This window comes from Herpailurus yagouaroundi, unplaced genomic scaffold (assembly GCF_014898765.1).
Source record: "Herpailurus yagouaroundi ecotype Mexico unplaced genomic scaffold, PumYag 182, whole genome shotgun sequence".
NCBI lineage: Eukaryota > Metazoa > Chordata > Mammalia > Carnivora > Felidae > Herpailurus > Herpailurus yagouaroundi.
In genome coordinates, this window is record NW_024412413.1 from 49,790,712 (window position 1) to 49,929,410 (window position 138,699).

The following is a 138,699-nucleotide window of genomic DNA, read 5'->3' on the forward strand; positions in this document are numbered from 1 at the left end:
CTCTTTATAAATTCTAGTCATGCGTATCAAACGTGCTTTCAGAATCCACATTGACTTGCTTCTGCTGCACGTTTCTGAAGCAACAGCCGGGTCTCCTGACATGGTTAAAGTTGTAACCGTATTCCTTGACCTTCTCGGTCAGCTTTTTGAACATGTTTTTTAGCTTGTAACTTTAAGAACTAAAGAAAATTGGGTTTCTTTAAATTATTTAATTTAATAATTTAGAAAAAAGAAATAATTAAATTTTTTTTTCAACATTTATTTATTTTTGGGACAGAGAGAGACAGAGCATGAACGGGGGAGGGGCAGAGAGAGAGGGAGACACAGAATCCGAAACAGGCTCCAGGCTCTGAGCTGTCAGCCCAGAGCCCGACGTGGGGCTCGAACTCACGGACCTGGCTGAAGTCGGACGCTTAACTGACTGCGCCACCCAGGCGCCCCAGAAATAATTAAATTTTAAAAGGGTTTTGTGCCTTCCCCAGCATCAACACATTGCGATTGACTTTGGAAAGATAAAACCCTTTCAATACCCCTCATTCTAACGCTTAACACGTAGTTTATCAACATAGTTAATTTTTTTTCCCCTAGATCTATCATTGTAATTTCCCCCAAAGCACAAAGGAAGAACATTTTGATTATAGTAAGTACTCGTTAAATGCCTAACACACCTGGAGAATCAGAGGACATAATGATCTAAGATGTACATCTGGCCGTGTTATACTCTACTTCAATTTCCATGGCTCCCTACTGCTCTAGGATAAGGTCCAACTTTCTTAGCATAGAATTTAAGGTTAAACAGGAGCCACATCGTGGCACATGGCACTGTGGATATGCTAACTCCATCTGGAATGCCTTCTGCACACTCTCCCTGCACCCTGCCTCTGGCCTCTTCCACTCAGCTCTCAAGTTGGCCCTCTCAGCCCTTCCTGACGCCCCCCCCCCCCCCGCCCCCACCACCCACAGCGAGACTTGGTCGGATGTTCTCCTATGTGCTGCTAGGCTACACATCCATTGGAGATACGGATTATATTTTCTCTCTCGTATCCCTGATGTCTAGCACAGTGCCAATGCATAGTCTATGACTGCTAAATGGTCATCCAATCAATGAATAAACGATATCATTTGTATTATCAAAAGGGTGACATAAGACCAGGTCATATACTTCCTCTAGTTACCCAGTCAAATGCCATCCATAGCGCGCTCTTTATTTGTATTTCCCTTTCAACATGGTTTCTTTTCATTCCACCAAAATTGTTTGAGTGTCTACTGTTCATCAGGCACTGTCCTAAGTCTTTGAGATACCTACTGGCAAACCAAACAAAAATCCTGCCTGATTGGAACTTCCATTCTAACAAGAAGACTGACCATAAACACTACAAAGAATTATATATGATGTGAGACGATAATTGTCATGGGGGGAAGAAGTAGAGTAGGGTAAGGGGAATCAGAAGAATGGGAGGACAGGGTACGTTGCAATTTTAAATAAGGAACCAGGTGGGACTCACCGAGAGAGTGACACTGGAGCAAGTATCAGAAAGAGTAGGCAAGCACTGGCCCCATGGAATGTCCAGGGGAAGCAGGTTCAGGCAGACAACAGGTGACACCAGTTCTCAGTCTGAGCTAAGTGTTTGCTTCACTTCTTCCAGGAGCAGCCCAGAGGCCAGAGTGGTTGGAGCAGAGCGAACGCACGGGACGGAGGGGAGGTGGAGGCAGGGAGGAGATCGCAGAGGTAGACACGCTGAGGGAGGGAACGGGTGTGGGGCCTCAGTTCTACTCCAAGTGAAATGGAAAGCCAGTGCAGGAGCCCGGGAGAGGAGTGGCATGTTCTGGCTTACATTCTGAAGATCTGAGCCCTATTTGGGGAAGAAGCTCTATTTTAGTAAACGCGAAAATGGTCTTTCTTAATTGATAATTTCCTCTCTCATGTTCTTTGAACATTTTCTGATGCAGCCAGATGTGTGCCAGAGGCAGAGTTTCATCCGACATGAGTGAATCTTATCCAGTACTTCTGGTTTTTTTTTAAGGTTCTGTTTTTATTTATTTTGAGAGAGAGAGAGAGAGAGAGAGAGAAGGAGAACGAAGGTGAGCGGGGGAGGAGCAGAGAGAGAGGGAGAGAGAGAATCCCGAGCAGGCTCCACACTGTCAGTGCAGAGCATGATGGGGGGCTTGAACTCAGGAGCTGTGGGATCATGATCTGAGCCATTATCAAAAATCAGACTCAACCAAGTGAGCCACTTAGGTGCCCCTTATCCAGCATTTCTCAGCCAAGTTATTTTGGCACGCAGGAATAGCATGACCTGGGGCTAGGCTTTTCCAAAAACTCACAGCCAAGTTGATCTTTAGGACACTATCCTGAGATGCAATATAGAAAAAAAAAAAAACTGTAGTTTTAATTCTGATTTTAAAATATTATTTCAAAATAAGTAGCAGTAAGAGTTCTTACGATAAGGGGCACAAGATTCATGATGTGCTACAGGAATTTATAATTCCAGCTGCCAATTATCCTGCAAAATGTTATAATATCATTGAATCAATGCACTATGTGGACCTTTGTTACAACACCGACATTAGAGAAATAATCAGTTCTGGACTTTTGTCAATTCTTATGATTATTGATAATCTCAATAACTAAATTTCAGAGAATTCTCTTTTGAAAGAGAATGTATACATTTATTGGAACTGGTTCTAAACATGTTTTGACACCAGCCAAAAGGCAAAGCCACATAAAGGCTATTTCCAGAGTAAACTAGAGAAAATGTTTTACATAAGAAGACTGTAAATGAGAAATAAATCTGACCAAAAAAAAAAAAATGTTTAACTGCTCTAGTGAACAAAGAAACACAAAGCAGTAAAGCAGAGCTTAAGATGAATTTCAAGGAGAAAAGAAATGGAAAAGAAAAAGGAACAAGGGAGAATATTAGAATACTTGGCGGGAATACAGGGATTCAGTGAAGGGTACTCTCTAAGTGCTTGGGTGTGAGAGCAGACACCTTCTCACACTGCTGATGACAGGGTACTGGGTTATAAATCTGGAGAAAGATTACATTATTGGGCTTTGTGCTTTTACTCCCAGGAAAATTTCTTTAGGAAATGATGCAGCAAAAAACCAAAAAAAAAAAAAAAAAAACCCAAAAAAAAAAAAACAAAAAAAAAAAAAAAAAAACATTAGAAAAAAAAGTTTTAGATAAAAATTATACACTTTTCAATAAAAAGTGGGTTAAATAAAATATTTTAAATTCATAAAAAGGAATATTATTTGACTTTTGGGGCTCTTGGGTGGCTCAGTCAGTTAAGCGTCTGACCCTGACTTCAACTCAGGTCACCATCTCAAGGTTCATGAGTTCAAGCCCTGCGTGGGGCTTGGTGCTGACGGTGTGGAGCCTGCTTGGGATTCTCTCCTCCCTTCTCTCTCTGCCCCTCCCCTGCTCTCTCTCTCTCTCTCTCTCTCAAAACAAATAAACTTAGAAAAATAAAAAAATATATACTGTCTTAAAATTAAAAATGAAATATTATAGGACTTTAAATATTTTATGAAAAATTGATATGGGAAGATACCTATATTATAATGATAAGTTTGATGCAGAATGAAACAAGGTTCAGACACATGGCATCAGCATATACAAATATGTGATAGAAATAGAAACTAGGGGCACCTGGGTGGCTCCATCAATTAACCATCTGGACTCTGGATTTTGGCCCAGATCGTGGTCTCACGGTTTGTAGGATTGAGCCCGTGATGTCTGGCTTTTCACTGATAGTGCGGAACCTGCTTGTGATTCTCTGTCTCCCTCTCTCTCTACCTCTTCCTTGCTCATTCTCTCTCTCTCAAAATAAATAAATAAACTTAAGAAATAGAAACTGAGTAGAAATACACTAAATTATTAACAGTGGTTATCTTTGAATGGTGATGTCACAAGGGGTTTTATTTTGCCTTATATTTTTGTACACGGAATTTACGATAAATTATTGGTGCAAACTGTAGGGTATTTGGACATTAACCAAATTATTAATGAAACTGACTTTTTAGAGATCCTTAACCCAGTCCAAGACTTGAAAGGGCTGTTATTAAGGAATAGATACATAGGATAAATATTTCACATAAAAATCAACCAGGAAAAGGAATGTGTGTGCAAGAAGTTGATCTCTAAACACCTATTAGTGAGTGTGGAGGAGGAATGATGTAATTCACAACTCTTGATGAGTTTGTTCAAAATCCTCCACATGGGCACCACAGGAAGAAGAACACCATTGTTTTCCAGTTTGGTATTCCACTCCACTCTACTGGCAATTTTTTTCAGTGATATTCTGCCGTTGTGTGTGTTTGTGCATGTGTGCTTTTTTTGGAGGGGGGAAGGGGCAGCGAAAGAAGGGGAGAGAGAGAGAGAGAGAATGAGAATCCCAACAAGCTCCATGCTCAGCTCAGAGCCCACCTCGGGCTCAATCCATGATCCTGGGATTATGACCTGGGCTGAAATCAAGAGTCTGACGCTCAACCCACTGAGCCACCCAGGTGCCCCCCATGATGTTCTGTGGTAATATCAGGCTTGACACAAATAAAGAAACAACACCCTCTCTTTTTATCTGAAGAAGGCTTTTTAGCCTTTCAAAAGCAAGCGTGTTTCATTTTGTTACTAGTAAACATGTGTATTGATTCGTTTAAGAACACGTGATTCCTCTCCCCGCCCTCCCCCTCCCCCCATTACATCTTCGCTCTAGGAACTTTGGAAAATCAGCATGTTACAGCTTCATCTCATTGTGAGGTGTGTTCAAAAAGTTCAAAGTGCTCCCCAGAGGTCTTTCTCTTGGTCGTTCTCCTTCCCCACTTTGCTTATTGTTCCCACTGCGGTGGGCCAGATTGCCCCCAAGTCTCCCTCGAAAGCAAGCTGAGTCCATGGGCATTCAAATAGCTGGTTAGAGAGTGTATTTTCCCTCCAGATTCAAAGCCTGGTGATTAGAACGGTGGGATTCTGAAGAGTCTCCTGAAATAAAGCCATATTAACACTTGCAGGAATTTCTGTGCTTAGTTCCCTGGAAAGGCGATTTCTTTTTAAAAAAAAAATTTTTTTTTTTAACGTTTATTTATTTTTGAGACAGAGAGAGACAGAGCATGAACGGGGGAGGGGCAGAGAGAGAGGGAGACACAGAATCGGAAGCAGGCTCCAGGCTCTGAGCCATCAGCCCAGAGCCCGACGCGGGGCTCGAACTCACGGACCGTGAGATCGTGACCTGAGCTGAAGTGGGATGCTCAACCGACTGAGCCACCCAGGTGCCCCAAGAGCACGATTTTTCTGTTGAATTCCTTCCTTAGCCTGGAAATCACTTACCTTTCTAGATTTCTTTTAAGAGAGTCAGTCCATAATGAACTTATTAGAATATGAGCCAGTTTCCCTGTGAGGGAGTTTGGAAGCAGATCTCACGGCCCCCGTCAAGCCCTCAGATGAGGGCAGCCCAAGCTAACCCCAGCGGGATCGCCGCTGCTTACTGACATGCTTACTTTCTTTTAAAAAAGATTTTTAATGCTTATTTTACTTTTGATAGAGAAAGAAAGAGAGAGCATGAGCAGGGGAGAGGCAGAGGGAAAGGGAGACACAGAACCCGAAGCAGGCTCCAGGTTCTGAGCTGTGGGCACAGACCCCAATGCGGGGCTCGAACCAACAAACCACAAGATCGTGACCTGAGTTGAAGTCGCACTCTCAACCGACTGAGCCACCCAGGTGCCCCTGACATGCTTACGTTCTAAGCTGCCTCGTAGAATTGCAAGGTCTAGATTCAAGGAGGCAACTTCATGTTATAGTTGCCATCTTGATCTCCCATGGAGAACAGCTTGCCGTGGGTAGCCATCGTGGAACTATCCCAGAAAATTCCCTGCTCCATTTAGCCACAGGGAAGGTGTGGAGAGGACTAGAGCTTTAGACCTCAAAGTTCAGGACCAGAGGAGCTAGCCTCAGTATTACTGGTAAAGTTCATCAACGTTGGGTGCTTTGCTGGGAAAGTATCTACTGTTTGGATAATCTTACAGCACACCTCTTTGGGTTATTTCCTCTGCCTTTGTCCATTTTTTATTTGGTGAGGAATCCAGATATGCAGTGCAATTACGTCATTCGCCCACCGAAATGAATGGGTTTGATTTTTATTTACAGATGTTCTGCTTTTGTTTACCTGATGTTCCCTCCGACGAATCCTGAGATACTGTCATTTTCATATTGTTTATCTATAAGTGGCACATACACTTGAGAGATCGTAATATCAAGAATGTAAGTTTCTTTTAAGCCTTTGTTTGACAGTTTTATAGAAATCTGACGGAGCTGGGTAAGGAAACATAATGAAGTGTATGAGATAAAGAAGATATTAAGGGGAGGATTGGCCTTGAGCCAAGTTGTGAGATAAGCCAGGGGTTTCTACTGAGGATCAACAATCTTCCTTTCCCTGCCTAGCCTCTTCTTCTGGGTCCCTGTGCTGAACTGTTGCCCCAAATAAACCAGACTAACTAATTCATCTGAAAGTTCTGGGAGGAAGATTTTTATAGATAAGGAAACTGAGGCTTCAAGTAAAATGGCCAGCTTCGAGGTAAACAGCTTGTTAAGGTAAACTTGGAACTTGAAAACAGGTTTTTGGCTTAAAATTCAGTACTTTTCCATATGCCAATGATGCCTAAACACTGGTTTTATTTCTGTCTGTAAAATGAGCTATACTTACAAAATAATTGGCTTCTGTCTCTTCCTATAATTGGAGATGGTGGTGATTATTATTAATAACATCTGTACAGAGGGTCTAATAACCTGTCAGTGTCACTATGAAAGTAGAATGCTGAGAGACCTATAAAGCACCCAGCGTGGGGTCTGAGCAGTCTCAAGTCACCGCATATGCTTACCTGTGTGAGCCGGTACCTGGTGGTCACCCAGCAGGATTCCCGGACAAAATTTCATTACACTGTAATGTTGCTATAAGGCTAAGCAATAACTAAGGGCTTTTTCTAAAACTGTGAAGGCCTTTGCCGACGAACATACAATTTTTATTCTAATATCAGAACTAGTTTACTAACCTCTTCTCTGTTACCAATTTCCTAGCTGTCTTACCCCGGTACCCTTAGAAATTCACAGTCCCAGGCTGTGAAGGCAAACAGCGTATCTTTCCTCTCCTACTAACTTGGAATACTCTAGTCTTTTCTGAGAAAGGAAATGGCATGGAATTAATTGACTATGAAGACTGTGGTCTTAATGACTAATATGCCATCTTTCCTTGGGTGTATTTTCCTTTAACAAAGAAGAACCAAGAGGGGCGCTTGGGTGGCTCAGTTGGTTAAGCGACCAACTTTGACTCAGGTCATGGTCTCATGGTTCGTGGGTTCGAGCCCTGCATCGGGCTCTGTGCTGACAGCTCAGAGCCTGGAGCCTGCGTTAGATTCTGTGTCTCCCTCCCTCTCTGCCCCTCCCCTGCCCATGCTCTGTCTTTCAAAAATAAACGAACATTAAACAATTTTTAAAAAAAAGAACCAAGAAAAAGAAATATATTTTTTTTCAACGTTTATTTATTTTTGGGGGGACAGAGAGAGACAGAGCATGAACGGGGGAGGGGCAGAGAGAGAGGGAGACACAGAATCGGAAACAGGCTCCAGGCTCTGAGCCATCAGCCCAGAGCCTGACGCGGGGCTCGAACTCCCGGACCGCGAGATCGTGACCTGGCTGAAGTCGGATGCTCAACCGACTGCGCCACCCAGGCGCCCCAGAGAAAGAAATATTTAACCCAAAGGATTGACTATGTCATGGTGGATTTCCAATAACGTACATGGATGGCACTTTGGGAGACTGGGGGAAAGAAGGGTATGTCAGGCCAGGAGAGGGTACCCCCCAAATTATCCCACATGAGGCTCATTGCTTTGCTTTGCGTAGATTATCCTTTTAATAATAATCTGAGTGCCTTCAGGGAATGAGATAAGAACCTCACTTGTTCTCCCCTGCTTGAATTGTTGACCCCGAGTCAACAAACCCAAACTATGAGAGTGTCACAATAGGAAGCCCAGGCTTTGGGGGTCAGACACATCTCGTATTGGATACTCACACACCTATGAGCTGTGTGTCCTTTGGTACATCACAAACTGACCCTCAGTTTTTTTCCTCTGAAAACAGAGGTAGCTCCTTGGCTTGCTGGGATTAAATGAGTCGGTACAGGCAAAGCATCAATCCTAGCACTTTGTGCTTCACACCTGACTCCTACTCCATCTATGTTGAATGTGTGCTCAGCACACATACCTCTCTTTCTCCTCTCCCGATAAAAGCTGTGATTTATTGGATTTGTTTCTTGAAACCAGACAAATTTCTAGGAATTAGCAGCAGTGAGCAACACAGGAAGTGATTTACGGGCTCCCTTCAGAAGTCAGAGAACGCGGTTCCATGGTAGAGATACTCTTCTTCTGTATCCTCAAGCGTTTATTTACTATTCAAAAGACTCCACAGGTTAAAGAAGAGAAAGATTAACTAGATCCAAATCCCTACCCTCCTTTCCAAGATCTAAATTAAAAGTCATCAGAAGATACCTGTGTGCAGCACAGACTGCCAACATTTGAAATTTACAACCCCCTTGGCTTTGTGTTTCAGGAAATTTGATTTCGAAATCTAATTTTAGAATAACAAATAGTCCTGCACAGAGTCCCAAATGTTCCTGGTTCCCAAAGAGTTTAATTTCAAGCTTCTTTATGAAAATCTGAATATATGATCTTTTCTTTCTCGTTTTCTTTTTTGTAAATCACTTAATATATACATTCTCCGAGAACATTAGAATCTCATGCAGAGCCATCATTTAATTCTCTAATAAGGCGAAATTTACTCTAAGTATTCCACAAGGTCTCAGTGGTTGGCCTCTTTGGCCTCAAAGGCCAAAATAAATCTATAAAACACGTGTGCGCACGGACGCACTTTTATTTTACACTGGTCTAAAACAAAACTGTTTCCCTCATCTGAACTCTTCTCAGAGCCCACACTGACAGGCTAATGCCAGCAATTACCTGAATGATCATTTCAACAACAACTGAAAGCTTGGCATTGCGCCCTGCTCAGAAAATAACATCCCACCCAATTTGGGGCACCCAATATAAAGCATGCTTTTATATTTTTTCATCTTTCTCTTACTTTCCATTTCAAGAACGCGGTCTTACTGAGTGGTTTCGGCATCAGCTGTCCTTTGTGATTAAAAAAAAGACCCTCGCTGGAACAGAATGTGACAACCTGTGCTTCAACGTCAGTCCAAATCCTACGGTGTTCTCCTGGCATTCAGATGCTTCAAAGGTTTGGGATGTAGCGCCAGAACTTGTATTTGGTCTCCTCCGGACTTCTGGAACTTAACGCTTTGTGCATGGATTGGAGTCGTTCTCGGTGTTGCTCACTCATGTGGCACGCGGCTTTCTGAACCGTGCAAGAAGATTTCACCTTCCCGAGGAAGGACTCCATCATGTCTTGAAGCCTTTCTTGAACCCCTCACTGCATCTACACTGAGTCTGGCGATCGATAGGTCATCCAGAAATATGAGATGAATGAAAGTGAATACCTGATATTCGGAGATACTGTCAAATATCTTTCTCTGGTTGATTAAGAGCCTCCGTTTCAACAAAACTGTTTTCTTTTTTTTGAAAACTTTATTACTACAGAAAATTTAGAGAGAAGATGTATGACGGACCCATGTACCCATACCAGCTTTGATAATTATAAACTCATGAACACACCTGCTTCATACAAGCAGGGTTTTTTGGGTTTTGTTTTGTTTTGTTTTGTTGTCATTAATAGATTGCTTTTGAGCAGTTTTAGGGTTACAAACAAATTAAGTGGAAAGTACAGAGTCCCCATATATTCTTTCCTCTCTGGTTTCCCCTATTATTAACTTTTTGCATTAATGCTGTATATTTGTAACAATTGATGAGCCATTGTTAATGCATTATTAACTAACGTCCATAATTCACTTAAGGGCTCACTCATTGTGTTGTACCTTCTATGGTTTTAACAAATACATAATTAACAAATTACCATGCCATACAGAATAGTTTTACCAGTTTCTAACAGTAAGAAAATAGCTATCGCTAACCTTTAATTACCTCGGGGTGAATGACATTCACACAGTTGAAGGTATTTTCATTTAGATTCAATTCATAATTTATGCTTATTATGATGATCTCCCATCTACTGCGTCGTACAATTCATGACAATTGCCTTCGGTAAACATTTTTATCCCCATTTTCTAAATGGAGATATTGAAGCCCTGAAAGGTTAAAGAACTTTCCAAAGGTCAAATAGCCAGGAAGGTGGGGAGCCCAAGGATTCCAGCCAGATTAAGTGGGATTAATCCCCACTGCAACATTTATGACTTGGCAAATGGCAGAAATGCTAAAATTAGTCCTTTCTACCATTTGTGGAGCAATTAAGGGATGTAATGGAAAGCAGATCCAGATGGCGGAGGCCTTCCCAGAAGCAAGGTTTCCTATACTCAGGTAGAGGAACAAAGATCTGGAAGTGGTGCGGGGGGAGCCCTTGGTGCCTGATCGCCATCCCCAGCGTGGGGGGTGTGTTGTATGTGAGAGTGAACAATTGCAAGAGACAGGCTGGGTCCAGGGAGAGAGCCAGGTTTCAGTTAGGGTATGGAGCTGAAGGTTAAGAAGGCAGAGAGGTCCCGTGTGGTTCAGAGGAAAAATTACTGAGGGGAAAAAGAGCAGTGGGGGTTATGGAGGAAAGAACCAAGTACCACGGGGTGAACGCGGAAAGCAGACGGGCTGCCCTCTCGGCTGGTAATTGAGGGAAGAATTCGAAGCACGATGGGCTTAATTGACCACAAGGTTTTTGAAGATCCCCCTCTTAAACCCTCAGGAAGTGTTGAACCGGCAATCCCTGCCCGGTGTCTGGAAAGTCCGCAGTCAGCACCCTGCTTTCCAGTTGCTCAGAACCATGCTTCCTGAGAGGGAATCTCATGCCCAGAAGCCTGGCCCAAGGCACGCGGATTGGTTCTACCAGGTCTTAGTGAGTGGTGAGCACGGCCTGGGTTGATGCACCAGTGGGATATCCCCTGGAATATTGGGCTGTGGGCTTGGCGTTCATGGAGGTGGTTACTGGGGGAGAACATTCGGTTCATGAGCTGTCTGACAGCTAAGTTAGCTTTGAGAAGTATCCTGCCCTTTCCGGGTGGAGGGTAGGACCAAGTCTATGAAATGTTGGGTTTCCAAACTACTCTTTCTTCCACCTTGGTGGCTTCCTTTCTACTCTCTCCCTTGGTGCCACCATCTATGCTGCCATGGCCTGCTAGAATTTCTCCCCTGGGCACACTTTCATGCACACTTTGTGTCTCTCTGTACTCCATAAGAATACACCTGTTGTATGTCTAATCCGATGCTAATAGACCATGTCATTCTCATAATCATGGAATACGTATCTTGCAAAGCCACTCCAACTTCTCACCCTATGACTAGATGCCCCCACAACACCTCCACCAAGTGGTCCCATCACCTATGCTTGAACAGATGCAGGGAGAGAAAACTCGCTACTTTAAAAGGTAGCCGAGCTTTGGATAGGTTTGAGCGATAGAAGCTTTTCACTAAAGTAAAATCCTTATATGCCCCTCAAAGTATAATTCCTCTTCTCCAGGCCATTCCTTCAAATATGTGCCTCCAGGTTTATCTTCCTAGTGTAGCTGCCAAATCGTTTGTCCCTCAGACATTGTATACCAGTGGGGCAGGGTGAGATTTTAGTTCCCGGATAAGAAATCTGCCTCAACTTTTTTTTTTTTTTTAAAGCTACATGATGCACTAACGCCATGCCAGACGCTGTGCTAATTGTGAAGATTAAGGTAATTTGATTAATCCTGCTAACAATTCCAGGAGGGAAGTGTTGCTTTCTTTCTGCAAATGAATAAACAGTGGCTTAGAGAAACACATTATTGACCTTAAGGTCACGCTGCTGGTTAGGAACGGAGCCAGAACCGAGGTCCAGGTCCTCTGAGGTCAAGGCCCCTTCTCCCACCACCACATGACTGACAGTGACCCTCTCCAGACAATGACCCATCTAGCAGAGCAACCAAATGTTACAAGTCCAGACCGAATTACAAGTGTGGAGGCTGAGGGAGAACTTGGAAGCTTTTTTTTTTTTTTTTTGTAACATTTCCAAAAAGCGTACATATGTAGAGAATTATCTTTGTTATTCTCAAGCACAAGGGTATTGTGATGGTGGGATTGTGAGTTATGAGAAGAGACACTAGCTGCTATGACAACATACCCTAAAATCTCAGTGGCCTAACCCAAAAGTGTCTTCCACAAAGTCTAACGCAGGTGGTCCTCTTTGGCAGGTGGCCTTCCATGTACCCTGGTATGGTTTGAGAAGATTCATATGTTGGAAGCCTAACCCCGTACCTGAGAACATGGCCTTATTTGGAAATAGGACTGTTGCCAATATGATTAGTTAAGATGACTGGGTGGGGCTCCAATCCAATAGGACTGGTGTCTTCATCAAGTTGGACTCAGGCACACATACGGGGAGAACGCGAATGTGGAGACGGCCATCTACAAGCCAAGAGGGAGTCATAGAGCAGGGCCTTCCCTCACAGCCCTCAAAAGGTATTAACCCTACTGAAACCCTGATCACAGGCTTCTGAACTCTAGAACTGTGAGACGATATGCTTCTGTTGTTTAAGCCACCCAGTTTGTGGTACTTTGCTGTGGCAACACTAGCAAACCATACATGGTCCCATGGGGCCATTTTCCTACCTTATGGTTCTGCTGTCCTCCAGAGCCTGTTGTCGGCTGTTGTTTACCGGGCCTTGGTGTTTGTCCAGCGGAAGAAGGAGGAGGACAGATGGAGGGCCACATAGGAATTCCATGCGGGCAGGGCATGGAGGGGAGGTGCATGTCTTTTGTCTGCATTTCATTGGCAAGAAGTCAGTCCCATGGCCAAACCTAACTTCAGGAGGGGCTGGGGAATGTAGGCCAGCTGAGTGTCTATGAGTTGGAATTAACAGACATCAATAAGCATGTAGCAGTCCTTGCCACAGATAACTTCGAGTGGAAAGATCCTGGAAGAAAAAGGCCCCTTCTAGGAGACTGGACAGGAATCATCTATCCCCCATTAACCCCCTCATTCCATCCATAAACCAAGTATTTAGTGAGTACCTACTATTTTCCAGCATTGAACTTGGTACTGGGGATAGAGAAGGGGGGAAAAAAAAAGAGACACATTTCCTGCCTTCCAAGAATTTACACCGTGATAACCCACAAAAGTGCAGGTTGCCTTGAGAAGCTTTTAAAATGTAGTTCTAACCTACTCTGGGTGCTCAGAGGTGTCTTAGAGAATGACACATTTAAGTAGAAATAAGAATGAGCTACTGGTTGCAATCTCTTCTCTGCAATTCCAAAATCCAACAAGCTCTAAGAACCAAGTTGTTGTTGTTGGGTTTTTTTTTTTTTTTTTTTTGAAAGTTATTTGGTAATAAAACCTGACCTGATCTTGACACATTTAGTGGAAAATCCTGATCTGAATGGACATGAGGTTACTTGTAATCTTTATCTATTGTACTTGGTGTGAATATTTGTAGATCTTGCTGAAGAAATGCTGATGTTTGATTGCATAGATAGATCAAGGCATAGTATTGCTAGGATGCTGGACAGGGTCACCGGGGAATTGGAACAAAGGGATGTATCATGCTGAGAACAAAAGGTGCCACAAATTGTCTTCAGACTTGATTCCAGTCACCCAGGTTTATGGACACCTTTAATAGTCATCCTTCCAGTAGTTCTAATAATTGAGTAGTTTCTCAAATCTTTGACATCAAAGAGGAATCATCAATGGTTCTTCTAATACCTGGAGATGGTGGGCAGTACTGGGAGTAGCATTGAGAGTAGCACCTTTAGCAACCGTCAGGCTGGACCTGTGAGCCACCTTAACACATAAAGAGTGGACTTGGGAATCTAGATTTCTGCTGGCTGGGAGCCTGGAGACAAAGGTAATAATGGGGGGCCACTGTGATATAAAATTGTCTTCTCCTCGATAACTATGGCATGGGGAAAATAATGACAGCATTAATGCTTCCAGCGATGTTTTGCCTGCTTACCTTTTCATAGATAATACCTGGAATCCACAAGAGGGAATATTAGTCCCAGTCACTCATTTACAAGACTCATACATACAAATGAGCAATGAGGAGGTCAGTGTTCTTCAAATCAAGAAATCTGGGAAGTGATTGATATAAAGCAGGGTCATCCAACAGAGCTCTCTTCATGATAAGAAAGATTTACCACTATCTGCATTCTCCAATATGGTAGCCATGAGCCCCATGTGGCTATTGAGCACTTGAAATGCGGGTGGTATAGAGGAGGTGAATTTTTTATTTTATTTAACTTTAAAATCACATGGCCGCATGTGGCTAGTGTCTGCGATATAGGAAACCAAGGGTGTAAAGAGTTACCTTGTTCTTTCACATAAATAATACACCATGATTGAAACACAGAGCTAGGAATAATCCTTTTTTCTTGTATATTAAACACACATACACTGTGGCACATTTTCGAAGGCATACTGACACTAAGTTTCATTTCTATAACTTTATTTCCCCCCAGGAAAGTGTTCTATCCTGGAGCCTATTAAGTACTTAAGGAAAGACTCTTTTTACTCTAAATTCTCTGCTCTCAATTAGTTACCTCTATATCTATAATCTTCCTGCTCCTCTCAAACAGAGAGAAAAAAAATTACAAAGAAACATGGGTATGTTGCAACACTGGTATATAGAACACCTCCTGTTTGATATTTCTTTGGCTAAAATGCAGTCATTCCACTTCCTTTGGTGGGATTCACTTATTTCGGGCTTTAACCTTTAATTCCTTACTGGAGTGTTCTCTTGAAGGGCAGGGACACGTTTAATTTATCCTCGTGTAGCAGAGTGGCAATTAGCAAGCATTTGATAAGTGCATGTTGGATCAAACAGCTTACCGCAATCATACAATGCCTAAGTTTACTTAGTAAATACTAAGTAATACATTTCTCTGGATACTTTGAAAACACCACCTGATGCAACTTAACTTAAGCCAGAGGGTAAGAACAGGTTTATGGCGGCATAGCTTAAACTTCTACATTGAATGGAGTAAAGTGAAGCTAAGAAATAGAGATATGATATGGCGTCTCTGTGGGTATGAAAAGATGTGGGATCTCCCACTTTATAGATACTTAAGGGTAGTATCAAAGACAATTGCTCTCAAATGTTTTATACTTTAACTCAGAAAGAGAGAGAGAGACAAAGGAGAGTCTCAGCGTCTTTTCTAGCTCTGAGTTCTTAGATGTGAAGATCAAATACATTCAGCCCTGTATATCTCCTAAGACCTTTCCCCACCAAAAGAAAAATTACCAATTTCTCCAGTAGTCTATTTGAATTCTGACATGTATACAAGTCTGTATGTAGATTCTGACATGTATACGAAACATTCTACTGCCAGGGGTCCACCAAGCTTGGTGAAACCATGGCTCCCTGCCCTTCTGGGTGTTCTGACAGGCACCTTGCACAGAAGTAGCTCCCTTAGACACATGGAACCCACATTCTATTCGTGGCCAGGATGGTCAGCCAACAGAATCCTCTGTGAGGCGCAAGGCATAGGACCGACTGGAGTTCCAGCTAACGCGCTGTATTAAAGGCTTTCAACTACAGGGCTACTTGGATTCTCAGATCCTACTTAAGCAACAGAGGCAGTTTTCTATACAGATCTTTCCATGTAGCCATCGATCGTAACCATAACTGATTTCACCAATCAAAAGGAACTTCTAACACCCTTTAAGCTACACAATCAATCCTCTGGGGGTGTATTTAGAGAGTAATATTTAAAGTATTTGCCACTGGAGTGTAGACCCCTTATTTGGATCCTTCCAATGTAACTAAACACCCTTGGAGTATGGATTTCTGATTGGGGCGCTTACGATCTTATTTAACTGCCTCTAAAAAATCTGGCTATATGCACAATGTGGACACAGACGAATTTCCTGTAAATGAGAGACAACCTAAGAGAGTGGTTAAGGGAATGAAAACTAGGGCTCAGCAATCAATCAACAACTTTGAAATATCTGACCTGAAGAGTTGGGAAATTGTATTTTATTATCCTACCTGACTGTGTTTTCAGAGCCTTCTTCACCACTGTTCTCTCTCATCTGCCTTCATCCCAGATCATTTCTGAAGAGCAACACTCCTAAAAGCAAGAACAGAGCCTCCGGAATCAGGCTGCCTGGGTTCGAAGCCTGGCTGTGCCACTTACTCTGTCATGGCCTATCTTCCTTATGCCTTCCTTTCCTCCCCGGAGAATGAGGGCCATCACGTGCCTATGCTATCAGGTTGCTCTGAGAATAAAAGCCTGGCACTGAGCCTCACACCTACAAGTATCTGATGGACATTTAAAGAAAAGCAAATGGGTGCCTGTAATGACGGAATTGTCTCAGGCGGAGTATATAGGATAAAAGCCATGGTTTCTGGTCTTAAGGGGCTCAAGACCTGGTGGGAGAGACAGACAAGGAAACAGTAACAACGTAGTTGATCAGAGAGCAGTTCTGTGCAAAATATAACTCCTGGAGTAAACTTCCAGCCTAATTATCAAAAATACATAATGCTATATCAAGGACCACCGAAATTTCCAATATCTAATGGAGAGATTTAAGATATCAATAGTGATGAAGTACCGAGTAAACTTCAGCATTAAAAAAGATTTTAAAACAACCGATAGATTAGAAAGCGGTGTTCTATTTAAAAAATTTTTTTTTCAACGTTTTATTTATTTTTGGGACAGAGAGAGACAGAGCATGAACGGGGGAGGGGCAGAGAGAGAGGGAGACACAGAATCGGAAACAGGCTCCAGGCTCTGAGCCATCAGCCCAGAGCCCGACGCGGGGCTCGAACTCATGGACCGCGAGATCGTGACCTGGCTGAAGTCGGACGCTTAACCGACTGCGCCACCCAGGCGCCCCTATTTTAAATGTTCCACGTTAAAATTTGCCTCTGTTGGATGCTGAAAACATTTTCCAGGGCCATTTTCCTGTGAGAAAAGAGACTAACGTAAACAGTCCAACAATTAACTACACACACTTGGCCTTTCTGAACTAAAATACGGTTATTGAGCCCAAATCTACAACTACAAAACACATCACCAGCCACAAAAATAGGGCTGAATCATATTAGAAAACATGTGGATTTCAGAACGAGTATAAAGTTTCATCGTTTTAGGATTCCCTTGCCGATTCCTTAATAGGCCATCTACCTTATCACAGCCAAGCTCTCTCTGTGTTGCTATTTTCTTTGCAAACCACAGATACGAGCTGAGATTTCATTGTGTAGGCATGAACCATTTCACAAGAAAAGACAAAATAGCCAAGTGAATAAATCCTAGACAAGATCCAGAGTTTCTTTTTGAATAGAAATGACAGACTGAGGATTATTAACCTTCTGATCTACAGATGCCTTAAATGTTTGCGAATAGTCAAGCCCTTGATAGTTTTGATAATTTTTTTTTTGGATTTTGTCATGGCAAGATAAATTATACATATCCTTCGTATTTGCGGGATGAGATGGGCTGTGCCAAACATTCAGGGTGCAAGTGTGAGAATATTTTCTTTACACACCTTCTTTTATTGCAAGTGTGGAAAATCGAAACTTCTATCTAAAAGTCAACCAATCACTCACTATTTTGTTTCCCTAAATATTTTTACATTTTTTAAAATCTTTATTTATTTTTGAGAGAGAGAGAGAGAGAGAGAGACAGAGTGAGAGCAGGGGAGGAACAGAGAGAGGGAGACACAGAATCTGAAGCAGGCTCCAGGCTCTGAGCTGTCAGCACAGAGCGGGGCTCGAACCCACAAACCGTGAGATCATGACCTGAGCCGAAGACGGACGCTTAACCGACTGAGCCACCCAGGCGCCCCTGTTTCCCTAAATATTGATTTCCATATAATTAGGCTTTGTTTTGCATAATACATGGATAGTATAATAATATCCATTCACAGTATAATAATTCAAATATATATGCTTTTCTTTAACTGAATTTTTAAGAACATTACCAGAATGCTGATGCATTCCATAGAAAAACTTTTTTATATTGTTGGGAGTGGGGATGAGATTTTTAGGTAGAATGAGGGAAAGTAAAGAGATGCCAAGATAAAGAGCTTAATAGAAGTTGGGATTAAAACCCAATCTCTTTTTCATTTGAAAATGTAGAATCTGAAAGTGTTACTGTGTTCATAAAAGTGAGAAAAAATTTAATTCTAGTTCAAATCATTTAATACCAAAAAACATAATTGATACTCATTTTTAAAAGTGTAATTAGGTACATTAATATGGTCCATTAATACCTAGATTTTATACCTGCTGGGTCATCAACCTGTCTTGTCTACATTTGTGCTCATCAGCTATTTCCTTGTCACAGAAATTCACAAATAGAGAATCAAATTAAGGCTCTATTCCTTTGCAGAGCTAGATCTTAACATGTCCCTCCGCCCCCATTTATTTTACCTGTGAAGGTAGTTGGAGAGACGAATTAAAAGAACATTGCCCAAAAGATCAAATACAGAAATGAGTTTGCAATTTTCAGTCTCAGTTGTATATTCAACAGTATGCTACACATTTGGGAAAGAAATTCTTCAGCGATTCCTTTGAAAAGTAATATACAGACCATGACTCTTTCTGACCACCATCCACTTGGCCTCAAGCTTCCCCAAGAGCATCTCCTTATAATTAATCTGCGCACACTGCTAAGGGCATGCCTGGTAGCCAATCAATCTCGTCTACTGCAAGGATACACACGTTTGTTTTATGTTCTAAGTTAAGTTTTAAAATAAGCTTGAGCACCCAAATGCCAGATACATTGGAAGTTTGGTCCGTTACTTTTGAGGCTATTCCTTCCCTTTCAAATCTACGAACTGCAAGGATCATACACAGTCTAATGGGGGGATCCAGTCTGACTGTCATATCCAAACAGAGCTCAGCCATTTGCTGCCAAAATTCTCACCAACACATTGTGTTACTAAGAAGGGGGGAAAAAAGAAAGAAAAAAAAAAGGTTGTCCCATAAAATCTAAAGGCCAAGAAGGAATATTTCTGGCCCAGGTCCCTGCAGGTAGATTGGGGCAGGAAGACATGCCTTTGAGGAAGCTCATTCTACCATATTGGATTTTTGAATAAGGCCAAGTCTCTCTTGGTCAGACTGAAGCTTAGGCAGGGAGTGCCCTCACTTGAGTTCCCAGGGTCACAGTTTTAACTACTCTCTAGGATACCAACTATTCCAGGAACACCGTGTCACAAGAGTCCGCAACTTGAGGACCCCCATCTTTTTATCTTCCTAGGGATTTGAACACCAAGAGTGAGGCTGGGAAGCTTCTCATCTTCAGGCCCTCATCCTCAATAGACTTTATTGACTCTTAGAGCCCCAGACACTCCCAGTAGTGAAGGTCTCCTTACCTCTCCCTGACATTAGGCCTTGATTACCTCCTGCCCCCTGCCCGCCATGGTCTACATTCTCCACTGTCTTTCTGGGGGTGGAGCTATGTTCCTGCCAATCGTGATGTGCTTTTTCAAGGATCACCCAGGAGCAAAACAATAACAAAACAAAGAAAAAATAAAAGCGCAAGTTAAATTTCAGAGGAGACATTGCACTACAATGATATATGATCAATCCTTCTAAGCAATAGCCTGTAAGTCCATCTCCCTGGGTATAGATGTATTAGGTCCTTGGGCTGCAAAATACTACAGACTGGGTGGCTTAACAGAAATTTATTTTCTCACACTTCTGGAAGCCGAAGGTCTGAGCTGAAGGTGTCAGCATGGTTTGGGCTCTGGTGAGAGCCCTATTCCTGGCTTACAAATGGCCACCTTCCCGTTGTGTCCTCACATGGCCGAGAGAGAAAGGAAGCTGTCTGGTGTCTCTTCTAATGGGGCACTAATTCATCCCGCCAGTCTCCACCCTCATAACTTCATCTGACCCTATTTATCTCCCAAAGGCCCATCTCCAAATACGATTACATTGGGGGTTAGGCCTTCAACATACACATTTTGAGAGGACTCAAACATTTAGTCTAGCATAGTACATAAGCCTCATTGCCATTTTTTTTTTCTTGGCTAGCATTTAGGAAATGTCCCTCATTTAAGATTTATTTTATTCCTGAGATGCATCATTTCAACCATAGTGAAACTGACCACCAACAAAATTTGTTTCATATTAATCATTAATATTTCAGAAACTTAAACAGAAAGCAATCCATATTACTATCCAAATTGACTCAGCTTAAGTTTTCATCTGTTTTAACTTTTATTGTCATACACACACTCTCTTCTTAGAGAAAAATCAGCAAATATCCCAACATGGAAAGATGTGTAAATACACACACATACATACACGGTGTACCTTCGCACAGTTAGAAACAGAATATACAGAGAAACATAAAAAGTTCTGGGGTTTCCAGCCATTTCTATAATTAACAAGTCTGAACATTTTTGTATCTAAAACTTCTGAGGGTTCCTTCATCACGACTAAAGGGGCTGCAATGTCATTCACGTGTAATTACAGTTTTATACACTTTTACAGCAACATGACCATCTCTAATACGTAAAAAGATTCACAACTGATTACAACAGAAAATATTAACGTGAAACTAATATTGATATTAAATCACGACTACAAGACAGCTGACAGACGAGTAGAAGCAACGTGCTTCAACTTTTATCATCTATATTTATGTAGTTTCTTGACAACTGAAATAATAATGGTATCATTTTATGCAGTGAGACTTTTAGGTAACAGAATGAAAATTGTTTTGTTAGGCCCCCTTTTTAAACTCATACACACCCACCAGAATTTATTCTTTGTATAAATGGGCAAGAAAAATTAGCATGACATCAACTATAAAATAGCTCGATAACTTTAGAACCCCGCAAAAAAATCGGGAGGAAGAAGATTGCATTTTCTTTGGCTAGGTACCCTTCTAAGAGCTTTTATAGAACTTACACCATTTAGTCTTATAGCCTCTCTGTAAGTGAGGAAATGCCTCAGTTGTGGCATTACAGTGGGTATTGCGAAGGGCCAGGAGATCTGAATGGTCAACCTATTTCATGTACCCCATAGTGTGTGTGTGTTGGGTGGGGGGGTATCATTAGCTTCCTGTAAAGGAGGAAAAGGTCCACGCAGCTTTTTCTGAGGTAAGCTGGAGATACTCTTCCACAGTCATTTCAAGTGGTCCAAAGAACTTAAGTATTACCATTTGTAAAGCAAATATTATGGCTTAACCCCAGCGTAGGAGAGGTGGTACTAAGCAGTGGAAGGAGCTTACCATGTGTCATCTCAGATGTGTCAAGGGATCTGGTCATGAACCTGTGGAAAGCTCTGTGAGATTTTAAATCCTTTGAAGCCTTCTTGTGTTCCATTTTCTGGTACAAGTCTCAGGAACAGCATGGCAGAGGATGCCGAGACGACATGTTTTGACATCCAGACTTGGGGAAAGAGGGACACCCAGAGTAATGCATGGGGCAATAGCTACTGCAAGAGAGGAAGGGGGCAGGAAACGACATTGAATGAGTGCCTCCTGCATACCAGGCTGCACGCCAGGCACTTTGGGTACCTGATCCCATACAAAGACGGCAGCAAGTCTATGAGGTGTATGTGCTATTGCCATTTACAGATGAAAATATTGCCAAATTCACATACCCAGCACCACTGGGGGTTGAGCTCGCATTTGTCTGATTGTGAGGCCCAGGCTTTTTTCTCTATACCGTATATACAAATATACCGTATTGCTTCTACTGCATCTCAGAGACTTTCTTTCACCAGCATAAACCACTCGATCTAGATTGCAGATGGTGCTTACAACATTCTTATATATCAGTTTCTCCTGCTTTGAAAGACAGTATACAACTTGAATTTAAACTTGAAAATCTGAGCCGTTATCATATATCAAATGCTGCTTGAAGTTTTGAAAACGTCCATGGAACTGGCTGAAGGAGAAACAATGGATTCGTGGTTTTTTCTCACAGATATTTATACTTTGGTGACTATCATTGAAAAATATATACAGATTTGAGAAGTTTGGGTTTGTTTGTAACTTCCCTAATTTTTTAAAGTTTTCGTTTAAATTTTAGTTAGTTAACACACATTGTAACATTCATTTCAGGTGTACAATATGAGCCTCCACTCGGTGCCCATCACAACCAACAGCCTTCCTTAATCTCCATGAGCTGGGGATTAATAAACCCATTCCCTCACCACCTCCCTTCTGGTAACCATGTTTGTTCTCTATAGTTAAGAGTCTATTTCTTGATTTTCTCTCTCTCTTTTTCCCCTTGGCTCATTTGTTTTGTTTCTTAAATTCCACATATGAGTGAAATCATATGGCATTTGTCTTTCTCTGACTGACTTATTTCACTTAGCATCATACTCTCTAGGTCATCCATGTTGTTGCAAATGGCAAGATTTCATTTTTAATGGTTGAGTAATAGTCCATTTATATATATATATATATATAGAGAGAGAGAGAGAGAGAGAGAGAGAGAGATACATATATAGATATATGTATATAGGTATCTCACATCTTCTTTATCCATTCATCACTCAATGGACACTGGGGCTGCTTCCATAATTTGCCTATTGCACCTTCCTTAATTTTAAGGGTTTCCCTTCTACCTGTTATCAAGTTATACACATCATGACCATAATTGAGATACTCTCACTGGTCTTCAAGTGAAATTGCGGCCTTAACACACTGTTATATTTTATGAGGAAAGAAAAGGCTGAATTGTGTTTCTCAACCTAGAACCTTGAGTGCTTGTCCACATCTTTAGGCCTTGAGTCTATTCCCTCCTTGAGTCTAAGGCCTCCATCTTAAGGCCCGTCCCCTTGCCTTAAGATACACAGCTCACTGTCTCCTTCTGAGATTCTCCACTCAGAGGCTGAGAGAGTGAGGGCACTGCCCTCAGTTCTTCCCTGCACCCGGAAATCATCACAGGTCATTGGAATGTACCTTTGGCGATGGCATTTTACCATGACTCTGAGTGGAGGTCATAGCTATCAACCTAGCATCTATGTTTCCTGTTGGATAGCGTCTGGGGGGCTAATGGTCATGAATTCTCATTTAATTCTTCTTCACGACTAGATTGGCACTCTACAACAAAGCATCATGACAAAAATGCTAAGCGATGAGAGAAATAGTTCCATTCTGTCTATGACGAGGGAGGCAACACAGTACTGTGGACAGAGGACATCCCTAGCTGTTCACTCCTACCCAGAGGCAACACCCGAGTCTTTTATTGCCAGCCCGCTGTGCACGTTATCGGGCAAGTCACTTAATCTTTGTGACTCAGTTTTTCATCAAGAGGAAGCAATGATAGGACCTACTCTGTCTTCCTCCATCTACGACTGAAATGAGATCATGTGTCTGAAAAGTGCATTGTAAAATACAGAGAGCGCTCTACAAACTTCCAGGCTGCTGTGATGTTACTGATTCCAACCTTCAACAGTCTTTATTGTCTCTCTTAGTCATTTGGCATCTCATCAGATACTGCCATAATTAGGGTGACCAGCTCACCCCAGGTTGCCAGAAACTTTCGTGATTCTAACAGTAAAATCTCACTCACGCTTGGAGACCTTTAGCCCCCAACACACCAGCAATAGTCAAGTTGCTTGATAAGAAGAAGGCTGACGAAGGCTATCATCTCCTTTTATGGTTCCCTGCACAGAAAAAAAGAGGCCAGCAAGGTGTTGCCATAAGTCCGGGCTGTGTTTTCCTAAATCCTCCCCAAGCCAAAAGGTTTTCTGAGAAGGGGTAAGCTGGTAGGCCACTGATGGGAAGAGGATGGAGAAGATTGTATAACTGATACCTTGTCATATATTAATAAGGAAACAGAGCACTGCTGGGTGGGTGTTCAGGAGACCACCCTCAGAGCCCGACCCACCTCACTTTTCTGTGCCCATCAGCAAGCCCTGGTGTTCTGTTCCAGATAAAGCGGGAATCTATCTGAGGCCAGACCCCGCTTCCAGGTTGCTGCGCTGTCCCCACCCCCTCCTATCTCTTCCCACTCACATCCAAGGGTCTGCCCAGCATTTCAGGCGCTTTCCCAATCATGTGAAATCGTCAGTCCTGCTGAGGTGATGTAAGGTAACCACTTTTTTTTTCCCCCCCAGAGCCAGTAAAGCAATGATCTCAGCCTGAACTTTAGGCCCCCAACCACCCTTGGGCTAGTGGACTCAATTCTTCAATTCCGACCCCCCACTCCCACCCAGCTCAGGAGAATAAAAAGAGGCGGTGCGGCCAGGCCCCTCTCGATGCAGCAGTGACCTCCTGTGCTGCTGTAGATAAAGCCTAATCAAAGGCCTCTTGTTTTCTTCCGGCTCTGGAACTCACAGGTTGTGCGTGTCTCTGTAGCATGATCGTGGACCCTTAAAAGAAAAGAAAAGAAAAGAAAAGAAAAGAAAAGACAAGAAAAGAAACAAGGACCGATCCATCCAGTCCCATTACTTGGGCTCTAGGGCAGCAGTTTACGGAAAGGGAAGAGATGAAACGATTTCAACATGTCAGTCGTAGAAGAAAACACCTCCCTCTGAATTTCATGGAAGTAAAACTTGAAGTGACCAGAGGAAACCCCAGGAGCTCCAAAGCTATTAATGGCTGTCAGGAAAAGCAAGAACTGGCCAAACGAGCTGGGCTGCTTTCCTGTGAATCATCAGAATTAGCTCAGGCCTCCGCTGGGCTGGGCCCATGTGCCCCAGGTCTCTCACCTGTGGGAACCGGGCTCTCACGATGGAGAGTTGCCACCATCATTGATCATCAGCTTCTTGGTCCTCACCAGGGCCGGGCACAAGAGTCACAACAGCTGTCTTTATACTGAGGATTTTTGCTTTTTTTTTTTTTTTTAATCCCTTTAGAAAGTAAAGGGATGTGCTTGATAGTGTATTTTTTGAAACGCTGATTCTTTTGATGATAAACTGAAATTTAAGACCCGAGGGGTTGGGGAGGGGACAGAGGGGGGAATAGTCTGGTGTCTCTGAAAGGAATTGAATTGTGGATGTTTTCAATGATTCCAGGTTCTTTCACCGGGACAGGATTGGTGTTGTGCTGACAAATGTTTAACAGGCGCTTTGGGGGAACGGAAACAAAAACAGAGCCTGATTTGTGATGTTTGCCAATTCCATGGTGTAAATACTCCCACCATGACCAATTTGGCTGGTTTGAGCACAGCACTAGGAGGGGTCCCGGTTTTCCTTTGCCAAGGTCAGTCTTATCTGATGGCTATCATAAAAATGTATTCATGTATATATGTACGTATTTGTTTATTTCTAATCTAGGTGTTGCTTGAAAATAAATATATTTGTTAAGAACTAGGGGTACCTGGGTGGCTCAGTTGGTTAAGCATCCAACTCTTGATCTCAGCTCAGGTCATGATCTCATGGCTCGTGAGTTCGAGCCCCACGTCGGGTTCTGCGCTGACAATGCAGAGCCTGCTTGGGAGTCTCTCTTTCCCTCTCCCCCTGCCCCTCCCCCCTCTCAAAATAAATAAATGAACTTAAAAAGAAAGAATCAAACTTCATCAAAATGGTTTCAGTTAGCATACCAAAATGTCACTTGCCTTTCTCAACTTCCCCAGAGCAATTTGGTATCCTGTTCGCACCCTCCGTGCCCTGCCATGCTTGTTTGTTATTTGAAGTCTGTTTCTTGTTCTTATCTACCCCTTATCCACGTTCTCTGTGCTGAGAACTACTTTGTAGCTGGAACATGTTTCCCGTTTTTATCTTTTGACTTTGCTTTTTTTAAAAACAGTTATCTAAAACGTATCATGTCACTCAGCAATTCTCTCCCCTCATACTTATGGAACCTCGATGGGCTCCCCATGACCCTTGGGTTAAGTGCAAACTCCAGGGCCTTTGTGATATGGCTTGGACCCCAGCCTCTGTCCCCAGTGGGCCCCCCCCCCCCCATGAAACTTGCACTCTGGTCACTTTAAAATTCTTGTAGTGACCTGAATACACCACGCTCTTTCATGTCTCCACACCTTACTCCCTCCAATCCTTCCTCCACGAGTTTCTCTTCACTAAGCCCTTATGTTAGGCTCGCCCCAGCTTTCGATCTCTGCAGCGGCAGGCATCCTGTGCTGATCTGCATCTCAGCAGTGACACGAGTTCCTGATGCTGAGCTGTCTCATTCCATTTATATTGTGACCCACTTGGCACAGGGACAGTCATCCTACTTGATATTCTGGAACCCTACCCAATGCCCAGCTCTATATCAGGTGCTCAATAAATTCCTATCACTGAAGTGATGCCATTTTTGATTCCTACTTTAATTCTAAAATCCCTATTTTAATTCTTAAAATCCCTTCATCATTAATTGAAAATAGTGCCCCTCCGTTAAACAAACAAACAAACAAAAAGAACACCCGGGTGTTTCAGTCAGTTGAGCCTCCAACTTTGGCTCGGGTCATGATCTCGCGGTTCGTGAGTTCAAGCCCCACATAAGGCTCGCTGCTGTCCTCTTCGGATCCTCTGTGTCCTCCTCTCTCTGCCCCTCCCCCACTTGCACTCTCTCAAAAATAAATAAACGTTAAAAAAGAAAGAAGGAAAATAGTGTCCATCAATACATTTGCAAAGGAGATTGGTTCTGGGGCGCCTGGGTGGCGCAGTCGGTTAAGTGTCCGACTTCAACCAGGTCACGATCTCGCGGTCCGTGAGTTCGAGCCCCGCATCGGGCTCTGGGCTGATGGCTCAGAGCCTGGAGCCTGTTTCTGATTCTGTGTCTCCCTCTCTCTCTGCCCCTCCCACGTTCATGCTCTGTCTCTCTCTGTCCCAAAAATAAATAAATAAAACGTTGAAAAAAAAAATTAAAAAAAAAAGGAGATTGGTTCAATAAAATACATATAGTCTTAGAGTAGGATTGATATATTGAAGTCGAATCCCAAAAGGTGAAAACTCCAGATGCAAGAAAAAAAAGTTTGAGCTGCATTATCTATGTTCTATAGATAAATAAAAGAGCACACATGCGTGTATATATATGCAAGCTTTCGGTAGCGTATGCAAATAGACTTACTTTCTGTTTCATATTTTTCTGTTTTAGTTTTGCGCTAACATGTATTTATTATTCGTATATACAAAAACATTTCTATGAGAAAAAATACTTAGCAGGGATTATGTGATGATAAAATCATGAACTTTTTTTCCCTTCTCTATACTTCTCTGCAGTTAGTAAACATACATGGTGGGTTTTTAGAAAACAAAACTAAACTAAAAGTGGGGCGCCTGGGTGGCTCAGTCCGTTGAGCCTCAACTTCGCTCAGGTCATGATCTCTCAGCCCGTGAGTTCGAGCCCCGCATCGGGCTCTGTGCTGACAGCTCAGAGCCTGGAGTCTGCTTCGGATTCCGTGTGTCCCTCTCTCTCTCTCTGCCCCTCCCCTGCTTGCTCTCGGTCTCTCAAAAACGAAAACGTAAAACCCTAGAAAAAAATTTTTTTAACTAAAACTAAGGTAGGGGTGTTTCCCACACTGGAAGATTTGCCAACATTGTATACGAGCCCACCTCTAATTTACAGTTTCAGGGAAACCTGTTCCCTGGCAATGATTGCCAGGGCAAGCCTCCTTCCCTCGTATTCTCCATCACTTTCTCTTTAGATGCCTAAGGGCAGGAAAGACACTGAGAGGGAAGCAAGAAGTCGCATTAGCATCATTTTGTGTGTGCTGTTTAAAATGAGCTCTAGATACACCCCGTGAGCAGGCACGTGCCTCCGATGGCCACCAGTGTCCCTCAAAAGTCTCAGCACAGCTAAGCACAACCACTCCTTCTTGCCCCCGGTGCGGGCCTGCACAGCAAAGGCTTCCTGCAAAGGGAAAGACTTAAAAGGAAAAGTCTCCTCTCCCCCACCTATCACGCGTCATTCTCTTAACATAGTGTCACGGACTAAAAATAGAAGCGGGTTGTGAGAGAACACAGGAAGGTAGTTTTAATGAAAAGAGTCAATTTATCAGCATTAGAAAGAAAAAAGAAGATGGGGGTGATAAGGGGCCGCGGATCTCCCGACGGGTCTCTGCCTCCCCCAAAGGCAGGTGGCAAACCACGTCACGTGCTGCTGTCCGAACCCAGAGACTTCAGAGGAATCGCGTGTGACACGCGGTGACTGTGGCCAGGCTGGAGGGTGTTCTGGGCCCGGTTCCCCATCTCTTCTCAGAAGGAGCCCCTGGCCTCAGTAAGAACCGTGGCAGAGAGGGAGACACGCAGCGTTTTGAGCAGGAAACGCAGCGGGGCCGGTGACGAGGAGGACATGGAAGGGGTCCCCAGCCTGGGCCTGAGAAGCGGGGGCGGGGTGGCGCACCCCTGCACCATTAGCCCCTTTCCCTCCTCCTTCCCCTCTTCATGCCCCGCGGGCAGCTATGACAAGGCCAGTACATGGGGACGGTGGGAGGTGTTGGCGACCATCCTGAGCGATGGGAAAAAGCCTAAGCCGAGGGGTTCCGAGCCATTCTAACACTGGAGGTGGGGAGCCTGAAGATTGGCCAGATCTGTTTTGAGCTTTGCAGGACCTTTGCCGCCTGAAGACGGCTATCACTGAGGAAAGTTTTGAGCCCCCGGAGATTTGGGGCTCCAAACTCTCTGCAGGTTGGGCTATTGGTTTCTATTCTGTGGGCCCCTTGATTCTAATGCTCTGGCCTCTTAGGCCTGGCCCTGGGCTTAAGGGGACGGTGATTAAATGGCAGTTCTCTTGTCTGGAGCATCAGTGGCCTCCTCTCCTGATACCTGAGCTGCAGACGTAATGCAGAAGGATAAGGAACACCCCGATGGAAACTCCAGGACTCCAACGGGCCTTTTGGAGTTATCTGTGGTTCCTGATTTAGTCAACTCCTGTTTAAAGTTTTCCGGTGCTCTCAGTGCCAGCTAGACTCTTTCAAAGATCAGCTACCCTACCTGTGTCGAAAGCCCTCTCTGCAGTTTTCTTGGCAGCTAATCTCAGGTGTATAAATGGGCATTTAATCTTGGCCACGTGACCTTGATGCATTGTGTGGCCTCTCTCTGCCTTTGTTTCTTCATCTGTAAAAAGAAGACAGACTGCTGGAAGAATAGATCTCTATATCAGATAGGATGCTTTTGGCTGCAAGGAACAGGAAGACAATTCCAACTGGCTTCAATAATAAGGACAAACACTAAGGACAAATCGCCTATCCCATGTTGGATAGGCTTCAGAATTAGCTAATCTAGTGATTCAGTGATTTTATCAAGGATTCAAGTAGTTCTGTCTCCGTATTCTACAATCAATATAATTCCCGGTGGGGTCCTTTAGGGTTGTAGGTCATTTAGCCTGTGTATTTGGGGTAACCTCCTTTATTCCCACCAGGTGGAAGAAAGAAACTGATTTCCTGTGTCTTTTTTCAGCGTGTGAAGTAAGTTTTTCAGAAAGTTCTAGAAAATCTTTCCTTATGTCTTATGAAGCAGAATTGGGTCACATGCCGTGTTTGAACTAATTCATGGGAAGAGGGATGATATTGACTTTAGACCAATTACATTCACAGTCAGAGCTCAGCTTCTCCTGAGACACATGGGGAGGGTAAGAACCCGAACAAATGTGGGATTCTGTTATGAAGAAAAAAGTGGAAATGGATGCTGGGTTGGCATCCCAGCACCTGTACACATCCTTTCAGATCAAAGAATCCATTCTCCCCTCAGATACTGGTTACCGTTATCTGGGTGACCATCCTCTGAGCTATGTATTGAAAATATTTGGGGGCACCTGGGTGGCGCAGTCGGTTAGGCGTCCGACTTCAGCTCAGGTCACGATCTCGCGGTCCGTGAGTTCGAGCCCCGCGTCAGGCTCTGGGCTGATGGCTCGGAGCCTGGAGCCTGTTTCCGATTCTGTGTCTCCCTCTCTCTCTGCCCCTCCCCCCCGTTCATGCTCTGTCTCTCTCTGTCCCAAAAAAAAATAAATAAATAAATAAACGTTGAAAAAAAAAATTTAAAAGAAAATATCTGTGGCTAGTTGTAGTTAGAGTTTTGTTGTCCTCTGACAAGAATAGAAGAAGAGTGTGTTTATTTTTACTTTTTGTAATTTCATACACTATATAGTTGCAAACACACATATTTAGGGATATTAATTCTTAGAGAATCCTTTAAACGATTTTTTAAAAGACAAAAAAAAAAAAAAAAAAAAAAAAAAAACAACCCCTGAATTTAGGTTGCACTGTACGGATGGCAATATTTGACTTTCAAGACATTTTAAAACTATTTGCATGCAGTTGTCAAAAACTACCACCTGAGGGGTGCTGGCGTTAACGTCACTTAGATTTGAGTCTTTTCTTTTTCCATCTGGATGTAAAGATAATAGCACCTGATCCCCTGTGAGATATGTATGTGAAAGAGCATCGTAAAGAATAAAATAACTAAAGAGGGGTAAGATGTTAGTACAGCCAGTGTCTCACTGTCCAAACAAAGGATTTACAAGAACAAAGACACTTCCTCTAAAGACTTTAAGACCTGTCCAAATGAGAATGAAAAGAGCTTCCATAAAGTAGACCTACATGCAGCAGAGCAGTTCATGAGTGTGTTAATTTGGGCTTGTTCTTATATTTTCCTTTTTGGGAAGAAAGCAGAAACCACCTGAACTTGGTGTTCTTCCTGTCACTTGTAAAAACATAAGCTCATGGAAATGATAATAAGGAGTGTCTTGGCAAAGTCTGGGAGAAGGCAAATGCTTTTGAAGATAAGGAAAGGGGGAGATAGTGACAAGGGGGAAGAGATTTGTGGATTCCATGAGTGCCTGAGATTTGGATCCTCTCCTTGGCTGTATCCCAAGGAAGCAACGGACCTCTAATCTGCGTGGTGCACCTCAAGAGAACAAGATTCTAGCAAAATAAGAAGGGTCAGAAAACCTTCTGGGACCACTGCACTGTTGAGTAAAGGCTAGAGTGACCAACTAGGGTTGCTTGGGCCAGTCCCCTGGAACTTGGGACCCACGGTGCGAAAACTAGGAATGTCTTGGGCAGCTAAGGAATAGTCGGTTACCCTAGGGGAAACTAAGAGGCAACCTTAGTTTGGTGAAGTGGAGATAAGAAGACCTTCTCCTGCTTTGTGGGTACCATCAATGTCTTCTCCAGTTGGGAGTTAACTATGGGGGGAGACGGTGTTCCAACCATGACTAAGTGATTTAGGGGACTCAGAATCAACTTTGAGTTGCTTTAAAGGAAGCAAAGAAAGTAATACTTTTTGCATATCGTAACTTGGGCACTCAGCTTCATATGTTAGACACAGATAAGAGACCCACAATCCCTTAACAAAACTCGGGGGCCAGATATATTTGGCGATTCAGAACTTTGGGGAGTTATGAAATATATTACAGAACATGTCCTCTATATTACATGGCAATTCCAGTGTAGGAACTTGTAAGCAGACACACTGGTGTTTCTTTATAAATATTTACTGATATTTACATTGAGGTAAAGAACAACAAATAGGCTTATGTCAGTTCAGGCCAGGCTGTGCAGCCAAATGAGTTCAGATTGGTTTAGGTTTTGCCACCAAGCCAGCTAAAGTTTTCAGAAAATGTAAGATCTTAGATTTATGACTAATTAATGGATTGATGCTATATTTATAAATACAAAAACATGTACTCCATTTATTATAGTATTAGGTCAAGGATAAAATCTATCTATCTCCTGTTTCCCAATATTGACTTAAGAGTCTGGAGGGGCGCCTGGGTGGCTTGGTCGGTTGGGCGGCTGCCTTCGGCTCAGGTCATGATCTCGTGGTCCGTGAGTTCGAGCCCCGCGTCGGGCTCTGGGCTGACAGCTCAGAGCCTGGAGCCTGTTTCAGATTCTGTGTCTCCCTCTCCCTCTGCCCCTCCCCTGTTCATGCTCTGTCTCTCTCTGTCTCAAAGATAAATAAAAGTTAAAAAAAAATTTTTTTTTAATTAAAAAAAAGGGTCTGGAGAATTAATGAAGATATAGTGCTGTTTAACACATTTATAAATTTATCAGAACCTAATACTGGAATCTATAATGCATTTAAATTACAATATAAGGTGATATATGCACCATTCAAATGTTCTAGTTACACATTATAGATTTTTATCCAGACAACTGAGGTGTAATTGTCACAATTTAAAATAGCTTTCCATAAAAGTCAATTGAAATGCTGGATTTGCTTGACCTGATAATGAAGAAGTAAGATATTTTTCTTTGCGTTATACTGAACTACAGGGTGATAACGTGTACATTTTCTCCAGGGTGATCACCATGGGGCTTTTGGCCAGGAAAGTTTTGTTTAATGTCTCTGTGGAAGCCAAGTCTCTGTGGATTTACAAACTGCCATCGGGGCTCTAAGAAACGAGAGTAGTAGATATAATAATAATAATAATAATAATAATAATAATATACTTGTTTGTAAGCCTAGAAGATGTGGTTGTTGCAAGCACATTTCCTTATGTGAAAACACAGTCGTTCTCCACCCTGACTCAAAATCATGATTTTCGGGGCCTGAAAAGCTGTGCCAAATAAGTTTATAATCTCTAAAACTTTGATGGTTTAATTATTATTCTTCACTAGAAAGATAGCCCAGATCTCATTTATTCAGAGCTTTGAAGATAAGATTCAGTGTCTCGAATGAAATTCAGCTGCGTATCAGAAGTAAGGGAAAGAAGCACAGGTTCATTTGTCATAATTCTTAGATTTTTCTTTCTACAGGGAAAGCCACGGGGAAAGGGAAGGTATCTTAGCCATGAAACCATACATAACAGGTACCTAGACTGGACTTTATGCCCACGTCTGCACCTCTCTCATTCTGTCACATAACATGTGATTTCTTGCTCTAATCACATAGGATGTTTTGTGAGGCTTGAGACTTTGGACAGGATTTTTTCTTCTTTGTGTCATGTGTTTTCAAAAGTCTTCCAAACTCTCCTGTTGTCAGAACAGTTTATACTGTCTTTTGAAATCTCCTTGGTATCAGGATTCGATTTGGCCATTCATTTCCATCCCTTCCATCTGGATATTCAGGGCAAACCCATTACATGCACTGAAATCTGAAATATGTATCTGTCGACAACACTGTGCCTCTAATTACTGGAAACGAGGCTCCTTGTCTCTTTCATGGTATTTCCTCAGAGAGGGGTGTGTGAGAAGAGCTGTGGTAATCATCTTTTTTTTTTTCCCACTTCCTTTAAAACCTTCATAAAAACTCTCTTCCCACCAACTAACCCAATGGCAAATGCATTTAATGTTCCTGATGGCCTCTGGCTCACTGATTTGCCTCATGAAAGCTGGTTACACTGGGCTTACAGTGCTCCTATGACCTGTAAGTCAGATCCACGACCCCGTGGAAGCTCTCAACTGACAGAAGCTTAGCAACTAAAAGATAAACAGCCAAGGCTGCCTTTTACCTGTCCATACCAACCAATTTTGCTTTCTTTTGCACTCCTAAGTTCAATGGTCTAAAAGGACCCAGGGAAGTTTTAATTCAATACTGTTCTCCTTGCCACATTTCCCCCAGGACTCTAGCTAACACTAACCCAAACACAAAAGATCAGAATGGAGGCACAGCCCACATTTTTAGGCTCCCTATTAAATGTAATAACCAACTCCTTTCAGGCTTGGGCATGTAAGTCTGTATTTCTTTTCCTTGTCAGTCTATAATTAATCACCCTGTAGAATAAGAAATTGGAGAGAAATAGAAAGTCATGGAAATGAACTCATAATTAAGAGTAAATTATACAGACTTTATTATTTCATGGTGTAAGCCCCAAACCATCCATACTACAGTTCAAGCTAAAACCTCAGTGGAAAGTTCCTGTTTTTAAAAGTCTGCCTCATAAGCATTCATAAGAACCCTGCTATAAATAGGAGATCTTTACTCTTACTTCAGTGTTTTTGTTTTTGTTTTTTTTTATTGTTGTTGTTATAGAATGACTCTCTCTCCTGTTACAGTTGATGACACCAGCAGCCAATACACAATGACAATTTACCCCTTAAATCTGATCAGACATTGAACACTGTGGAATGAACCCAGAAGGAATGGAGTATGGTCGACCAGGGCAAGCACTTTGAGAGAGCAAAGACTCGGCGTGGAGACTGGCGAAACCTCTGTCTTTGCCAGAAGCTCATCTGTTTGCCCTCCACGGGGTTGGCTTCTTTGTGTCAACCAGAGAGAGGAGTCAGCTCCTTAATCAGAGTAACATCTACCTACTGTCCTCTGCTCTTTCCCGTTAGAAGCCAAAGGTTTCCTCTAGAACCTTAGAAACAATGAGTTCATCCAGCCCAGAGTCCAAGCTAATAGAAGAACAACACTGGAGTCGTCTGAATAGCTGTCAAGCTTACAAGAATAACAAGAAAAAAAAATCGTCTAGAAAAATGGCCAGCCCCAGGGACCACACCGAATGTGAAATTATTAGCCTTCAGTTAAAAACTTCTTTTTTTTTTTTTTGCATCTCCTACTTGTGATAAGTTCATAAATAGCATTATTTGAGTTAGCTTTGCTCTGAGATCTCCCTGCAAGCACAGAACATTTGGTGATCTTTTTCTTTCTCCCTCATAGAAAATTGGAAGCTTCCACCTGTTACCTTGAAAATAAAACTAGGTCATCCATTTTCTCATAAAAGCTTAAATGGAACCAGGATTGCTATTTTAAGGCAAAATATTTGTTGCAATAGTTACATCAATAGCAAATAGGTATATTTAGCCCAAAACTCTGAGAGAAATAAAGCACCTGCAAAGAGCTCCCCCAAACCATGCCTCAGAACAGCAATTAGGGTTTAGGAAGATGATCTTTAAGTAATCATATGAACTGCCACCGAGTGACAGGAGCCTGGAGCATTCTTTTTCAGCACTGCCAGGGAATCCTTTGAGTCCTGCTGTGTACTTACCCTCAAACCAATGGGAGATGCACTGGTCCCTTGCTCCCAGTGCACTTGGAAACACTGTGTCTTCAGATTCAGATTTATGTGACAGGCAGGTTAGGGCAAGAAACTTCGTTCTATTTGCTGATGAATACCCAACACCTAGAACAGTGCCTGGCACATAAAGGATGTTCAATGAGTGAATGAATTACCGATGCCATATAGAATACAGAGGCTACAATCACCAAAGGGAGGTCATTCAAGGTCGTAGAAGATCAGTTCAGGAAAGAGGGATTTCCCTGAGCCCTAATATACCATTTCTAGCTTTGCTGGGGTTTTTTCCTCCACCCTGGGTGTCTCTCCTTCTCCATAGAAGACAAAATGGGGTTTTTCTTGAGTTTGAGTCAAAAAGTAGAATTGTTTGCTCCTAGGGCATGTATGTAATCACCGTACTGTGCTGTAATCATTTTACTTGTCTATCTTCCCTAAGGCCAGTGTGTCCAGGAGGCATAGCAGGTGCAAAACAAAACAGACCAAAACAAAGAAAACTTTTGAGGTTAAAGAAATGCTTTAGTATATAATATCAAGATCCAAAAACTTCATCATCATATCAACACAATTATGTTGTGTTTGAATATTTTTTAAGCGGGAAGGGGCCCATGAAGGTGAAAGTGCCCCGGGCTCAGGAACGTGGTACAGCACACCCCATCACCATTAGGCTGTGAGTTTACTGCATGTGAAAATCGCATTTTTCCATCTTTGTAAATTTACAACCTAGTGCAAGTCCTGAGAAACATTTCATGCTTAATGTATGCCTGAGCAATGACTGAAATTGATATACACTCCTCATGAAAGTCAGACAGAAAAAAAATGTTGGGCACTGATATGATTTAACTCATGAGAGGAAGCACAGAGGAAAGGGCAGGTAAAAGAAGGAATCGATAAGAGAAAGTGGGTTTTTAGGACTAGGCTGGCAATAGCAGGTGAGAACGCCTCAGAGGAGGCCTGGGAAGCGGGAGGCTGAAGCCAGGGGGGTGTGGAGGGGCATCCAGAGGAGCCTCAAGAGCACGTAGGTGCTGAGTCCACATTTGGCAGGTGATGATGTATTTTCTGGCAGACTGACGAATAACGGAATTTGAGCGCTAGAAGTGCTTTTCAGATCCGCTCTAGCCCAACTCCTCATTTTACAGAGAAGTGTGAATCCTAGTACATTACTGGAAAGTCAGGGCCTGATGCTAGTGCCCTTCCCACCGCTCTCCCACCTCTTCCAATGATTACAGTTGTTATTTACAAGGCACGATGGTGAAATGAACAAGAAACACAACGTTCGTGTGTTTATTTTGCCTGCGGGTAAATTCCACTCACTTCAACGTAGCATAATAAGACAGTCATTTCCAGAAATTTTCATACAGCTACAAGATTATTTTCAGGTCACAGAAGGGGATGTTTTCATTTCTTATTTCTCTCAACTCTTCTTCAACTCAGACTTGGGAATCACTACCATTTGCCCAGCCAGCTCCCAAGTGAGAAACTGGTCAGACGATTAAAGGTATAGGTAGCCAAATCTGCCTAAAGTGGAACCAGAACCCGGAAGCTTCTCGGGTTGGCTATCAAGAACTCAAAAGGAGAGGGCGAAATTATAAACAAATTAAAGAAACTCCCCCACTCTTAACAAACAGAGGAGCAATTTGCAGGTCACTGAAAAAGGTGTTCTCACTTTCATACCAGAATCAGTAAGCTGCCTCCACTCTGATTCCAAAAACATCCTGGTTCTACAGGTTCCCCGTGAGGCTTTCCTTCATTCTGGCAAACCGCATCCACATATCGGACCCATTCTTGAGTCATTTGACAAATATACCGAAGAGTTATTCTGCAGGAACCACAGCATAGGACATGGGCTGCAAGGATGAATTACATTTGGATCCCGACTTCAAGGAGCTTGTTGTCATCTGGCTGAAGGGCCACCCGGCGGGAGGGAGAAGAGCAAGCGGGATAGCGTCCCAGTCGAGATCACTTCACTCCATTCTGCCTCTAGGACGTGATTTTAGGAGTGAACACTTGCAATGCAATCAATTCCCCCCATGTGAGCTGAGCCAGAACTGAGGAAGCTAACATGGAAGGGAATTAGGGCAGGGAGAGGTGGAGGGAGGGTGGAGGACATTGCTGTCTGAGACATTCTCAAGGACATTCCAGTTCAGTACAGGCTATGAGAGGAAGGAACACAACTTGATTCTTCAAAATCTGAAATAAGCTTCAGTGTGCAATTTCCCAAATAAGAGAGCTGTCTGATCGGTGCATTTAGCATTCTCACAGAATGAACCTATATGTGGGTTGTACCACCCGGTAGGAAGGAGGAGGCTTCCGTTTTCCATATGAAGATTGTTACCACCAGGTATCTTGACGTAGGGATGGGACATTTGTCATTACTTCTGGTTTGGAAGTTTTAAGGCACTCTTCAAGAAACTAGCTTTTATTCCATGTTGGTAAGAGGCAGACCCATTTCTGTAATTAAGGGCTCAGAGCTTCATAATCCCAGTCCTCCATCAAATTCATCTGTGCAGTATGAACAGGTTAACCTTTCTAAAATGCCAATTTCAGTATGTCATTCCCACAGTCCAAAACTTTTAATGGCTCCCCATGGGCAATAAGAAAAGAAGAAAGTCCTCACTCGGTATTGGAGAGTCAACCCACCATATCAGCCAACCTTGCCCATTGCTCCACCATGCAGACCTGCGGTGGGTTCTTCTCAGGAACCTCACGGCATGCCATGCGCGCTCTCCTCTCCACATCTTGCCTACACCGTTCTCAACCTGGTGGACACCCATCCTTTCTTTCTGCCTATTTTTTCATTTATGTGTTTATGGGATAAATATTTATGGTGCATATGGTCAGTTCTAGAAACCTTAATAGGTTCTGGAGATCCAGAGATAAGCAAGACAGACAGGGTTCCTACTTCTGGGGCTTTGAACTCCAGCTTTGGCAAGTGCCATGCAGAAGTAGAAGGCATGATGATGACACGTAACTGTGGTTTGTCACCTTCCAGTGGGTCAGGGAAGGCTTCTCTGAAGGAGTGATTTTTAATGGGATATAAAAACTTAAGAGGATGTAGGCATAGAGCATTCTATGAAGAAAGAACCACGTGTGCAAAATCCAAAGGCATGTCCAATCCTAGCCATCATGCAAGTTTCAGCCCAATTTTCAACTTCTCAAGAACCCTTTTCTGACCTCTGGAGTCCATGTTGAAGACTCACTCGCTCTTCTGAACTCACCGACGCTCTAATTTTGTACCACTTTCCTAAGATGTTAGTCACAGTTTGTCTTGTGATGGTGTCACCTTTTACGCTTTTCTTCTCACCTGACTATATCAGGGCAGAGCCATGCTTTAAATGTCTTACTATCCTTACGAGGACCTAGCTTCCAGCAGGAGCTCAAAAAACGTTAATTAAATATATATATATATGCATACATGCATGCATGCAGCCATGAACGAATGGTCCGGGTGAGTTAAGATCGCACGCATGGCCATTCAGTGAGCCTTGGCAGAGGATATTACAGCAGTACAGAAGATGCTGTATTATTAAAAGTCAAAGAGTCACGGGCTATTCATCTCATTACACAGATCCTAATCTCCCATCTCCCAAAGAACCATGGAGACAGATGAGCGTTCAGAAAGCCACTATTCATAGTGCTTGTAAGAAGATCCTTCTTCTCTACCTAATGGATGTTAGATTATATAAGTTGTTCTCGAGAAACTCTCAAAATGGAACGAGATAAACTCCGTTGGATACAATACCTTCCTAGTGAAAAAGAAATCACCTTAACGAGCCTCCAGGCAGAAGAACCCTTTCGTAGGAAACTGCTCAAGGATGTGTGAATAGTAGACACCCCTGACAGCGAACCTTTCCCACCAACCAAAATTTAGAATTAGTACCATATGCCAGTCTGCAGCGACGTCCTCTCACACCCGCCAACATTTTCATCTCAGGGCTTCCTGCCTTCTCCATCTTTATTTCCCAACCTCCTTGCATCCGACCCGCCAAATTTATACCACGTTATATCATTTTCCTCTCAAGGAAATTTCAAAATGGAACATTTGCAATTTCTGCTGGATGCCGCAGAAACCATCTCAGTGAGTCTATAGTGCATATTTGTGTTTGAAAGCTGGCTAGAAGGGGGTGCAAACACAACCATAAGGAGGCAGCCTACCTAGAGAAGGCACAGGAAATCTGAACTATCTATACCTCAGCCTCTAGTCTCTGAGTTTTCCCATCCTCTCAATTTTCTTTTTTTTTTTTGAAACTTAAAACAATTTTTATTTTAATTCCAGTAGTTAACATACCATGTTATATTAGTTTCAGGTGTGCAATATAGTGATTCAACACCTCTGTACAACACCTGGTGCTCATCATGACAAGTGCATTGCTCAATCCCCATCACCCATTTCACCCATCGCCCCCCTCCCCCCGACCTCCCTTCTGGTAACCATCGGTTTGTTGTCTATAGTTATCAGTCTGTTTCTTGGCTTCTCTCCCTCTCTCTTTTTCCCTTTGCTTGTTTGTTTTGTTTCTTAAACTCCATATAGGAGTGAAATCATATGGTATTTGTCTTTCTCTGGCTGACTTATTTCTCTTAGCATTGTGCTCTCTAGCTCCATCCATGGCATTGTAAATGACACGATTTCATTCTTTATATCTGGGTAATATTCCATCGTGTGTGTGTGTGTGTGTGTGTGTGTGTGTATCCATTCATCAGTTGTTGAGCACTTGGGCTGCTTCCATATTTAGGCTGTTGTAAATCAGGCTTCTATAAACATAGGGATGCGTGTATCCCTTAGAATTCGTGTTTTTGGGTAAATACCCAGTAGCGGTATAGCTGAATCATAGAGTAGTTCTATTTTTAATTTTTTGAGGAACCTCCACCCTGTTTTCCAGAGTGGCTTCACCAGTTTGCATTCCTACCAACAGTGCAAGAGGGTTCCTGTTTCTCCACATCCTCACCAACACCATTTCTTCTGTTGTTGATTTTAGCCATTCTGACCGGTGTGAGGTGACACCTCATTATAGTTTGGTTTGCGTTTCCCTGATGGTAAGTGAGCCTCTTTCCCTGTGGCTGCTGGCCTTCTATATGTCTGTTTTTGGAGAAATGTCTGTTCATGTCTTCTGCCCAGTTTTACACTCTTTATCAGATATGTCCTTTGCAAATATCCTCTCCCATTCAATGAGCTGCCTTTTAGTTTTACTGTTTCCTTCACTGTGCAGAAGCTTTTTTTATTTTCGTGTAGTCCCAGTAGTTTCCTTTTGCTTTCATTTCCCTTGCCTCAGGGTACCGATCTAGAAAAAAGTTACTAGGGCTGATATCAAAGAAGTTACCGTCTGTGTTGTCTTCAAAGATTTTTATGGTTTCAAGTATCATATTTAGGTTTTTAATTCATCTTGAAGTTATTTTTGTGGATGGTGTAAGAAAGGGGTCCATTTTCATTCTTTTCTTTTGCATGTTGCTGTCCAGTTTTCCCAACACAATGTGTTGAAGAGACTGGGTTTTTTTTTTTCCCCCATTGGTTATTCTTCCCTGCTTTGGCCAAGATTAGTTGATGATTTAATTGTGTGTGTATTTCTGGATTTTCTATTCTATTCTACAGATCTATGAGTCTATTTTTATGCCAGTACCATACTGTTTTGATCACTACAGCTTTATAACATAACCTGAAGTCTGGAATTGTGATGCCTCCAGCTTTGCTTTGCTTTTTCAGGATCGCTTTGGCTATTTAGGGGCTTTTGTGGTTCCCTACAAATTTTAGGATTATTTGTTCTAGTTCTGTAAAAAATGCTGTTGGTATTTTGATAGGGATTGCACTAAATATGTAGATTGCTTTGGCTACGATAGACATTTTAACAATATTTGTCCTTCCACCATTCTCTGGATTTTAAATAAAAGTTCCAAAATGGGGAACATTTTGCTCAACCTAAGTAGAAATGCAGTCTTTGCTGTAGGCGCCAAACCAGAAGGTATCTCACTAGGCCTGGCATGAAGAACAATCCCGGGATAAATTGGAGCTCAGTTCAGTTCACAAAATATCTTTTGAGCACCTACCAAGTTGTATACTCTGTGCTGGAAACTGGATATACAAAGATAAATAAAACGTCCTCTTTGATTTAAAGGAGTTTGTGATCTAGTGACAGATTTAGACACTTAACAAATGATCACTGCACAGTATAGTAAGCACAGTGAGAGGGAGGGGATGAGAAATAGGAAACCTTTATCCACATCAGGGCAGCATAGGAAGGTAGGGTGGCCTAGAGGGTTAAAATGATTCTGAAATGGACACGCTAGTGTTATAAAGATAGAACATGTTGTTACATAGCAACATAAAATGTTCCACATAAAAAGAGGTCACTGTGTTTCTGGAAAATAGTTACTTAGTTCCTGGGCTCGTGGATCAAATGAGGATTCTATGGCACAAAAGAAGCCAAAGAAATGTGAGATTTAATTATTTTAATCACTGAAAATGGGCAATGCACACAGCTCTTTGCTCAGATCCTGAAATTTGACGACAACTTTTGTAAATTGTTTCGGGCAGCATTTATCAATGTCAATACCACAGACATGTTAGACTGGATAATTTTTGGTTGTTGTGGGGTCTATCTTCTATATTATAGGATGCTCAGCCTCTACTCACTAATGCCTGTAGCATTCTCCCTCCAGCCCCCAAACTGGGACAAATCAGAATGTGTCAAATCACCAAATGTCCATTAAGAAACAAAAATCGCCCCCTATTAAGAACCATTAGTTTAGGGCTCAGTCAGCTAAGTGTCCAAGTTCAACTCAGGTCATGATCTCACAGTTTGTGGGTTTGAGCCCCGCATCAGGCTCCTTACTGACAGTGCAGGGCCTGCTTAGGATTCTCTCTCTCTCTCTCTCTCTCTCCCCCACCGCCGCCTCTCTGCCCCTCCCCAACTTGTATGTACGCTCTAACTCAAAAATTAATAAATAAAACTTAAAAAAAGAACCATTAGTTTAGGATGTTTAGTAGAAATAAACACAATCATGTCTATTTTTTTCTAGATAATCAGTTCCTATCTAAGGCTCTATGTAATAGTCCAAACGCAGGGACTTGTCATCAGCATTGTTATTAAGCCTTTTCTTAGCCAATTTCTGCTTGAGATCTAGTAATGGCTGTGAAAGAAACTTCTAATTTCTCTAATAATTCCTTCTTCTTTTTCTTACTCATTTTGGAACAGTAGCCCAAATTTCTAGCTGGCTATCCAGAATAAGACATATTCTGGTCTTGCCAATGAGCTATAAGCAGAATTCGTGTGCACTATTTGCAGAAACGTCCTTCAAGGGAGGACGGGTGCCTTTGTTCTATGTCTCCTTTCTGCTGCTTGACGTGAATGTAATTGCTGGAGCTCCAGCAGCCATATTTGATTATGAAGTGACCTTGGGAATTGAACTCACGCACGATGGAGTAATCGATGGAAAAGCTTATACTGTGGCGGGGCCTTGCCACCTCTGAACTGCCACCTCCACGCTAGTACATGAGATACTGGGGTTTTCCTACTGTTATCATAAGTCTCTGTCACTTTCAGCTGAGCCCGATGTTAACCAATACAATAGCCTAAAGTAGACATTTATTATATTTCCAAAAGTCTCCGAGCCATTCTTTTCCTCCTATTAGGAAGCTTTGTCAGCTGTTCTAAGACTTTTACAGAAAACCCTGTCTTCCATATTTTCCTCTCCTGCAGTGTGCAATACAGGAGGCTGGTTATTTCCATAATAACCTCCCACAGCCCGGCTCGCTCCCACTGTAGTGGGTCAGTTACACTAGACATTCTGTTGCTACCTAGTTACTAAAAGTTGATATCTCCTTACACCCATCAGACACACAAAAATGAAATGATAATGCATATTAGTAGCAGAGTGGCAACCAAAAAAGTATGCTTTCATAGATTATTGGTAGAAATGTGACATGTCACAATCAATTTTTTAAGTAGGCTCCACGTCCAATGTGGGACTTGAACTCATGACCTTGAGATCAAGGGTCAGATGTTCTATCAACTGAGCCACCCAGGCACCCCTTAAAACTCAGTTTAATAATAGCTAGTGCATTTAAAGATACATATACCTTTTAACCTAATTATCTAAGAAGTAAAATCAATATTAATTAAGAATATATGTGGAGGGATATTTATTGCATTTCTTCCCACAGTGGCAAAAATGAACGGAAAGAGGGGCGCCTGGGTGGCTCAGTCGGTTAAGCGTCCGACTTCGGCTCAGGTCATGATCTCGCGGTCCGTGGGTTCCAGCCCCGCGTCGGGCTCTGTGCTGACCTGGAGCCTGTTTCAGATTCTATGTCTCCCTCTTTCTCTGACCCTCCCCTGTTCATGCTGTCTCTCTCTCTGTCTCAAAAATAAATAAATGTTAAAAAAAAATTTAAAAATGAATGGAAAGAAAGGAAATATCTCTCATAAGATAAGTGACTGAATACATTTGAGAACCAACGACACATAGTCGGTATTAAAAACCTCGGGGCAGAATGAAACTGCCCAGAACATGGGTGGGGAAGGAAAGAAAAGAAGAGATGTGAGAACTGAATCCTGGAGCATTAAGAGGTCAGGATCCAGCCAGAAAGAGAGAGAGAGAGAGAGAGAGAGAGAGAGAAGTAGTGGCCAGTGAGGTTGATGGAGAACAGGGGGAGTAGCTCCCGAACAGCCCAGGGAAGAATGTTTCAAGAAGGGTGGAGTGATCAATGGTTCCAAATGCTGCCAAAGGGCTAAGTCAGGTGAGGACCAAGAAGGAACCATTTAATGTGACAACGTGGAGATCACTGGAGACAGAAGCAGAAGCAGTATCTGTGGATTGGTGGGGACAACAGCCTAACTGGCGGGGGTTCAAGAGAGAATGAAAGGTGAAGAAATGGAGACGGTGAGCATACATAGCTCTGGGTTTTTACTAAAAAGAAGAAGGAAATAGGTCAGTGGATTTATGGAAGGTGTTTTGCTTTTAGGTGCAAGGCATTGCAACATGTTCTAAAAGAAATGAATACACATAGAGTGGAAAAAGATGACTCCGTAGAGAGGAGGCATTTGCAGGGTCAAAGTCACTGACTAGGTAGCCTCACAGAGAGGTGAGCCTCAGAACAGGAGAGTGCACCCACTATGACCTGAGGGAAGGCAAAATACATGGGCACCAATGCAGGTATGGGGGCACATTTGGTGGTGCCATGTGAGGAAGTTCTCCTTGATTACTTTGGCCAACATCCAGCTCAGACCAGAACTGCTCAGCATAAGTCAACAATGTCCAGACTCATGAGCTACATATATGCTTGTTGTGTTAAGCCACTAAGTTCTGGATAATTTGTTGCGTAACATTACGGTGGTGCGACATTGTCTCATATTCAGTACATACAGAGCTGCTTTATTTTTTAAAATGGTTACATACAGCATCCAGTCATACGGGCCTTATTTTAGTTATTTTACTATTTCCCTGCTACTGTTTAATTTCACTGTTACTGTAAGCAATGATGCAAGGCATATCTTCCTACATAGATCTTTGCACACACATGGATCTATCTATACAATGAATTCCTAAATGTGGGATTTCTGGATCAAACTGTATATGCAAGGATAACTCTAACAGATACTGGCAAAATACACTCTATAGAGGATATTCATTTACATGCTTGCCAGTAATTTGAGTTTCCATACATCCTGCTGGTATCGGGTGTTTTGTCTTTGGTTTTTGTTTTGCCAATATGTTAAGGTTAAAAAAAGTAAATTCCTGGGGCACCTGGGTGGCTCAGTCGGTTAAGCGTCCGACTTCAGCTCAGGTCATGATCTCATGGTTTGTGGGTTCGAGCCCCACATCAGGCTCTGTGCTGACAGCTCAGAGCCTGGAGCCTGCTTCAGATTCTGTGTCTCCCTCTCTGCCCTTCCCCTGCTCATGCTCTCTGTCTCAAAAATAAACAAAAACATTATTTTTTTTTTAAAGTAAATTCCTATGGGTGCCATTTTCATCCCTCTGCTAATGTGTTCTAGAATGAACCCACCCGCCATTCTACTTGTTCCCACTTACTGTGACCGTCACCTATTTCCTGATTATCAGCCCTGCCTTGAGAGACACAGACACCTCCTACATCACACCATTTTCTGGTGGTTCTATTTTGTCAGTGCTCTCCTTTTGTTGACAGATTATCCCACTAAATTTCAGGAAGTCATGACTAATCTAACACGAGAAAAATAGAGAAAACATTCCACATATTTACAGAGAAATGAGTTATGTTCAAGATTGTTATAAATGGCAACATTGAAGGAGGGTTAGAAACAACTGAAAGGGAATAGGGAAATTAAAAAAAAAGAGAGAGAGAGAGATGATGAAAGGACAGAGTTTGCTGAAGTCCCTTTGACTGCTACCATATTTCCTGACTTTGACTTCTCAAGGGATTTATCTGTTAGCTGCAATTTACTTTAAATATTGCATGGTCAGTACAGTAAGTTTGTGAATGATAGTTTTTACCTTAGAGCTGGTCAGCTGTCCCAAGAGGGTGACAATTCTCACAGGTCTAAAGAGAAGTCACCCAAATAAAAAGTCATACCAAAAATAAATAAATAAATAGATAAATAAATAAAAAGTTATACCAGTTATTCACACACACACACACACACACATAGAATGAACATATATGAATATATATATATATATATATATATATACTATATATATACACAAATACCAGATAGATAGATAGATACATGTACAATCGTGGAATACTAGGATAATGGGGGACATACTAATGAATATACAAGGGGCTGCAGGTGCATATAGTGGGAGATACAATTCTCAGAGGTAGAATTTGGACCATTTTATCCCAATCCCCATATTACTATATCAAACATATATTAGGAATCTTTATATAATTATTCGATGTGCTGTACAACTTTAGGTAGTGAGACAAGAGGGAAAAAACTTCATTTATGAATAAGTGTAAGCAATTTGACCTCAACCCAAGGCTAAATTGTCCTGTTGGAAGCATTTCTAATTTTGCCATAGATTCTCAGCTTTATCGCTTTGCACTCAAAGGGCAATTAGCTTAGATAGTGGCTTTGATTTTTGAAGTATTTTTCTTTTGTACATCTAACCAGATTGCATTTGGAATAATAACCCTCTCTGAAGTCAATAGGTCTTTGGAAAAGAGAGTTGTGGATGACTGGAGAGAATCGAGATAGATCCCACCAAGACAAAGTAGTGGAGCCTAATGCAGCCTTTTATCTTCTCCATTAAATGGTCATGCAAATAAGCGGCTCAAGTGAGTCAGCCTTCTTGAAACTGATATGATTTCCTGGATGGATCAAGAAAGCATAATGTCTTTAAGCTCTGAGTTGAAACCCTTAAATAAAGCACTAACCTGAAAAGATGTATTTAAATTCAGCTGTTCATTGTCTTTTCAATTCTATCGCTATTCCACTTAGCGTATTTTTTTCTCTTTCACACATAATAAGCTTTAGTTATGAGGAAAAGAGACTGGCTGCAGAGACAACCCAGCCATTCAGGATTTCTAAACGGTCTCATCAGATAATCACAAACATTGGTGCCATTGAAGGGGCTCAGTCCATAGTGGGGAGAAAGCATGGTGGCAGGACCCCAGGCTCAGCCGCCGCGCCTGTGCTGAGATCTTGCCACAACCTTTTCCACCAGGTTGCTCAATTATATTTTTTCCCCCGAATCAACCAATGATTTGACTGAACTGAGAAAGAAGTGGCTGTTTTGACTTGAAACTCTAGCCGCTGCTGAAGTTTGTACTTCACGATAGCTAAGTTTAATTCACTGCTAAATTTAGATTCAAACTGAGATACAAAACAGCTACAGATTATGTTCTAAAGCCAGTAAATCATTGTTAACTTATTCTGTGGCTTTAGCCACAACACCAGCCTGTAAAAATCGTGTAAATACCTCTCTTACCTCTCTCTGAAAACTCCAAGCAGCCAGTGATACTTTGTTTCTTTTTCTTTTTTTCTTTCACTCTGTTATTTGTTTGTTTCTTTGGAGGATGTTTGTTTCTTTGGAGGACTGGTTGGTTCTGGCCCATTTGTTTTTATTCATAATTAGCAGGTTTCCAAGAGCACTATCTCCCTGCACCATGCGGGGTCTTCTGTACCTAAGGGATCCTTCTTCTTAGCCTTCCCAGTCTTGCCTCCACACCTGCCAAGGGTCTTTAACAACACTGGGCCCATGGAAAGAGGCAGGTGTGTATTCACCTGGGGGGCGTGAGCTCATCCCAGCTTCCCATAATGTTGTATGCCTCCTCTGCCACCCAGGCAACCTATCCTTGCGTCTACCACAAAAGAATCAGAGGCCCCAAAGTTGCCCTATTTAGGAGAAGGTTGGCAAAGAGATGTCGTTGGTCATGCCAATTTCGAGAGCTTCACCGATGACCGTGGTCTGGCTAGCTATGTCCAGGCTTAGCGGAAAGAGTGCAGTGGTTGACAAGCCATGTCTGACACGTGTGAGGAGCCCACCGGGTATCTGGTCTCCCTCCCAATTGGAAGGCATTCTTCACACTCTACGTGCTGGTGGAGCAGGTGCAGCTGGAAGGAGCAAGAAACAGGCTGTCTTTCTATCTTCCCAGGTTCATTGGCACTCAGTACTCCCACACCCTCAGAGGTCAGAGAAGACTTTTCCGAAGGTGACCCAGAAAAGGGACCCTCAGTAAAGCCCTACAACAAGAGGTCTGTAATGAAGTGGCTGAGCGAGAGCCGCAGAAGGGCCAGAGTATAGATTCACGTTTCCTCCTCACTCCCTTTAACGATCGATCCTCGTGTTACACTAAACACCTGGGAGATAGCGAGGCTACGGTTTTCCGTGATGAGAAGCAGACGCGTGATCCCTGCCCCTAGAAGCTGGCTGCCCGGGGGCTCTGTGGTGCATCCTTGCTTCCAGCCAGCTGCCAACACTGGAAAACCCTACTCCCACCTTGAGCCCATCTCCAGCCTGCTTTGCTGACATTGTCCTTTTAGAGAGTATGCCCCTTCCAAATAAGAAGGTTTGAATAAATGAGTTATCTCTGTGTGTTCCTTCAGGTGTTTCTTTTTTTTTTTTTTTAAGTTTATATTTGAGAGTGAAATTGAGCAGGAGCAGGGGAGGGGCAGAGAAAGAGGGGGAGAGAGAGAATACCAAGCAGGCTCCGAGCTGTCAGCGCTGAGCCCAACTCGCGCCTCGAACTCAGGAACCTTGAGATCATGACCTGAGCCAAAACCAAGAGCTGGACGCTTAACCACGGAGCCACCCAGGCACCCTCTTTCTTTTTAACGGCAGTGTTTGCTTATGTTAGATTAGGGCGGGGTCAGGACCGACTTCATTCCTGTCTGTGGGTTCTCACCCTTTCAGTTTAGTTTCCTCAGAAAATGTTTCGATTTATTTTGGTTTTCAGTTTTAGCCCACAGTTCTCGTTTTTACTCTCTATTTCTCTCCTCAAGCCCCACCCCTCCACTCTCATGCCTACCCTCTTGCTCTTTCTCTGCTTGAAATCTCCCATAAAAAAAAAAAAAGCATCTTTAACTCTGTAATGATCTCTGTAATGTATCTCACTCCCCGGTGGAGGGAGATATGGTGGCAAGAGTGTGCATCCAGGAGACCTGGATTCTTTCACATAGGAGCTGTGTGATTAGAGACAAGTTAACTTCCAAGAAGAGATGCTTCCTGCCCTATCTTCTTTGCAGAGTTTTTACAAAGATCAAGTAAAGAAATGCCCTCGAATTCTCTTTGTGAAGTCCAAATTGCTGGGTAAACGTTATTTAATCATCGCAATCCTTTTGCAAATCTGGTCACCCCACTGTAAGGTGCCAATTATACTGCAGGAGGATCTGATTGTCCTTTGTGGCAGCTGACCAAAGAATGACAGCTTCTAGGCAATGCCTCTCTCAAATAATTCTCCCTTATCTGGGGTTCCTCTTCATCATTCCCAAGAATGCTGCCTGATTTCCTGACATTAACCACAACACAGACACATTCAGGAGGGAGAAGCTAGTAGGGCACCTTCAGTCAAGGACACACCATCACCTGCATCAGCGTGCCTCCCACGTTACTCAGAGACTTTTATCTTTGCCATCCATAAACTTCTTTAGGTGCAGGTCAGAAATCTCCAGATCCCTCCCAGCCAATGTGTAGACAAAATTGTAGAGGAAGACTGTGCTTCCAATGTTGGGATTTCTGTTTTGACAGCCTTGTATTTGTATCTCAGTGAAAACCCCCTTAATGCTGAATCTGTTTTCCTATTGGTGTTCTACTTTAGTAAAATGATAAATTGCATCTAATCTGTGCTATACTGCGTGGGAGCACTTCCCTAAAAATCTTCTCCATACTTCTATTTTAAGAAACGATTTGCATTGAAAAGTTAATGAATATCAGCATTGTGTGTGAGGAGATGGCACCTAACTAAAAGCTCAAATATCGCATAATACAATCAGTTCGTATTTTCAAGATAGCAGTTCATCAACTATAGAAATTTGGTTTCTGAAAATCCTCAGGGTAGAATTTATAGTTGAGAAATAAAATATCATACAGAAAAAAAAAAAAAGCCCACCAGGTCTGGTAGAGCTAAGGTGCATTGTAAACCTTAAAATATTCTGACAAATATATTTTAATCAGTTTCAATGAAACAATAAAGGCAGCACATTCCATAAAGACAGAATCAGTGAGATGATGAGGTTTTCACCATTTGAAATTTCTGATGGTGTGTAGAGTATTTGTTTTGCCTCTCTCTCCAAAAGGGATTTGCCGCCATAGGCCCAGAAGTATGGCTGAGCAGGAGGAAAGTCAGTGCTCCCATAGACTCGGCCACGAGAGGCAGGAATGGGATAGAAAGCAGGCTGATTGTCTTTTGCCTCTAACCAGGCTGCATGAGACCAGGGAGTAAATACCCAAATGATACCCTGAAGTGCTGAAGGGAAAGCAGAGGAGTATATTCCAAACAGATCAATCAATGTCATGGGCATGCGGGGTGGAGAACCACGGCAAATGATCAAAGCTGAGGCTTAGAGTCCAATAAAGAGCTTAGAAAGGAGAGAAAGAAGCAAGAACGAACAATGGTGGGAGATAAGGCATTAACCTCTGCAGCAGTTTTGCACATTCCGGGTACACTGTGTGGACGCGCCAGGTCCGTCCAAATGTTAGAGTGATACCTGGGCTGCCCTTGGACCTCCAGCAAAGGTCTGAATCCAACGGCAGAAGAAATATGACTTGGGCTGTTTCTGTGTGCAGAGTCAAAGAAGTTTAAGTCCCAGGAGGGCATGCCTCTTGAGGAAGGAGAGACAGCCTACAGGGCAGTGAGTTTCTGACAGCGGACCAAAGCATCCCTCCAAAAGTCTGTCCTTCTGGCTGTGTGTCCTAGAATCAGCCAGCGCTGTGTAGGTCTTCATCAGGTCTTCAACGATTTATGTGCTTCCAACCGCCCTATGAATGAAACTAACACTTCCCTCTAGTCACTTATTATTCTTCCTTTTCAGAGATCTCTCTCCATCTTCACTTCTCCTGCTGTTATATTATACAGCATTTCTTTAATAAACAACCTCAACATTTTCAACGTCTCAGCAAGTTTTGATACAAGTACGTTCATTCATATCTTCCACTTAACAACCAAGTTTCCTGCCAGTCCTAACCTGTCCTAGTCTCAGTTTATTACTGAAGATCCTTGTATTAGGCTTATTATCAGTATGTTTATTTTCTTCTTCAACAAATCCAAAGCTGGAGAAGTTGGTTGCCAAGAGGATCTTCTTGGAACTGTCAGACCAATTCCCTGAGAATTCAGGAGAGCGGCAGTTTCTTAACGCACCTTCTCTTCTCTTGAGATTTCCACCATCAAAGTTTTAAATATTCAGGCTAGTCATCAATGAGCAAAATGTCTGATTTTAGAGACATGCCTTCTTCAAGCAAAAAACTAGACCAACACCTACATTCGTCAGCTCAGGATGCGATATAACAAAATACCATGGACCGGGTGGCTTAAATGACAGAAATTTCTTTTCCTTCTGTTATGATGACTGGAAATTCAAGATCAAAGTATCAGCACAGTGTCTGTTGAGAACTCCCTCCCTGATTTGCAGACAGCTCCCTTCTCCATAGATTCACTAATGGCAGAGAGAGAGAGAGAGAGAGAGGGAGCAAGTTCTCTACTGCATCTTCTTTTAAGGACTCTAATCCCATCCTGAAGACCTCACCTTCTTGACCTCATCTAAACCGGATTATCTCCCCAAAGCCTCATTTCCAAATACCATCACATTAGGGCTTAGAGCTTCAGCCTATGAATTTTGAGCGTTTGAGAGAATTCAGTTTACAGCGCCATCCAAAGAGCAGATAGGGTACATTTCCGGGATTACCGCACAACTTTCCATACACTTTCCATACCAAACCGAAAGCAGTATGTGGTACATAGTAGCTGTTTAATAATACTGGTTGAGCAAATCGAAAAATGAGCAAATGTCTAGACCTATCCTTCCAATATAATGGCGTCGCATAGCAAGAATCAGCATGCATTTGTTAAGCAAATGGATATATTAGTGAATCAATACTTGGTACCCACATATTCTAGCATTGGAGACCAACCCTGCGCTATAGTTTGTTAGCTGGATGGATCTCACTGCCTGCTGCCAAACCTCCTTCCTGCTCACTGTTTGTTCACTGCGTTCTTATTTCCACCGTAGAGCCTTTGGTGGTTACCTGTCCCTGCAAGAAAGACAAATAGGGTAAGGTTTGAATAAAGCACGGCTGGTTTCTAATCCCACAGCGACCATTTTATACTTGGGTAAAACTGGGCACATCACTGAATGTTCCTAACAATCTCAATCTCCTCGGGGATTCAAATACCTTCAAAGGAAAACAATTAGAATTAAATTTTTTTAAACAAAATTATATTTCATCAGCCCGACGCAGCATCTCGATACATGTCTGTTCTCTCCTGAGAGTGGGCAATTTCCATTTTCTACAAATCCTGTTTCTTCTGTGAAAGTTTTCTCCCTAAAATTGTGTTCAGTCTTGGTGACATGGTTAATCCAGGCACTCTGCCCTCTCAAAGAGGCCCTGAGATCTGATCTACCGGCTCCTTCTTTTCACCGCCTCAGGCCTCCTAGGGGCAGGCATGTATCCCAAGCTTAGCCAATCACGTTCTCTTAGGACATTGCTGAAAAGCATGATACGAAGAGAAAAGAAAATGTTTTTAGGTTCATTCCAGCCGTGATACCTTTAACAGTCGTGTAATTTTTCGTGGTCTTACCTCATTTTCCGGCCCGATTCTCTGGTCTTCCAATTGACTACATGAACTTAATCAAATATATGATTTGATTAAGTTAGCTGCAATTAGATTCTCTAGTTGGCAACCACAAAACGCTGGCTATAATTTTTAAAAATTATATTTTTACGGGTGCCTGGGTGGCGCAGTCGGTTAAGCCTCCGACTTCAGCCAGGTCACGATCTCGCGGTCCGTGAGTTCGAGCCCCGCGTCGGGCTCTGGGCTGATGGCTCAGAGCCTGGAGCCTGTTTCCGATTCTGTGTCTCCCTCTCTCTCTGCCCCTCCCCCGTTCGTGCTCTGTCTCTCTCTGTCCCAAAAATAAATAAAAAACGTTGAAAAAAAAAATTTTTTTTAAATTATATTTTTAAAACTTCTCTTAAAGGCACAAAAGTAGCCAAATAAAAAGAAATAGTTCTTGTTCATAGGCAGAAGGATTTGATAGTGTAATGATAAAATTTTTTCTGTGAAATCAACATGGTAGTAATGAAGCCACCAAAGGCTTGTTCCCAGCTGAAAAAAAAAAGTTTACTAGATATTGAAAGGCATTGTTATACCCCAAATTATCAAAACTGCAGTACTGAACTTTTTAATTAAGGATACATTGATAGCTATTTGGGGAAGAAAAAAAACCCTTCACCTATCAAAATAACTTCCAGAGGGATCGAAGATTTAAATGCAAAAAGTAATCATAAAAATTTTATGAGAAAATAATATATTAATGTACTTACGCTCTTGGAGTGGGAAAAGCCTTTTCAAGTATGAATCAAAAATTGAAAGTCATAAGGGAAGAGGCTGATTAATTTGGCTAAATATATTTTAAAAATTCTCAGTAGAGCAGAAATACCAAACACATGACCCCCTCCACTGCACTGATTCCCGGTTTGCTCCTAGCCTCCTCATATTACTTGTGATTTACCATTTAATCCCTGTAATCGTTTCTTTGTAACCCATAGTGAAGATTCCATATCAGTACTTAGTTATACAATATTGATCCAGATTCAGGAATCTGGTGATAGTCCCCTTGAACTGAAGCATGTGCATTATTGAAATATGTGTGAAATGATGAAGGTAGAGTTTTAAAATACATATTATCTGTCAAGTAAGCGCTTTACATTCATTGTCTCCTTTAATCCTAACAAATAATTCAGCCCACAGTTCTAAATGACTAATACTATTACATGCATTTTACAGATGAAGAAATGGAGAGTTGAAGAGGCAGGGTGAAGACTTGAACTCAGGTCTATCTTTGAACCGAATGTGTGTTGTTAGTAGCTTCATTGCGCGCTGTTGATGGAATGGAGATTGACACATCTCCATTTGGAACACTTAGTAAGCATAAGACCAGATGCTACCTATTGTTCTCCCCCTCTGAATAAAAAGCAAGCTTCACTACACACACAAACACATGTTCATTCATTCAAAAACCTTTACTGAGTATCTACTATGTGCCAAGTATAAATTCTAGAAGTTAGTAATCTGTCAGTGAATAAATCCAAGTGTCAAAGTGTCTGCTCTCAGGGGAGGAAACAGTACGAAGCAAACACATAAATGCTACATGGCAATAAATGCTAGGAAAGAAAAAGCAATTAAGGAGAATAGAGGGATAGAGAGAAGGCAGGATGATCTATTATGACGGATGGTCAGGAAAAGCGTCTCTATTAAGGGGACATTTGAGCAGATACTTGAGGCAGTAGGGAGCCAGGCAGATATTTAAGAAGAGAGTAACAAGCGCGAGAACTCCAAGTGCAAAGGCACGGGCACACTGTCATGCTCATGAGGACCGCCATCCAGAGCAGTGTGACCGGAGCGAGCGGTGGGCAATGAGGTCAGAGGTCTAGCAGGGGCTAGAACACCCGGGGAACATGTCCACCTGCCACGTTCACAAACAATACCCTTTAGTGCCAGTGTCTATGAGACAGCATTGGTCTGACTTTCAAGCAGAAAAAGCATTCTATACTCTTGTGTGCTCTTGGAAGAGAGCTGCACAATCTGATGGCAGGCTCAAATCACCTACTGTGCGGTACCCAACCAGAAAGGCCCACTATGCCCTTAGAAAATGGGAAGCCAGGAGACATTTATGATTAACTTACACATCTGCTAGGTAATCTCTCCCATTATTGTTTTCATCAAGCAGAGTAGACTAAACAGTTGAAATGATCAATTAGCTTAATTGCAACTTGGAGCCGTGTTCCCTACCGTGAAATGAATTCTTTCCACTTTGACGAGGTTATGCATTTGAGATTTACAAGTGATAGCGCTAGTATGATTTTAGTTTACAATTACTCTGATTCTCCTCCTTGTGGGTTCTTGTTAAAAACTCAACCTGTTTAACGTTCAGTCGTTAGCACATATTGGGGGAAGCGAATCAGGGGAAGGAATTCTGTGGATTCTGTAAATACATTTTTGTTTTTTAATTCTGTTCAGCTGTGGTCCGATGTCCTATGTAGACTTGTGATTCGGACCCAAGTCTGATCAAAATCAATGTCAAAAGATGAATTTCACAAGAAAAAGAGTGAGGGGTTAAGAAGGTAACCTTTAAAAGGGAAGATTGTTTAACTGCAATTGAGTTACTGTATTAAGAAATTACATTCCTAAGGATCAAGGAATGACAATTTTTTTTTTCTATCCAAGGCCATACAGTAAATATTTTAGGCTTTGTGGGCCATGTAGATCTCTTTTATGACTACTCAACTCAGTGTGGAAATAGTATGTAAATGGATAAGCCTGGCTTGTTCCAATAAAACTTTATTTACAAAAGCAGGTGGCAGGCAAGATTTCCCTCACAGGATGTAGCTTGCAGACTCCTGGTATAGAGCCTCTGGTTATTTATTTCTGCAAGTGATCAGGAAAACAGGTAAGGAGATAGAAAAATAGCACAGCTTCTTTCTCTGTTCTCTTTGCTCATGAATCTCCAAACCAAATGTGATTTTCTTTTTTTTTTCAACGTTTATTTATTTTTGGGACAGAGAGAGACAGAGCATGAACGTGGGAGGGGCAGAGAGAGAGGAAGATACAGAATCGGAAACAGGCTCCAGGCTCCGAGCCATCAGCCCAGAGCCCGACGCGGGGCTCGAACTCACGGACCGCGAGATCGTGACCTGGCTGAAGTCGGACGCTTAACCGACTGCGCCACCCAGGCGCCCCCCAAATGTGATTTTCAAAAGCAACCCAATCAGGCAAAAACAAAAATAAATACCAAATAGAAATAATAGTGGGGCTCAGGGTACAGATTACCTCTGCAGTCCTAGGACAATGCCAAATATATCGATGCCTAACCACGGCAGGGAGGACTCTACTTTTGCAGTGGGTCATAGCAAGTGTCTTGTTAAGGAAGGTTTCCAGTCAGTCATATGGTCCCTCCTACTTTTGTAGCATGTGAAATCTGACTAAGGTTTGGGGGCGTGGCTGTGACAATTGGATCAACCTCTATCACAGACTTTCCTTTCTGGGCCAGGAGAAACTTACTGGCTTTCCCTGGGCTCCGGCTATGGAGACCCTCCTGGCTGGCTCCCCCGCCCTGATGTGCCAGCCTCCCTCCCACATTCCCGGCCAGATCACCAGAAGGGTGCTCCTCGAGAAAGAGGCAAGACACAGAGGCAGGATTGCTTCCTGTACCCACTCAACTCAACTATAAACCCTTAGAAGGGCAAGGTCATACGGCATATTTCTTTCTTGTACCCTTTAAGAGGCTAACATAGACCTGTCTGCAGAGAGGGTGCTCGAGGAACGCTGGTTGGAAGGAGGTGCCCCCAACCCTGTTGCTATTTATCTACTGATCGTTCAGGGCCTTTTCAGGTCCTAATACTCAGCAGCCCTCACTGACCTTTCCCCCTACCTCCTCGCACACCACTTCCCATGCCAGACAGGAACTAAGCCCGAAGGTGAGACGCTTTACTTGTTGGAGAGCCTCAGAATTTTGTTTTCATGGCCCATAAGCAGATACATTTCGTGATTCTGTAACATTAAATCACATGCGTCCTCATTAACCAACAGTGGTGGTGGAAAACCTAAACACAGAAATAGGCTGGTGGGACATGTGAAAGGCACACGTTCCCCCTCCCCAACAGCCTTTTTTTTTTCTTTCTTTTCAGATGACAGTGACAGATTGTTCTCAGGAAAAGGCATAAGTTACCCCGTGTGCTGGACGCTCTGTTGTCACCTCAGCGTTGCCACCCCTCTAAGTCTGGTTACCACGTTTCACAAATTCCCTTCTCTACACGGCCCAGCTTAGGGCTTGCCCACGAGAGGAACTTGCAGACATTTGGGAAGTGGAAGTGAAGCACAGCCGTGCCTATTCTCCAGAAGCGGCTGTAGGCTGATGTGGAGGCAGAGAGGAGATTCCCAGGGGCTTCCAGAGAGTTCTCCAGAATCATCTGCTTTGCCGCAGCAGACTGAGACTGTTGAAGCTCCTCTAGGATTTCTAAGAATTCCAGCAGCTTCCAGGCAACCACCTGCGTAGGTACTCCTGCCTGAGATCAACAGCGTCAACAACCTTGACCTCTAGAGGCACCTTTGCTGATTTCTGCACCCTCAGATTTCCCACAAAACCCCTTAAGTCCATGTTAAACCCTTTATCCAGACTGAGCCCTGTTTTACCACAGGTAAAGAAGGATAGGGTAGTATACAGTTAACAGCACCTTAGCATTTACTTTCCTTTCAGAAAAGCATGGGTGTTAAGGAGAGCCAAGTGCTCTATTCCATTGAATCTAGGATGTTTTTGCTTATAAAACATACAGGCGCCACTAAGAAAGAAAAATGCCCCCGGAGCACCTGAGTGGCTCAGTCGGTTGGGCCTCTGACTTCAGCTCAGGTCATGATCTCACAGTTCGTGAGTTCGAGCCCCAAGGCAGGCTCTGTGTTGACAGCTCGGCTCTGTGTCTCCCTCTCTCTGCCCCTCCCCCGCTCACGCTCTGTCCCCCTCTCTCTCAAAAATAAATAAGCATTAAAAAAAAATTTTTTTTTTAAAAAAGAAAAAGAAAAATGCCCCCTCCATGGAGGTCAATAGGAAGCCCCTCCATAAAGCTGGGAGACCAAACAGTTATATCTCCGGTGCAAGCATAAATGAGACATCTCATTTAGGAAAGGAGGGGGAGACACTGCCGACGGGGCAGCAAGAAAATCTCCCCGGTTAGAATTTGAACTACAAACTGCTCAGGCGGCTTTGCAGTCTGAATTTACACTGCCAAAGTAGCCCCCAAATGCTGAGGCAGAGAAGGTACAGGTTTGGGGTCGGTGATGCCCTCAATAATCCGCCCCAGCAAAGGCAAGCCCTCCCTGGAAGACCTCACTTTCAGTCCAGGTGCAGGGCTTGTGGGCCTGCACCGACAACCGGAAGATGCACTCTGTTCTCAGACTCGGAGCACGGAGATAAAAACCACGGTGGGTCTTAGAACTATGAAACGTGTTGGCAGACGATGCCCTACTAGCTGTGTTCTGTGAGTTTCCCACTCAGAAGGTTGAGAGCATCGCCTTTGGATTGGGATGCGGAGTCAGGCAGTTAATCTGCATAGAGCCCAGACTCTGCTGAGTACGAGACCCCCACCTGGCCCCATCCCAGTCTCCAGACGTGCTGTCACAGGCTTCACACGCCATGCACGCGCTCTCCACACTCTGTTCCAGCTTCTCGCAGCCACTTCCAGCTCTCAAGGCTCACTGGCCCCTTGCACATTTCTGAGCTGTAATACTCCTCATCCGTCTGCTCTCCGCTCTCTCCTGTCCTTTGTGGGTTGGCTCACTCAGGAGGAGAGCATTGCCTCCTTAGGGAAGCTTTCTCTGAGCGTGTCTGGTTTACGTGTGCCTTCTCTCGGCTTCCATAGCTCTCACGTTCAGTAAGAGCCCACCAGGGTGCTTACGCTTTGCTAAGAGTTAAGCTTAATAAAACACAAAGTGCCTACCCCAATGGCCGGCACACTCTAGATGCTCTATAGATGCAATTTCTCTTCTCCCTTTCTTTTTTTTTTTTTTTTTTAACGTTTATTTATTTTTGAGACAGGGAGAGGCAGAGCATGAACGGGGAAGGGTCAGAGAGAGAGGGAGACACAGAATCCGAAACAGGCTCCAGGCTCTGAGCTGTCAGCACAGAGCCCGACGCGGGGCTCGAACTCACGGACCGCGAGATCATGACCTGAGCCGAAGTCGGATGCTTAACCGACTGAGCCACCCAGGCGCCCCTCTTCTCCCTTTCTTAAGGGCCTTGAATGTCCAGTTCAGCAAGATGCGTTCCCTACAGCATGCTGGCCACAGTTGAGGCGACAAGGGTGAATAAAACAGGCCCTGCCCACGAGATGACAATACGATGAAAGAAAAGCAAAGAAAAGTAGCTTTTTAATTCACACGAGACAGTATTACAGTGACTCACGGGATGGCCTGAGTCAGGCTGCTTGTGTGGCTCAGGAAAAGGAGCAAAGAGTGAGGATCTGACGAGCATCTCAGAGACCCAGTTATCACTAGTCTGGTAGTGCAGAAGGTAGAGATTCGTGAGCAAAGACGTGGGTGCATGAGACGACAACTGTAAGAAGCGATGTGATCAGTGTTTCAATTTACACAGCTTTGTATCCCAGAGTTCACGGGACCGGGCACATGGTGGGAAGGAACGAAGCAGTGAAGGAAGGAAGGAGAGAGAAGGAGACAGGAGAGGAGTCTGTCCTGCATTTAACAGTCCAGCTGGTTATGGGCAAATGGAGCCCATATTTATTTATTTATCTATCACTAACCACTAAAGCATCTAAGTCAAGAAGGGAGGGAGAGGGAAAGAGGGGGGCAGGAGGGAAAAAGAAAGGAAGGAAGAAAAGGAGGAAGGAACTCCGTGGGGAGGATTTTTTTAAATTTGTTTTCGTCCTTCTTGTCCCACACTCTTGACCTTCCTCCCAGTTTTTATGAACTTAAGATTCCATGGGGCGCCTGGGTGGCGCAGTCGGTTAAGCGTCCGACTTCAGCCAGGTCACGATCTCGCGGTCCGTGAGTTCGAGCCCCGCGTCGGGCTCTGGGCTGATGGCTCAGAGCCTGGAGCCTGTTTCCGATTCTGTGTCTCCCTCTCTCTCTGCCCCTCCCCCGTTCATGCTCTGTCTCTCTCTGTCCCAAAAATAAATAAACGTTGAAAAAAAAAATTTTTTTTTAAAAAAAGATTCCAAGGTGCCCATCCAAACTAGGGAGATGGCCCTCTTCCCCCCACGCCAAAGCAGCAAGGACCTGTGTGCGGTTACATGTTGGTAAATATTTAACAACCGGCTCTCCAGGAGGAAAACAAAAGCCCTGATTCACAGCACAGGCCAATTTCAGTAGCACAAGCCCTTATCTCGGCCGATTTCAGGCTACCACATGACACAACTGGTCCCAGAACTGGGAAGAGACAGCGCAGTGGGCTCTCAGGAGCTGGTACAAACCGGCCCCAGCACGGCAGTCTGCGTGGGAGTTCCAGAAATGCAGAAGGCCGGCAGGGACGAGAACCGGTAGCTAGAGCACCGGGAACAGCAAGCTGTAGGGTCCTAACTTCTGGAGGCCCCAGGCCAGTTTTTCCGCAAGGGGCCACCCCTCCGAGCACCCTGGGAGGTCACATGGTTCAAGGCCCCAGCCCTGCAGGAGGTGGTTCAGGCAGAAGATGCGGTAAGAGTCTGATGAGAATGTAGATAGTCACTAAGGCTCTGCTGCACTTGGGGTGAAATCCGAAGTCCAAAGCTGCACCCCCTCCCAAAGCCCTAGAAAGCCAAGAGGCGGCTGCGGTCCCGAGCTGAACACACAGGAGCCCCCCTTGAACGTGTGCTGAAGGAATTAAGGTGCTCTGCTGTGCGCCTGGCAGGTGGTCAAGTCTCCTCGAGGGGAGGAGGAAACAGAGAGGGAGGGTGAGCACAGTCATAGTATCCGAAATACCTGTAAGCTTCCAGGAGCGACAGGAACATTTATACAGCACGAGGGTATCCATGGGAATGAGGGAAGGGTAGTGGACAGAGGGAAGTTTAGACTTCTTATTAGAAATGGCTAAATAATGCAGGTTCTTGGGACAGAGAGAGACAGAGCATGAACGGGGGAGGGGCAGAGAGAGAGGGAGACACAGAATCGGAAACAGGCTCCAGGCTCCGAGCCATCAGCCCAGAGCCTGACGCGGGGCTCGAACTCACGGACCGCAAGATCGTGACCTGGCTGAAGTCGGACGCTTAACCGACTGCGCCACCCAGGCGCCCCATTAATGCAGGTTCTTGAATTGCCCTCTCTTCCTCCTTTTTCTTATCAGCTGGGAGAAAATGGTGAGTGGGCACAGAGGTAGTGGGAGTAAAACAAAGAAACTGTTTGTAGCAAAACAAACAAGAGGCTGTGGCTCATGGGCATCAAACTGCAATCTCTCTCCTTCGCCAGGCAAATGTGGGGCTCCCTCACCCCGTCCGACCCCCTGCTGCTAATTCTCCCCTGGATGTGATCAGAGAGTTCAGGCAGATTATAAAAATGCTGAGAGATGTGTCCGCACAAAGGCTTGTACGTGGATGTTTATAGCAGCGTTACTTAAAATAGCCAGAAGGTGGAAACAACCCAAATACCCATCAACGGATTAATGGATAAACAAAATATGGTATATCCAGACAATGGAATGTTACCAGGCTATAAAAAGAAATGAAGGACTAATATATGCTACCATATGGATGAATCTTGAAGGCATTATGCTAAGTGAAGGAAGCCAGCCGCAAAGGACCACGTGTGACCATATGATTCCGTTCCTTTGAAATGTCCAGAGGAGAATATCTATGAGATAGAAATTAAATTGACAGTTGCCTAGGGCCGAGGACGGGGCCGGGGGAAAAAAGGGATTGCGGGTTGCTTGGGGGGGGGGCGACGGAAATGTTCTAAAATTGACTGTGTGGATGGTTGTACCTATCCGTGAATATACTAAACACCATTCAACTGTACAATTTAAATGGGTGAATTTTATGTTAGATAACGTGTATCTTAATAAAGCTGTTTTGAAGAAGCTGATGGAAGCTGACGTATGATGTGTGACGTCTGACCTGTCCTTGCCTCAACCCCTCCTCCTTATTACCCCAGTCACAGCGTGGCATCATTCAGCCGGACTGCTGAATTATGGGTGTAGGACCTCTCGGACTACTGAAGCAAAACTCGTCAGACAATAAAAACAAATGAGACAGAACACATCTGAGGGGAGAGATTAAAAGTAAACAGAGGCGTGCAGCCACTGTCTCTCCAGCTACCCAGTCCAGACACCCAGGAGTTATCCTTGGCACTTCCTTGGCCATCATTCTCCGTATTGGGTCCATCATCAAGCCTGTGGATGGTGCTGCCCCAATACTTCGAACCTCTCCCCTTTCCCCTGTCTCTACTGCTAACCCCTAGGCCAAGCTATCACTTAAACACTCCAATAGCCTCCTAACCATCTCCCTACTTTCACTCGTGCCCTCTCTGGCTTATTCTCCATGCCGTAGAGCAAACTTTCTGAAACCCAAATGTAACTGAGTCACAATCCCCAATAACTTCCTATGGCTCTTAGGAAAAAGAGAAAAATCCCGAAGCTTGCCTACAAAGTTCTGTGTCATCTAGCCCCTACCTTAGCCTGCTGGCCACAGCTTGTAAGAGCCTTCCCCTGGCGTTCACTGCTCCAGACACACTGGCTTTCCTTTATACTTCTTCAGAGGAACAATGCTTCCTTATTCCACAGGGCCTTTGCACATGCTGTTCTCACAAGCAGAAAGGCCAAATCCCTAACCGTTCACTTGGATCCTTTTTGTCCTTCAAGTTGTAGCTCAAATATCACTCCAATGGCTTCCCCTAACCACATTACCGAAAGTGGCTGTGCCCCATCCCCTACACTCTGTCACACAATCTGGTCGTTCCCTTCATAACATGAGCACAGTCTGTAATGGATTGATTATTTATTAATTCTCTACTGGAATGCCAGTCTCCTCATCTTGTCCCAGACTTCCTAGTCCTAGTCTCTCCCACACACCCACTGCCAGCCCCATACAGGGAACAAGTTCTCAGCATAAATTTAGGAAATGTGACATTCGTGTTTATTCTCTTCACGTGTTCTGTTTCACCTCTGCAATTCCCCAGGGCCCTCTATCTTCTCGCTGCTCTGGGGCCTCAAGGCATATCCCCTCACCTGGCCTGGCCTATCCAGACAGTCTCAGTAAAAAATGGCGTTCCTCCTTCCTTCTGCCCCTTCCCCATCCATGTTGCTGCTGACCTCAACTGAAGCGTAAGAAATCCATATCCAACCTAATTAATTTACACGATAGTGAGGATGTGGCTAGCCCCTTAAATAGGTGTAGGAATGATATTTCTAGAAGAGTACCAGCAAGAGAACCCCTTCAGCAGAGTAGCACATGAGGGTATGGCCAAGGGGCTAACTACCCCCCCCCCCCACCCCGTCCCCCCGAGACAACCGTCCTCAGCTGCTCTGGCATTTTATCACCCGTCTCCTTCCTTTACTCCTGCAACTTCCAGGGCATCAGCAACTCCCAGATGAGGGCAGGGGATGGGACAGACACGACCTCAACTGTTTGTACACAGGGCCATTTTCAAGCCTAGGTTTTGCATTTGGGCACCGCCTACGCTGCAGTGCTGATAAATATATTTCAATTGAATTCTTCCTGAACTCCGTGCCCCAGACTTACCCAGATTGTTATATTGTTTCACATCAGGTGTTTTATCGTAGCACTGAAACAGGAAACCACTGTAAGAAACCAGCTCCACACCTAAATTAGTCTAGATCAAAGGACTCCAGATTCTGAGTGCTTGTTGGCCTCTGTGTCAGGTCACAAGTTCAGGCTAGGTCCTTCACACTTGTGGGTCCAATGAACAGAGCTCCCCAAGGTTTCCTCATTCAAGACCCATTGGGGGGGGGGGGCTGGGTGGCTCAGTCAGTTGAGTGTCTGACTCTTGATTTTGGCTCAGGTCATGATCTCACGGTTCATGGGTTCGAGCCCCTCGTCGGGCTCTGTGCTGACCGTGCGGAGTCTGCTTGGGATTCTTTCTCTTCCTCTCTTTTTGTCCCTCCCCGCTTCCTCTCGAAAATAAATAAATTAATTAAAAAAAAAAAAAAAACACATTCGGGACACTTGTTACAAATGCATCTTCTCAAGCTCCTGGCTTGCTGAATTAGAAGCTTTATGGGAAGGACCACCTGGTCTAAAGATTATGGGAAATCTCCGGGAGAGGGGGTGACTCCTAGAGCAGTCGTGGTTTTGTCCTTGGTAGTTCCACCCCCGGGAAACCCTCATGGTAGTCCCACCGTTGGAATCTCTGACCTAGCAGGATGGGGCCCAAGAAAGTGAATTCCTAACAAGGTCCCTGGCCGGGCTGGAGCTGCTTCTCTGGGCACCACCCTTCAAGGATCGCCGCTTTTGAGCAAAAGTCTTTGAAAGGATCATCGGTGTTTGCTGTCCTCCACCCCTCCGTGGCCATTCTCTCCTGAACGCACTCCATTTCGGATTTACTCCCTTTCTTTCCCCTGGAAATACTCCCGTCAGGATCATCCAGGACCCGCTCTTTGCTAAGTCCGGGCTCCCTTCATCTTACTTGGCCTCCCTGACATGCCCCATCCGTGAAATGTTTCCTCACCAGACCCCCAAGACACCCCCCTCTCACTCTCCTGGTTTCCCTTTTAATGGCACTGACAACTCCTTGGCAGTCTCCTGGGCTTGGGGACCTCTTTTCTTTATTCTCTTTCCTCACTGCCTACAAAATCCACATGCTAATGGCTCTCAAATATACTCCACCTCAAGCCTGGCTCTCTCTCTGGAACTGTACGCGAACCGTATGTATCTCATATATCTGACCGCCTTGTCAACAATTCCACGCACATGTCCATTGAGTAGGCATCTCAGACGCAGTTACAGAATTAAACTTTCATGCCCCTTGCCTCCACCGTCCTGCTCCACGCCCCATCTCAGCAAAGGGCACCCCCATGCTTTTCATTGCTTAGGCCCAAATTGTTTGTGTCATCCTTGACTCCTCTCTTTTTATTTTTTAAGAAAAGTTTTTTAATGTTTATGTTTGAGAGAGACACAGCGTGTGAGCGGGGGAGGGGCAGAGAGAGAGGGAGACACAGAATCCGAAGCAGGCTCTGAGCTGTCAGCACAGAGACCAAGGCAGGGCTCGAACTCTCAAACCACAAGATCGTCACCTGAGCCGAAGTCGGATGCTTCACCGGCTGAGCCACCCAGGCCCCCTCCTCTCTTTTTATCACAACTCATACCCCCTCCATGAATAATACTGTGGGATTTCAAGGCTCACCTTCACTGCCACCACCCTGGCCCAAATGACTCTTGTCTCCTTCCTGGATTCTTTTTTTTTTTTTTTTTTCCAACGTTTATTTATTTTGGGGACAGAGAGAGACAGAGCATGAACGGGGGAGGGGCAGAGAGAGAGGGAGACACAGAATTGGAAACAGGCTCCAGGCTCTGAGCCATCAGCCCAGAGCCCGACGTGGGGCTCGAACTCACGGACCGCGAGATCGTGACCTGGCTGAAGTCGGACGCTTAACTGACTGTGCCACCCAGGCGCCCCTCCTTCCTGGATTCTTGCAACCACGTCCTAACTGGCCCCCTGGCTTCTGTTCTTACCCTGCTTTGGTCTGCCCTCCATGCAGCAATCAGAGTGATCCCGTGACAAGAAGGACTCAAAAAAAAAAAAAAAAAGTCTCAAGAGTGACCAGCAAAAGCCTGACCAGTCTGTGCAACTGCCTTGTCCCACATCATCGTTTGCGCACTCCAGCCACTCACGCCAGTGCAGCTCTACTGGGCTCGCTCAGATATGCAGGACACCTCAGAGTCTTAGCGTTTGCTCTTCCCCTACCTGGAATACTCTTCCATTATACGCCTGCACAGCTCACCACTCTTCCCTTCCATCCCTTCTCAAGTGTCATCTTCTCCGGGACGCCTTCCCTGACCAGGCTGTTTACAAGTGTTTAAGAACCCCAGCTCTCATTCCCTGTCCTCTCTCATGTTCGTCGTCAGATGCGTTCCCTTAATTGTCTTATGTTATTTACTGTTTATCTACCTCCACTGGATTGTAGGTCGATAAAGGCACAGATTTTGTGCATTTTGTTTATTGATGTATCTGTCGGCGCATAACCAGTATTGAAAAACATTTGTTGAATGCATGAATGAGTTCTGATTTTGATACTAGGTGCTATGCATAAGTTATCTCATTTATCTCCATTTCCCAGCTAAAGAAACTGAGGTCAACACGGTTATATTAACCACGTTTGTCTAAGGTCGGTACAACCTCCAGGGTGAGCCCTTATTTGCCCGTGGTCTTGAAGGGGGCCCATAACTTTCTGACTGACTCTCACCGGACACTGGAATTTGTCCCCAAATGACAGGTCATTCTCGGTAACAAGGACAGCTGGGATTCAGGTCTGTTTGGCTCTAAAGCCCTGATTTTTCCACAATGCTACCAAACCCCTACTACAGATTCCATGGTATTCTGGTAAATGTGGTTAGGTCATTCAAAGCATTCTTTTTTTTAACTTTTTATTTAGATTCCAGTTAGTAAGCATGCATAGTGTAAGGCGTACAATTTGGTGATTCAACCCTTCCATACATCACCCTGTGCTCACCACAAGTGCCCTCCTTAATCCCCAACACCTATTTCGCCGCACCCCCCGACCCACCTCCCCTCTGGTAATCATCAGTTTGTGCTCTGTAGTTGAGAGTTTGTTTCTTGGTTTGCCTCTCTCTCTCTCTCTCTCTCTCTTTTGCTCCCTATGCTCATTTGTAACGGAAAGCGGTCATAATTGACTGCACGTTGAGTAACAGTTCACCCTGTCCAGCTCCCAATCCCCATGCTCAGTGCTTTCTAGATTTCCTAACCGCAGATTGTCTATTCCCACTCAGAGTCTTGCTGAGCCACTTCTAGCTTCTGAGCCTGAAGCGGGGTTGGACTGCAGACAGGGCCTGCTTCGTCAGCCAGTGCAGAAATGAGTGCACTAAAAGGCAACCTCCAACTTCCTTCTCTAAACGTCCCCTGGTCCTCTTGCTTTCTCACTGCTTCTTTAATGTCTCAATAGCCGCCATGTCAGCATTAGGATCTTCATAAAACAAAAGGAAGCCTCACTCTTAGAAGAAAAACAAAACAAGACAAAAGTTTTCCATGGAAGTTGGCTCTCTCCCCATGTGCCCCCACTTATGGGGTCTTTTCAGTCTCTGCAGAAATAGTGTCTTTTCCACTGTCAACCAAGAACCCTCGGCTGTAAGACTTAGAATTATTTCCCCTACAATTCCTTTACTTTTCCCAAACTGCCATGCAAAATCTCTACCTCTTTGTGGTCCCTTTTTCTCTCTTGCTTATGACTCTCCTGTCTCTTTTTAAGTGAGTATTCTTAACACAAGTACTTCTAATTCCATGAAAAGTCAATGAAAAGTCTCAAAAATGCCTAAAAATGCAGAGAGCATTTAATTTGTCTTAGGAGACCTGCTGGAGGAAATATTGTTGTCCTTGTCGCTGAGAATTTCAGTGACTCGGAGACAAATTACATCTATTGCCTAAGGAATGAATCAGAAGATGTTGGCGACACCCTCTTAGATATGGACAAACAAGGAATATTCCCTTGTGGAAGGGTGTGCCCAGGCAATGTTCAGAGACACAAAGGTCAAGATCCAGATAATCCCCATGACCATAGTCAGCCCTTCTGCTGTCCCAAGAATGATCAGAGCCGGGGTTACTTGGAGCCGTTTTCTGAGGAGTCCCTATCTACCTTACCCCCTAGGACTTCTGTGCTTGTGCAGTGTGACTTCACTGCATGAAAATAGGGAAAATAAATGCAAAAAAGAGCAGGGTCTCTGCTCAGAGAGCAGCGCTAGGGCTCTCTTAGAAGCCTTCCAATCATGACTCAAAGCATGGTGGAATTTTTTAATTCGCCCCCTTGTCTGCCAACATGATCAAAAGTACCCAAGTAAGAAAGCACCAGGAGCTAGACAGTCTTCCCAGCAGAGGCTGCATTACAGCTGAGCATTGTATTCAAGGGGCCTGTCCCAGGCAGAGAAGGTACAGGAACCAATTAAGATCTGTGGAGGCCCTCGGTGTTGAGAAGGCTACAAAGAGGTCATTTTTAAATAAAAAATGCTAAGCCATAAAATAAATATAAAAGAGTCCTTTTTTTTGCCCACTCTGATATCAAATAATGTCTTTTAATTTTTTTTAACGTTTATTTATTTTTGAGAGAGAGACAGAGCATGAACGGGGGAGGGTCAGAGAGAGAGGGAGACACAGAATCTGAAACAGGCTCCAGGCTCTGAGCGGTCAGCACAGAGTCCGACGCGGGGCTCGAACCCACGGACCGCAAGATCATGACCTGAGCCGAAGTCGGACGCTTAACCGACTGAGCCACCCACGCACCCCTGATATGAAATAATTTGAAAAGAAAAGATACTGTTCCTCTGACTTACCGGCGCCCTACACACACACACACACACACACACACACACACACACACATTCTGTTTTCGAAGTAACAAGGCCATGCCAGGCAGAGGTTTTCCTCATAGGAACTTGCCTGAAAGCAGAAGACGTTTATCCAGATTCATCCATCCCTTATTAAGTGCCAGCTATCTGCCAGATGCCACACTCAGCAAATTTGCACATCGCCTTTGCTGATCCTAGCAATACAGTTTTATGGTGATTTGGGGACCAATTCCATCCATTCCACGCAAGTGAGAGCAAATCAAAGGGTTTGGTAACTCCTGCCTAAACGGCGGACCATGTTTTACAAACAAGAAAACTAAGCGTGTTGGTGAATCCACCAAGTAGCAGAGGCCAAAACAGGCGAGACACGCAAGTGATTTATTAAGGGAAAAAACAGGAGCAGGCAGGCAGAGCCTTCAGACCTGGCTCCTGTGAAGCCAGGAGAGAGAGAAGAAAGGGGGTCAAGTAGGAAGAGTCTAGGCCTGTAGCACACATACATGAAGGGCACAGCCAGGCTTAGGAGGGTCCTCAAGCCAAGGAGGGTGCCCACTGGAGGAGTCACAGATGTGTCCCGAATGGGGCTGCCTTGATGTGTTACTGTGCTAGGTCACAGGCTGGGAAGAGACCCCCTGGCTGGGGGTAGATCCAGTGACTGGGGAGTGGGCTGGAAACAGGGCATCTGTCAATTATGTCCCTGAAGCAAGACATCTGAACGGTGTATTTCCTTGGTCACCACACTGAGGCATTAGAGAATGAAAATCAGTTTTCCTGTGTCACCTCGCTTGTTTGGGGGTGAAACTGTGATTCAAATCCCGGCTTTTTGGGTCCGTGTTCCGTATTTTTCTCACTCTACCAAGCAGATCCCTTAATTCGAGATGGTGTGGAATTATGGAATTTTAGGTTATTTGCATTTATGTGTTAAATTTCATTTTTTTTTTAAAGGTCTCCTTTCAACGTGTGGCAGTCAGCTGGCTTACGAGTTGGGGAGTTTTGCCAACTATCAGGCTGTCCTGTGTAGGATTCTATCCAGGTTTCTGGGTATAAGCCCGAGCCAAGAGAAAACATGACACCCTTGAAAAGTAACCAGGCATCATCGTACCTCAGGCGTCTCTGAAATAGAACTTGCATTCTTGTCGGAGACACAGCATCCTGCCCTATTAAACATCTTTTCTTCCGGCGGATACCATAAGACAATGAACAGACACATCAACTTCTAGCTGTGACAAAGATTGGCTTTTCTGACACATTCACACCCCTCTTTCTCTCCTGCTAAGGAGGAGGTCTTGTGGCACAACAAGCCATCAAAGTTGTGCTGTCGACGATCGCAAAAGAAAGGTTTGTTAAATAGATGCCATCCTCTGAGGAATTCGTCCATTCCACAAATATTTACTGAATGCCTCCTATGTCCCAGGCACTGGAAATGTAGTATTGGGTATGGGGACAGATGAGCCCCTAGTATGAAATTTTCCCTCCGGGGGGAGGAGAAAGGCAAGAAACCACAAAGAAATAACACGGAATAGCAGTAACCGCTATGAAGAATATAAAACCTTAGAAGAGGCTTGAAAGGAGTGGGGAAAGGTGGAGGTGCTTAAATAACACTCCAGGGATGGCTTCTGAGCAAGGACATGTAAGAACGGAGCCATCTGTGTGAAGATGCCAGGCAGAAGGAACCTTGGGGAGAAAGGGCAGCTCCCGGAGGCAGGCACACGCGTCTGCATTTGAGGCGATGGAATGGAAAGCCTGCAAAGTACGTGGGGGTGTCATGGCTCAGAGACTTAGCTGGGGACCGAGTCACACAGGGCTTTGTAAAATCCAGATAAAGATTGGATTCCATTCTAACTGCACCCGCGAGCCGCTAGAGAGTTCTAAGCACAGTAGCGTTGGGAGTTGAGTTAGTGCTGTGGGAGAAATGCATTGTGGGAGGCGAGGATAGAAGTGGAGTGGCTGTTTGGCAGGGACTGAAGTGGTCCAGAGGGAGAGCATGGTGGTGATGGCGATGGTGAGATATGTTCAGGTCCGGAAGCCCTTGGCCTCCTTCCACACGAGCCTGTGGGAACCCCGCCTCATCCATGCAGAATGGAGGCCTGAAATAATGGTCTCTGAGCCCTGACCACATAGGATGTCATCTGAGACGTCAGTAGGATGCAGTGTCGAGCTGGGATGTGGCAGAGGGTCTTAGCCAAAGACAGAGAGGGAAGTCAAAAACGTGTCTCACTTTGAGCACGGTTGAAAGGAGATTCAATTCAACAAGCAAAAACCTATTAAACCGTATTTTGGGGGATTTGGGGCATGTGTTTAGGATCCGCTATTGGTAAGATGCGTTGCTTCTGGTAATCGCCTGTGGCTGCACACCCCTGGAGACACTACAAGGCACACTGGTGAGTCACATGCTCCCAGCGGTAGCTAACAATTCTACAGAGCTCACTGTAGCAGGCACCGGGTGTTTTTCCCCTACTATCTCATCTAATGCTCATAGCAACTCTATAATGAAAGATCATTATTCCTACTTCATGGATGAGGAAACCGAGGCATGGAGAGGCAAAGTTATCAAACCTGATTACTCTCACTTTGACAGATCTCTTCTGCTAAATATGAGTGGGGCTCCAATGACTCCAAGGACCTTCGACCCTCACCCTGTAACCCATGGCTGTCTTGCATTTAAGGGCACCTGTGGCATTCTGAGGGGCATCTTCTAAGACATAGAGCTATGGTGCAGTAATCACGGAAGTGAGTTTTCTCATTATAGGTGTTTCCAATGTATCCTGGCTGTCAGAAGGGCCCAAGAGAAGACCTTAGAAGAGGGCACCCAACCCAGCAATTGCACTACGAGGTATTTATCTAAGGGATGCAGGTGTGCTCTTTTGAAGGGACACATGCCCCCCATGTTTATAGCAACACTATCGACAACAGCCAAAGTATGGAAAGAGCCCGATTGTCCATCGACGGATGAATGGATAAAGAAGATGTGGTATATATATATACATAATGGAGTATTGCTCAGCAATCAAAAAGAATGAAATCTTGCCATTTGTGACTACGTGGCTGGAACTAGAGGGTATTATGCTAAGCGAAATTAGTCAGTCAGAGAAAGACAAAAATCATATGACTTCACTCATACGAGGACTTTAAGAGACAAAACCGATGAACATAAGGGAAGGGAAAGAAAAATAATATAAAAACAGGGAGGGGGACAAAACATAAGAGACTTTTAAATATGGAGAACGAACAGAGGGTTACTGGAGGGGCTTGGGGAGGGGGGATGGGCTAACTGGGCTTACCCAGTTAGGGTACTACCTTACCCAGTTAGGGTACTGGTAGGGGCACTAAGGAATCTACTCCTGAAATCATTGTTGCACTATATGCTAACTAATTTGGATGTAAATTTAAAAAATAAAATTAAAAAAAAAAAAGAAGAGGGTGCCCAGCCCTCAATAATCAGAAATTGCACGGGGCGTCTGGGTGGCTCAGTTGGTTGAGCGTCCAACTTCGGCTCAGGTAGTGATCGCGCAGTTCGTGAGTTCAAGCCCCACGTTGGGCTCTGTGCTGACAGCTCGGAGCCTGGAGCCTGCTTCAGATGCTGTGTCTCCCTCTCTCTCTGGCCCTTCCCCTCTCGAGCTCTGTCTCTCTTTCTCTCTCTCTCTTTCAAAAATAAATAAACATTTAAAAAATAAAAAAATAAATTGCGGGTCCACCAATGTCATGGTCCAGCTCTAACCAAAGCACTGTTCAGCCTCATAGTGAGGAAACTTTTAGCAACGAGTTCATTTATTATTTATTGACCTACTAAATGCTAGGCACTGTCCTAGACACTAACGGTGACAGAGAACAAAACTACTCTCTGCCTTCAAGATTCTTACAGGTTAATAGAAATACCAACCAGGTAGACTGGCTAAAGTTCACAAAAGGAGAGAATTAACCACACAAAATGTGTGTGTAAATATTTAACCAGAAAACTGCAGACCAAAGAAATGTGTTAGCTGAACAGAAACTAGGATCCAGAATCCATGTGGGTTGGGGCGGGCAGGGAGAGAAGGATTTAAGAGAAGAAAGGGGGAAATTATGAAGGCCGCAGCAGAGGAATTTGGAGTATGTCTAAGGATTCCAGACGTTTCACTGAAAAAGGTAGCATCTGGCTGTGTTTCTGCCCGAGGCCATTGTCCTCCTTTGAGGCTGAAAGCACTTGCCATCTGCTGGAGGATGCTAATGTTAATACAAGAAGCATTTTGCTTATGACTTCTATTCTGCCCAGGAGAGGTGGGTAACAACTCTAATAGCACATGGAATGGAGGAAAGTATGTTCTTGGGAAGCTCCCAGGCTAAAATCTGACCACTCTTAAGACCTCTTCGTGAGATAGTAGGCAAGATTTGCTTAGGGATCTTTTGCCAGTAATTTTTTTTTTTTTTCCAATTGGGAGAAACAAATCTATGGCAGAAGGATGAACGTTGGGAATTTGAGGATTCTGGGGCTAAAGTTACCCTTCTCCTTCATCCATCCCACTCTCCCAGACATATGAAAGAGTCACTTGGGTAACGAGAAGAGGAAAACAGGAAAGGTTTCTGGTGAAGGTCCCACCCTTTCTTCTGAGTTAGAATTGCTCATCTGGGTCATATTACAGAGGTGGGGACAAAGTTTCCAGAGGCTTCACTAAAGTATTTTCTGGGAGAGGGAATTGGCGTCTTCTTTTCTTCCCCTCTTTGGCATGGATTATTAGTTCTTTGACACTAGGTGAAAACAAAACGAAACAAAAAAAACAAAACAAAACAAAACAAAAACAAAAACAATGGGTCTGGGCAATAGGAAAGAGAGGGCAGCTCTGGGTAGAGCACTTTCTCGTGACACCAGCCTCCAGGCCAACCATCTGGAACGCACCTCTTCATCGATGCCATGAGTAAGAACTCTCCTGTCAGTCATAACACCGCCTTTTCCACTTAAATTACAAATACTTTTATCTGGCTTGTGGTTACCTTTTAGTTCTGCTTACAATATTTTTTACTTACTGAAGGATTTTCCTTTTGTATAGATAGTAAGCTCTACCAGTGTTGGTCTTTATAGTTTCTACCTTTGACTTTAAACATACACAAGGCTCCCACATCCAACATTTTGAATTATTCATCTATATGCATTCTAATTCTTAATTTTTTTTAACGTTTTTATTCTTTTTTGGGGGGGGGACAGAGAGAGACAGAGCATGAACGGGGGAGAGGTAGAGAGAGAGAGGGAGACACAGAATCTGAAGCAGGCTGCAGGCTCTGAGCTGTCAGCACAGAGCCCGACGCGGGGCTCGAACTCACGGACCGCAAGATCATGACCTGAGCCAAAGTTGGACGCTTAACCGGCTGAGCCACCCAGGCGCCCCTATATGCATTCTAATTCTTTAGCATTAATCTATTCTATTTTTGTGTATGACATGGGATAATGATCTCATTTTAATTCATTTTCCCACATAATTAATTTTCCCGGGACAACTTTTTTTTTTTAATGCATTTCTTCAGTAATTTGAAATGTATTTTCATCATACACTAAATATTTTATACGCTTAAGTATGATGGATCGCAGCACCACAACATTGCAAAGTATTTTAGAGCCCCTCCTAATGGTATCCTGCCTGCAGGAAGGTAAGACAAATCTTGTTGAATTCAGGCATAGCCATATAACTTGTGTCGGTCAGTGAAAGGCAAGTAGGAATGACAAGTATCACTTATGCAAAAGGCAGTAAGAGTCAGTGAGTGGCTCATCGTGCCTTTCCCCCCCCCCCCTTTGTAACAATACCATTAATGCTTCCTGATAGATACTTCTCCATCAGCCCACATCCCAGGATGAAAACAACATGGAAGAGGATAAATCCTTGGGGGGGGAAGCTAAGCATTCAAATTGTCTTGTACCCAGTCAGTTTTAGGGTTTCGGTGTTATCTTCCCTCCACTAACACAAGAGTCCTGGCAACAGAATGGGCTGTCGTGCCGTTGTCCGCATTACCATTTCACATATGACCATCTCTGTCAATTCCTGCCTGTGGGCCCGACCAGAGCTCCGTGGGAAATGGTAACATTGGGTTGCCAGAAGTGGTGTGGGAAGGTGAAGAATGGGATATACTTGGGGAAATGCTGAAAGGTAAGGGATGTGGGAAGCCGGTAGAAACTTGCCCAAATCCCCTTTCCTCCAACCACGGGTGCTGCTTATGCCTCATGAATGCAAGCATGTTTAGAGACGCTGCTGTGGCAGTCCCCCTGTAAGGCACCGGACTTTCTGAGAGTTGGCACTGTAATTGAAACACCACTGGGTCTGGAAAGATTAGGTGCAAAGAAACCCCACTTTCAGGGGAAGGGCTCCTTTCGTGCCCTGCCTCCGCTTCCAAGTGACTTGCCCGTCCCCCAAAGGGCTGAATGCCAACCCTGAGAGATGTCAATGAGGCCCCAGAGAATGTTCAGGTTTGCATGTTTCCAACTTCAAAACCTCTTCACAGCCTCAGGCTTAGCCAGTGGGAACCGATGGATTCTAGTCCGAATCACGTTGGTGTACGATAAGACCTAATTCTGTGCCTCTGCCTAAACTTTGACATTGAATGGCAGCCAAAATCTGGCTCTCTTTTGAGCTGGAAGTCAAGGCGAACTGTACTATTTCAAAGAGCATTCCTACTCCAGCACCCCCCCCCCCCCCCGCCACAGCCACCTCCACAGCTCTGCAGAGATTCACAGACATATAAATCAGAGTTGGCTCAGGGTAGAGGAGGAAGGAAAACTGGACGCCACCCAAACTGGAGAAGTCATACCCAGAACAATTAGTTACCAGCAACATACATTCCAAACAGCACATCACAGGAACAGGAATCTCCCAAGTTCAGTGCAACTAAGAACAGAAGCAGCTGGAAAAACAGAAAAGAAGAAGAAAAAAAAAAAAACTGGTAAAAATTCTAACAGAAAGCTACATTTTTGCTATTGACTGAATCTTTCTGTTTCCTCCAAATTCACGTGTTGAGACCTAAGTCCTAAGGTGACGGTATTTGGAGGTGAGGACTTTAGGAAGTCCTTGGATCATGAGAGCATATCTTTTCTGAATGGGATTAGTGCCCTTATGAAAGAAGCCCCAGAGACCACCCTTCTCCCCTTCCACCATGTGAGGATACGGCAAAACGACAGCCTCTGAATCTGCCAGCATCACGATCTTGGACTTCCCAGCCCCCAGTACGGTGCTGTTTATAAGCCACCCAGTATGCGGTATTTTGTTGTAGCAGCCTAAACAGACTAACACAGTAAAATGAAACAGGATTCTTTCCAGCTGTTATGGGAAGTCCTACCTGAGAAAAGGGCATGCAAGAACGGCACTGGGCACAGGAAGAGTGTTATCAGTGAATTAGATGGTGGAAAGCAGGGAAGGGCACAAACTGGACCAAATCCAACCTATTCGCATTATTACCCCCTTCCTGAGAAGGAGGCTAAAGGAGCAGGTTATACATGATGGTGGTATCACTACAGTCATGCTGATGTGGCTGTAAACTTGACACGGTTCTTACTCCGTAGCTGAGGGTCAATCATTCTGAATGATTAAGAGTCGTTTTTCTTCATACACCCAGTGCCCAGACCGGGCAGCCCAAATAATCAGCACTCCTTCCAGAACTGCGCCGTATAACGAGGCTTACGCTTCGTGTCTGTGAGCTCCTTGGATCCTCACGGTGCCCTCGTAAAGCAAGTAGGGTCCATATTTTACAGATTAGGAAACAGGGGCACAGTAAAGCCTGGGTCATAAAGTTGGCAAATGACAACGCTTTCTCATTGAAACTAACTCTTCCGGAAAAACGCTGCGAAGATTCAATGTTCAAGCCAACCCAGAAAGACATGTCCTAGACATATTTGAGGATGGCTTCCAAGCTCCTTTGAGATCTCTCCTGAGCCCAGGGGTGGGCCCTCAGCAGCCAGACCTAACACATGCGACCTTCCTGCACCCTGGCCACGGCTGATGGATCCAGGTGGAGGCTTGATCCCATGTAGACCATTTAGAACAATGTCACAAAGCAGTGCTTGGTGGCTCAGTTAAGCATCCAACTCTTGATTTCAGCTCAGGTCATGATCTCACGGTTTGTGGGATCGAGTCTCATGTCAGGCTCTGCACTGACAGCGTGGAGCCTGCTTGGGATTCATTCTAACTCTCTCTCTCAAAATAAATAAATATACAAACAAACATTTAACATGTCACAAAACAAACAAACAAAGAAGGAAAACCATGAGAAATTCAGAGAGAGTGAGGCATTAGAACTAGATTCTGTTAGGGGCAACTCTCTCAAGCAATTCTTCTTGGGTGCTGTGACATACTTCAGTATGTCCAGATACTGGACTTCAGTATGTCCAGATACTTCAGTATCTCCATTCAACTTTTCAAAAAATATAATTTAGGGGCACCTGGGTGGCTCAGTTGGTTGAGCGTCCGACTTTGGCTTAGGTCATAACCTCACGGTCTGTGAGTTCGAGCCCCACGTTGGGCTCTGTGCTGACAGCTCAGAGCCTGGAGCCTGCTTCGGATTCTGTGTCTCCCTCTCTCTCTGCCCCTCCCGCGCTCATGCTCTGTCTCTCTCTCTCTCTGTCAGAAATAAATAAACATTTAAAAAAATATATATATATATATATGTAATTTAATTTTTTTAAACTTTTGCCGAACTAATCACTTTCTGCCATTGGCAACTAAAGAACCACAGTTAATACAACACAGTTTTCCCAGTCTGTCTCTTTCCGGGTCTTAAACTTGTCTTTCCACATAACACCTCTTGCTTTCATCCAAGTGCAGTTCTCTCTTCACTGATCATTTTCTCTGCTTTTGTGTAACGATGGCAAAGTTGGGGTACTTTCTCTTTAGGCCACATTTTCCTTGGACTCACCAACTATTGACCTTCTCAGATGACCACGAAAAAAATCAGAGGCTAGAGAGAAAAAACCCACTTACGTACTCAGGAGGAATGAGTGGGCTGGCAAGAAGCCAATGGGATTGCGAAATCCCTGTTAAATTAATAAACTCCCTGTCAAACTGCCTCAGTTCCTCTGCACACTAACAAGACACTAGCAGTCTGTCTCGGGCCCACCAGAACCAGTGAGCTGACTCAGATTGCAGGGTAGGTCAGTGCAGTATCCTTAAATCACCTCCCCTTCGAGTAGAGTTTGCAGCTCACATAATACCAGATCAGCAGGCCCGTAGGTAAAACAACACTCAGCAGAGTATTATGAGCTCTAAGTCTGCAAAGTGGAGTTATTTAAATAAAAAAAAAAAAAAAAAAAAGAAATCATCAGTTTAAAACTTCATCCCTCTTTGCTTGAGTGAAGGGAGACAAGGACAACCTTTTAGCTGCGTTTCCATCCAGTAAGGCTGAGCGCAGCAGCTATAAATTAGCAAATAACGAACAGAGTGGTGAGGTCACACCGGAAGTGCCCTGGAGCCTTCCCGCGCTTTCCAGGGAGTTCTACAGGATTATGGGAAAAGCGGATCCAGCGTGGACGCAGTCAAGAGGGATGATCGCACGAGAGGGCCCAACGGGCTTCGCACGGAAGTCTTCTCGTCTCTAGGTGGTGCCAAGCATGGGCAACCAAGGGCGTTTTTTTATGAGCCTCCAGCGTCTACTTGAGCACGGTTAAAGGTGCTCTTAATTGGTCTTCTATTCAGAGGCCTTAAATTAACTTTAACTAAAAATAGTGCTTACTTGGTTCAACGAAGGAAAATTGGATTTAGATTTAGAGTTGCTGTACAGATGCAAAATAAGCTCTAAAGCCTTCACTTTTTTTTTTTTTTTACCATAGCATATGGGCAAAGCAAAATGCAAATGACTTTGCAGTTCTCGATTTGAATAGAAGTACTTTTGTGTCTGACACCAACATGCTTTTTCACTTTTTCAGTTTGATATTGGGGAAGAGGAGAGTTAGGGAAACGGAGGCAGATTGGGACTCTTCTCCATGGTTAGTCACCGTGGATGGGTAAACCTCTCTCTGGGGTGTTCCTGGAGACACTCTACCGTTCTTGGGATACTTTTTTTTGCCTCCTAAGTATTGTCCTTAGTATTTTAGCACTTCTTTTAACCTCCTAGCCTTGCTAGCCTATAAATTCCTGGGAGAGGAGGCTACGTGCTACCCATTTTAGTCACTCGCCCAGTTCTGAGACGGATGGCTTCCCGAATTAGTTTTACAAATAAACTTATGAAGTACAAGTAAACAAACAAAAATGACGGAAAACACAGCGAAGTAGATGGTGGGCTCTAGAATCAAAAAAAACCTTTAATTCTGCCCCTGTCCATATTCACTATGGGATCTCGGACAGTAATTCTGTTTTCCATCTCCTCATCAATAAAGAGGAGATAATCACAATACCCCTTGTAGAGGGTTGTTGTAGGAGGATTAAATGGGATAATGTGTAAAAGGACCTAGAAGACCACCTGGCATTCAGTAAGAGTTCAATAACCGTTAACCAAAGTTGTTGCTATTGTGTCATTACCTCCCTCGTTTACAATTAGTCGGTGGCTCTTTGGGCTGTTTTGAAACATCCCTCCTTCTCCTAAGAAGAAAAATACATTCTGATGCAGTACAGTCCTGGGTAAAAACTATGATTCTGAGTTAATTAAAAAAATTGTTTTCTAAATATGCTAAGCATATCTGCTTAAAAATTCAAGGAAGTTTGGTATTTTAGAAACATGTCCATCAAATCACCACTATAAAATGTCAGCACTTCAGAAGACTTCCCATCTATGAGTCACTTCGTTAATATGATCTATAGTTCACCGGTCTCGAGGTGTGCAAGAGTCATTTGCTTATTTTCTCTTAGTACGGCTAAAGAGAAATGAGGCACAGAGAAACATTCGGCTCCAAGATATAGAATCAATTGCATAGCTTATCCAAAAAAATCTCTTCATTCTCAAGTCTTCATCCAAATACCAAATGCAGAAGCAAATTTCATTTCGCTGTTTCTTTTAAGTATAGCTTTTAGTTAAAGGGCGTTATCATTAAACTGAACCTTCAAGCATCCAAATCTACAGTTAGATTCAAACAGCTAGCATTCTGGTGGTCCTGTCCGTTGAAAGAACGAGCTTCAGTTAATTTATCACATGGAACCCAGTCAGGAGACAGAAACCACCCCAATAATTTTAACAAGGGAAAGTAATATAAGAAATCGCTAACTAGGTACTGAAAAACCGAAAAGGCAAAAAGAGAAGCAGCAGTGGCAGGAAGCGGCTACTCTCCTAGGCCAGGAGGAAGAACAAAGAGAAGATGTTGGTGCCATGGAGCTCAGCTGGGACATCTCAGAAGGGCAGCTGCATGGCGGGTGCTGGTTTCTCTAAGCTCGGAGGATGGCTCCAAGGGCCTGCGACCCATGCCCTGAAGAAAGGCATCCCCAGGCTGCTGCTGACACCTCTGAAAGGTGTGCGGAGGCGGGTTCTGGGCGTGAGGAAACCTACATCCTACAGCCCACTGCTGCTACTGCAATGACAAAACGCTTTGCAAGGGCGATCTGACAAGAACTGCAAACAAATGGGAAGAAGGAAGTCCCTCCTCCCTCCTTCCGGTCTCCATCCAGCACCTGCAATCGGTGGAGGCGAACCAGAAAGCAGCCGGCAAAGTAGGAAGTGCTTTGCAGAGAGTCTGCTCTGGTTGACATCGCAATAAAGAAAAAGGTGTGTTGGGGTTAAGAGATAATCACTGAACCAGTGCCTAAAGGAGGGACAAATTAAAATATTTTGTTTGGCTTTATCATTACTTATACCCAAGCTAGTGATCTGTCTCCTATACTTTTCTTGGCTCCTATTTGCATGTTTTTGGGTTTTTCTCCTACTCATAATTGAGGTAAGAAAGTTGATTTACCGATCCAAATACGTTTTTTTAGACCTTTAGATTAAAACTGGGGGTGTTTTTTAAAAGCAGAACACCAGATTTTTCACTCTGAAGCCCTACAAAATGATGATTTATCCACTATACTTATTTTCATAAATGCTATTTATCTTCAAGGAAAGAATATATAGGAACCTGTACTTTTATTTATTTAAAAATTTTTTTTTAATTTATTTTGACAGAGAGAGAGAGAGAGAGTGAATGAGTAGGGGAAGGGCAGAGAGAGAGGGAGACAGAGGATATGAAGCAGGCTCTGTGCTGACAGCAGAGAGCCTGATGTGGGGCTGGAACTCAGGAACTTGGACGATCATGACCTGAGCCGAAACCAAGACTTGGACACTTAACCGACTAAGCCACCCAGGTGCCCCATAAGAATCTAGAATTTTAAATGATTGAAAGATAACACTGAGAACCTAATGGACTCTGTAATGTGTCAGCAAATAATTATAATGAATAAGTTTATATAGTTATTATTAACGATAAGTACATATAAATATAGTAATTGCTCTGGAATCATCCTGTTACTGGAAAATCCTCAACATTTTTGTTGTGACTGTCTTTGTTTGAATTGTTACCAAGGATGAATTGTTCAACACAAGTAATCCCTAACCAAACCTGTTAAAACTTAATTTCATTCTACTTTACAGTAACTAAGAAGTTGCATTCAGATGCATTGGAGACCAAATCTGAAATATTTAGCCAGAGAATAGCACCCCTATTCATTTAGGACTACTATTGATTCAAAAAACATTCTTGCATGTCTGTCACTGAACATGACTTTGTAGGGTAAGGTTAAAACAATGTCTCTAATTCAAGAAGCTGATAGTTTAATTGGAAAGAACTTACTAACACATCTAAATGGGCCTGAGTCTGGGACAGGTGGCTGATCTCCTCATGGCAGTGGGGCATTTGGAAGGCTGGCTGCAGCACAACTCCCAGCCTCCCTTTCAGCAACCTGTGACTCTGTGATTAATTTCTCTCCAGCGGACTATGACAGAGTAGGGGTGCCTGGGTTGTACGATATTCTACACGCGTTCCTTCGCGTTTCTCCCTTGCCTGGAGGTGTGATGACAGACAATGACTAGGGTGACTTTGGCGGCCATGTGTTGAGGGCAGCAGAGTGACATCACTGTGAGTTTCTAATTGACCGTACAGATCAGGGACAACCCTCTCGCATCACCCCCACCCCCAACCTGGAACTTCTTCCCTGGACTATAATGGGAGAAATGAACCTTGACTACACTTAAGCCAGGATACTCTGAGTCTATTTGTTATTCGAGTTTAGCCTACTCTAATTAGTCGAAGACCAATACATCGTACAGAAGGATTTCAAGTAATAGAGTCAGAGTTCCTAGAAGAGATCAAACCTAATCTGGGTGTTGCCTAATTACAACTACAATTGATTTGGAACTTTAATGTGCCAAGGACTGTCCCAAGAACTGACACATATTATCTAGTTGTCACAACAGCCCTTCGTGTTAGGTATTATTAATCTTTACTTTGCAGATGAAAAAAATGGAAGTTCAGAGCCGTTGAGGTACTTCCTCTAAGTCATACAGCAATGACGAATGGGAGGCCTACAATTTGAGCACAGGTATTTCTGTCTTCACAGCCAGGGCAGGCCGGTGGGGGAATATGGATGCATGTGTTCTCATTGAGGCTGGGGGGATTCCGGGAGTGACAATAGCTTTGGGACTTTTCCTTCCCAGTGATATTCTTCTATAAAAAGAGTCCACCTTGTTCTCCTGTTCTTCCAGCCAGTCTTGACTTCTAAAATCTGAACTGCGCTGCTTTTTTTGCCACCAATGCTACAGCAGTGGGAAAGCCCAGAATAAATTATCAAGGTATTTGGTGCTGAAAAGGAAACAAAAAACTCAGCCCTCACCCACCATCCCAGCCATCCCCCAGCAGTAGCCCAGTCCATCTGAGAGAGGATTGAATGGAGACCGAGAGCAATAAAGTGGGTTACCCTTCCTCTGTATAAGGAGCCTCAGGATGATCGGAAGGGTGAGGGGCAGGGATCTTGGCCACAGAACAGAAGGCGAGGAAGCCCAATGAAGGGCAAATACGCATTGCTCAAGATCACCAACCATTTGCAAAGATAATCAAGAACTAACCGTAAGCCATTTGTTTTTGGCACTTGGCTGGCCCCAGAGGGATTCAAGGCAAATAAACAAATGTTGGCCTGGGGATGTCTAAACAAAACCACATCCAAGAGCTACTAGGCCTCGGAAGCCATGCAGAGCTTTGAATAGAGGAGGTGGACATCCATGGGGCATATGGACAGTATTTCAGTATTTCCAATGTTGTCTTTGAGCAGACATGTTTAAAGTGTTAGAACCGGTCTTTTTTATTTTTAATGGAGCACATTTCTAAGTCATTTCTATTGCAGATGGTCCGGTGCCCCAGAATGCCATGAAATAGCTAAATAGAGCCTTATGTTCAGCTTGCTGTGCTCCAAGACACTCTTGAAGCCCTTCCCCGAAGCCTGCAATTCTCCTTAACCAACATTGACAGCCAGCAACCAAAAAGGTTAAGGTCACTCAGACTGAGAAAGCCAAATGCTTTCACTGCAGAAGCAGAACAGCAACAGAAACCATGGGATGTCCTAAGTACCGTTTGCCAAAAATGCTTGGCGTCTGGCTTCTAGACACTGTCTTCTCTCACGTCCCCTAGGCAGGTGGTCGAGGGTGGCCATGCAACTGATTCTGGCCGATGAGTTAGCAACAGAAGTGACAGGGCCACTTCCAGCCTGGAGCATTTAATTGCTGGTGCCAGACCTTCCAGAATTATCTTTCCTTCTGCCACAGCCACGGGCAACATTTGAGATGATGGCTGCTCCTTGAGGGGCACGTAGCTTGAGCAAAAAAAGAGACTTTGGTTATGTCAAGGCCCTGGGATTTTGCAGTTATCTGTTGCTGCGGCCTGATCTTAATTTTCCTCACTGGTAACAATAATAAACTCTCACTGAGTGCTCTAGTCTAAGCACTTGATACATACACATTTAATTCTAACAACCCCCCTCTGAGACAACTACTCTTGTATCCTCATGGCACAGATGAGACAGAGCTACAGAGAAGTTATATAAATTAAGACGGCATCACTAATACAAAAGATTCAGGTATAGGAAATCTGTCTCAGTGCCTGAGATTTCAGCACTGAGCTGTGTTGCCTCTTGACCAGTGTCATGCATTTTAATATGATCACTGTGACACGCATTGATAAAACGGTGCATCATCAGACACACCCACAAAACCTGCAGGAAAAACATGTCGTCATATCAAAGTCACCATATGCTACCATCAAGTTTAACTCTTGTTGCAATTATTTTATGAGGAGGAAAAAAAAATGGCATCTGAAATAATTGCACCCCAGATGTCACTACTTGAGTCGCCAAGTTGCGTGACAATTTTTAAAAAGCCAGAGCATGCACACGAAATAAATAATGTTTAATCACGTAGGCTATGCTTTCCACTTCCCGCAAGATCTGGGTCTACGCTCTTGAACCTGGTCTTCCTGAGTTCGAGTAATACCTTAAAAAAAAAAAAAAAAGGCAGGAACTGGGAACATTATCTATTTAGCATGTTTCATTTTAGATTAAACAGATTTTACTCCCTGTTCCCTGGTAATTATATATAATTAAAAAGCACCAAGGAATGTGCGTAAAAGCACAATGAAGTAATAATCATGTGAACAGTGGCTTATTTTAACTCACCGCTGAGGGGAAGCTGCTTCTATTCAGATTAATTTGTGAAAGGGCTGACGAGAACATGGCAGTGAGGCAGACAGGGAGCGTGTTCTTTCAAATTGCTCCGCTCAGAAAACACGATTAATGAAACACATCTCATTGCACCAATGCTTCAGAAGGCATTATTGCTGAACATGCTTTAAAGGTCATGCTCCTCTGTAACAGCTTTCTCTTCGGAGGAAACCCATCCTAGTTTTCAGAACGTTTCTGAAGTCAGATTGACTGAGATCACTTCTAACACAAGACCTACTGGAACAGCTCTAACGGTTGGGAGCGAGCACAGGCATCTTCTCGGAGCCACACCGTCCCTCACTCGTGCACGTTCTCCAGGACAAAGAGAAGTCTGGAAACACCGACTCTGCTAATTAAGTCATGTATTTGCTAAAGAGTGATGTACTGGGCAGCGGGGAGCCTGGGCGGCTCAGTTGGTTAAGCGTCTGACTCCTGGTTTCGGCTCAGGTCGTGATCTCGTGGTTCATGAGTTCGAGCCCCACATCGGGCTCTGTGCTGACAGTGTGGAGCCTGCTTGGCATTCTCTCTCTCTCTCTCTCTCTCTCTCTCTCTCTCTGCCCCTCCCCACTCATGCTCTCTCTCAAAATAAATAAACTTAGAAAGGAAAAAAAAGCAATGTATCAGGCATCTACAACAGCAGTGAGGCACTGAGCTGGGTGCTTAGAAAGTGACATACGAATAAGGAAATAAAGGAAGAGGAAGCCACAGAACTCTCTGGGGGAGGGCACTGTAGACATAGAGAATGGCTTGTGCAGAGGACTTGAGGTGGGAGGGTGTTGAAGGGAAGGCGGGAAGGTGAGGAGGAAAATAGGGACTTGTCACAGCAGAAGAGAGCCAGAGCATGGACGGTCACATAAGGACTACAGGGACAGGGCGAGAGTCACTCTAAGTGACAGGGCAAGTTCGTGGAGTGTTTTGAGCAGAGCAGGGTGATGATCTGACAACCACAGAATCCTCTGGCTGCTGTGCTGAGAACAGACCCAAGGGCAGCAAAGAGGCAGGGAGGCTAGTTAGGAGGCCCCTGAGACCAATCAGGCACAAGGTGACAGGGGTCTGGCCAGCGTGGCAGCAGTGGAATGTAAGAGAAAAGGCCAGATTCTGGATTTACTGTACTTTAAAAGTAGAAACAATAGGGGGCGCCTGGGTGGCGCAGTCGGTTAAGCGTCCGACTTCAGCCAGGTCACGATCTCGCGGTCCGTGAGTTCGAGCCCCGCGTCGGGCTCTGGGCTGATGGCTCAGAGCCTGGAGCCTGTTTCCGATTCTGTGTCTCCCTCTCTCTCTGCCCCTCCCCCGTTCATGCTCTGTCTCTCTCTGTCCCAAAAATAAATAAACGTTGAAAAAAAAAAAAAAGTAGAAACAATAGGAGTTGTGACAGATCAGATGGGACGTGTAAGAGACAGTGGGGGCGGAGATGGCCCCAGATCATTGGCCTGGTAAGGAGAAACTCGGAGTGGTCATTGACTCGGGCAGGAAAAACTGAGAGGAGCCACTTTGGAAGCCCAGTTTGGGGCATGTAAGTTTGAAATACCCGTAAGATGACCAAGTGGAAAAGTCAGAGACTAACAGCGCTGAGCTAAAGGGATCAAACTGAGCTGGAAATACACACTTGAGCCTCATTAGCATAAACATTGTATTTAAGGTCAAAGGAGTGAATGAGGCCACCAAGAGGGTGTAGAGGAAGGATGCCCAAAGGCTGAATCCTGGATCACACCAATGTTCCAAGTTTGGAAGATGAAGAGGAACAAGCACAGGGCATTCGAGAAAGCAGCCACAGAAGCAGGAAGAAAACCCGAGAGTCCAGACCGGTGATCTGGGAGTCAGCTAGCTAGAGAGAATAACATTGGTCTGGCTCTGCCTACTTCGGTGGTGTTTTGAAACACAATGAGAGGATAAAGGTGAAATCCTTTAAAAAAAAAAAAAAGTTATTGTTGTCCATGTCTCCAAGATCCTCAAGAACATCCCAAGTGTGTGTGCAAATTAAATACATTTATTTTTAAAATAAGTGTATGGGGCGCCTGGGTGACTCAGTAGATTAAGCCTCCCACTTTGGCTCGGGTCACGGACTCAGGGTTTGTGAGTTCGAGCCCTGCATCGGGCTCACTGCTGTCAGCACAGAGCCTGCTTCGGATCCTCTGTCCCCACCCCCCCCCCCCCGCCCCTCTGCCCCTCCTCTGTTCATGCTTTGTCTCGAAAATAAACATTATTTTCAAAATAAGTGTACAGATGCTTATTATACTGATTTAAAATATATGAACTTAAAGCCAAAATTTCTGAGGTGAGGCTCCAGGAATAATAATAAAAACTCCAACAGGTGCAACAAGTTGTAAAACCCACCAAGATTCATCAACGCTGTTGAGTCTCCCTGCACCCCCAGCCACCTGACGAATCTTTCAGTGGCAGTGCTTAAAGAGAAAAATATTGGCCTTTTGTGGTATCGGTATTACTGTAGGATTTAACCTCCTACTCTCTACCCAAAGCTACAGAGCCAGCTCTGGAGGGTTAGGAACCAAACATGAGTCTGTATCCCCATTTCCCCTAAAAACAGGGACATCCTAAATCTAGTGACTTTTTTTATTTTTTTTTTTTTCTTAAGCTTCACCCAGCACAGAGCCCAAGGCAGGGCTTGAACTCATGACCCTGAGATCAAGACCTGAACTGAGATCAAGAGTCAGACTTGGCCGACTGAGCCACCCAGGCGCCCCCTAAACCTCAGGACTCTTAACCTTGTGTGGTATCTGTCATATATTTACGACCTGTTTTTAAGATCATGATATTTGTGTTTATTGGACTTAGAGCTTAGGAGGAACCTATGAGTCTTTAGGGAATGGTGATGACAGATACTCGTTTACTTATTCAGCAAAAAAGCTAGAGAGGCAAGACATAAGGCTGTTGTTGAGAGCACGGTGCTGTCCTTAAATCCTAACTGGGCATCTATCAAATAGAGACAAGCATCGGACCTGCCTCCTGGGCTTCACACATGCCCAATGTATGCTCAATATTGTTGTAAGTGCGGGGCGCCGGGGAGGCTCAGTCAGTGAAGCGGCCGACTTCGGCTCAGGTCATGATCTCGCGGCCCGTGAGCTCGAGCCCCGCGTCGGGCTCTGTGCTGCCAGCTCCGAGCCTGGAGCCTGCTTCGGATTCTGTGTCTCCCTCTCTCTCTGCCCCTCCCCTGCTCACGCTCTGTCTCTCTCTGTCTCTCAATAGTAAATAAACGTTAAAAAAAAATTGTTGTGAGTGCTGGGGGTGCAATGGAGAACAGTGCAAGATCCATACGTGGGTGATGGCGGAGCCCAGAAAATAAACAAGGAGATAGCTAAATGGGATATTTATTTTTTTTCTTTTTTCTTTTTTATTTTTTTATTATTTTTTTTTCAACGTTTATTTATTTTTGGGACAGAGAGAGACAGAGCATGAACGGGGGAGGGGCAGAGAGAGAGGGAGACACAGAATTGGAAACAGGCTCCAGGCTCCGAGCCACCAGCCCAGAGCCCGACGCGGGCTCGAACTCACGGACCGCGAGATCGTGACCTGGCTGAAGTCGGACGCTTAACCGACTGCGCCACCCAGGCGCCCCATTAAATGGGATATTTATAAAGAGTGTGCAGTATTAAACATAGACCTGTGTCCAAGAGTGGCTAGGAGTGGGGGGAGGGGAGGAAAGACCTCTTTGAGGAGGAGAAATTTGAACCAAGGCCTGAGCAATGGAAGACACCAGGCCTGCCAACAAGCCAGGGTTAGAGGACTCCCGGCGGAGAAAAACCACAAAAGCAAAGAGATACAGCCATGAAGACAAAATAGCCAACTTGATCTCAGAAAATAAACCATCTAATTAAATGTGGGGAAGGCATATGAGTCAGACATGCAGGGCCAAATGAAGCCATTCAGGGTCAGGCAGGGAACGCATCCACGGGGGAAACTTTCACACTCCTGGGCAAGTCTCAGAATGTACTGGTGAAGTATTGATCAGGCTTGATGCTATAATGTAAAGATGCATTTGAATTCTAATGTGATTGACCTGTAAATTTTTACAGCAGGCTTTAGGAGTATGCCTCCTCCTTTCACCCACCCACCTATGCCCGCATTAATACGGTCACATGATCTTTTAAGTATGTGCTTTGAACCAAGGCAGGACAAGGGAGTGGTCACTTTTCTCGACCGTGTGAAATGACCTTCCTGTATGGTTTATTTTGTCCACTTGTGTGTGCTGCTTCAATTCCTTTCTGCCAACTGCGGAAGGAATGGCATGAATTCAGACAAACAGATTACCTGGTCCCACATTTTCTGTCTGGGACTGTCCTCAAATACTATGTTAACGGCCATCCAGGATCCTGCAGCTAAGGAAGCCTTTCTGTCTCAGCCTCCACGGCCTTTCTGCTCGCACAGCCTGACGGATGAGTTTGTGCCTTTCTGCCGTCCCCAGCCCCTGGATCTGTTTCACTTTTGACAGCTATGGACCTTTGGGAGAAGCCAAACAGGTTTAGAAACCAGTTTAGTCCCAGCAGACCTGCCCAGTGGGAACTCACCTCTACATATAGGGATGTGGGGCAGGGCCTGCCTGGGCACTAGGAAGTCAGCCCAGGTTCCCAGAGAGCCCTAGGCATCCCGTCTAAACAGATACATCAATCTGCTCACCGAGAGAATAAAGCTGGCTCTCCCCATATAATTACAGGGTGGCTGATTTATTATTCTGAACATTATTCTGTGCATGGCAGGGGTAGTGTTATTTGTGCCAGTATACAGCATTGGGCCAAAAGATGAAATACCAAGCTAGTCTGATTGGCTCCAAGAATCCATTTGCAAAAACCGAGCTCCTGCATATGCCAATGTGTGTTCAGGGATTATGCCACGTGGTTTAGTCTCTCTGGCAAAGCCCCTTCGAGAAGGAAATTAGTGGCAGGGGTCTGATGATAAATCTTCCTATTTGGAAGTTCTCTATGAAACGTTTTCGCATTTATGTTTACCTTTCCATCATCGTTTAAAAATCAATCTGGCCAAATCCTAGATTCGCCGAAAGACCCGTTTGGATTAGACTTTAAGGCTCAGGGCTGTTTGTGAGGGGTAGACACATTGATACCTGGTTTTAGGGTATACGTATTTCAGCAAAAGTAGAAACAATTCTTAACAAGAATTCTTATTCAATTTTTCTCCCCCACGGAATGAATTCATAGATTATTCAGTTTTCTGAATCCCAGCAATACCTCATCACCGTTAATATAATTATTATGAAGGGAATAAAGAACCTGATGCAAGGAATAAACAGCTTTATGCTATTTTAGGTGAAATAAGCAGGTTATAATAATGCACATTTATTATGATTCACATTGTGTTGAAAAAATTTTGTCCAGGAAAACCAACATAAAGGAATAGCCTAAATAATAATTGTTATCTTTAGGTAATAAAATTATGAGTGACATCTTTTTCTATTTTAAAACATTTTTGTCTCTAATGGATATACATTTTACAATCTTTTTTAAAAAAGTTTTTATTAAAAAAATTAAAAAATAAATAAAAATAAAGTTTTTCATGTTTATTTTTGAGAGAGAGAGAGTGTGTGAGAGACAGAATGTGAGCGGAGGAGGGGCAGAGAGAGGGAGACACAAAATCGGAAGCAGACTCCAGGCTCTGAGATGTCAGCACAGAGCCCCACATGGGGCTTGAACTCACAAACGGGGAGATCATGACCTGAGCCGAAGTCGGACGCTTAACCGACTGAGCCACCCAGGCACCCCTGAATTTTATAACCTTAAAACCTGTGTCTCAAATGTAAACAGCCCCTACAGGATGAGAATAGCTTGTAACTAAAATACAGGCTGAGTCCAGATCGGCCACTGAAGGAAGGGGTGAAGGAACCCCTTGACTTCCCAGCATTTACATCCCAAACCCCCAGACCCTGGTTTGAGGAGATTCCCGTACTGTGCACTTCAGAGCCTTAAATGCTCCCCTGTGTAGCTCCAACAGGTGTGATTTACAAGGCAAGTTTCTCTCTTAAAACACCTTTCCGGGAACCTTCATTCTTTTCAGTACTGGTAAGTTCCAGGAACTGTCTGTGCAGCATGAAGGGGCTCACCCTCCGTGGTGTTCTCCCTTGGAGTGTCCCCGCGGCCCGTTCCTGGCAGACAGAGAAATAGGCCTGTTGGTTTTCTTGTCTCTCTGGCACCCCTTTTGGTCACCTCTGCCCCCTTTCTGGAAGTCTTCCCCACGCCTTAGTCACCGAGCCGCGCCCAGGCCAGACCTTCCTTGGCGGGCCTTCCAGCGCTGCGTGCCCGTCCTCCTCGATACTTGGCTTTGAACAGCGTGGTGGGAACTCCTACCTCTGCCAGCTGCTCCCTTCAAGTGCCTGGGGCTAATGGGGTTGCACACGCGGGCACACACACTTATTTACTTGTTGGTATTTTAAATACTCAGCTACCCCAAAGCACACCAATCGGGAGCTTTGGAGGTTGGCTCTGACATGGGTGGTTCCAATGTCCAGCCGGGGTGGGGAACCACCTGATTAACACCCAAAGCTGAGGCGGGACGGTGAAGGACTGAGAACACACACTCTGAAACCAACTGCCTGAAATGAATCATGTCTCCACCAGGAACCTGACAGCTGTACAGCCTGGGGCACTTTATATCCCTTTGTCCGTCTTCTCCTTATTTGTCAAGAGGAGGGGATGCTGATAGTGATATCTGCCTCTTGGGGTTGTGGGGGGGGGGGGGTCGGATCCGATAACGCTGTGAAGTACGCTGTGGTCCAGCCCACAGTCGGCGCTTCTGGGATCGGGACGGAAGGCCGAGGCAGAGTTTGCAAAGTCCTCCTTCGCCTCCGAGCGAGGTCCTATGAGTGCTCCTGTCCTGAACAGACTTCTGCTGGTCTCCAGCCCCTACCAGGGGCTGCTGGGAAGGACACTTGGGAGCCGCGTGCATCAGCCACACCGGTCTGGGCCTCTCCTGAGACAGGGGCTTTAAGAAGCGCGTGATGGGAGCTTCTCCTGCAACTATAAAATCGCATTTCTCACCGACGGGCCTGGTTTTCGGGGGGGCCCAGGCTGCAGCCCTTGCAAGGCTTTGGCAGCTCTCCCGGTGCCCCGGGCTGGGGAGCAGTGGGCAGAGTGGCCCTATCGGGTCCGGGTTTATTACCCCCTCCAGTGTACTAGCCCTCGCTTCAGAATAAATACCCTCCCACGCTCAGTGTGCCGCGCACCTGTTAGTGTTTGTTTTCAACTGACAGTGTTGATTTAGCGTTAGGCCCAGCAGGGGATGTGGTTACAGCGCTATGATAAGGGCCCGAGCGGCTCTGCGCACAAGAGGAAAATGCCAAGTTGGGTAATGAAAACTGAACCGCCCCATGCTTCGGCTTAAAAATATCCTTACCGAAATTATGAAAGCGCCACAAAAACAAAACAACGCACAAATCATCCCTCTCTCCAAGAGCAGTTTTCCTTCCCCACACTGCACCGCAGCGAAAAGCAGCCTGGCTTGTCTGAAACTCAGGGGAGGGAGCCCTGGGTTCTCTTAGCACTTCCTGCTCTCCCTTGGGGGCTGCTGGTAGATTTCACCTCTCCTCTCCCGGCCTGGCTTTCCCCTGCGATGGAGAGAAGGGTTTGAATGCCCTGAGCTCTCTGATTCCTTCCAGTACCCCTTCACCCCGCCTAGCATATTGGTGAATCCACTGATTCACTGATGCATGATGCGTTCAATTATAGAGCACGATCTACACAACAGGCAATGCGGGACGCGGGGGAGAGAAGGCAAGGCAGAGCAGGCCAGGCGCCATCCCTGGAAGCAAGTGTGTAAACAAACAGGCACGACCAAGGGTGCACGCTGGCAGCGACATATGTTCGGGGGGAAAGGTGATTTTCACGGATCAGATGAGTGGTCTTTCATAAAGAGGGCGACTCTTTAAATTGAGTGTTGAGTGATGCACCGATGCTTGCCAAGGTGGGGAGGGGTGTAAAGAGGGCTGCTATGGGCAAAGCTTTAGTAAAAGGCGAGCTGCAAAAGAGCCTGGTGGGGTGGGGGATTGCCAGTCCTTTAGGGAGTCAGAAGCCTAGACTGTGGGCTGTGTGTGTGAGAAAGAGAGACAGAGACGGGGAGACAGAGAGGAGAAGGCTAGTAGAGAGCAATGCTTTTGGATATCAGAAGAGATTCAAAGTGGGCAGAGGCCACATTAAAGCCGTACGATATGAAGGAGCTCAGAGTTTAGCCCACAAACGCGGAGGAGCTATGACAACCCGTTTTGAAGCACAACTCAGTCAAATTTGGGCCAGTAGAGACTTTATGCAAAATAGTTATATGTGCAAATAATTACGAGATTAGAATTTGTCTTATTTGCCACATTTCCCCCCGGTGTTAGATAACAAATGTGCAGGCGATGGCACCATCCCGTTTCCTGGTTTGCTCGTTCAGGTGGCTGGACTGGAGCCTTCAGGACCCAGGTTTACAGGTGGTTGGCTTTAACCTACAACCTTCTTCTTCATGCCCCTTCCATTTCCACAATGGAGATTGGAAGACTATCACTTCCTAAAAGCTTTCAAGACTAATCCTGTTGTATTCTTACCACTCCTTTCCCTTCCTTTCCATTCTCGTCTATCGTGCATCTTCCTTCTTTTTTGTGTGTGTATGTACCTTGATTATCATCTGGCGAGCAGAGATTATATCATGAATATTTTATAACCCCATAGCGCCAGTATACAAGAGCCTATTAATAGCTCAATGACTTCAAAGGATACTTGCACATGCCTAAAACAGGCCAGGTACAGAGCAGGTGCAAAATTATAAGAAGGCACATAAGCTGTGGAGTCAGAAAGTGCAGCAGTTTAACCCCTAGCTAGGTCACATAATCATTAGTGGTCCTGACCAAGTCATTTGATTCTGAGCCTCAGTAGCTTCCTCTGCAGAGTGGGGTTAATAATAATGTGAAAGGGTATTTCTTTTTGTTGTTGTTGTTGTTAACGTTTATTTACTTTGAGAAACAGAGACAGAGCATGAGTAGGGGACGGGCCGAGAGAGAGAGGGAGACACAGAATCCAAAGCAGGCTCCAGGCTCCGAGCTGTCAGCACAGAGCCCGACGAGGGGCTCGAACCCACAGACTGTGACATCATGACCCGAGCGGAAGTCAGACGCTTACCTGACTGAGCTACCCGGGTGCCCCATGAAAGGATATTTCTTAAGAAAAGATAAAATCATGACTCCCATACAGATATAAAATAAACACATGCTAAGGATTTTATTTAACAGATAAATGTTAAATTGGTTCAAAGGCGAAATAAAAGACGCATAAATTTATATGGTGTTAAGAAGTGTTGGAATGAGTTTACACATCGACAGAAACTGGCTTTTTCCAATGAGGGTTGAGTGGGTGGAGAAGCCAATGTAATTGCATCCAGCGAGTACGTATTTGTGTATCCGCAGACAAGAATCATTTGCATTGCTATCAGTTATCTATAGCGTACAGAGTAGTAAAATCGCTTAAAGGCAGTGAAAGGCTCAGAGCCCCCCCCCCCCCCCCAGGATCAGAGTCAGAATCTGATCCTGGAAAGAGTGTGCACTAAACAATGATAGTGTTCTACAGAAGCACAAACCTTTCTCTGTAACGCCTAGCTGGCATCCTGTGATTGCTGGGAGGATCAGCTCTCACAAATGTGGAACACCTTGCATAGTCCCGAGAATATACCAAGTGCCCAAGCAAATGAGAATTGATTTTATTACTATCACTATAAGTTATAAAATAAAATTGCTTTTTGGCTAAGTTTTTGCTCATCAAACCAGAATGGGTATTTTTCCATCGTTATCATCTAATGGCATCCAATATAGTGCCCGGGTACTGGCTTAGTACTCAGTAGATTTTTGAATGACAAGTTTATACGAAGGACAATATTCTGGTGAACCGTGAAATAGATTTTTTAAGTTTATTTATTTATTTTGAGAGAGAGAGAGAGAAAAGCATGAGCAGGGGAGGGGCAAAGAGAGGAGAGAGACAGAATCCCAGGTAGGCTCCACACTCAGCATGGAACCTGTCGCGGGGCTCTATCCCATGAACCGTGAGATCATGACCTGCGCCGAATCAAGAGTTGGACGCTCAACCGATTGAGCCACCAAGGCACCCCGTGAAATAGATTTTGAGAACCATTGATGATTAACCTTGTGAGTCAGGACAGATGGCAAGGAAACCGAAATGACTTCTGCCATCATGCTCTTATTCTGAAAGTCAGTGAGACTTTCAGTGGGACCTCGCGTCCCATTCATGTAAAATGATGGTGTTTGAACGCTACTCTGCTCTGACCCCTCTCCACTGTTTGCCAGCATGAGTTCTGTTGAAATGAGCATTCGCTTTACCCTGGGTCTAAGTCCTTATTCAAACACAGCTTTCAATGATGCCAGCTGAGTTTTCCCACATGCCTGCTGTGACATCCAGTAGGATCTTCTTCAAGGAACCAATGGCAGTTCAGTTCTCGTGGGAAGCAGACTAGGACCAACAAACAGTTTCCTGAACTCACCCCATTTTAAATGATAAGCAAAGACAGAAGGGGAGCTCAGTCGAGCGAGTGTATGTGTGAGTGTATGCATGTGCTTGTGATTAAATAGCAATAACTACAACAGCCACCCGAAATTTAAAATGGCGTTCCTTGCATAACGCTAAAATAAGTTGCTGGTGGCCAAGAGGAAAGTGGGGATGGAACATGGATAAAAATTGGATGTATCTTGGAACTGTCTCTGGTTTTAGTGGTTTGGACCCCAAAGTGGTTCTACTTGTCTCTTCCTTCTTTTTTCTTCTGGAAAGCCTTTCATTTTAGAATGGTAATAAGCAACCACCCAATTTGTACTTAACTGTGGACTTGGCTTCTACTAATTTTCAAGAGTTAAAGAAAGACAGAAAAAATTCTTTAAGCCTGACAGAGTTTCTGGAGCCCCAGCCCTCCTTGAACACCTTCCAGCATCCTACCTGGGTCTTAGAGGAATGCCGGCCCAGAGACAAACTTAATACGTACCACCCTGGGGGCGCCTGGGTGGCGCAGTCGGTTAAGCGTCCGACTTCAGCCAGGTCACGATCTTGCGGTCCGTGAGTTCGAGCCCCGTGTCAGGCTCTGGGCTGATGGCTCGGAGACTGGAGCCTGCTTCTGATTCTGTGTCTCCCTCTCTCTCTGCCCCTCCCCTGTTCATGCTCTGTCTCTCTCTGTTCCAAAAATAAATAAACGTTGAAAAAAAAAATTAAAAAAAAAAAAATGTACCACCCTGACTCCAGCAGCTGCTCTTAACTCTTCCATGCATAGAGAAAGCTCTTTGACTAGAAGGAAAACTGTTGTAAGGACAGGTACGGGCCAGGGTGGTAGGAAAGGAATGATGACTTTAACCAGAAAATAAAACTCAACTGTGGGCAAAGCCAGGGCTGGTCTTCTGATTCGGGGACTATCGACAATTATTTCGTGAGTTCCCGAGCAAGATCCATTCTGCCAAAAATAATTCCACTTTGCAAAAGGATGCCAGGAAATCCACAGTTTTGAGTTTTAGTTCAGTCAGTGACTCAACCATCTGTTAATTTGCAAGGATGGGTGTCTCCAATTCTTCCTTGGATTCTCAGGGAAAGAAAGGACCACCTAATCTAGTGATTCTAAGCTCTTTTTTTTTTTTTTTTTTTGGATGGTGGATGCCTTTGAGAACCTCAGTTTTGCAGCTCAGAAAGATGTAGACAGGCACTCCATGTGAGTTAGACTTTTCTCCCACTGCAAACAGTAGACGCCTGCTGCGGCTAATTTAAGCAACAGAGGGATTTAATGGAAGGAAATGGAGTGGGAGAGGAAATAGGTCTAGAAAGCTTTGGGATCTAGAAAGCAGGAACTAATTCCTAGTGGGCATGATTTCTTCTGTGCTGTCAGCAAAATGAATCCGATAAGCCATTCCCCCCACCAACCCCCCCCCCCACCTTGTTGCAAGAAAGATTTCCCAAGAGGAATTCTGTTTGGCTTACATTAGACCCTTCCCTCTTCCCCCACCATGGCTAAAAGAAGTGAAGTTTATTGACTGCAAGTGCCACCAAGATAGAACAATATTCAGAGGCGATCAAGGTCCTAAAAGGGTAATTAGGGTCTTGATATTACTGAAGGAGAAGGAAACGATGCTGGGCAGGTGAAACCTACCGGTGTCCACTAAAAACACCTCCACCACAGACACCCGAATATCACGTGAGTAGGGGAGCCATGGACCCTTGGCCTAGACCCCAGCCCTGAAAACTGGGACCAAGAAACCCCTACTAGGCTACACCCTATGGTCAACATTGACATGCATGCTCTCACACACTCCATTTCCGGAGAGTAGGTGTGTTGTTAGAGGACCGGAAGTTCAAGAAAAAATGGGGTACCTGACAGAAGAAAAAATAAGCCTGAGGATACCAAGAGTGACAAGATGCAAACAGAGACGCTGGGAAGAGTAAAACGAAGTCTTTCCCAGACCTGATCCTTGATTAAGTGATCTGCATGTAAGGACGTGTCGTCTACTGTTGCACCAGTCACGGGCTCTCAAGTCAGGGATCTGCTGGTTGTGCACTTGGGTCCGGCGCTATTGCAGTACCTAACGTTCCAGGGACGTGCTCACTTCCGCAGCACATATACTACAATTGGAACGATGCAGCTAGGACAGCAGGGCCCCTGTGCAAGGACGACGCGCAAGTTCGTGAAGCTTCCACATCCAAAATAGTTCCCGTGAGGATGGTCTCGAAGGACCTGCTACCTGCGGCATGAGGTCCCTGGAGGGAAGGGTGCTAAGCCAAGCCTCTAGGCTTGATTTCTGATCTCGCTGGTGTGGGTACAGCACCAGAGAAACCCGTGAGGGGATAGAGGGAGTCTTGCATCCATTTCAGCAGGGAAGCGGCATGGATCCAGCCCCGAGATGGTCTGGGATACATACGCGGAGGACAAGGAACGCACCGTGCATCTCTAAAACTGTTTGTTCCGTACATGACCATGGGCTATGGGGTGAAATGAACTCCTCTTGGACTTCACCATTTCAGACCTTTATAACCCGATTTCTGAATAGATGGTACGAGTACCCTGTGAGGCCCACAGTGATTTTTGCCCCCGCCCACTTCTCCGGATTCATCTCAAGCTCCTGTCACTCTTACATACTAGTCTTCGGCTACCCTGGCCTCCTTCTTCCCCGAGACCTCAAGGCTCTATCATGCATTGTGCCCAGGCCTTCTGTGCCCTTTCCGTCTCTGGATAACTCCAAGTTATTTCTCAGTCCCAGCTTAAATTTTTTTCCTCACAAAAATGGTCACTGATCCAAATTAGATCAGGCCCCCACCTGTCGGCCTGTACTTATTTTTCATGGCACTTACCATGCTGGTTAAATATTCACGTGCTAATCCATTATACTCCTGCCTCCTTAACTTGATAAACTCTGGAAGGGTCCAGGCTGTATCTGTCTCATTCACTGCTGGAACTCCAGTGCCAGGCTCACGGTAGGTGATCATTAAATATATGTTGAATAAATATCATGCATTATTACACTGAATGGGAGGAGCTATCAGAGACAAATAGTAGAAATGAAATTAGTTAAGATAGTAAATTTAGAGAATGATATATATGCTAATAAGTGTGGAGGTGGAAACAGATATAAAACGTAAGATGCTAACAGAATTGTGGAATAGCTTCCATTCTTTCAACCTCAGGAATGAAGGGAGCCAAGAAAGCCTATGGAATGTAGCCAAAGAGAGTTAAGGTTTCAATTAAAGCAACAAGCTTATATATCACATTTGGTTGCCCCGGCAACAGAATTACCATCTTATGATAATGATATTATAATATGATAAAGCAAATACAAATAATTTAACAATTTATCAGAAATGGAGTAACAAATGATTTACTTAGCTTCACTTTGGGGGATAATCTAAGGGGAAAGTTTGGAAAGGGCTCTCTGTTGCAAAGGATACTGTCCTAGAACTTGAGTTATATATAAAAAGGTTAAACCGAGCCACGGAATTTGACACCAATTTTAAAATCTATACGGAGAAGCACATAAGGCTATGATCAACTTAGATGGTTTTAAATAACAGAACAAGATAGGAGACTTGCCCTACACGTCAGTTATCTTTTTGCATTATTATGTTGTGGAACCCACGGCTATAAACCTCAGGGGCAGAACGCAATAAGCATTCGTTTTGGCTCACAAGTTCATGGGTCAGTTGTGCCATTCTGGTGATCTAAGCCAAGCTCGGCTCTTTGGCTTAGGCTCATTCATAAGGGCAGCTGGTGAATTGGCTGGGCACTGGCTGGTCTAAGCTGGTCTTAGCTTGGATCGACTCCACCCTGTACCACGTGTTCTCTCATCCTTCGGCACACTAGCTTGAGCTTATTACTATAGTGAAGGCAAAAGTCCCAAAGAGGAATGGAAGCGTTCAAGGTCTCTGAAGGCCTCAGTTTGGCACACTGTCACTTCCACCACATTTCCCAGGCCAAAGCAAGTAGTAAGTCCAGTCCCGGTTCAAAGGGTGGAGAAATAGTCAACTTCTTGATGCAATGACCTGCAAAGTTGTAAGGATAGAAATACAGAGAGGCCATTGGTCATGCCCATCAATGCAATTAACCTACCATACCAGAAGTCAACTTATTATAAAGCTATAGGAACGAATTCAGTATGATATTGGTGTAGCAATAAAGAGAATAATTAGACCATATCATGATCCAAAAGAAACTCACATGATATTAAAATACCATGACAGAGGAGGCATCAAAGATTCTCTATGGGGAAAATGATAGACTTTTCAACAAATGGCACTATGACAATAGGCTATTCAATAGGGGAAAATGGATCCTTACTTCACATCATACTCAAAAATCAATTCCAAGTATATTAAAGATCTAAATGTAAAAAAACATGCTTTAGAACTCTTAGAAGAAAATATCTCTGCAGTTTGAGTGTTGAGAAAGACTTCTTAACACCCAAAAGGTACAAACCATAATAAAAATGTATATAAATTTGGTTGCATTTCAATTTATAACTTCACAATGAGATATCACTTTACACCCGTCAGAATGGCCAAAATCAAGAACATAAGAAATAACAAGTGCTGGAGAGGATATGGAGGCAAAGGAACCCTCGTGCACTGTTGGTGGGAATACAAATTGGTGCAGCCACTGTGGAAAACAGTATGCAGCTTTCTCAAAAAATTAAAAATAGAATTACCATGTGGTCCAGTAATTCCACTACTATTTACACAAAGAAAATAAAAACACTGATTTGAAATGATATATGCACCCCCTATGTTTATTGCAGCATTACTTCCCAGAGTCAAGATATGGAAGCAACCCAAGTATTCATTCATAGATGGATGGATAAAGATAATGTAGTGTGTATATATATGCAATGGAATATTACTCAGCCATAAAAAAATAATGAGATCTTGACATTTGCAACAACTTGGATGGATCCAGGGGGTATAATGCTGAGTGAAATAAATCAGATAAAGACGAATACAATATAATTTCGCCCATATGTGGAATTTAAGAAACAAAGCGAGTGAACAAATAAAGAAAAAAGAGACAAAAACCAGACTCTTAAATACAGAAAACAAACTGGTGGTTGTCAAAAGGGAGGTGGGTAGCAGAATGGGTGAAGAAAAAGGGCATTAAGAGTCCTCTTGAACTGATGAGCACTGAAAAGTGCATAGAATTGTTGAATCTTTATACTGTGCACCTGAAACTGATATAATACTGCATGGTAATTACACTTGAATTTAAAAATAAATAAGTCTTTCAAATGTAGATAAGTTTGATTACATTATAATTTATAACTTCTCTGCAAAGAAACCTCCAAAAAGAGATAAGAAAAGCCCCAGTCCTCAGGAAGATAGTTATAAAGCAAATAATGGAAAAAAGATTACTAGTATAGTATTGGGAACTAATAAAGAACTTCATGAAATCAATGAGAAAAAGATAAGTCAATAGAAAAAAATAAATGAAAATTAATATGCAAAGAGAGGCAATTCACAGAATAAGACACCTGAATGGCCAAGAAGCATATAATTAGTAAGTGGGCACATGCAAATTAAAACTGTAATGAAATATCATTTCACAACTATTAATTTGGCAAGGATGATGTACACTTATATCAAAAGTTAATCTGGAGCCACTGGAACTGTCCTACACAGTGGGCATGACTCTGTGGAGAGCAATTTGGCAATATCTAGTAAAACTGAGTATACACATACCTGTGACCCAAAAATATATACACCAGGAAGTTTCTCCTACTTTTCTCAACTTATGCTTGAAAATATTCACTGTAGGCTTATTTGTAATGGCAAATGGGAAACATCCTAAGCATCTATAAATGAGAGTATGTGTAGCTATGTATTGGCATATTCATCCAATGGAATACAAAACTACAGCAAAAATGAATGAACTAGGGATAATATATTACCATGGAAAAAGCTCACAAATGTAATGTCAAACAAAAAAGCAAGTCGCTGGAAGATGTATACAACATAATAACAGTTACGGGGCACCTGTGGCTCAGCTGGTTGAGTGTCCGACTTCAGCTCAGGTCATGATCTAGCGGTTCGTGGGTTCAAGCCCCACATCGGGCTATGTGCTGACAGCTTAGAGCCTGGAGTTGTTTCAGATTCTGTATCTCCCTCTCTCTCTGCCCCTCCTCCACTCGTGCCCTGTCTCTCTCTCTCAAAAATTAAAAAAAAAAAAAAATTTTTTTTAAATGTATATAGTAACAGTTATATAGTTTAAAGACATATTAAACCACACCGGGGCGCCTGGGTGGTGCAGTCGGTTAAGTGTCCGACTTCAGCCAGGTCACGATCTCGCGGTCCGTGAGTTCGAGCCCCGCGTCGGGCTCTGGGCTGATGGCTCAGAGCCTGGAGCCTATTTCCGATTCTGTGTCTCCCTCTCTCTCTGCCCCTCCCCCGTTCATGCTCTGTCTCTCTCTGTCCCAAAAATAAATAAACGTTGAAAAAAAAAATTTTTAAACCACACCATATTGTTTAGGAATACCTACATACATAGTAAAAGCCTAAAGATATGCATAAGAATGATACATAAAAAATTCCGAATAGTACTGGTAAGTTAGTTATTTCTGGGGAGCAGGTGAAGTTATAAAGAAGAAAAGGTCATTGGGAAAGATACACATGAGGTTTCAACTGTATCCATAATGTTAAATTTCTTTTTTCTTTAGATTTTAATTTAAGTAATCTCCACACCCAATATGGGGCTCAAACTCAACAATCGATCAACAATCAGATACTCCACTGACTGAGCCAGCCAGGTGCCCCCATAATATTATATTTCTTAAGCTGGGTGATGTTAACATTAGTGTTTTTTCTAATATTGTTCTCCACATGCTACTTGTTGTCTGATGTTTATTATTTATTTTTTTATTTTTTAATAGATCAATTTCTTCTTTTTTGAGTTTATTTCTTTTGACAGACAGAGAGAGAAAGAGAGAGCACAAGTAGGGCAAGGGCACAGAAAGAGGGAGAGAGAGAATCCCAAGCAGGCTCCACACCCAGCAAAAGGACCCGATGCCGGGCTCTATACCATGACCATGAAATCACAACCCGAGATGATATCAAGAGTCAGACGCTCAACCAACTGAGCCACCTAGGCACCCCTATATCTTTTTAAAGTTTATTTATTTACTATTTTTTTAAGTTTTAAAAGTTTTTTAATGTTTATTTTTGGGACAGAGAGAGACAGGGTGCAAGCAGTGGGAGATGGGACAGAGAGAGAGGGAGACACAGAATCCCTCTGAGCTGTCAGCACAGAGCCCGACGCGGGGCTGGAACTCATGGAGTGCGAGATCATGCGAGGTGATCAAAAAGAATGAAATATTGCCTTTTGCAACTATGTGGATAGAACTAGAGGGCACTAGGCTAAGTGAAATTAGTCAGAGAATGACAGATATCATATGACGTCACTCATATGTGGAATTTAAGATACAAAACAGACGAACATAAGGGAAGGGAAGCAAAAAGCAAAGAAAAACAGGGAGGGGGACAAAACACAAGAGACTCTTAAATACAGAGAACAAACTGAGGGTTGCTGGAGGGGTTGTGGGGGGACGGGCTAAATGGGTGATGGGCATTAAGGAGGACACTTGCTGGGCTGAGGAGTGGGTGTCACACATAGGGGATGAATCACTGGATTCTACTCCTGAAATCATTATTGCACTGCATGCTAACTAACTTGGGTGCAAATTTAAAAAGGAAAAAAAAAAAAAGAAAAGAAAAGAAAAAGAAAGAAAGAAAAAAAGAAAGTGCTTGATCCTTTTTTGAACTGTGTTGATTATTACTTACACGAGAGGGGGGGAATAATAATGCACCTGTCTTCAGAGACTAGTTTTGGAGACTAGGACTGCCATAACACAGCGCCACAACGTGAGTGGCTTAAACCACCAAAACCTATGGTCTCACAGATCTCGAAGAAGTCCGAGATCAGGCTGTGGGCAGGGGCTGGTTCCTTGCTGCTGAGGGCTGTGAAGGAGAAATCTGTTCAAGCCTCCCTCTTAGCTTCTGGAGGCTTGCTGGCAGTCCTCAGCGTTCCTTGGCTTCCGCTGCACCACCCCGGTCGCTGCCTTCATGTTCGCGTAGCATTCTCCACGTGCGCAGGTCTGTCTCCAAATTTCTCCTTTGTATCAGGACACCAGGCGTATCGCGTGAGGGGCCCACCCTACTCCAGCCTGACTCCATCTCAACCGGGTATATTTGCAATGACCCTTTCTCCAACGTGGTCACATTCTGAGATCCTGGGGGTTGGGACTTCGCCATAAGAATTTTCAGGAGACGCCGAGACCAATTAAAAGCGCATCTATGAAACTATTGCTACATTCTCGTAAGGGGTTACAAAGTGTAAGATTCTGTGTTTGTCACAAATGATCACATCTTAAAGCATCTAGTAACCTATTCGTTGCACCACACGGCAAGAACTTAGCTTGGCACAGATTAGACAGTTTGGGGGAACGATGCTAACAGAGCTTGTCCAGGGACTCTTTAAAGCAAGCGCTCTGTTGGGTTCTAAATCTGTCCTCGGTAATTGATTGCTTTAGCTCAGCTAACAGAGAAAAATCCATTCTGTAAAGAGTTACTAGATACATGGGGTTTGTATATAAAAGGAGCTACAGCAGTATGTCGAGAGATTAAATAATTGCTTGTAGGCAGAGATTCGAAGAAATTTCCCAAATTAGCCGGGCTGTTCCATGGTTAAACTAAAGAGAAAATCCAGCTTTTCTAATGTGCAGGCTTGTGCTATGCCCACTGACCCCAAATGCGTGTACTTTCTTAATGGGTGACTTTTATAACATCATTTGCCCTGAACAGGAATTCAGAATGACATTAGGCCACCTTTTACCTAGCAGGGCCATTCAGGCCAAAATGACCTTGTCGTTAAGGGGAAGCAGCATATCATGGTGGTCAAAAGCAGGGATCCTGAAGTTCAGCTGCCTGGCTGTATGTTCTGGGTTTCACTGTGAGGTCTTAGACAAGAGATTTCCGTGACCTTTAGCAAATAATCATGCTCACCTGGTAGGGCTGCTATGAGGATTAAACCCGATAATCCGTGAAACAGAACCCTCTCTGGAACATAGACTGTGTTTAACGATTGATGGTTACAATTACTCTCTGTAACGACAGAACCTCGGAGAAATCACTTTGAGATAATCTTTCCCTTTTAAATTGTGAAAAGGAAAAATAATGATACCAACCAACACAACCACTTTCATTTTTGTATAGCATCGTATGGTTCCGAGGATACTTAGAGTGAGATATCATTTTGTATTGTGCTGCTTAAATGTAAGCAGCCTCCATGTTCCTACACAGGAACTCAGTTCCAAACGGCTGTATAAGATTCCATTGAATTGATACATCAAACTTTACCTAACGTTGTTCTTATGGTTAAATATTTGGATGGGGCGCCTGGGTGGCTCAGTCGGTGAAGCGACCGACTTCGGCTCAGGCCATGATCTCGCGGTCCGTGAGGTCTAGCCCCGCGTCGGGCTCTGTGCTGACAGCTCAGAGCCTGGAGCCTGTTTCAGATTCTGTGTCTCCCTCTCTCTGACCCTCCCCTGTTCATGTTCTGTCTCTCCCTGTCTCAAAAATAAATAAACGTTAAAAAAAAAATTAAATATTTGGAATTTTTTGGTTTTGTGACTCTGGGTACCACTGACTAATATCACTTTGTAGAAACCAATATATTTTTTCTCATTAAGATAAAGCAGCCAGGAGGCGTCTCGGTGGCTCAGTTGGTTAAGCGTCTGACTTTGGCTCAAGTCATGATCTCACGGTTTGTGGGTTCGAGCCCAGAGCCTGGAGCCTGCTTCGGATTCTGTGTCTGCCTCTCTCTCTGCCCTCCCCCACTCGTGCTCTGTCTCTCTCTGTCTCTTAAAAATGAACAAACGTTTAAAAAAAATTTTTTTAAGATAAATCAGCCAGGACCATCTCCCTTACCCCTCTGCCTAAGGGCCTTTGCTTCGCTTACATCCTCCTCCATATTGTTTTGACCTAAATTATGTTCCTTATAATCTACTCCCCAATGTTTCCCAAACTCTATTTACAAAAGCCAAATCTCCATTACTGTTTCTTATTTCCCTCTGCAGATTCCAGGCTCTCCACACTGTTCCTTGCTGTGTCATGTCCCAGATACACTCACTGCCCTCCCCCACTTCCTCGAGCTCGCAGTCCACTTCTGGGGGCATCAAGTATGGGGACTACAAGGTTAGGCCCATTCGGCACACTTTATGCTTGCCTTCTTATGCTGGGCATATTCTCAGAATCCAAAAGGGAAGTAATATGATTCTTTCGAAAGCATCGTTGCTCCCGTTCTGTGTCTGGAAAACTCCCTCCTCCTTCAATACTCACCTCTGATGCACCAACCCCCAGGCGTAGCGGCTCACTGCTCCACCCTCGCTGTTCCCAGGGTACTTGCTACATCTTGGTATCCTCAACATCCAACAGTGATTGTCCGTCGTAGATGCTCAGAAATGCTCAAAAACCAGTGACTGCGCATTACAGATGAATAAGTCAGTTATGGACAGACCTGTGTACGTGAAGTTAGAAACTCTTTAAATTGCCTGTTTGGATGGGATTGGTGGCAGCTATTAAGACTAGCAAAAAAAGATGCTGGAAAGTCAGGCTGGCCCAAAGTGTTGTCCCCCACTGGATTTTTTGTCTGCGGATCCTAGGTTTTCACCTCTTAAAATATAAATGAGGGTGTAGCATTAGCTTACCAGGAGGACTGAGCAACCCCTGTTTTCAGTGAGGCTCTGATGTGAGTATTGATGGATGTACTCTATTTTTTGCTCGCTCTTATCACAGATGCTCATTTAACAGAGCTGCTAAATGCATACCCCACCCTGTCCTGTCCAACGCCAGCCCATCTCCAAGCCTCTTCCACAGCTGATTTGTTGTCTGCAATCCATCTCATTTTTGTCTTTTCTCCGAATGGAGCGTTGTGTCTAGCCAGTCTGACTAAAAGCGTGAATTCAATTTGTGATCTGGAAGGACTGACGGTGATCAAGTCACTAACAGCCATGACTTGCTGGTTACGACCAGTAACTATAAGTAATTTAATAAAAGATTGTTGACCCCCCCCCCCCCCGCAAAGAAAGTGGAATTGTTATGAACAAATGAGGAGGAAGCATCATGAGAAAACGGAGATTTAAAAATTTTTTTTTTCAACGTTTTATTTATTTTTGGGACAGAGAGAGACAGAGCATGAACGGGGGAGGGGCAGAGAGAGAGGGAGACACAGAATCGGAAACAGGCTCCAGGCTCCGAGCCATCAGCCCAGAGCCTGACGCGGGGCTCGAACTCACGGACCGCGAGATCGTGACCTGGCTGAAGTCAGACGCTTAACCGACTGCGCCACCCAGGCGCCCCGAGAAAACGGAGATTTAAACAGCACTCCCAAAATGTGGCCCCGAGCAGCAAGAGGGTGGTAGACTGTGGGCATCTCTTAGGAAAGAAGAGGAGTGTACACGATGGGGAAGAAGGGAAGACAAGGGAGGAGTGGTAGCCCAGGGATCAGGCTTCCTGTGCCTAGCGACACCCAACACTCACCCGCTAGGCTGGTGAATGGGCTGCAGGCTCTGAGGGAAGCCAGTGACACCCAAGTTGGATCAAGCTTGCAGGCCTTGGTACCACTGGACCAGTGCCTGTTAGTGCCAGGCAACCTTATAGGCTGTCAGACCATCCAGGAGCAAGGAAAGATACGCTCATTGGCCCTAGGAAAGCTCTTTAAAAACTCGAAGCTTTGCGTGTGATTGAGGTGCATAAGCTACAAGGCAGAGTATTGAAATGCAAAAGTCTGCTAAGGAATACAACCAAAGCAATGCCAAAGAATTTAATCTAAACGCAGACACGTAACAAAATCATAATTCTGTTTGCTTGGCCCAGATGCCTGAAGCATCTTGAAAGAAGGCACATTTCTGCACCTGAATAATGTTAATCTTGGGCTTAGAAAGCATTGGAGTGAATATGGAGAGTTTTGAGACTGCTAAAAATCACTTCTGATAACTATTAGGTATTCTAGTAATGCAACCAAATAGTTATTAGAAAATTGCAATGTAGAAGACATAGTACTGACAAACGATGGTGATGACAACACCTAATCTTTATTATGGTACTTTAGAGTTGACACCAAGCCTTTTACGTGGGGGAGGATGCTCATCGGTGTCCAAATAATATGCACGTGTGCAATCTGTTTTGAGGCATGATTTTCGCCCCTCAAAAGCTTACGGTGCAGCCACAAAAGAAAGACATGAACACAATGTAATATAATACAAGCTGGATGATGCTAAAAGCTAGAATACAGGTAATAAATTATGATTTTCAAGGGCTAGGCTACAGAAAGGAAGCATAATTTAAAATGTACTTTGAACTTCTGATAGGTAGAGGTGTGAGACAGGCATTTTAAGCAAAGAAAACATCACGTACAAGGGCAAGAAATGGAAAATTGCAACGTGTTCAAAGAATGATAGGAGACACCAGAAGAGTAGGTTGTGGTGGACATCTGTTACTTTTGCCTACTCAATATCCACTCTCTATTCTCTTCCTAGTGGTAAATGGTTCCTTTGGGGGAACCCATCTACTCTTGGTATCTAACAAGTGGAGTTGACCTTACTCCGGGAGTCAAGGCAGGGCCAGAGTGATCATCACTTGACCAGTCACTGCCTTCTATCTCCCTGGATATAGCAATTGCTTCAGAGTTGGGTACACAACTCAAGTTATCCAATGTCCCAAGGCGAAATCTCAGGAATTTTGTTGGAAGTTTGGAAAGAAACATTCTCCTTCCATGAGATTAGTAGCTCTAAAGAATAATGAAAATCTGGAATATTCTGGAAAATCTGGAATTGTGGTCTCTCTGAGGAGAGTGCCTGACATGGAGAAAGGCCGACAGATTTATACACCTGGATCCTGTCATGTCTAAAACAATCTGCCCCTTGACTTTTCAGATACAGGAGATGACACATTCCCCACGTGTTTAGCCAGTTTGAATTTTTTCCTATAATGCAGAGCTGAAGACAGATTAGAAAGGGCCTTCATGGATTCATGAATTCATGGGAATTCATTCTCTAGTCAACAAAAAGCCACGGGATGTTTTAGGAAAGTGATGGAAGTTGAATTCCATGCCCAAAACAGTTTGGAGGCACTGTTGGAGACAGGGAAACCAAGGAAGTGACTTCTGCAGAGGCAAAGCCAATGGTGAGAATTGTTGGCTCTTTGTGAGTTCCACGGAATCATCATTGCCTTCATTTCTGAAGCTCAACGTGCACTAGTATTTTTCTAAGCACTTGCACACCCATAAACCCACTTGGTGCTCACCCTAACCTTATGAGAAAGGTCCAGTTATTATCATTTAACACACCAACCCTGTGAGGATGGTCCAGCTTATCCCCATTTTGCAGAAGATGGAACAAACCTCCAAGGTCCCACAACTAACCAAATGGCAGGTTGGACTTTGGGAGTCAGGTCTCAGGGCCTGTCTTCAAAGTAGACAACTGCCAACACCATAATGTCTTGGAGGTGACAAACTATCCTCCCCAGTGGCCCATCCTTTCCTCCCAATAGCCTGGAAGTCCATATCGAGAATCATTTCTTTGACCTAGAAGATGAAGTTGGAGGTGTTGCTTCTAGAATGCTCCAGTTACATTCTCACCTGACTAGGAGGATAGGGTGCTGACCTTCACATTAGAAGAACAGAGCCTTAAGGGGGACAGGTAAGCTTTGAACATAAAAATGTGGATGTTGGGGCATTATTTGAGGAAATGCCAGTTTCCCCTTGTATTGGCAAGAGGAGCATCTGGTGTGCAGGTGAGCAAAGAAGCGGGGGAACAAAGAGAGACTCTGTGTCCTAACAAAAATCCGCTATCCCCTTCAAAATGCAGATTTTTTTGGTCAAAATTCCCAAAAGCACATTCTTGCAATGTTATACTCACTTCCATAAATGGCCCTTGTCTGTGTTGTTTCAGTCAGTCCCTGGATACGAGGAGATGAAGTCAGGCCTCCCAAGTACTTTCGCTGTCAAGTACTCTCTCTCTGCCAGACCTTCCCACGGCCCCAGATGGTCTAGCTTCTCCTTCTTTGTCATTTCCTGAGGGGGTGTCTTTCCTGAGGAAAGAGTTAGAAAAGAGGCAAGAAGCATCGATTTGCCAGTATCAGCCCTGGCTCTCACACAATCCACCCAGTGGGCCAGGTTTGAAACAGACCATGGGTTGGTAAGTGGTTGAAGCTTGGCCCTCTGCCCATGCTTCCCTGCCTGCCCACATTCCTGGGCAGGAAGTACCACCCACTTCCTGCCCACCTCAGGCTATCTGTTCTCGTAGGGGCTCTTAATACATTCTCACCGCATTGATATAAATGATGAAGTATGCACCCTCCTGTATCACTGGGGTGATCACATTAATAAGAGCATCTGCGGGGAGAATTTAGAGGAGACGTCATGCTTCTGGAGTCACTTGTTTATTCACCCATTAAGCAAATCTTTATTGAGAACCTATAATACACCAGGGAATATTCTTGATACTGGAGATAGAGTGTTGAATTTTTGTGGAATTTTATTCTTGTAAACATACGAGCTCATTTCAGGGGGTGAGAAGTGCTATGAAGACAAAGAAATATCACTACGAATAGTTAGAGGGGTGCCTGGGTGGCTCAGTCAGTTAAGTGTCCAACTTCGAGCTCAGGTCATGGTCTCATGGTTCGTGAGTTGGAGCCCCGCATCAGGATCTCTGCCGTAAGCACAGAGCCTATTTCAGATCCTCTGTTCCCCTGCCCTGCTCCTCCCCTGTTTGTGCTCTCTCTCTCAAAAATAAAGAAACGTTAAAAAAAAAAAAGAATAGTTAGAGAGTATGAGATTTTGATTTAGGAAGAGTTTTAAGGGAAGTCCACACTGAGGAGACAGCACTGAGGCCATGGGCCAAGTGAAAATCAGAAGGAAGATCACGCTAGGCTGAAAGAAAGGAAGGAGGGACAATCACTGTTGAGGATAAGAAGGTCTGTGTGGCTGGAGCACAGAGAGCAAGTGGAACAGTCGTTCAGAATGAAGCTTGAGGAGCCATGGACCAGATATTCTTAGGGTAAAAGGAAGCCAGTGGAAAAATTTTCCCAGAAGAATGAGATGATGTGCTTTCAGGGGCGCATAAGGCAAAAAGAATGTAAGAAGACAAGTAAAGAAGCAGGAAGACCAGTCGGGAGGCTTTACGGAGGTTCAAGTGAGAGACGAAGGTGGCCTGGACAAACCCCATGTATCTAGTAACTCTTTACAGAATGGATTTTTCTCTGTTAGCTGAGCTAAAGCAATCAATTACCGAGGACAGATTTAGAACCCAACAGAGCGCTTGCTTTAAAGAGTCCCTGGACAAGCTCTGTTAGCATCGTTCCCCCAAACTGTCTAATCTGTGCCAAGCTAAGTTCTTGCCGTGTGGTGCAACGAATAGGTTACTAGATGCTTTAAGATGTGATCATTTGTGACAAACACAGAATCTTACACTTTGTAACCCCTTACGAGAATGTAGCAATAGTTTCATAGATGCACTTTTAATTGGTCTCCACGTCTCCTGAAAATTCTTATGGCGAAGTCCCAACCCCCAGGATCTCAGAATGTGACCACGTTGGAGAAAGGGTCATTGCAAATATACCCAGTTAAGATGAAGTCATGGTGAAGGTGGGGAGAAGGGCTAAAGCTCCAGTTATATTTTGAAATCAGACACTTAAATCTCACTTTGTGGGTATGTGGTGGAAAGCTCGGATGCCTGTGTTACTTGCCTTTGACTCACCTCTGATTTCAGTTGTGACTGTGGTGGACAGTTCCCAGAAGCTCACTCGCCTGGGGCTACTTCTCCAGTACCAAAAGAGTCCTCTTGGCCTACAGACAGGCTCACGGGGAGTGCAGGCTGGAGGTATTAGACACCGGGGCAACCCTCAACCAATAGGAGACTGGAGTCATACAAATGCTCCAGCTTCCTTTCAGGTGGAAGGTTCTAAAAGGCATTCTATATACTTCTCAGAGTATACGTCAGTTCAAGGCCTGTGTCAGTGACCTGGGGCACATACCCTTATCTTAACTCGTCCTTCTTCCCCTGCTCTTCCTGCCTTCTCACTCCTGCCTCCTAGGATCACCTCCCAAATAAGCTGCCTTCACTCAATTCCTTGTTTCGGCCTCTGCTTTGGGGGAACTCAAACTAAGACAGCGAATTTGCCTACTCTACCTATTTCTCATTTACCAGCAAGCTCTGCCCCTACCAAACACATACAGTTCCCTGTCCTGGCTCAAGGCTCTTGAAGAGAACACCCAGGAGATGCCACCCTCATATTCCAGTTTCTAATTTTTTCCCAAGATCTATGAAGTTTGCAACAGGAAACAGAGCTTTTCCTTAACTCCTTCAAGACATCTATCATCCATCCCTGCTTCAAAGGTTGATATCTAGCCCAACTCATGGAAATTTAACTGAAAACAATTGCACATTATAGGGAAAAGTTAAAAATTATCAAGGATCTCTTCCAGTCAAGAGAACATGGGATACTGTAAGGAAGACATAGTCTCGAAATACATAAATGACTTTGTAATGGACCTGAATGGACACATTGCCAAGTTTATAAATGATAAAAGGACAGGGATATGGCTGAGTGATAATTCGGCTGAGAGATAATATGTTTAAATGAGACTTGGCAAGAATCACTTAAAGTGCTTTGGCTGGTAGGTTCTGAACATTCTTTATTAGAAATGACTATAGATTAAAGCGAGTTGAGACAACTGAGTAATACAAAGCAGAAGAAATCCTTAAATCAAAATAGACATTTTAATAACTATGCTTTAAATAAATCCCCCCTCTGAAGTCTTCTAATGTTTAACAGCTGCAAATAAATATGACACCAGGAGAAGCTAATCAAATAGTCTAAGGAGGCAGGAAACAAAAGAGCAAAGAGGAAATGGAAATAACCCACCTTCAGTCCCCCCATGATTTCAACTTCTCTCTCTCTTCTGCTTTGCCACCCAGCCACCCCAACACCCTACAGGTTGGGCAGCCTCCTGGCGGAGAACTTTGGAGCCAGCCAGCCAGACTGGGTTTGAATCTCAGCCACGTCCTGTTTCATTTCTGCGTGCCCCGGCAGTAACTTAACTTCCCAAGCCTTAGTGTTCATGTCTGGAAAATGGGACGAAACTCACGGCATCGGGTTGTTCCAAGCGTTAACTGGGCTAATTCATGTGAATACAGAGTAAATACTCGACAAAGTATCAGCTATTGCCGTTATGATCACTACCTTGCTAAAAGAGCAGAAAAGAACTAGAGAACGAGACACAGGCTGACAGAAAAGAGAACCGATGAGAAGGATACCTTGGAGGTAACTAAGCTGGCCACCCAAGTAGGGCCAATATTCAGGCAGTGTGCCCAGGCAGGCTGACCAGTTGGTTTCAGTTTAGGTCAGTCAGTACCAGTGCTTCAACTAGTTGATACATTTTGAATCTCATCCCTGCCTCGGCTTGTGCGTTATTCAATCACAAAGAATCCACGGCATGTAAACCTTTACTATCCGTTAAGAAATCAACGTGGTAACACACATGAAAGGCCATGAAACTAGTTATGCTTTACCCCACTCCTGGGAATTTATTCAAATACAAAAGAAGAATAAGTTATAGATCCACTGATGCTTACAGAGGTGTTAGCCATGAAGGCAAAACACCGCAAGCAACGCTAAAGTCTGACAAGAGAGGAGTAGTTAAATTCACTGTCATTCCTACCTTCAGTGGAAATTATGTAGCATCAACATCATAATTATGAAAATCAAAAACCCATAGAAAACGTGAGGTGCTTACGGTATAATGGTCAGCCAAAAATGGTAGCATAAAAATCGTGACTATATTCTGATATAACATGCAAATTACATATGGATAGAAGCAACAGAATATGCAAGAATATCTGTGGCAGTTTTTCCAAAACTGTTTAGAATGTTTGTTATAATATATATTTTTTAATTTTTTTAACATTTATTTATTATTGAGAGACAGAGAGACACAGAGCATGAGCAGGGGAGGAGTAGAGACAGGGGGAGACACAGGATCCGAAGCAGGCTCCAGGCTCTGAGCTGTCAGCACAGAGCCCGACACAGGGCTTGAACTCACAATCTGCGAGATCGTGACCTGAGCCAAAGTCGGTTGCCTAACCAACTGAGCCACCCAGGCGCCACTGTTTGTTATAATATTTTAACGATTAAAAGCGGCTGGGATTTGCAGAGAAAATGGGCTTTCTCTCCTCAAAACCCCATGCTCAGAGACAAGGAATAATATCTATAAAGCATGGGCCAGAGTTCTCCTTCTCCCAGAGACACTATTATCCCACTGGGGGCTTTTGTGCAAATTAGGAACAACAGCCCCTGTCAAAAAAAACCTTCCCTAGAACGCAGACGTTTCTTTTGTATTGAGCTCTGTTCAGAGCCTTGCCATCCTCCACTGCAAGCCAGTGAAATAGGATTCTTCCAGGAATATGTTGGCAAGATTACCAAAGGGGAAGCTACCGCAGACCCAAAGATTAATTATTTTAGGCGGTATGCAGATGAGAATTAGGACAATGGCAGCTGAATAAACAAATATGAGTGGTATAAAAGCGGAATTATATGCTATAGAAATTAGATCTCTTTCCCCTTGACATCAGCAAGTTGGGTGCTTTCTAAGCATTCCTCTTTTGCCTACTGAAGATTATATTTAAACCAAACGAAGAAAGATACTGCACCCGAGATCCCACAAAAAGCTTGCGATGTGAGTCCCAGATGTAGAAGGAAGTGAATTTGCCAAACCATGCTGTCTGCACCTTCTTCAGAAGGCAGCACCCTTCCAGGCCTCTGATGAAGGGGTGAAGACAAGTCCTCTGTGGTGCAGGGGGGAGGCACCAGAATCTGGAGTCGCGGGTCCATCACAGTTCTCTTTGTTCCACATACATCAAAAGAACACAACGTGGATCCCGGGCACCTCACAGGATGGCTTGTGTCTTTCCGAGGAGCCCGCAAGTGCGTAAAAATGTTCAGGAGCACGTAAAACTTTTGCTATAAAAGGGAGCTTTTCTATTCAGCTCCCTGCGGTCCAGGACCCAGTTCTTGGAGGCATGCCCCCCAAATAGTTGAACAGTATAAGCGCTCAGGTGTACTGAAGAGAAGCAAGAAAATGTAGTTTATGCTCTGGGTGAAGAATAAGGGAGAAAGCTCTTGCGCCCTACCGTGGTTTCCGTACATCCGGGTGCCGGTCAGACTTTGCCGGCATGTTTACCTTGAAAACATGGAACCGCTTTTGCTAGAGGTTTGAATGAAGCTGGTTTGGGACTGAGGCAAACAGCTGTGCAGTGTCCTCGGGCTCAGCACACAGATTCCTACAACCCGGGTGTCCTTTTCATACCCTCCTGCCGGAGCGTGCAGAGGCAATGACCCCCTCCCGAAGCTGAGGGTGTGATTTCTCTTGGGTGACTTGGAGTTCATGCCTGGCAAAGCCCCGTGAGCCCGAAGCAGGGTGGCATGGTCGCGGGGGGTGGCTGCCTCCCTGAGGGAGCAGGGTTCTGAAACCAGCAATTTAGGATCCCGCAGGCTCCTCTTCGGCCCGCTCACCTCCAGCTTGTGGCTCCTGACGCCACAGTACTCACTCACCGGGAGAGCCTCCTCTTGGCCTGGACGGTCCCATCACGCCTGCCCAGTGCCCCCAACAACAGGGCAAATGGTCGATGAGACCAGGGGCCCTGTGATAGGTCCCTTTCCAGCAGCCGTAGGACCCATCTTGTAAACCTGGCGCGTTCTTTGCCCTTAGCACACATGTACTTTAAGTTTTCTGGAACAGATTCCACTTTCGTACTACGGGTTGGTAAACAGAAGGCAGTCATCAGGAAGGTATTAAAACAAATGTCACTGTGCACGTCACTCTCCCCCAAAGCAACAGCAGCCTGTTCAAATGCCGAAGGATACCAAGAAATTGGTGGGGAGGAGCTGGAGGCAGAAGCCCAGCTTTTCTTTTCCTGGTCGTGCAGCAGACAGCTTACTGCCTTGGCAGCCCTCCAGCTCTGCTTTCTTTTCAGAAGGTTCTAGGTGCCCAGACTCTGCACTGTGCTGCCTGCTCGTCCGGAGCACATTTGCACTCTGCTTTGAAGGGGACAGCCATAAGTAAAGCGACGGGGGGGAGTCGTGGGCAGACTTCAGCACACTCTGAAAGAGGGGACCACCTTCTGACATGCGCTTGTGGCTGGCAGGTCACCTTTCAGTCTGCCACAGCTGATCGGCCAGAAGGCTTTAACCTCCGTAGCCTCCAGCTAGGGTAGATCCACAAAAGTCGGCTTCAGAGTGGAGATGTCTCCCTGATCCACCGATACATGGTTTGGGGAAGGCATGCTAACGATAGTTATAGCCAGCTATGTTGTTTTCTCCCTCTTGCCTTGTATCTCCTCTGCCCCTGAGCACGTCTACCTGGCCCCAAGGCCCAGCTCAACCCTCCCTCCAAGATTCAGATCATATCCCTTCATTCAACAAATATGGCGTAAGCACCCACTTTTGAGCCATCACTGAGCTATCGGTCTACCAGGAAAGATGACAAGTAAAGAGTGCCATATGCACTTCCGGAGGATGTATCTGTTATGGGAGTGACTTCATTTGGGTGGGGTTGGGGGTCACAGAAGGATGCCGCCTCCTCTCCAAATCCTTCCTGGCTTTCCTGAGGCCACTGTCACTCTTTCATTCTCATGTCTACTCGAAGGCAAGTATCATCCCATCGGGTTACTGCATGGAATTTCTAGATGATGCCTCCCCCACTCCTGCCATCCCTGCCATTTCGCTGAGGGGGCTTTAAGGTCACGGATCATCTCAATCAGTCCCCTGGTAAATGTTCAGTGAACGAAAGAAAGAAATCTCTACCCAGGTGCGATCAATACACTTCAAATCTTGGTTGGGGCAATCTCAGAAGTGACAGCGTATTTTACCATTTTGAACGGAAGCATGTAGATGAGCGTGACTGAGCAGGTGAACCAAAGCTGAATTAGGTAGTGAGTGCAGGGGTGAGTAAATGGAGACAATGAGGTGAGGGAAAGAGAGCAGTGAATGCTTAGAGCGGCTGCTGACTCAGAGGGTAAACCGGCTGGCAGCAAGGGCTAAGACAGAGGCCAATCTAATGGCAAGTTTCACACAGGTTTTTCTGAATCATTCACATCCTAACTACTAAAAACGCGTGAAAGTTATTTCAACGCCAGAAAGGCACTTGAAATCTTATTAACCTCCTTGCACAGAATGCCAAATGCTACCTCTCGATAGTAATTAGCCAAGCGAATGCAGTAATGAAACGGCAGTGATGAAACGATCAGCTGAGAGGGCCCGGAAACAGTGCTTCTCAAGCATCAGTGCGTATGTTAGCTGAGTATCTTGATGAAATTCAGATTCTGATGTAGCAGTCAGGCAAGGCAGAAGATTCTGTATGTCAAATAAGTTTTGGGTTCGGTTGGCCCGCAGGGCTCACGTTGAATAAATAGTTTCGAAAAAATCAGGGAGGACAAGTCGCGATTTTGACAAAAGACGCTATTACTCGTCTTTCACGTCTTTACTATTTATTGAAATTTTTCTAATTACGGAGTTAACACACAATCATTGTGGCGAAGTTGGAAACTGTAAAATGTACAAGGGGAAAAATCAAATCACCTTCAATCTCATCATCCAGAGAGAATCTGTATAAACATTTTGATGTGTTTCCTTTTCATCTTTTTTTTGTTGTTTTTACATCACGCCCTCCATAAATTTTTTAATCTTGATTTTATTTTCCTTTTAAACTGTGGGCGCTTCACATGCTATTATATTATTTGAAAACATATTTCTTACTAAGCCAATCAGCAAACATTTAGAAGAGTACATGGCAGTTTCTAAGGGTACATCAGTTAAAGAAAGAGTCCCTGCCCTCATTTTGCAGTGAGGGGAAAGAATCTGATATTCAATCTGATAATAAATGAGATCAAATGGATCTTAAATGACTGAAGTGTATTTTATTTTACAGCTGATCACAGTATAGTTAATCCATCTTTCCTTCAGATATCTAATTTCCTTTCTGTTGCTGTTATATATTTGTGCTATATACATATGTACATACACATATATATATCTTGCTGTCATATATGTATATATCAATTTTTGCATGTACTCCTGATTTCCTTCAGATAAATTTCTTTTAAATGGAATATCTGAGTCATTGAGTGTACACAATTTTTAAGTTTTTAATACATATTGCCAAGCGGATGCCCAGCAATGCCGTGCCATACACACTCCTACCTGCAATCGGGAGGGTGCCCCAAAAGCTTTATCACATGTTTTCCAGCATTAGTTGTCATTTATTTTCATCTTTGTCAAGTTATTTTTATTTAAATTCCCTTTATACCTATGAGCTGAAACATTTTGACATGTGCATAAGCCATTTGATATCTTCTTTTGTCAAGTGTCCATTTCCTCTGCCCATTTTGCCTTTGATGTGTTTGCCTTTTCTCCTTATTAATTTGTAACTGCTCTTTATATATTAAAGATATTAACCCTTTGTTATACATTTTGTAAATATTTTTCTAATTTATTGTTTATCTTTTAACTTTGTTTCTGGGTTTTGGTTTTGGTTTTTTTGGTTTTTTTTGGAAAAACATATTATTTCGAAGTATGTTGTTTAATCTCCACAGGTTTTAGGATTTTCCAGTTACCTTTCTGTTATTGATTTCTAGTTTAATTCTGTGGTCTGAGAGCAGGCATTGCATGACTTATATTCTTTTAGATTTGTCAAGGTGTATTTTATGGCCCAGAATGTCGTCTATGTTGGTGAGTGTTCCATGTGAACTCAGGAAAAATGTGTATTTTGCTGTTGTTGGATGAAGTAGTCTATAAATGTCCATTATATCCAATTGATTGATGGTGCTGTTGAGTTCAACTAAGTCCTTACTGATTTTCTGCCTGGTGGATCTGTCCATTTCTGATAGAGGGTTGTTGAAGTCTTTAACTGTGCTGGAGGACTCACATCTCTCTCCTTGCGGTTCTATCAGGTTTTGCCTCTCATTTGTTAGGCACATACACATTAAGGATTGATGTCTTCTTGGATAAGTGGCCCCTTAATTATTATGTAATTCCCTTCTTTGTCCCTGATAACTTTCCTTGTTTTCTTCTACAAAATTAATACAGCTACTTTTGTTTTCCCCTTATTAGCATGATATGGTTTTCTCCATCCATGTACTTATATAGATTAAGTGCCTTTATATTTAAAGTGGGTTTCTTGTAAAAAATACACGGTTGACTTGGGTTTTTTTTTAATGTTTACTTATTTTTGAGAGAGAGAGAGAGAGAGAGAGAGACAGAGCATGAGTGTGGGAAGGGCAGAGAGAGAGGGAGACACAGAATCTGAAGCAGCTCCAGGCTCTGAGCTGTCAGCACAGAGCCCGACATGGGGCTTGAACCCACCAACAGTGAGATCATGACCTGAGCTGAAGTCGGACACTTAACCGACTGAGCCACCCAGGCGCCCCCATAGTTGACTTGTTTTTTAATTCACTCTGACAATCTTGTCTTTTAATTGGTGCATTTGGACCATTAATGTTCAAATGGGTTACTGATATAGTTGGATTAATGTCCACCATATTTGTTACTGTTTTCTACTTCGTTCTTTGTTTTTATTTTGTCTTCTGTTCTTTTTTTGCCTTTTGCTGTTTTAACTGAGCATTTCATAAGATTCCATTTTCTCTCTTTTCTTAGGAGATCGGTTATATTTTTACCTCTTTTAGTGGTGGCTTTAGAATTTGCAATATACACTACAGCTAATCCAAGTGCACTTTCAAATAACACTATGCCACTCCACAGATAGTAGAAATACCTTAAAATAACAAAATAATCCTAATTCCTCCCTCCTATCCCTTGTATCTTTGTTGTCATTCATTCACTCTGTACATATATGCATGCTTATATATGAACATACATAATAGAACACATTGTTGTTATTATTTCAAATAAACTGTTAACTGTTAGATCAATTAAGAATAAGAAAAATAGGGGCTCTTGGGCGGCTCAGTCAGTTAAGTGTCCAGCTCTTGACTTCAGCTCAGGTCATGATCTCACAGTTTGTGAGTTTGAGCCCCTCATCAGGCTCTGCACTAACCGCACAGAGCCTGCTTGGGATTCTCTCTCTCACCGACCCCCTCTCTGCCCCTTCCCCACTTGTGTGCTCTGTTTCTCTCTCCAAATAAGTAAATAAACTTCAAAAATTTAAGAATAAGGAAAATAAGCATTTTTATTCTACATTCACTTATTCCTTCTTAGCTTTTTCTTTCTTTAGGTAGATCTGAGTTTTTGCCCTATATTATTTTCCTTCAGTTGAAACTTCTTTTAACATTTATTGCAAGGCAGGTCTACTAGTAACAAATTCCCTCAATTTTTGTCTGAGAAAGCCTTTGTTATTCTCATTTTGAAGGAGGATTTCACAGGGTACAGAATTCTAGGTTTTCGGGGTTTTTTTCTCTTTAACATTTTAAATTTTCACTCCGTTCTCTCCTTGCTTGCATGGCTTCTGAGCAGATGTCCGCATAACTCTTGTTCCTCTGTAGGTAAGGTGTTGGTTTTCTCCTGATTCTTTCAAGATTTTTTTCTATATCTTCTTTTTCTGTACTTTGAAAATGATATGCCTACGTGTTGGGTTATTTTGTTTTGTGTTGTGTGGGTTTTTTTTTTTCCTTGGCATTTATATTGTTTGGCATTCTCTGAGCGTCTGTGCTTTGGTATCTGACTTCAATTGAGGAGTAATTTTTAAGTAATCATTGTTTCAAAGATTTTTTCTGTTCCTTTCTCTCTTTCTTTGCCTTGTGGTCTTCCTATTGTGCATACGTTATATCATTTGTAGTTGTCCCACAGTCCTTGAATTTTCTAGTGTTTTTGGTGGGGGCTGTTCTCTTTACTTTTCAGTTCTGGAGGTTTCTATCGAGATATCCTTGAGTACCGAGATGCTTCCCTCAGCTGTGTCCAATCTACTTATAAGCCCATCAAAGGCATTCTTTATTTCTGTTAGAGTGTTTTTGATCTCTAGCATTTCTTTCTGGTTCTTCTTTAAAATTTCCATCTCTCTGCTTACGCTGCCCGTCCGTTCCTGCATGCTGTCTCCTTTATCCACCAGCGCTCCTGGCGTATTGATCGTTATTGTTTTAAATTCCCTCTCTGATAATTCCAACATCTCTCGCATGTCTGGTTCTGATGCCTGCTCTGTCCCTTCAAATTGTGTGTTTTGCCTTTTGGTATGCCTTGTCATTTTTTTGTTGGTAGCTGGGCATGATGGCCTGGGTAAACTGAACTGCTGTATGGAGATGGCACGGATGGGGAGAGAAGCATTCTATACTCCTGTGACTAGATCTCACTCTTTTAGGGAGCCCATGCCTCTGGACCATGAACTTCACAAGTGTTCCTCAGATTTTTTTTTTTCCTCATCAGGTGGGACAGGATGGCCAGTGTGGGCTGAATCTGGGTATTTCCTTCTCCCAGGCGGAAGGCTGGAGCCAGGTGGAATTTGGTATTTCTCTTCCCCTGGGGTTAATTAGGCTCTGATGATATCCCGGCAGGCTAGGTGCTGGTTAACTCGTTTCTGCTGATGGAAGGCCTTATTAAGGAGAACGGAGGACGCCGGCAGATTTCAAGATGGATCCTCTTCGTCTCAGCCTCCTGGGGCCACATGAACTTTTTCTCTGCTATTTACCATGAGAACCTACTGGAGCTCCAGGAGGTAAATCCCACAAAACTGTGGGGCCCTTCTATGACTGGATCTCCCTGGGGTTTTTGGCTCTCAGAGTCATCCACTTGGGGCATCCAACATTCATCAGGTGTTCACAGCCTGGCTTTTCCACCCGTGATTCTCTGCCCTGGTAAGCAGCGACTCCCTGCTTCTCTCATCCTGGGGGCAGTAGTCTGACCTGTGTCCTCCCCTCTCTTATGAATCCAAGAAGAGTTGTTGGTTTTTCAGTTCAGATTTGTGCTGGTTTGGATGGAGTGGCAACCTCCAAGCTATTTACATGTGGGACGAGAAACTGGACATTTGTTTGCTTTTTAAAAGCCTATATAAATTGCGGGGTGCCTGGGTGACTCAGTTAAGCGTCGGACTCTTGGTTTTGGTACAGGTCACGATCCCACGGTTTGTGAGTTTGAGCCCCGTGTTGGGGGTCTCTGCTGACAGCATGGCATCTGCTTAAGATTCTCTCTGACCCTCCCCTGCTCACACACACGTGTGCACTCTCTCTCCAAATAAGTAAACTCTAAAAGCCTGTATAGGTTATTAATTTTTAAGTAAGTGCTAGCTATTAATCTTCTCCACTGTGAATTCGGTCTTTGTTTTTATGTTTGGGATAGCCTTGCCCTCAATAAAGTGAGAAAGTAACGGATCCATGTTTCTTTATAATTTGGTGGGGTTTTTCTTAATTGTTTAAAGTTTATTTATTTTGAGAGAAAGACAGAAAGAGAGAGAGAATCCCAAGCAGACTCTGCACTGACAGTGCAGACACGGAGCTCAATCGCACGAACCATAAGATCATGACCCGAACAGAAACCAAGAGTCAGACGCTCAACTGCCTGAGCCACCAAGGCACCCCTCCTTCTAGTTTTGTAAAAGTTTCTTATGTTGTGTGTGTATGGGAAGGTTAGAAAGCAGTGTTGCAAAGATACTCCCCTCTCCTGCAGTATGGTTTGTCCAAATCCTGGTTGTCCAACAGGCTTCTCACTAAAGAACCAGGAACAGGGAAACACTGAAAGTCGAGATGTTTCATGATTGTAATAGGAGTTGAGAAGCCAGCTTCTCTTTGTTCCATTAGCATGTGTACTTCTCCATAGGAAGGATATGATGGGGTCTTTCATCTAACGTATGGTAGATGGAATAATATCCTCCAAAAATGTACATATCCTAGTCCTTGAAACTTGTGAATATGTTCCCTTCTGTGGCAAAGGATTTTGCAGATATAATTAGGTTAATGATCTTGAGATAATGAGATTATCCCAGAGGGCCCAAAGTAATCACAAAGGCCTTTGGAAGAGGGAGAACAAGGGTCAGAATCAGAGAAGGTAATGACAATGTAAGCAGAGGTCAGAGAGAAAGAAAGAAATGTGAAAATGCTATGCTGCTAACTTTCAAGATAGAGGAAAGGGCCATGAGCCAAGAATTGCAGGTGGCTTATAGAGGCCTGGAAAAGTCCAGGAAATAGATTCTCCCTTAGAGCTTTCAGAAGGAATGCAGCCATGCTGACACCTTGGTCTTAGGACTTCTGACCTTCAGAGCTGTAAAACAACAAATCTGTGTTGTTTAAGCCACTGCGTTTGTTTAATTTGTCACAGCAGCAATAGGAAACTAATATGGGATTGTCAGAGTACAAGTCAAGTGCAGGCCAAGTCCCCGTGGTGGTTCCTGAACACCACTGTTTCCTAGCCTGGGTCCAATTTAGTTGGCTGTTGCCAGGACAGTGGGGTTGATTTCACCACCATTGCATGGTCTCGGAACCCTGCTATCTTACCCGGAAAGAGCCAGCTGGAGTCCTTTGCCTAAAAGTAAAAGGGCAGGAACTTGAGGCTTTTGGTTCTTCTCCTTGAATTAGCCCAGAAACATTCATAGGAGTCATCAGAATATGTCATTCTGATTAGTTTCTAACAGGGACAAACTTCGGCCTCCTTTTCCGGTTACTATGAGGATTAAGAGTTAATACAGCCAGGTGTGGCCCTTAAAACATTGCCGGGCACTTTTTAACGTCTTTAGTAGGTGTTAGCGGTTATTTGTATTAGTCATAGTTCTCCAGAGAAACAGAACCAATAAGGGGTGTGTGTGTGTGTGTGTGTGTGTGTGTGTGTGTGTGTGTGTGTTATACACATAGAGAAATTTACTTTAAGGGTTTGACTGACACAACTGTGAGGTCTGGCAAATCTGAAATCTGCAGGGCAGGCCAACTGACTGGAGACCTAGGGAAGAATTAATGAGGTCTTGAATTCAAAGGCAGTCTAAAAGCAGAATCTGTCCTTCCCTGGGGACTTGAGTCTTTCTCTGAAGGCCTTCCACTGATTGGATAAGGCCCACCCACATTATGGAGAGTTATCTGCTTTATTTGAAGTCTATAGATTTAAAAAAAAATTTTTTTTCAATGTTGATTTATTTTTGAGATACAGAGTGTGAACGGGGGAGGGGAAGAGAGAGAGGGAGACACCGAATCCAAAGCAGGTTCCAGGCACCGAGCTGTCAGCACAGAGCCCAAAGTGGGGCTTGAACTCATGAACTGTGAGATCATGACCTGAGCTGAAGTCAGACGCTTAACCGGCTGAGCCACCCAGGTGCCCCTCAAAGTCTGTGGATTTAAAAATTAATTCCACTTCAGGGACTCCTGGGTGGCTCAGTTGGTTGAGTGACCTTGGCTCAGGGCATGATCTCACGATCTGTGGGTTCAAGCCCCATGTCGGGCTCTGTGCTCAGAGCCTGGAGCCTGCTTCCGATCCTGTGTCTCCCTCTCTCTCTCTGCCCTCCCCACTCTCATTTTGTCTCACCCTGTCTCTCAAAATTAAATCTGAAAAAAAATTTTTTTTAATTAATTACACTTCAAAAAATCATCATAGCAACATCTACACGGATATTTGACCAAACGTCTCAGTACCATAGCCTCGCCATGTTGATGTGTAAAATTAACTATCACATGGTTAATTGTTCCCTATCTTCTATCCGTGGCTAAAGCTTCCAGAAAAATATAAAATCCTGGGGCGCCTGGGTGGTGCAGTCGGGTAAGCGTCCGACTTCAGCCAGGTCACTATCTCGCGGTCCGGGAGTTCGAGCCCCGCGTCAGGCTCTGGGCTGATGGCTCGGAACCTGGAGCCTGTTTCCGATTCTGTGTCTCCCTGTCTCTCTGCCCCTCCCCTGTTCATGCTCTGTCTCTCTCTGTCCCAAAAATAAACAAACTTGAAAAAAAAATTAAAAAAAAAAAAGAAAAATATAAAATCCTAAAAGTAATCCTGGAGATCCGTATCCTGTTTCTAGTTCTGACAAGAATGCTGCCCAGGTCTTCAGTTGGTATCTCTATTAACTACAGTTAAGAAACTATTCTCTAACTCCACTTTAGTATATTTTTAATCCTAAATGGGTACCATCTGCTAAGATGATTATATAATTTTTCTCTTTTGACTTATTGAAGTGTTTTATTTATAGGTTTCCTATTAATAAACTATTCCTTGCATTCCCATGGTAAATCTTACTTGGTCAGATTGTAGTCTTTTCAAAGATGCTGCTGCATGTAATTTCTTAGTATTCCAGTTCGTTTTTAATTTGGATTCCTAAGTCGGTGTCAGTTGTCTGAGGGTTTTATTTTTCATGGTTTGGGCAGGAGGGTCTGTTTGTGGGACCTTTGTTAAAACGTGGTATTTCTGTTTTGCTCCCATCACAAAGTGGGTTGGTCAGCATGCCGTGTTTCTGTGCCATGTGACGATTCATAAAGCATGGGACCAAACGTGTTCTTGTGGCAAGATACATAGACTGTGTCATTACAAAAGTAATCTGGTGTTTCCTTCCCTGGCAAATTCCCTTCCATTGGCTCTCTATTAACATTATATCAAATTAATATTACGTTAAACACCAATATTTTTAAAAAATGTACCTTACCCTTACAACAACATGACCTTTCTTTTTCTGCCTTTTGGATCTCCTACATGCTTTCTGTAACTCTCTGTAAACCTCCCCCCTAAAAAAAAAAAAAAAAATCCTGTAGGAATAGCTCAGCCAGCTGTTTTTCAAGAGAGGTAGCCATCCAAACCCCTGGTCTCTTTATGAGTCATCTTGTTTTAGGAATCCATCCTATGTTCTTTGACAAATGTAACTTTCCTCTTCAAAAGCATCACTGTGTGGAGCTTCTTCTACACTGAGACCAGCCTAGGCTGACTTGTTTGACACTTCATGTGGTTTCCTACAAAACGAACCCAAACAAAAGTCGAAAATATGTGTGGCCATTCCTGACTTTAAAAAGAGAGTCATGGGGCGCCTGGGTGGCCCAGTCGGTTAAGCGTCCGACTTCAGCCAGGTCACGATCTCGCGGTCCGTGAGTTCTAGCCCCGCGTCAGGCTCTGGGCTGATGGCTCGGAGCCTGGAGCCTGTTTCCGATTCTGTGTCTCTCTCTCTCTCTGCCCCTCCCCCGTTCATGCTCTGTCTCTCTCTGTCCCAAAAATAAATAAACGTTGAAAAAAAAATTTTTTTTTAAATAAAAAGAGAGTCAGTGTTTGGCCTGGGTGGTCCTAGTGAGGCTAGTGCAGAACTCAGGGCTTTTCTTCAGGGGATGGAGGTGCCACTTAGAGGTCTGGGTGGCTTCTGTTCCAATTTTTTTTTTTATGTTTATTTATTTTTGAGACAGAGACAGAGCATGAAGCGGGTAGGGTCAGAGAGGGAGACACAGAATCTGAAGCAGGCTCCAGGCTCCGAGCTGTCGGCACAGAGCCCGATGCGGGGCTCGAACTCACGGACAGTGAGATCATGACCTGAGCCGAAGTCGGACGCTTAACCGACTGAGCCACCCAGGTGCCCCTGGGTGGCTTCTGTTTCAGAGTGAAGCCAGCAGTTAAAACAGTAGATTCTGATTAACTAGTCACACAACTAAGAATTATTTTCACAAATGAGCATCATTGAAACAGTGCTCTGGGGCACGCTTAGTGAGGTTAGTAGTTCTAAGAGGAAAATAGATTCCGTCTTCAAATAAACTTGGGACAAGGTGGGTTACACAAAACTCTACTGACCACTTTACTGCACAACCCCACAGAGCTGTGAGCACGTTGATATTCTCTGTGACCTCTGAAACTTTTCCCCCACATTATAGTTGTTAACATACCCAAGTACACCATTCCTAGGTGGAATATATTTTGAGGAACATTAAGTAATCGTCATCATTATCATCACCTACACTGAGTGCTTACTAGATATTGAGTACTGTTGGGGATTTTACATGCTGTATCTCACTTAATCCTTTCAACATCTCTGGGCGATGGGCGTTATTCATTGTCCAGTGGTGCAGAGCACAATGACAGCACTAGTGAATCACAAATCCTAATATGCATCCAGGTGTGTCTGATTCCAAAGGCTGCATGCTTAGCCAGTAAGCTACATTTGTTATAGCACTACTGAACTTTGAAATAGTCACCTCGTGGAGTAATACAGTGCATGACATTGATATATACTTTCCTGATACTCTGAGAACTATCCTATCTTCTCACGCCCTGAGATCCAGCCTGGCAGATCCGTCTATCAGTGAGCACCTTCCCACCATGCTGCAGCCACTCAACCAATGAGAGCTGTATCAAGCATACTGGAAATGTGCGTTGTTTGCTTCCTGAGGGCCTCTCTGTGTGACCTCTATGTGTGTGTCAAGAGATGTCTAAATGATGGCACCCGACCTCCTACAGAAAAATAACAGAAGACACCAAGCTGGATGTTAAAGTTTGATAGCGTGTCCAAGGACACAGTGGAGGAAACAGAGGGTAAAGATTAGTGGGCAACTAGGGGTTGGTGGCAATCCTTTGGCAAATGAAGGGCACCACTGTGGCCTGGGAGCAGTCACCAACCATTGTGTGAAGCTCTGGCTGGAGGCTTGCCCATAACCTCAGGATCTGAAGAAGACAGAAAAGCTAACACCAAAGAACTTGCTGGAAATCCCTCTCCACGGGGGCCATTCCGTATACTGCCGTGATTGCTCCCATTTAAAGACCCTATCTCCTGTGCTAATGGGACAGCCTTGTGCGGCCTCTTCTAATAGACTCCACACGTCTCAAAACAGTGACCAGACTTCTTCCACGCTGCACTACAGTCTTCCACACCTAGGGATGAGAAGTTGACAATGATATAATTCTGCCTATCAGAGAACTACTCCCCAAGGGCCACGGCAATATGTTCTGTGGGAAGAATGCCCAGTCTGAAAATTTCCCATCTCAGGAAATCTGGGAATAAAAATGGCCAGATTTGGAAGACCTGGTTTAGGGGAACCCTATTCCTATTCCCCCCTGTCTTAAAGTGTCCCCTCATCTTCCCTATTCAAAAAGTTAGGACTTCTCCATGCATACGAATTAGGCTTTGTTACATAAGAACCCACCTCTAATGCTAGTGGCTTAAAATTGCTTGCACTTGTCTTTTATTATGAATCTGATTGGCTGGGGAGTTCTGCTGATTCGAGCTTGACTTAGCTGATTTTAGCTGGGCATACACATGCATCTGTGGTTGACTGGTTAATCGTCAGGAAGCGGGCTGCCCTAGTATGGCCTGAGCTAGGAGAACTCCCCTCTATCTCTACCAGGCTAGCCTGGGTTCATTCTCATGGTGATGATGTGGGTTGAAGAGAGGAAAAAAGTAAATCCCCACATGTAAGAAGTTTTGAAGCCACTGGCTGTGGTACGTTTGCTAACGGTCCACCGGCTAACGCAAGTCTCATGATGAGCTCAAGGTCAGAATGGAAGGAAACAACTGTAGGGCGAAGGCCAAGATAGGCACTCATAGACCTCAAACGAGTCTCTCGACTTGAATTTAAATCGGATGGTGAACAGAATGGTAAAAGTAGCTGGGTTACAGCTAAGAATCCTACCAACCGAGGCCCTTCAGTGACTTGTAATTCTAGAATTAGCCTAAAACCTCATTCAGAATACTGGATTGACCGCTTTGTGTAACTGACCAACTGAAAGAATGCAGTAATGCCAGAGACCAAGAAATGCCACCCCCAAATATGCCATTTTGATATCAGAATTGTTTTAAACTGAAGACATTTGAAATTCAACAGATGCAGAATGGTGGCTTCATGGAGCTTATCTGATGAAAAGCAGAAATTCCTAGAAAATCAGGCCACCATAAATTCCCTCATTGGGGTGGGTCTGTTCCTGGAACAGAGACCAAGAGTAAACCTACCATAAATCCTCTCTCTAGGGAAATTTTATGGCCCTGAAAGAGTGTATATACAGCATCATTCCTATATAGACCAGCATCACAAATCACAAATCTCTCTTGTTCTCCTAAAACTTTGTCATCCTAAAAAAAAAAACTCTTTGTTTCCATAGAAACGTTTTCTCCCTCTTTTTCCCCTATTAAGGTGTATGAGCCCCAATTCTAACCCCTTTAAGTAACTCCTCATCAAGCATGCCTCCGTGTATCCACGTTGTGTGTGTAAATCATTTTTTTTTTCTCCTGTTAATCTGTCTTTTTGTCAACTTAATTTGCAGGGCTCAGTCACTCCACCTAAGTGAGTGCAGGAAAGGCTTTCCCCTCTCATACAGCACCATCTCTATGGCCCACCAGGTCAGGAACCATACTCTAAGAATGCCCTGGCTATTTAAACCATTTAAGTTGGGGTCTTCTGTTGCTCACAGCTACTAACATCCTATCTAATCGAATATTATGTTTGAGTTGCTTCTTGAACAACTAAAGGGAGCTATGAAGGAAACAAATGGACATGTGAATCTATATTTGGAAATAGAGATAAGGGGAGGAGATAGATATTTGAAGGTCCTAGGCATATAGATGTTACTTAGAGTCACGTGACTAGACGAAACCACATCGGAAGGATTGTAAAAAGAGCAGAGAGCTCAAAATGGTGCCGTGGGGCACTCAGATATTTAGAAGTTGAGCAGGGGAGAAGCTATCAAAGAGACTCAGAGTGACCAATGAAGTAGAAGGGAAACCAGAACAGGGTGCTACCAAAGAACAAAGGGGAAAAGAGGAATCTCAAGAGAAAAGAGGAGTTGGATTGCGTTGAACATTTGTGAGAAATCCTGCTCTAAGTGCTTCAGGACCTACAGAGCTTCCTCTGTTCCGGAACCTGCACCCTTGCCCCCTATGCTCCAGGTTACTGAACTTCCTCTTCCTCTGTGTCACATCTCAGGCTGTACTCTCCTTACCTCTGGCTTCACCTACGTTGCAACCGCCACATGAAACATTCCCCCCCTTCGTCTCCCCTCCCCAACTCCTGCTGCTGTTCCAGGTCTCAACTCAGACACTGCTGCTTCAGATGTGGTTGTGGGGTCCCTACCCTATACCCCCCAAGAACCCCACACTTCTCCTGTTGAATTTGTCTGGGCTGCCATAACAGAATCCTATAGACTGGGAAAATAGAGGCTTATTTTCTCACAGTTTTGGAGGCTAGATGTCCAACATCAAGGTGCCATCACTGTTGGTTTCTGGTGAGGACTCCCTCCTTGGCTTCCAGACGGCTGCCTTCTTGCTGTGCCCTCACGTGGCCTTTCCTCTGTGCGTGAATGCAGAGAATGCGCTGGTGTCTCTCTTTCTCATAAGGACATCAGTCCTGTAGGATGAGGGCCCCACTCTTAGGCCCTCACTTAGCTTTCCTCACCTCCTTAAAGGCCCGATCTCAAAAACAGTCCATTGGGGGTTCAGGCTTCAGCACGAAAATTGGTGGGACACCGCTCAGTTGATAACACCCATCGGACATGTATTGGAAGAGAACTTGTCTCTGTTGGACTATGAGTGCTGTGGAGCCAAGTCCAGGCAAAGTGTATATTCTATTTTCTATTATCTTCACATACCACAGTGCCTGGAGGTGCTAAAAATATTTACGGCCCAAATGAATGAGATCATGAATGTAGGGTCCACCTCTGCTATACCATCTGGCTAACCCACATAGCTAGCCAAGGCTTTACCCTAATTGGGAATTCTCCCAGGAGTGTCCCATTTTCAGTGCTCAGTAAAATCTCACCCATTTGGAATAAATGGAGGGAAGCCTAGTGTGAATTAGGGAGAAATTATAGGATTTTAAAAGTTTTGGTATTTTCGAGGAAGCTCAAAAAAAAAAAAAAAAAACAACAACCAAAAAAACCCTTATCTGAAATACTGCTTTGTAATCTGTTCACTGTTTGCCTTCAAACAAATGATGTTACAATTGTTTAAAATGTGATGAAAACACCCTTTCTTTAGTAAATGAAGCAATCATCCCAAAATGAGTTTTTACTATCCTCTTACTTCGTAAATTCTACTTGCTACATACAGATGAGGCAAAGGTAAACTTAACCAGGCTTCCAAAAAAAAAAAGTGAGTCCCAAATTCAGGATTCCAAAGGTCTCTATACTTTAGGAAAGCTAAAAATGATGAGAAGAGGGGATTGCAGATGGGCTCAGAACTGCAGTATTTCAAAGCTCTGTCTTTTGCTATATAAAGTCAAAGTAGTGAGTTTGATTTATAGATATTAGGATACTATCTTTAGAAATAGGAAGTCAGCAGTGGTATATATATTCTCCTTCCCTTGAAGATTGCACACACTTTTTTTTTTTTTTTAAGATACAAAGATGATTTGGGAGCATAGAGAGAAACTTGGTTTGTTTTTTTTTTTTTTAAGGGTATCTCATTTCTAGGTTTTCCTAAACTCTAAAATACGTTAGGGGGGAAAATCTCTTAAGTTCCTAACCGTTCACTGGTGGTAACCCTTCAAGGATGCCTCTCTTCCTTTTTCTAAAAATAGAATGTGTTTAGGTAAAAGCTGACTTGGGATGTAAACGCCTAGTTGCAGTTAGACAGAGAGAGAAAAGGCACTCAGCTCCCGGAGGGTTCCAGCTTTCTCTGTGGGGCTGGATTAGGGCTATTATCCCAGTGGTTGCCCGGTGAGGCTCAGTGACATGTGACAAACAAGCTGACACGCAGCCCGTGCTGACCCAGACGGTACTAACAATAACACCCGGGCTGCCACACTCAGGCCTGCCCCTCCCTCCAACCAAGACCGTGTCAAGTGGAAACATGTGTCTGAGACGCGGCACAGACAATACCTCTGGCTTTAAGGACCATCACACGGAGCCGATTCCTTAAACAACCGTACAGCGTCACAGGGAAGGGACAGAGGCCAGGAAAAAACTACTACACTTGTCTAATTATTTCAGCGCAGCCCCAATGCAACGTTACCTTGACCACTTTGACCCTTGGCGTAAATACAGATTTGTGGAGATCTCCTATTCCATGGGCGAGTTCTTGTGATATCATAAAGAGGAACACTATGGCCCAGGGATTTGAAGAGATTGCCCAGAATCAATAACACCCAAAAGGAAAGAGTACAGTGACCACGTGCGCCATGGGCGGATTCCGGGGTGGCCTCTTTGTTTGGATTTATTGATAATTGTTCTCAGAGAAAAAGCCTCTGGCAAAAGCCACCTTATAATGAGTATTTTTCTCTTTGGCCCACAGGCAGTTCCCTAACATAGCTGTAGCCCACAGGCCCTGAGTTATGAAAAAAGCCTTCAATTTCGTCACAATGCAGAGTTTGAAGGTAAGCGTGACGCCATGTTTGAATTGAGAGAGTGTGAAGGTTTGGGGGGGAGACCATTGGGTCTGGTGGATATCTGTAGGTGAACGCTGTATCTTAAATGTCTGGATGCTCTTGGCAAGGTCCAATTTGGCCCCGGAAGAAGATGATGAGTCTCTCTCAACCACAGAGTCTGAGACGATAAGAAGCACACTCTGGTCCTGGCAATAACCCACCGATAAGTTTGCCTTTCCTTGTCCTGATGGGATAAGAAAGACCTTGGCACTCTTCAGGCACTCAGGCTGCCAGGATAACGCTGATGTGCACACGCGCGCGCACACACACTCCAGCCTTACGTGTGCCCCGGCCCAGCTTGCTGAAAACAGCAATCCTTGCTCTCCTTTGGCCTGGGACTCTCTCCTTCCTTCTCACTGAATTTATAGGCTGTGGAGACTATTAAACTTATTTTTATTTTGCTCCTATCTGATAAATCAGAATCCCCTCTGGAGAGGAGCCTGTTCAATCAGCTTCCCCTTAGGAAATAGAGCATCAGTGCTTAGCCAGAGTATACTCACAAACGCCGCTAGGATTGATTTGCTTTCACAGTTTCCTGAATTTGGGCCTTAGTTTTTTCATTGTGCGGTGGGATTACAATCACTTCCTCACAGAATTGTTGTGAGGCTTGAATAAGAGGAAACGATGTATATGACAGCTTTGTAAACTGGGGGGGCGGGGCAGGCTGGGGGAAATAACCGTCATTAAGAAGATCCATTGATCAATAGCCAAGTTTATTCATGTAGATATAAGAAGAGGATTCTGGGAGCATGCATTCTTAGCCATTTTCTAGCAGTATGAACTTTAACAAGCTAATTCAATTCTTAAAGGCTTGATATTCTTACCTGTATTATTAAGAAAACAACGTCCACTCTCACCAAGCTATGGCAAGAGTTAAAAGGATACCCTCTTGCACTGCGATGCCTAACACATAGTGGAGGCTTTCTAAATGGTCGTTATGGCTGTTGTGTTCACCCGGAAGAAGTTATGGCTGTTGTGTTCACCCGGAAGAAGTTATGGCTGTTGTGTTCACTGTACAAATAGAATATTTCTTTCTTCCCTAACTTGTTAGCGTCCTTCTCTGCTCAAGAATTGAATCCTGACCTCAGTTATTGCTATGAGTGTGTAAGACTGTGGCCAATGAGACTGATGTTTGGGGCATGAAAAGAAATAATTCACGGACCGCGCTCTGAACACTTTGTTTGCATTTATGTGAGGCTTAGTATTTCAACTTCCTAGATTGAAAACAGAAAAGGTACCAAGAAACTTAAAAGGCGGGGGGTGGGGGGGGGGGTGGGGAGGAGGAGCAAACCGAAACAACTAACGAACCTTCCTAGTACACAGTTTGCTAAATTTTCTATCAATTTTGCGAGAGGTTGGGTTCTTTACTGACTCCGAGGTGAATGGGAAGAGTTGTATATTAGGCCTACCAAATGATAAACTGTAACTTTCAACTTCCAAGTTTAGTAAAGGAAAAAAGCCCCCGAATTCTTTCAATAAATAAGGTAGCTCTCAGAGCCATATTATGGTCTGTTGAGAGAGAAAGAAGAAAAGGGCAACATCAGGAAGCAGTGGGTGAGCTACAGGGAAACAGTCTTCCCTAAGGTAAAGATCCCATCGTAGGACCCTGGGACACGGCCGCGTCCCATATTTGCACCCACGCGCTTATGTGAGGCTACCTTGTCCCTCTTCTCACCGAAGTTACGTGACACAGAACTACACAAGTTCCTAGATGAACTTTTGTACATTTCTGCTATTATTCAGCACCCGAAAGAAGCTGATGGGCCTGGGGACCAGAGTCCCCCATGGCTGGGCTGACCCTGGATCCCATTATATCCTCCAAAGAAAACAGGAGCTGGTGTTGAGGTGAAATAGCAGAAACCAAGGAGGCAGGAGTTAGAATTGCAGTGGGCTGAAAAAAAAACAAGACAAAACCAAAAAACTGTAGCGCCTCCATCCCCCAGGCTCAGAGCTCCTCTCTGTCTCTTTCTCTCTCACACGCACTGAAAGGTGATATCCACTCACTCTTCCCAGGATAGTTCCATCTTGGTGCCATTTTTGTGAACACAGATAACATGGCAGTGCAGTGTTGGGTGCTGCGAAACTTTGTCCAGGAACGTAGTACCCTGACGCCCAGTTTAGGAGTTTCTCTCTTAACAACCCTGAATAGCGCGTTCTTATTTGTCGCTTTGCAAACAAACATATGGAAAAGACCGAAAACACCGTAGAGACTGCAAATAGATCTCCCCTCCCACGCCAACCCGCATCACCGAATCCTGCGTAGAGAATGGCTCTGAGGCCATTTTCATGTCTGGTGGTGGTGTGGTCTATCAGGGAGGTTCACGGAGGGCTCTGAACGGTGGAGGGGGGAGACACGAGGGATGCATTTGCCATCTTCGAACTACAGCTGTATTAAATAGACGCCCAAAATAATCACATGTGCATAGCAGTAGTGTTAGTGTCACCTAAAAATTACCTCCTCTGCAGCATGTTCGTCTTTGGGTTATCGGTTGTTCTTCAAACAGACTTGCCCCACCTCCAGAAAGGTATCACCCCTCGGATTTTCTCACACTAAGCTTGCATTACTTGGAGTTTCTGCCCTATCTGGGTTGGGTGGTGTTGCTGCTATAATTCTCTCTCTCTCTCTCTCTGTCTGTCTTTGTATCTGCAAAATCTCACCTGAATTACACTTCTGAGAAATATCTCTGGCTAGTTATGAAAGTTGATAACTCTTTGTTTGAATCTCACACACGTTGTCCGTGATATCTTTCATTTAGGTTCACTTGGCTCAATTTATCCTGCGCAACCCTAACCAGATAACGAATCTGTGCCTCTAACTGTGCTTTTTGCATCATTTCTCAAGGTAGTGATTTGTCTTTGGCACCTGCCCCCTTAAAGGAAGTCTAAGGTCTTTGGGTCCTTTAATACCACAAGCTTGCCCAAGCAACTGCCAAGTCAATGACTACGAAACATTTACCCCAGGCTCCAATAACCACAGGATCCATACTGGCCATCAATAATTCTCTGTGTGTTATTGTTCAGGTCCCGCTTCCCAGGAGGGGCCACCCTATGATGTGGTGCAGGAAAGACCAGCTTCTAGGCAGACTGCCAACAAAAGTTCTTAAGAAACTGACCCATTTCAAACACGTCCCCGTACCTAATTAAAATGACTGCTACCTCTGTGGAAGAAGTCCTTTAAACCTTCAAGACCTTTTCAGACTCTTGCATACCTTTGGGCAGGTAGCAGACAATAGTTTCAGTCCCATCTTAGGGCGGCCACAAGTGCAAGGAGGCAAAGAGGAAACAGAAGAGGGATTTGACAGGTGACAAAGATACCTTCCCTTGTGCCCAAACTGTCCTTGCTTTCCATCAGCTATGCCTCTGTTTGTCTCAAGAGCCAACCAACCCCGCACTGCCTTATGCATAGAGGCAGCCCAGAGGGGGCAGAAACCCTTCTTCGCAACGGGGAGAGAGTAGATGGAGCTTGTTAGCTTGAAGGGGGAGAAATGAAAACAACCTAGTTTTGCGACTGTCACCTGCCCCTTTATATACATCTGGCTACGTGAGTACACTCCTTCAGACTCTTTCTGGATGTCTTATTTTTTTTTTTAATGTTTATTTATTTTTGAGACAGAGACAGAGCATGAACGGGGAGGGTCAGAGAGAGAGGGAGACACAGAATCGGAAGCAGGCTCCAAGCTCTGAGCTGTCAGCACAGAGCCCGATGCGGGGCTCGAACTCACAGACCGTGAGATCATGACCTGAGCCGAAGTCGGACGCTCAACCTACTGAGCCACCCAGGCGCCCCGATGTCGTCTTATTTAAAAATGACAGTAACCATCTGATGGTGCCATCATGGCCACCAAAAAAAAAAAAAAAAAAAACCCACAAAAAAACATAAATTCATGGAAATGAATTCAAAATAGATTATCAGGCAAAAATTAAGCGTGCACTTGGCAGATATCAGGGTGAGTAGCTCCCAGGTTGTCTAATATTATTAAATCGATAAACAACTGTCAGAATGGAGAGTGAAATGGGTGACTAATTGGATCCTGAGAAAAATTAAGGTATATTTATTTCTCAGATTTACCTTCCAGTCTTCCACGTGGGAAAAACATTTTGCTTTCTTTTCATTTTTTCAGCCACTTGCGACAAGTACACAGTCTCGAATTCCCATGATAGGATTACACCACTATAAATAGACCTTGGAAACTCTACTCTGACTTTTAGACCCTGCCATTTACATTCAGGAATTTCCCCTCTCCCTTCCTGATATTTAAAAAGAGAAAAAATCTTTGCTATGCTTTTTTGGTCTGTGAGTTTCTCTTCTACATGATTTTCCATGCTACATGATGAAAAGCCTGCAGGAGGACCAAGAATGCAGAATTGTGTATCGTTTCTTAAAGTGAACAGAAGCCTTGGAATAAATGCCTACGTGTGATCCTCAGAGCCAGTCAATAATTCCAGGCACCTGCAGGTGGCAAACATAAATTTGATAATCTGAGAAAATCCTATTCTAACAACTGGCCTATTTAAATTAATTTACAGTGTGCTTAAATCATATATCCTATTCAAATTACAAGCAAATAAATATGTAATGCTAACCATATCTCTGAGAGATGGGTTCATGTAGCTCCTACCCACTCAGAGGAGGTAGCTGTGGGCTTACTGAAAAGCTAACTTACCTTAAATTATGCAGATGTCTGCTTGGACACATTGATCTCACAGGATGGAATAAAATAAAAGATATCAGTTCATTGTAACCTGGTTTTAATGGGGCTCAATCGAACTGAAAGGGAAGAACGTGAATCACAAGAGACACAACTATTATACCAGAATCTATACCCTGAAACTTGAGTGTTAATAAAAAGGGGTTTTGCCATTTCTCTAAATTGGTGATGGATATTTTTTTTTTAATTTTTTTTTTCAACGTTTATTTATTTTTGGGACAGAGAGAGACAGAGCATGAACGGGCGAGGGGCAGAGAGAGAGGGAGACACAGAATTGGAAACAGGCTCCAGGCTCTGAGCCATCAGCCCAGAGCCCGATGCGGGGCTCGAACTCACGGACCGCGAGATCGTGACCTGGCTGAAGTCGGACGCTTAACCGACTGCGCCACCCAGGCGCCCCGGTGATGGATATTATTTTTAGAGACTAAATTTTTACTGTTCTCACTAGGTAATCTTAGTTTAAGAAACTCTTCAGTTGACATGCACATGTATGAACTGTGTGTAGAGATAGAATTCCACCCTACTATTCCTACACCCAGTGCCCCGGTGAGAATATTTAATCCTGAATATTTGGCACTAACTTGGTAGGCTAAATACATTGTTGTCAATACAGTAGTTGTATGTTAGATTGTAAACTCCCTCCAGACAAAATATAATTAATGTGCAGTCTAGAGGTGTATATTGTTTTGGTGACAATGATGGTTGGGTGTCTTCAACATTTTACCGGCTACTCCTATCAAACGCATTAAAAGAGGGGCGCCTGGGTGGCTCCGTCGGCTGAGCGTCTGACTTCATCTCAGGTCATGATCTCACAGCTTGTGAGTTCGAGCCCCGCGTCGGGCTCTGTGCTGACCGCTCAGAGCCTGGAGCCTGCTTCGGATTCTGTGTCTTCCCCTCTCTCTGCCCCTAACCCGCTCGCATTCGGTCTCTGTCTCTCTCAAAAATAAACATTAAAAAAAAAATTTTTTTTTAATGCGTTAAAAGAGTTGTCATAATATGGCTCTAAGTTTCTAGGGGACAGAACTTTTAAAAAATTTTTTTGACAATGTTAGTAGAAAAATCATCAAAGCCAGAAAGTAGAATGAGCCCTGGAGTCAGCAATAAAGACAGGAAAATATTTCATGGGGATGATACAAAGTGATTCCTATAGGCCCATTAATGCAAAAGGCCCAAGATTGGGATGAAGAAAGCATGAGTGGAGTCTTGTGAGGAAGCGATAGGATGGGAAATAAAAATCCTCTCGGTGTCTGAACTGAGGTAAGTCTAGGTTAAGAATGAGCATAAGGTGGTGTTTTTCTTCAGGGTGCTCTGGAATAAGGGAAGAAATATTGGTGTGCGGGTGCAGGAGGAAGAAGCTACTGACTCCCTCGCATCCAAAACTGGACCAGTAGGTCCCCATCAACGGCACGGGACCTATGAGCGTAGATGTTACTGCTACCGTCTACTGATGTCACAGCTCGTGATGCCTGTGACCATGTGCCGTCTAAATACGTATGGGCTGCCCTCTGGTATATTCAGATCTGGCCACTCAAGGCACACTGGTGGTATGGCAGACAGAAGAGGTCAATCAACCTCTGCAAGTGGAGATCTAGGTTTTCATCCCCAGTGTTTTGACTCTGAGTGACATGAAGAAAGTGAGTAGTAGGTCCTCCTGGCGGGTTTGGCTGAATAGGAAGAACAAGTCAAACCAAATAAATAATGACCTCCCTTTCAGCAAGTTGAGGTATTCACTTCAAAGACACCAAAGCATCCTTCCCTGAATCCCTCCCATTCCTGCTCCAACCACAGTGGTTGCCTGTTTACAGAAATAACCCTGAAGGGAGGGGCTGGGAAATGAACATGACGGCTGCCACTGGGGGCCGAGCTTGCTCGTTCCCCACAGTTGGGAAAGTCTTGGTTTCTCAAGAGTTCCGACAAATCTTGCGGCCAATGTTCCCGCTCCCAGGGTTCTCTTCAAGATCTGCTACTCCGTCCCTCAGTAATGGAGAGTCCTTTATATCCTTCCTGGGTTCTGACCTTCAAGTCTTAGTATTGTGTCCCAGTGACCACATTTTAGGGATTAAGCATTCTGAAATGTAATTGTAAATCCTATTGCCAGGCACTCAAGAAGCCAGTCAGGTTAGTCTAACCTTTAAGAAATACACTCACCACTATCTAGAAAACAAGCAAGATATGAATACTCCAACGGCTAAATTTTGTCAGCTGGCTTTTTTTTTTTAATGTTTATTTTTGAAAGAGAGCAAAAGGGAGCAAGTGGGGGAGGTGCGGGGGGGGTGGAGACAGAACCCAAAAAGCAAGCTTCTTGCTGTCACTGCAGACTCCGACGTGGGGCTCGAACTTCCGAGCCGTGAGATCATGACCTGAGTCAAAGACAGATGCTCAACCAACTGAGCCACCCAGGCGCTCCTGGAGCTTTTTTTTTTTAATGGAAAAATTTTGTCTAGAACACCCTATATACGTATTTGACACTTTAGAATATTTCTAAAAAAAGAATAGCATTAATGCGAGGATGGCTATAAAAAAATTTTACAACCCTTTATTTCCCAGATTAAAAAAAAACAAACAAACCAGACACAGAGACTAAGTGACTCGCTCAGGGTAATTATACTCCAAAATTCCTTTTAGGTTCTTATTTAATCAAATAAATTTAATAAAAATTGAAAACTCCAAGCCCGATACACATTTTATCAATAAGCCTGTGGCTCTGACTTTTGTCACAGTGTGAAAACCACACTGTGCCTGGGGGATCCTTTCTGCTCAGGACGGTGTTTCCTCTCTTTCGTTCAGGAAACGGTCGGCGGAGTGAGCCGACCCTGCCCGCAGATGGTCACGGGGTAGGATTTTCCTGCTGCACAAAGAGAACTTGTAGACCCAAGAGAAGGATTCCTTCTAGATCAAGCCTTCCTGGAAAATTCCACTTTAATCCGTGAATCAGAGAAACACTGGAGACAGGCCCAGTCTTAACGTATAGCAGTTCTTAACCACTGCTCAGTATGCCCACCTCGCATCTAGCAGGAGATGGCAGGGGAGTCCGCTAACAGACTCCGTCTTGCTTAAAACAGCTGCTGTCCCAGCCACTGGTTTCCTGGCTCTCCCGGGACTTGGAAAGGGCTTCAGGGAGGAAAAGGAAGGCCCCAGTGCCAAGCGTGGCATTTTCTAGGGACACTGAGCACATGGAGAAAGCAAGAGAGCCACAGTGGCCGCCCCTGTCCCCCTCCAACCCCACCCTCACCCCTACCTCTCCCACCCCCTCAAAGCTTCGCAGGAATTCTTTGGCTTCCTAATTTAACATCCTCCAGGGCGTCTGGCTGGCTCAGTCGGTGGAGCCTGTGACTCTTGATTTCAGGGGTTTAAGTTAGAGCCCCATGTTGGGTACAGAGATGCCTTAAAAATAAAGAGACAATGGGGCGCCTGGGTGGCGCAGTCGGTTGAGCGTCCGACTTCAGCCAGGTCACGATCTCGCGGTCCGGGAGTTCGAGCCCCGCGTCGGGCTCTGGGCTGATGGCTGGGAGCCTGGAGCCTGTTTCCGATTCTGTGTCTCCCTCTCTCTCTGCCCCTCCCCCGTTCATGCTCTGTCTCTCTCTGTCCCAAAAATAAATAAACGTTGAAAAAAAAATTTTTTTTTAATAAAGAGACAAACCTTTAAGACAAAGAGATAAGATAACATCCAGAGAAATTCCCAGGGAGGCCACACCCCCAGTTATCTCTATTTTCTGTGCTTTCCCAACAATTACACAGAAGTTAAGAAAACCTTGAAATATTAATCACTGTTGTTTTCTTTCTTTCCAGCACTTCCTGACCTTTCCCCTAGTGGGCAGAAGTATCTACTTTGCAGAAGAACTAATGTTGTGACTGGAAGGCTGGAAGGAAAGGTTAGTTTTCAGAAGTTTTATTTCCACCTAACAGATCACAGATCTACCTATAACAATGGATATTTTGCTACTACACATACTGCTGCAATGAACTTGGACATACATTCCTTGCTCACTAGTCTATTCCTTGTGACAATTCCTATCAACAAACTTTGCTAGATCAGATCATAGACATTTTTTTCAAGGCCTCTGATACATATGCCAAAATCGCGTCTCCCCCCCAGAAAAC

At 44.1% G+C, this 138,699-nt stretch overlaps 3 long non-coding RNA genes and 1 other non-coding gene across 5 annotated transcripts in view; 3 read left to right on the forward strand and 1 right to left on the reverse strand.

Annotated features, from left to right (window-relative positions):
* Positions 1–6,552, forward strand: part of LOC121040784 (uncharacterized) — a 14,414-nt gene extending 7,862 nt beyond the window's left edge. The window contains exons 3-4 of the long non-coding RNA XR_005795438.1: positions 6,141–6,254; positions 6,435–6,552. This is a non-coding gene — a long non-coding RNA (uncharacterized LOC121040784). The remainder of the gene's footprint in view (positions 1–6,140; positions 6,255–6,434) is intronic.
* Positions 6,553–51,236: 44,684 nt separating this feature from the next.
* On the reverse strand, positions 51,237–107,998 carry LOC121040786 (uncharacterized). Its single transcript, XR_005795440.1, has 3 exons — positions 107,936–107,998; positions 107,528–107,682; positions 51,237–51,532 (listed from the first exon to the last, which is right to left on the reverse strand). It is a non-coding gene; the product is annotated as an uncharacterized LOC121040786 (long non-coding RNA).
* LOC121041120 (U6 spliceosomal RNA) lies at positions 95,679–95,790 on the forward strand. The gene has a single exon (XR_005795570.1). It is a non-coding gene; the product is annotated as a U6 spliceosomal RNA (small nuclear RNA).
* Positions 107,999–129,275: 21,277 nt separating the features above from the next.
* LOC121040788 (uncharacterized) overlaps positions 129,276–138,699 on the forward strand; it is a 59,765-nt gene continuing 50,341 nt past the window's right edge. For both annotated transcript variants that reach the window (XR_005795442.1, XR_005795441.1), the window contains exons 1-3: positions 129,276–129,513; positions 129,757–129,838; positions 138,388–138,470. This is a non-coding gene — a long non-coding RNA (uncharacterized LOC121040788). The remainder of the gene's footprint in view (positions 129,514–129,756; positions 129,839–138,387; positions 138,471–138,699) is intronic.